Source organism: Malaclemys terrapin, chromosome 1 (assembly GCF_027887155.1).
Source record: "Malaclemys terrapin pileata isolate rMalTer1 chromosome 1, rMalTer1.hap1, whole genome shotgun sequence".
Taxonomy (NCBI): Eukaryota; Metazoa; Chordata; order Testudines; family Emydidae; genus Malaclemys; species Malaclemys terrapin.
In genome coordinates this window covers 106467908-106612086 of record NC_071505.1, presented here as the reverse complement: position 1 = coordinate 106612086, position 144179 = coordinate 106467908, and the positions used below count along the sequence as shown (strand labels likewise).

General features: G+C 44.5%; 1 protein-coding gene across 1 annotated transcript; it reads right to left on the bottom strand.

Annotated features, from left to right (window-relative positions):
* Positions 1-33368: 33368 nt before the first annotated feature.
* On the bottom strand, positions 33369-110058 carry PKP2 (plakophilin 2). Its single transcript, XM_054034281.1, has 13 exons — positions 109598-110058; positions 90208-90320; positions 86491-87203; positions 79559-79697; positions 70540-70747; positions 59492-59669; positions 45933-46050; positions 43319-43480; positions 42633-42806; positions 41859-42012; positions 40005-40194; positions 38150-38237; positions 33369-34677 (listed from the first exon to the last, which is right to left on the bottom strand). Exons 1-13 carry the CDS (start codon positions 109812-109814, stop codon positions 34609-34611), a joined length of 2523 nt encoding a protein of 840 aa, XP_053890256.1. The 5' UTR covers positions 109815-110058; the 3' UTR covers positions 33369-34608.
* Between the last annotated feature and the right edge of the window lie 34121 nt (positions 110059-144179).

The window sequence follows — 144179 nt, the reverse complement described above, 5'->3', positions numbered from 1 at the left end:
TGTAGTGAGCAATACATGATTCCTAACAGGCCCCCAAACTGCAGCACCAGGTGGAACACAGTACACCACAGCACATTGCTGTGGCTGGCTGTTAAAGTGCTCGTTCAAAGCCTCCCTAAGCCATATAGCTCCTTGCTGAGCTCATCTGATAGCCCATGTGTCTGGCTGTTCAAACTCAGCAGACAGCCACTTCACCTCTGCCCTCCATCCTGGGGCAAGTTCTCTCCCTTTGCTTCACAAGTATTATGCAGGACAGAACAGGTCCTATAACCTATAACCATGGGGATATTTTTTGCACTGATATCCAATCTGTTGAGTAATCAACACCAGCATCCTTTCAATGTACCAAAAGCACTTTCAACTGTCATTCTGCCCTTGCTGAGCTCGTAGTTGAATCTCTCCTGGGTGCTGTCACGGTGACCAGTGTATGGCTTCATGAGCCAGGTAGGCAGGATCACTACTGGCATTTCAACATCGCCAATGGGAATCTGTTGGTCAAGAAAGATAGTCCCTGCTTGTAGCTTTCTGAACAGTCCTGTGTTCTTAAAGATGCGCACATCATGCACCTTCCCTGACCAGCCAACTTTGATGTCAGTGAAGCATCCCTGGTGATCAACCAGTGCTCGCATAACAATGAAAAAGTAGCCCATTCTGTGGCAAGGTGCCCTGGGGCCAAAATAGCGATGTGCCTGCCATCTATTGCTCCATTACAGTTCGGAAACCCCATAGCTGCAAAACCATCCACTATGTGCTGCACATTGCAGAGAGTCACTGTTCTGTGGAGCAGGAGAATATTAGTGGCCCTGCACACTTGCATGACTACGGCCCCCACACTGGATTTTTCCAACTCCAAAATGATTTCCTGCCTTGAAGTGTAAACATGGCCTTCAGAGTGCTCCTAAGGCTCGCACGTCTTTAGTGCTGCTACAAAATAGCGGGACGCGGCTTCGGGATAAGGCATGCAAAGAAGCACATCAGGTATCCCCAGTTCATATCTGGAATGTCCATAATCTGCACAGCCAGAGCTTATTGCTTTTCAATGTAATTTCTATTTCATTGTTATGTACCATAAATCTTGTTCAGTAGAAAGAGAGCACAAAGAAATCCCATTGCATATGCATCATAGTACTAATACTTGGCACTTATACACAGTCTCTTTTATCCAAGTCCACAATTAATGATGATAAAGCCTCCCTTCACCTCTGTTATGCTTGATTATGTCCATTTTGTAGGTGAGTAAACTAAGGCCCAGAGAGTGTAGCCACTAAAAATACCCCCTCCAAAATGGAGGCAACCACATTAGACACCACTTTTGAAAATTTGCCCATAAATGTCTTGCCCAAGGTCACTGAAGCAGTCAGCTACAGAGACAGCAGGCTTGATTCACACAATATTATGCCAGCTTCACATTGGTGTAACTCCACAGAAGTCAATGGCATTACAGTGGAAGAAAGCTGAAACAATGCAGTAGTGAAACAGGCCTGGGAACAACAGGACCCAGAAGTGCTGACTAGAGCGGTTTTCTTTTCCCTGTGGAAATTTTTGACTTTTTGTCAAAAAACTGAATACCATCCCCCACTCCTCCCATTTTTCAGTGGCATAAAACAAACAAACAAAAAATAGTTTTTTGGCCAAAAATGTTTCAGTTTTCAGATTTTTGGTTTTCTGATGAACATTTTAGAAGAAAGCAGACACTTCCTGTGAACAAAATTCATTTAGTCAAAAATCCATTTTTTTGTAAAAAAAAAAGTTTTGACTGAAAACATTTGACCAACCCTAGTGCTGACTCCCAGTCCCCTGTTCCAAACAGTCACTTACAGCCCCTCCTTTATGTATCACTTTTTCTGTGTAACTCAAGGAGGACTTACTAGTGGCATATAGTTAGAAAGCACTAATAGCATGATTCAGCAGAAGGAGAAGAGCAAAATAATGTAGCTAGGATTGGAATAGTGTTTTCTTGCACTGAGTTCTAATTAGTGCCACTTTGTGAAACTCCTGATTGATTTATATCTCTGAAGCAAGCAAATAAACTGAATGCAGCCTTTTCTCCTAATAACCTTCAATAATGAGATTTTGCCATTACATCTTCTGCTAAGGAACAGAGACATTATTATATAGAATATAACTTAAACTGTAAAATAAGTGATATTTATCAGTCAAAAGGTGTTCAGGGGCCCTTTGGTACCTTGTATTTATATCTGTAGGATGTCTCAAAAGAGAGGCATTATTTGAGACCCATTCCCCCAAACCCTTTTGAATACTAAAGCTCGATTGGCTTCAGTGGCATGGCTAGTATGAATAAGGACTAGTACTGGTTAGTATGACTGGACCCTTGGTTTTCACTGAGATCCATCTTTAGGAACCATTCCTGCAGCCCGTACTCACGAGTCACTTGAGTGATCCCAGTGAACACGAGCAGGCTGCTTGTGTCAGCATTGCAGGACAAGGCCTTTAAGTTCTACATCAGTCTCCAATAATTTGTGTGTCTGGTGTGTCCTTCCCAAGAGCCTCAGGATGTCAAACTATTCAAAATATCAGGAAATTGGACCAATTAAGAGAAGCAGCAAATATATTTCCTTTGTCTTGTTTTAAATATTGGCGCAGATGAGAATCACAAGGAACTCATGAGAGCATTCCCAGTCTGGTGACTGAGGTGCAAGCTCGGATGGCTAGCCCTAAAATGACATAGAATTATAGAATCATAGAATATCAGGGTTGGAAGGGACCTCAGGAGGTCATCTAGTCCAACCCCCTGCTCAAAGCAGGACCAATTCCCAACTAAATCATCCCAGCCAGGGCTTTGCCAAGCCGGGCCTTAAAAACCTCTAAGGATGGAGATTCCACCACCTCCCTAGGTAACCCATTCCAGTGCTTCACCATCCTCCTAGTGAAATAGTGATTCCTAATATCCAACCTAGACCTCCCTCACTGAAACTTGAGACTATTGCTCCTTGTTCTGTCATCTGCCACCACTGAGAACAGCCGAGCGCCATCCTCCTTGGAACCCCTCTTCAGGGAGTTGAAAGCAGCTATCAAATCCCGCCTCATTCTTCTCTTCTGGAGACTAAACAATCCCAGTTCCCTCAGCCTCTCCTCATAAGTCATGTGCTTCAGACCCCTAATCATTTTTGTTGCCCTCCACTGGACTCTCTCCAATTTTTCCACATCCTTCTTGTAGTGTGGGGCCCATAACTGGACACAGTACTCCAGATGAGGCCTTACCAATGTTGAATAGAGTGGAATGATCATGTCCCTCAATCTGCTGGCAATGCCCCTACTTATACAGCCCAAAATGCTGTTAGCCTTCTTAGCAACAAGGGCACACTGTTGACTCTCATCCAGCTTCTCGTCCACTGTGACCCTTAGGTCCTTTTCTGCAGAACTGCTACCTAGCCATTCGGTCCCTAGTCTGTAGCAGTGCATAGGATTCTTCCATCCTAAGTGTAGGACTCTGCACTTGTCCTTGTTGAACCTCATCAGGTTTTTTTTGGCCCAATCCTCTAATTTGTCTAGGTCCCTCTGTATCCGATCCCTACCCTCCAGTGTATCTACCATGCCTCCCAGTTTAGTGTCATCTGCAAACTTGCTGAGAGTGCAGTCCACACCATCCTCCAGATCATTAATAAAGATATTAAACAAAACCAGCCCCAGGACCGACCCTTGGGGCACTCCGCTTGAAACCAGCTGCCAACTAGACATGGAGCCATTGACCACTACCCGTTGAGCCCGACGATCTAGCCAGCTTTCTATCTACCTTACAGTCCATTCATCCAGCCCATACTTCTTTAACTTGGCGGCAAGAATACTGTGGGAGACCATATCAAAAGCTTTGCTAAAGTCAAGGAATAACACATCCCCTGCTTTCCCCTCATCCACAGAGCCAGTTATCTCATCATAGAAGGCAATTAGGTTAGTCAGGCACGACTTCCCCTTGGTGAATCCATGCTGACTGTTCCTGATCACTTTCCTCTCCTCTAAGTGTTTCATAATTGATTCCTTGAGGACCTGCTCCATGAGGACTGAGGTGAGGCTGATTGGCCTGTAGTTCCCTGGATCCTCCTTCTTCCCTTTTTTAAAGATGGGCACTACATTAACCTTTTTCCAGTCATCCGGGACCACCCCCGATCGCCATGAGTTTTCAAAGATGACGGCCAATGGCTCCACAATCACATCCACCAACTCCTTTAGCACCCTCGGATGCAGCGCATCCGGCCCCATGGATTTGTGCTCATCCAGTTTTTCTAAATAGTCCCGAACCACTTCTTACTCCACGGAGGGCTGGTCACCTCCTCCCCATACTGTGCTGCCCAGTCCAGCAGTCTAGGAGCTGACCTTGTTTGTGAAGACAGAGGCAAAAAAAGCATTGAGTACATTAGCTTGGCAGCTAAATCCAAATTACCACACAGAATTCTCCTACTCCATATTGTTTTCTGCTTCTGGCCTCCCAACCTCATGATTATTTGTGGTCAATTATCTTCCAAACAAGAAGTTGAGATTTCTAAGTTCTCTGTTAAACTGCTGAATGCTCCTGCTGTTGATTAGTGCTCATTAAGTAAGTAAATATTGCAAACGTTTGAAAACTGGTCAGCAATACATTCAGATCGATAAGGCATCAAATGTAAAAGAGAGTCAAACAGCAGGTAAAAGATGGTCAGATAACTTGGTGACTGCAAATTCTTGGAACTAGCCTGAGGAAACCTAGGTGAGGTTGCACTCATTTTAAATGTATAACCAATACCCCTATATTGCACCTTAAACAATTAAACACCTTTTCTCTAGACTTGCTTCTGCTTTCTTTTTCTGTCCTGGAAACAAATTGGTGCCTTAAAATTAGGGAGTCTATGCCCCAATTCTGCTCCCATCAAGGTCTCCCATTAACTTCAACAAGGGCAGAATTAAGATCTTGATTTTCAGAGATTCCGATTTGGGGCATTTTAGCACCAGCCTGTGTGAGGATCAAAGACAAAACCAATTTTGCAGTGCACAACAAATGTTGCACAAATGTGTTGAAAATGTGTTTAGGCACCTGACTCAGCCAGTCTAAACTTTAATTACTGGCTACTGGCAATGCAGGGAGCCAGTTCAAGCTTAAACCAGAGTTCTTGCTATCCCATCAATTTTCTTCAGTAGCATTTTCTTCATTTTAGCCCTGAAAAGGGGGCTATACAAGCCAGGAAACACAAAGGTATACAGATAGTTCTTTGGAGCACAACTGCCTGAAATAAACTCTTAGGAAAAACAGTCCACGTGAAAGAAAACAATTAAAAAAAAAAAAAAAATATCAGTGAACAGAGCTAAGCTTCTGCAGGTTATTTCCTGTGGCATGGCAAAGTAAGGAGTTCAAATAGAAAATGGAGTTTCAACAGCAATCACAATAAGATCCACATGAACGTTCAGTCACCTTAACTCAGCTGTTCTCTTTGGTTTTGGGTATTGCAAATACAATTGCGTCAGAGTACCCAGTAACACTATAATTACGCTCCAACATGGTTAAAGTAGGGTTCCATTTTCTAATGTAGACAGGGCATAACTATGTTTACCAGATGGTAGATAATGTTTTCACCCCTCAGCCTTGATATGTGTTGGATATACGCTGGGGCCCTTCAGTCAATCTTCCAAGCTCTGGTGGCCATGTCATGGCTTCAGCACAACTATTTAAACACAGTTAATCCCTGTCTACACTGGAAAACAGAACCATGCTTTAACCATTCTCTTATGATTGAAGTGTAGATGGAGCTTTAGACAGGGAATCACCATTACAGGTAGTGAAATTGGACACAGAAGCTCTGGGGTCAAGACCACGACCCTGGCCTGCCTGAGTTTTGACTTTTGTATTAGGAAATCCTCAAAAAAAGCTCTCTCTTAGGGTATGTCTACACTACGAGAGTAGTTCGATTTTACTTAAAGCCAATTTACAAAGTCGAACGTGTGTATCCACACTAAAGACAGTAATTGGACTTTGTGAGTCCACGCTAACGGGGCAAGCGTCGACATTGGAAGTGGTGCACTGTGGGTAGCTATCCCACAGTTCCCGCAGTCCCCGCTGCCCACTGGAATTCTGGGTCGAGCCCCCAATGCCTGCTAAGGCAAAAAATGTGTCAAGGGTGGTTTTGGGTAACTGTCGTCATTCAACCCTCACTCCTGCCCTCCTTCCATGAAAGCGCCAGAGGGCAATCAGTTCACGCACTTTTCTGGTGATTGACAGTGCAGACGCCACAGCACCGCGAGCATGGAGCCCGCTGCAATCATCGCTGCAGTTATGGCCATTGTCAACACCTCGCGCCTTACCATCCACCTTTTTCAGAGGCAGATGCTGAGAAATCAGGCGAGGAGGCTACGGCAGCGCGGTGAGGACATTAAGTCTGAGAGGGGCACAGACCTCTCGCAAAGCATGGGACCCCGCGCCGTGGACATCATGGTGGCAATGAGTCATGTTGCTGCTGTGGAACGGCGATTCTGGGCCCGGGAAACAAGCACCGACTGGTGGGACCGCATAGTGCTGCAGGTCTGGGATGAAATACAGTGGCTGCGAAACTTTCGGATGCATAAGGGAACTTTCCTGGAACTTTGTGAGTTGCTGTCCCCTGCCCTGAAGTGCAAGGACACCCAGATGCGAGCAGCCCTGACTATCCAGAAGTGAGTGGCCATAGCCCTCTGGAAGCTTGCAACGCCAGACAGCTACTGGTCAGTAGCGAACCAATTTGGAGTGGGCAAATCTACTGTGGGGGTTGCTGTGATGCAAGTAGCCAACGCAATCGGTGAGCTACTGCTCTCAAAGGTAGTGACCCTGGGAAACATGCAGGTGATCATAGATAGCTTCGCTGCGATGGGATTCCCAAACTGCAGTGGGGCTATAGATGGAACTCACATCCCTATCCTGGGACTGGAACACCAGGCCAGCCAGTACATTAACAGAAAGGGCTACTTTTCAATGGTGCTGCAAGCACTGGTGGACCATAGGGGATGTTTTACCAACATCAACGTCGGATGGCCGGGCAAGGTTCATGACGCTCGCGTTTTCAGGAACTCTGGTCTGTTTAGATGGCTGCAGGAAGGTATTTACTTCCCGGACCACAAAATAACTGTTGGGGATGTGGAGATGCCTATAGTGATCCTCAGGGACCCAGCCTACCCACTAATGCCCTGGCTCATGAAGCCCTATACAGGTGCCCTGGACAGTGAAAAAGAACTCTTCAACTACCGACTGAGCAAGTGCAGAATGGTGGTGGAGTGTGCTTTTGGACGTCTCAAGGGGAGATGGAGAAGCTTACTGACTCACTCTGATCTCAGCGAAACCAATATCCCCATTGTTATTGCAGCGTGCTGTGTGCTCCACAATCTCTGTGAGAGCAAGGGGGAGACATTTATGGTGGGGTGGGAGGTTGAGGCAAATCGCCTGGCTGCTGATTATGCCCAACCAGACACCCGGGCAATTAGAAGAGCCCAGCGGGACGCGCTGTGCATCCGGGAAGCTTTGAAAGCTAGGTTCCAGGGTGACCAGGGTAACCTGTGACTATTACGTTTTTTTAAACAGAAGCTGAACCTGTCCCCGTTTCTTTACCCAGTTAATGTTGACTATCCTCTCCAGTTACCAACCCCCTTGCCCCCCCAACACACCTTTAAAAATAAAATAAATGAAACTTTGTTCATTAACACCGTTTTTTTTATTAAGGATTTTGTGGTAAAGGGTTGAAACTGGGATGCAGACTGTGGTGGGGAGCGGGTGTAGACTGTAGTGATGGAAAGGATGCTTCTAAACTCGAGGAATGACAGGCTCCTGCTCCTAGAGTGGTCCACAGTGGTGGACTGGTTTTTCAATGGAGCCTGCCACCCCTCCTTTTTGGGACTCTGTGTGTGGGGGCTATGTGACTTTGTGGCGGGGGAGGGCGGTACAGATCCCCTGCTGCGTGGCTCTGTCATCCAGGCTAAGGACCGCTACATAAGATCTGTAACCGCCCTCCCCCGCCACAAACTCACATAGCCCCCACACACAGAACATGAAAACCACCTCCCAGACTGACCAGTGTGCCTATTGACTGCAATGTGTGTGTGACCTTCTGCTGGACCTGCCCCCATGTCTGTACCCTGGTAAAGGTGACTGTCCTCTCCAACTACCAACCCCCTTCCCCCCCTTCAAACACATTGTCCTCTAAAAGAACATGACGGAAACAGTAATTAACAGAAACTTATTTTTTTATTAAGAACTACACAGTTAGGGGATGAAACTGGGATGGGGGCTTGGGTGAGGTGCATTTGGAGGGAAGGAAAGGACGTATCAAATCTTTGGGAATGAGAGCCTTCTGCTACTTGAGCAGTCTGCAGGGGTGGAGTGACTGTTTTCACGGCCCCTGCCGCCCTCCTTCTTGGGACTTTGGGTGAGGGGGGGATGGGACTTTGTGGTGGAGGAGGGCGGTTAGAGATAGAATGCAGTGGGGCTCTGTCCTCCTGCCTCCGGTCCTGCAGAACATCTACAAGGCACTGGAGCGTGTCCATTTGCTCCCTCATTAGTCCAAGCAGCGTTTGAGTCGCCTGCTGGTCTTCCTGCCGCCACCTGTCCTCCCGTTCACTGTGTGATCGCTGGTATTGCGATATGTTCTCCCTCCACTGGGTCTGCTGTGCCGCCTCAGCTCGGGAACAGACCATAAGTTCTCAGAACATCTCGTCCCGTGTCCTTTTCTTTCGCCGCCTGATCTGCCCAGCCTCTGGGAGGGGGATGCCGGGGTAGCTCAGGAGACACTCGCAGCTGTGGGATGGGAAAAAGGGAGTGAATTCCTCAAAAAGATACATTTTTGCAAACAATGAATATAGTCTTTCTCTGTGAACAAGACCATGCACAAGACCTATCACATGTGCACTCAGTACAAGGTCGAATTTTCTGTCTTCACATTGTGTGCCTGGGGTCTTGTTGTACAGATCACACAAGCGGGGCCGGACAACGGAATTTTGCTAGCAAGCGGCCATGGTAAGCCGTAGACTTTGGGCTGCTTAAAGCTTAATTTACAGCAGTGCCCTCCTTTCACGTTCCAAGCAATGCTCCTAGCGTTGGCCAGTTCCTGCTGCCGGCGATCCGACCAGCATGAACTCTGCCCCTGTCCCACCCCCGTCACGGCTGTCCCCGGGAAAGATCCCTGCATGCTGACGGCGAACCGCTCAGCAGGAACGGGTCGCCTCCCCGCCCCCACCGCGTGGCTGTAAACCGCTGGTTACAGTTATTTAAAGGAACAGGCAATCAGTCCCCATACTAAAATTCCCCTAATTCAAAGCAGGTCACCATGAGTGATATCACTCTGATGAGGATTACGGAGACAGAGAAAGACCGCATGCTGCGTGAATGCCAGCAAACACCAGGGCCGTATGCCGCCATGCTTTGCCAGGCAATGATACCGGAGTACCTGCTGCTAGCCTGGCACGGAAAAGTTTCCTACCATGGAGGAGGCAATAAGGCCGCTCTCCCCAGGAACCTAATGCAAAGGCTTTCACATTACCTCCAGGAGAGCTTCGTGGAGATGTCTCAGGAGGATTTCTACTCTATCCCCAGACATGTTAGCAGACTTTTCCAGTAGCTGCACTGGCAAGGACTAAAAAGTTAAGCGCCTAGGGCAAAGTAATCATTAAAAACCCATTGCTAACATACCATGCCTATTCTATTCAAAATAAATGTTTAAAACACTTACCTACTGATGTTTCCCCTGATTCACGGTCCAGGTTACTGCCTTGGGAGGGTTGGTAAGGGATCTCCATGAGGGTGATGAAGAGATCCTGGCTGTCGGGGAAATCAGCGTTGAAAGCGCTGTCGACTGCCTCGTCCTCCTCATCTCCTTCCTCATCTTCCCCATCCACGAACAGCTCCGAGGAAGCGGCCGTCGACAATACCCCATCATCAGAGTCCACGGACAGTGGTGGGGTAGTGGTGGTGCCCGCACCTAGAGTGGAATGCAGTGCCTCGTAGAAACGGCATGTCTGGGGCTGGGATCCAGAGCGTCCGTTTGACTCTTTGGTCTTCTGGTACGCTTGTCTCAGGTCCTTGATTTTCACGTGGCACTGCATTGCATCCCGGCTGTATCCTCTCCCCGTCATGGCTTTTGAGATCTTCTCGTAGATCTTCGCATTCCGTCTTTTTGATCGCAGCTCTGAAAGCACGGATTCATTGCCCCACACAGCGATCAGATCCAAGACTTCCCGATCAGTCCATGCTGGGGCCCTCTTTCTATTCTGCGATTGCATGGTCACCTCTGCTGGAGAGCTCTGCATCGTTGCCAGTGCTGCTGAGCTCGCCACGATGTCCAAACAGGAAATGAGATTCAAACTGGCCAGACAGGAAAAGGAATTCAAATTTTCCCGGGGCTTTTCCTGTGTGGCTGGTCAAAGCATCCGAGCTTGGACTGCTGTCCAGAGCGTCAACAGAGTGGTGCACTGTGGGATAGCTCCCAGAGCTATTAGCGTCGAAGTCCATCCACACCTACCCTAATTCGACGTGGCCATGTCGAATTTAGCGCTCCTCCCCTCGTCGGGGAGGAGTACAGAAATCGATTTAAAGAGACCTCTATGTCGAAATAAATAGCTTCGTTGTGTGGACGGGTGCAGGGTTAATTCGAATTAATGCTACTAAATTCGACATAATCTCCTAGTGTAGACCAGGCTTTAGGCACCCCCATTGAGAAATTGTTGTTAGATGGGCTGGAGGGATGTTTTTGACACATAAGTGATGTTTTCATACACCTCAGACAGACCCAAGTCTTTGAAAATTCTTCCCTCATAAGGAAGTCTCCCCATAGTGGAAATGTTAGAGAAAGTCATAACTTCCTAGGACTGTTTGAATGTTTAATATAAAGAACCAGTTTTCTTTTGTGATCAATTTTGTTCTAAATGGTCAGAGGAATACTGTAAAAAATCGTAATTTTGGATCTTCATGGCATATCTGCTTTCTTTATTAACAAGAAGAAGTTTGTACTGAGAAGCCCAAATCATTATGGCAGAACAAACAATTTTATTGGCCTCTGTCATTCACTGACACAATTTTCAACTAAATTCTCCCTGGAGAATTTTTATTGCTTGTGATAATTAGGGACCTATCAAATTCACAGTCCATTGTGGTCAATTTCATGGTCATAGGATTTTAAAGATTGTTAATTTCATGATTTCAGCTATTTAAATCTGAAATTTCATGGTGGTGTAATTTTAGAGGTCCTGACCCAAAAAGGAGTTGTGTGTGTGTGTGTGTGTGTGTGTGGGTCATAAGGTTATTGTAGGAGGGGTTGCAGTACTGCTACCCTGACTTCTGCACTGCTACTGGTGGCGACACTGCCTTCAGAACTGGGCAGCTGGAGAGTGGTGGATACTGGCTGGGATCCTGGCTCTGAAGGTAGAACCGCTGCCAGCAGCAGCACAGAAGTAAGGATGACATGGTATGGTATTGCCACCCTTACTTCTGCGCTGCTGCTGGCGGGGCTCTGCCAAGAGCCGCCGCTCTCCAGCTGCCCAACTCTGAAGTCAGTGCAGAAGTAAGGATGGTAATACTGCGACCCCACCTAAAATAACCTTGCGACCCCCCTGCAACTCCCTTCTGGGACAGGACCCCCAATTTGAGAAACACTGGTCTCCCCCCATGAAATCTGTATAGTATAGGGTAAAAGCACACAAAAGACTAGATTTCACGGAGGTGGGGAGACCAGATTTCACAGTCTGTGACGCATTTTTCATGGCTGTGAATTTGGTAGGGCCCTAGTGATAATGTGAGGGAAGAAGGAAAAGAGCTTGATTTTTCAGAGATCCCAGAGTAAATTTGCAGAGCTGGCAAACAGAAAAGTCACCTTTTCCTTTGTAATCCGAGCAAACTGGAATCTGAAAGTGACTGAGTGAATATATATGGATCCCCGTGCTGTCATTTCCCCCGAGTTGCTTTTCTGTATAGAACCTCACTCTAAGAAGATCGGATGTGCTCTTAATATTGGCATGATATGTTTGTGTTTGACAGTAAATTCAAACTGTATCAAGTGCTTATCCCTAAAAACATATTTGAAGTTTGGCAAGCTTGAACTCCTCCCTCCCGTGCTCTGGGGATGGTCTACCAGAATAGAGTTCACTTAGTCATTTTCAGGGCCGGCTCTAACTTTTTTGCTGCCCCAAGCAAAAAAGAAGAGCGCCGCCCCGCTGTACCCCCCCCCTGCGAGCGCCACGCCGCCGAACCCCCCCACCACCGCTGCGCCGCCGAAATCCCCGCCCCCCCCAGCACCACGCCGCCCGAAGCCCCCCCGAGTGCCGCGCAAGCCCCCGCTCCCCCCAGCGCCGCACCGCCCGAAGCCCCGCCCCCTCCGAGCGCCGCACCAAGCCCCTGCCCCCGAGCGCCGCGGCGCACCAGCCCCCGCCCCGCCTGAGCACCGTGCTGCGCCAGCCCCACCCCCCAGCGCCACGCCAAACCCACCGAGTGCCGCCCGAAGCCCGGCCCCCCGAGCGCCGCGGAACCAAAAAACTCCCCCTCCAGCGCTGCCCCGACGAACCAAATAAATAAATTAAAAACCCGAGCGCCGCCCCGCCCCAAGGTGCCGCTCCAAGCACGTGCTTGGTCCGCTGGTGCCTGGAGCCGGCCCTGGTCATGTTCCTATACACGCTATTGCCATGGGATAGGCCCAGAGAGCATAAGATGTTTGAGTCCTGACACAACATCAAAACACTGAAAATGCAGACATCTAATAGCTTTCTGCCAAACCAAATTTGGGATTCATGGGTCAGATGTAAATGTGGGTGGTTCAGGCAGGCTCAAATTTCTGCCTGAGCTGTTTACCCAGCCCTAATTGCCTTCTGCAGTTTTGTTAACCGTGAGAAAAAGGGTTGCTAAAGTCATACTAAGACTGCATGAATTTTCTGATACACACTACTATAGTAGCAGCAAGTTGTAATATCAGCATTTAGGCTACATGAAGTATCCACAGAGTACTGGGGAAGGGCGAAGATTCAATAATTATTACCACCACATTCAGAGTTTACTTCTAAGATGCTCATTGTCCCCTTGTGCATGTGCATTATGATACACTCTTTAATTGTGTGATCTTGTGCTATATTTCCCAGGGGACCCTGCCTCATTCAGTGCATAGGATGGATGCACAAGAGGGCAGAATTAAGGTTACATGGGCAACCGTCAATCTAGCTATGACGTTACACCCCATATTCTTTATGGAAATATGCTTATGATATGAATATGGTATAACTAAGATATACTTTATGCATGATGGGTCTTGTAAGATATCATTGGAAAGGTTATAATTTGCTGAATGTGTTTATCCAATTGGCATGCATGTATCATTTTTGTACCTGAATCTTGGCCTATTGACCATGTCTCTGTATTTCAAATGTGCTACGTTGGATGAGGCCAAACAATGTTAGTGGCTTATTGAGGAAATGCACACAAGCACAAGGATTACTCCAGGAACTGTGTGCAATTGAAACCTCTGTGTCTGTGTCTGCAGTGGGGTGTGGCCCTACCTCTGTGTGTGTGCTGCAAGAGGCTGGAAAGCCTAGTTCAGCAAAACAGGGAGAGGGAACCCAGGCTGGTGGAGCAAGAGAGGCTCAGTGAAATCCCAGTAAATCAGGTGGGAACCCAGAAGGGGGGTCCAACCGTCACACTAGCATTTCCTAACTTTTGAATGCTTGAGTTTGCAACCTAAATAACATTCTGTTAGGGTTTTATTTTGTATGTAACGAATAAGGGAGCAGGTGAGAGCTTAGGGCTCTATCTATCTTAATTCTAACCCTCTCTAATAACTGCCTTCGGATTGCGGGAACTCCCTTGGTAAAGAGTGCCCCTGGGCTAGCATGATGAATGAAGAAAATCTTACAGTCAAATGTGTGGGAGTGCCTAAATATATTTCATATGGCATTGTCTGTCAGAAGGGATAAATCTGAATGCAAAACACAGCAGGTAGTTATTTGACCTTGAGGGTGGAGTATTTTCCAAAAGAAAATACCAGCTATATTTACAAGCAGTCAGAATGCTCAGATTCTGCAATAATGCCATCTGGTCTTCTGTTGTTGTTTTTAGATATGGGTTTATTATAATAGTTCTGAAAATTAACACGTCAGGAAACATTTTACTTGGAGGGTTGTGTTTAGCACCTGTCTCCAGAAGATGAGCTGAAGAACTATATTGTGCAGTATAGTGTGTTGCAATCTGGTTCCCCCAAACAACTGCTGCCTCTTTTGAAAAAGTGTTCCTTTTAAATCCTGTCATAAATCTTTTGATCTGTGTTTAGGGGTCTTTTCCTGTCCTGGTCGAAACCAGTTTTGTAGGTTGGCTGGAGAAGGAGGCAAAAATCTTTAAAGCTAATAGTCCTGTCATTGTCACTTAACTGCTCTCAAGTGTTTGCTGAGAGGTGGCTATCTTGAGCTATTCTTGTCCTTCTTAACTATTTTTTGAGACAGTCCCTGTACTCTGTTGTGTTAAGCCAATATCTTCATACAGTGAACGTTCCACTATTCATAAATTATTGCAAAGCAGCTCCATCATGGTCCTTTCTCTCTTTTTCTCAGTCGTTTCCTTTACGCATTCAGCAGCGGTGAGACATGGATGTATGGTGTAATCACCTGTACCTGATCCCAATTCAAACACTGTTCTTCATAGACTGTTGCTGTTGCAGGACTGCCACATTCCAAAGTGATTTAGCTAATTAAACCCATGTTTTTAACATTTTTAAAAAGGACACTTCTGTAATAACATTTTGTAGCCTTGGGATATAGTCAGACAAAAGCACGCTTTAAAAAATGAATGATATTGTTACCGCTGGCTTCTAACTCAATAGTGATGTGACTATTTCTTGGAGTGGAGGATTTTGACTAGTAACATACTGCTCTGAATGAATTTAGATTTTATGAGTTTGTGTTAAGGAGTCAGCAGGGGTCCAAGGAGCTGCCCTCTCTCTCTGATGGTGGGGGTGCCTAGTGGCAAGAGTCCAAGGCTCGTCCCTCTCTCGGGGGCAGTTCCACACAATGGCGGAAGTCCCAATACCGCTGTAACTAGTGGCAGTATTGCCTAATGGCTAGAGTCCCAGTAGGCCACTTTCCCTAGAGGCAGTCGCATACAATGGCTCAAGTCCCAGAAGGCCACTGTAGCCAGTGGCAGTATTGCTCAATGCCTCAAGTCCCAGTAGGCTGCTATAGCTAGCAGCGGTATCGCCTAAGAACTAAAGAGTCTCAGTAGGCCGCTTTCCTAGTGGCAGTCCCACATGATGGCTAGAGTCCCAGTTGTCTCTGTGGCCAGCGGTAGTATCGCTCAATGGCTAGAGTCCCAGTAGGCCACTTTCCCTAGTGGCAAGATCACCAAGTGGTGAATGCGGGGGAGGGCGGAGGGGAAGCCAGGCCCACCCTACTCCACCGGATTTTGACCCACAGCCCTTCAAAACCAGTTACCTTGTTATGGGGCTCAGGTCTTCATATTCCCAAGCGCATTCCCTGGGTCGCTTCCTACCCTTTCCTCCTTACCCCTTACCTCTGGTATCTCCTCTGCTTGCTGTGGCTCATCGTCTCCTTGGGGGTCCCTAAGATCGGCTCGCTGCACTTGGCGCAGCTCAGATACCCGCCTCAGTGGTCTCTCAGCAGGATTCTGCAGCACATGTCCACACTCGTCCTCAGCCTGCCCGAACTGAGCTCATCTGCTTCCTTTTATATGTTCCCTCCACTGAGTGCATACCCAGCAAGGGTGAGGGGGGCATGGCCTCTTGAGCCCAAAGCAGTTTGTTAATCCCAGCACTGCCAGTGCGGGGTTGATACACCCCATCACAGTTTATTTATAAGTTTAGGGTGTCTGCTAGTGTGCAAAGACCACTGCCTAGCATGCAGATCAATACTGTCTCATTGTTTCCTTGTATTCCCCCTCTGGATGTATCCACTGCTGTCTCTGGTTTTATATTTAGATTCTAAGCCCACTGGGGCAAGGACCATCTTTTTGGTCCGTGTTTGTACAGCACCTAGCACAACTGGGTCCTGGTCCATGACTGGGTCTCCTTGGCGCTACAGTAGTACAAATAAATTATACTAATAACAGGTAGTTCTCTGTCCCAATGACATCTCTCTCACAAATTGAAGACGCCATCGTTTGGGATAACGGATCCATCATCGTACTAGCTGATACCAGTGAAAATTGGTTTGTGAGACTGTGCTAGACTTGGAGGGCATCAAGTCAACTATAGATTTTGCTGAAGCAAAGAACCTTTCACAAATTTGACAACAGAGCTTTTGTAAATAGATTAACTATGGGCGTGGGAAGATTAAGTACAACATGCAAAGACAGGTAAAACCAGTTGGTCTGTGTCTACAGTACATTCTGAACCATATCATTTCTCTGCAGAGTGAGAGATAGGCTCAAGATTCAATTTATTGCAGCAGCTATTTTCGGTGTGGCTCTGACATTCGGAAGCCTAACATTGGAGTGTAACCCTTGCCCCCAATGGCCCTAGCCTAAATTTTTCAAAATCGTAGAATGGTTGAGAAGCCAAGGGGCTTGTCCAAACTCACAGCGCTGCAGCAGGGCAGACAAGCCCCTCACGTCTTAAGTCTCTTATAAATCACCAAGCTACGACTTAGGGGTAACATTTTCTAGTGTGAGTTGGAATTAAATCCTTTGAAACTGCTCTGGAGCAATGTAAGATTGCATGGAATCCCATAACACCTCACATTTAGAAACACAAGGCTAATTATTCTATATATGTCTACGCCATCCATCATCATGGTGTCTGGGCACTCAGGATGCAAGGCAACGGTTCACTATCAGAATATTTCTCAGGCGGCATCAACAACTTGGGGACAGACTTTCTAGCACACCTTTTTCAGAAGCTACTTTCAATAGCAAAGGAACCCATGCATTATCTTGTGGCCAGTCCACCTTCATCATAGCGAGGGTAGCAGAGTGTTATGGTATTCTGGCCTGGAGGCATAACAAGTGAACTAGTTCTGTGTAAGGTTCTTTCACCTGATGTCCTTAAATATAGTTATTTCATTCCATACCACGGTACCTCTCTCCATTCCTTTTGCTCACGGCCCAGGATTTACCAAGTGCCAGATGCAACTTCAGCATCACTCTTTTATTGTCTGTGGTACCTAGTCACTGTGGTTGCTTCAAGCAAAGCTGGAGGTTGCCTTTAATCCTACAATCAACTATATTAAATTTCACAGGGTGGGGTTAATATCTCCCATTTGAAGCTAGAGAAAAAGGAGAGCAATGCCAATCTATCTTTCTGGTTTATGATATACTGTGTATTATCAAGGGAAGGTCTACAATTTCTAAACTGATTGATTTTCATAGTAAAATTTTGGAGAATTAAGGATTATAATGCCTTTTTCTCTAAGCAATATAAACCAGTGGGAGGAGCTGAGGGCCAGATCCTCAAAGATATTTAGGCACCTAACTCCTACTGAAATCAATAGGAGTTAGGCATCAAAGATATTTAGATGATCGTGGCCTAAAGCCTTTACTAATCCTGTAAGAATTTACATGACCACTCAGCACAACGGTTTGCATTTGCAGAAAAATAAGCGAGAAAGATGTGGACTCCACTGATTAATTTCCAGATGTTGGGACCTTTAATAGAAATATTAAAGTGGCTTTGGGGTTAGCTCTTGAAAGCAATCTGTTGATTAAAGCAGCCCCAAACGATTGCATAGACATGTTTAGCCTTCATCTTTATCTCAGTTGTCCTTGACATTTGGCTGATGCTGTTCATTCATCAGCTAAACGAGACTCTTAACAAGTTCTTTAAGAGATTTGGATTCTTCTTGAAGTGGGATTTATGTCTGATTCTCTGATTAATGAGATGGTTAAAAGAAGGGCGACAGCTGTTCCAGATCTGCTTCACTGTGGCTATTGGAGCTGTAATATGAGAATTATAATGATGGGGGTGGAGAAGGGAGGAATGAAAGGAAATACAGGCGGGTGATGGTGTTGGAGAAATCAAGAACTTGGCAAAATATAATAAATGAGATATGGCGAGCCTTTTGAAGCTAGTAATTTTAAGACTCCCTTGAAGGGACACTGACAAGTTGTTTTAGTCTCAACATTTTCATTCTTTAAAGAAAGGATTTTACAAAACCTCATAGCAACGGAAATGTTTTTGATTCAGTTAAAACAAAAGTCAGTGGAAACATTCAAAACTGTAAACATTAACCTGTGGTATTGTGAACCCAAACACAGCCGCTTTATTCCAGTGAATGAGAACCAGAAGGAGAAACTGATTGAAATCAAAGTGAAACTGAGCATTCTAGTTTCACTATCCAAGCTGAGTTACTGCTCCAGTTAGCTAGAACAAGTGCTTTTATGGTCTCCCTCATGTCTGTTGGACCATGATCAACCTGAAACCCCAACCACTGAGCTGGGCTATGTTCAGCTGAAAAATACCCCGCCACACCCAGGCCACAATTAACTCCTAGATTTTCTTTTTCTCATCCCCTCACACCTAAAATGGTCCATTACACCCTTTCAGTGACCTTCTTTATGCCAGGGAATTTTTAAAATAATGTAGAAATGATACACAACTATTTCATCTGGAGTACAATGGGTACCAGTTAAAAATTCAATTCAATGGCAAAAATCTACTTTAATGCAGAGTTACAGTTGCTTGGTTGTATGTCATCCTTTTGCAGGATGTTGAGTTGGGTGAGAGTGAATGGATTGTAAAAAGAGGTAAAGCACTCGTACATTTCAGCAATGATGAGGAACTGGACTAAAGGTATGTCTGTTGATGGGGGCATACTGAACAGTGCTGAAAGCGGGCAGAGTTAAGGTTGCATGGGCAACCTTAACTGTGCATTTCCTGGTTTTCAGAAGTTTGAGTCTTGGTCAACTCAGAATTCTGCAAGGGGACGACATCCCACCAAATAAGCTTAACTCTGCATTAACATAGTTTTTTTGTCACTGAATTTCCTGCTTTTTTTTAACAGAAAAACAGATATTGTTGGTAGGATTTAGTAATCATTCAGGCAGTTGTACATATGTCTTACTATTTGCATACCAAGCTAGTCAGCCTCTCCTCCGATGAGCTGGCTCCGCCATCCCTGCTACAGCACATTTCCCTTGCCATACCCCTGACCCATTCACTGCATTCCCCCTGCCTTTTCCCCATTACTGTGCCCTGGCACCACCCCCTACAAGCAGGGAACTCATCTCCCTGAAGTCCTTACTTCCTGGTATATAAATGTATCTATTACCACTTCTTTCTCCCTCCTGTAATTCAATTCACATGCAGTGCCTGGAGCGAAGGACAATTATGTTACAGTGGATTGGTGTTTCAGAATGGTGGGAGGGTGGAGTTTGTGGTAGGGCCAGTGAGAGAAATCACAGATAACTTTTCTGTTCCAAATGACTGACAGTTTTATGTTTGAGAGAAAGATCCTCTGACCCATGTCAAATGTACCCCATCTACAAGAAACAGGGGATGTCAGAGCTTGTAATGTTTCTATGGCATATGGTACACGTTTTCCAGTCAGCCATGAACCCTCCAATTTCCTGATTAATGTTTTTCCAACACTTATTAATAGCTTTCATACTGTCACTGTAGCAATTAGTCAGCTGCTCAGCCAAATCAGAGAAAACTATTGCAGCTCCCGGACACAAATCTCTGATGCCATCCAAATCTGCTCTCATACACTCCATGAGGTGCACAGCGGGAATAAGGCCCAGATTATTTCTGCCCGTGTGAATCACCACAATGTCCAGTAGATCACAAACTTTTAAATCACCAGTTAGACACTGTAGTGTGGGCAAAATGATGATCCCAACGGAGGCCATCTCTCTCCACCCAAATCAACCTGTTGTCAGCAATCCCCATGTCATGGTGTACTCCTTGCTCTCCCGCAAACTTCTGCAACTTTGTGATCCAGAAATCGCCCAGAACCGACACACTGGCAGTGCACACATTTCATTTTCCTGAATGGTCAAGGTACCTGCGCTGTCAGTTCCAACCCTCTGCATTATGTGTCTTTGGAAACATCACATTAATCTGCCCTATCAGGAAGCAGCCACTTGTCCCTTTCTCCCCATCCCCCCAGAGGCTAGTAAAATACAGATTTTTTTCAAACAACCAATCAAAGGCTTCTTTACTACCCATCCTCATTTCCCAACCCCCTCTATGGTTGCAACCCCTGTCCCTGCCTTTATCCCCCATCCCCACCTCTCCACACACACACACACACACACACACACACACACACACACACTCCTGTGTCTCCAACTCCCCCTCACCCAATAGGACAATAGTTTTGGTTAGACTGGCTGCTGACTATTCTGCTGTGATCACAGTAAGCCTCCCCCTAAAATAAAAACATGTTATATTATGACAGAGGCAATGTGTAGCAAGCAGAATGAGTTAGCAAATCTTTATTGCACAATGTACAAAGGTTCCGAATAGAGACATCAGCGGCAACAGTGTCAGCACATTCCCTGCTGGTACTACCCACTCCTCCCACTGATCCTCATTTATCCCCCTCCCCATAACCCCCCTCTCCTTGCTGCAGTCTCCGACCCATTTCTCCGCCACCTAATATCCCTCCCCTCCCAGGAAGCAGTCAGATGTCTGATTTGTTTTCCCCAAAGACTGGGATTACATTCCCCCAAAATAAAATGACCACCCATGACTCACAAATTGTAGCAACCTCCAGACTCCAGACACACACTCCCGAATTCCTTTTATTTTAAGTAGGGGCTTCTGATTAATTTATCCTTCGTTATGTTAATTGAAGGGTGAATTCAGAGCCAGTGAACTCACAGAGGTCTGTGATTCACTCAGTCATTATTTAGTACCTCTCAGTTTAATAGAACAAGGCAGCAGAAGGAAGCTGTTTTTTGGGGGGACCTGTAACTCGGGAACCCCTTGGTCAAATGACCCCAAATTTAGGTCTCTTCCAACCCTAATCTTCTATGATTCTATGATTCATTTTGACCCACATCACATGAATAGTTTGCTCTCTAGCTCTGTGCAAAAAAACAATCCCCACTGTCCCCAAACCCACCTAAAAACTTTTTGAAAAATGGCTATTTTTTCCAGGGCTTATATCTCTGGAACCCCTGCCTTAGATGATCCAAAATTTAATTAATTAACCCTAAACTTCACCCACCTGAGGCACACCAAATTTTAAAGGAAGGATGTCAATTTTAGATGACTGAGGGTACGTCTATACTTACCTCCGGGTCCGGCGGTAAGCAATCGATCTTCTGGGATCGATTTATCGCGTCTTGTCTAGATGCGATAAATCGATCCCGGAAGTGCTCGCCGTCGACGCCAGTACTCCTGCTCCGCGAGAGGAGTACGCGGAGTCGACGGGGGAGCCTGCCTGCCGCGTGTGGACCCGCGGTAAGTTTGAACTAAGATTATTCACGTAGCTGAAGTCGAACTATGTAGCTGAAGTTGCGTATCTTAGTTCGAAGTGGGGGGGTTAGTGTGGACCAGCCCTTAGAAAGATTGATTTTTAAACAGAAGTGATGCAGCCTGAACAACAGTGGTGCTACTGCTCACTGTAATGGTGTCAAAAGCTGCCATACAATGATATCTGAGATAGTACAATTTCCACCTTACATTCAGGAAAGGAAACAGCTGAGTATGATTTATATTACAATAGAGGCCAGAGGCTCCAACAGAGATTCGATCCTATTGTGCTGGGCATTATTTTTCCAACCTGGTTTGGTCATCCCTGACGTGTTGCTTTATTAGTGTGCTTACATTCAGCAAAATAATGTACAATTTTGCTTTCTGAATTTTGCTCACTCTAACAAAAGCTTTGGTGTGGAAGTCAGTTAAGTTACCGACTTTTTCCCCTGTGACGGGTTGGATCACAGAAACCCCCCTGGGAGCTGCCACCCAATGTGCAAAGACTACCCCTGCTTCTGTTTTCCCTGCCAGCTCAGGACTCCAGCACCCTGTCTTGCTGAGCCTGACACTCCCGTCTGTCTCCAGACATAGATCCAGGGTCCGAATCTCCTGTCCCAAAGCTGCAAGTTTACCTGAAAACAGCTCACAGTAGTGTGCTTGTCTTTAGCACTCAGATGCCCAACTCCCAATGGGGTCTAAACCCAGATAAATCCGTTTTACCCTGCATAAAGCTTATGCAGGGCAAACTCATAAATTGTTCGCCCTCTATAACACTGATAGAGAGATATGCACAGTTGTTTGCTCCCCCAGGTATTAATACATACTCTGAGTAAATTACTAAATAAAAAGTGATTTTATTAAATACAGACAGTAGGATTTAAGTGGTTCAAAGTAGTAACAGACAGAACAAAGTAAGTCACCAAGCAAAATAAAATAAAATGCGCAAATCTATGCCTAATCAAACTGAATACAGATAATCTCACCCTTAGAGATGCTTCAGTAAGTTTTTTCTCAGACTGGACACCTTCCAGGCCTGGGCACAATTCTTTCCCCTGGTACAGCTCTTGTTGCAGCTCAGGTGGTAGCTAGGGGATTCTTCATGATGGCTTCTCTCCACTCTCTGTTCTCTTCCCCCCTCTATATATCTTTTGCATAAGGCGGGAACTCTTTGTCTCTCTGGGTTTCCACCCCCCCTCACTGGAAAAGCACCAGGTTAAAGATGGATTCCAGTTCAGGTGACATGATCACATGTCACTGCAAGACTTCATTACTCACTTGTCAGCACACACATATACAGGAAGACTCACAGGTCAATACAGCCATCTGCAGACAATGGGAGTCATCAAGATTCCAAACCATCATTAATGGTCCACACTTTACACAATTACAATAGGCCCTCAGAGTTACATTTTATATTTCTAGTTTTAGATACAAGAGTGGTACATTTATACAAATCAGATGATCACACTCAGTAGATTATAAGCTTTGTAATGATACCTTACAAGAGACCTTTTGCATGAGGCATATCCCAGTTACTTACATTCACTTATTACCGTATTTTCTCTAAAACTATCTCAGTTACATTATATTGACTTATTATCAAGTTTTTTATAAAACCATATAGACTGCACAACGTCACATCCCCCACTTCCATTTCTGGCCATAAAGAAAGCAGAAGTGCTAGTAATATGACAAGAAAATCTGTTTTCATGAGATTTCCAGCTCATTTATTTCAGAATTAAAGACTTAATTTTCTTATCCAAGCCTGAACTACTATTTTTGGTTTCTCAACTGTAATAGAGATAGTTGCTTTTTGTATTACATAGCACCTGCATCCATCCACTAGTTTTCCCACTAAAGATCACAGACTCCATAGTGTCAGAAGCATGCTGAGATTCCCATTTATGGGACTGAACAAGATTTCCAAGTAGAATCACACCACCATGTTACATTTTATAACATCTTGCATTAGGGGACCTCAAAGCATTTTATAAGCATTAATTCATAAATCCTCACAAAAGCCCAGCAAGGCAGGTAAGTATTATCCCCGATTTACAGACTGGAACACCAAGGCACAGCTAAGTTGACTCACTCAAGTTCACGGGCAGTCCATAGCAGAGGCAGAACAGAACCTGATGATTAGTCCTGTGCTTTAACCATGAGATCCCAGTTCCTCTTTACTACCGCAATGCTTTTCCTCTCTTGGTTGGGAGGGTGCTCACATTCAGAAGTCTCTGTGTCTGGGGGGCGTTCCTGTGATTTCTCTAAATTATATTTAATATTGACATATCAAAGGATTAACCAATTCCTCTCCTTCCTTATATGCCTGACTATTTTAGGGCAGTCTTAGGGGTATATCGCTAGGAATAATGGGATAAAACTAAGGACATGAGAGCTTAGGATAACTAACAGGTTAATTTTGTAACCATGCTATTAAAGCCCTTTAACTTGAATCATTTAAAAGTAGATTGGGTAAAGCACTGGGAGACACATTAGAGGAAAGAATTCAAATTTATGATACTGAATTAGTAACTCTTCTGCTATCTGCATATGGAAAAAACTTTTGCTATCAGTGTGTGAAGGAAACGAACAGATTGTTTCCCCCCCCGGAATTATGATTCACCGAGAATAAACCTATAAAAGTGCAAAGTACACATAAAGGGGTATGGAAAACACCAGCTTAAATATATTGACTGCTATAAAAAGGCTGTTTGTTGTGTCACTGACTTGCCCACTTAGCAGAAAAGTGCTGTGCAATAGCACTGCACTATACCGGCTAACTCTCCACAGAAAGTCACCCCCTTGGGTTACCTTGTTTGCTTCTGTAAGTGAGCCTTGCTCAAGGAGCAAAAGATCCTTCCTTCTGCACGAGGTCAGAATGAATGGGTTTTATTGGTGGGATTTAAAAATGTGAGTGTGGTGGCGGGGGGAGAGGGTGGGGAGGCATCCCTCTCTGTAAACTGGTAGCTGAGTGAAGAGCAGCTTTGTCTCTGCCACTACTACAGCTATGCTAGTAGCTAGGCCCCTGGACACCCACCTGTGGAGAATTTAAGTCTATGAATTCATGTGGTACTAGATTCAATGGCCACTTTCTAAATTCTCTTCTACTCTATCACTGAGAGATGCTCAGCAAAGCAGAGCTCTGCAGCATATGGGGTGTGTGGAGTCACTTTGTTTTGTAAAGGGATGGCTCGGTGCAACAGAAATAAGTTTATTCTTAGGGCTGCAGGCTGGCAACTGGCTGCTTTATTTTACTGCACCACAGTAGAGTCAGGAGGAAAGCTCCCATTAACTAAACAGGAAGGGGGAGTTGGAACATAGCCCCAACCCATAATACTCTGAGAAACCCAGTTAAGCCACTTTACTACTTCCTTCCCCTTACTTTACAGCCCATACATAGTCTTTTAAATGGGGCTTTTCTCTCTTTAACAGAGTACAACTCTCCTCAACAGCCAGGGCTGCCTACAGGGGCTGAGACCCATTTCCCTCAGTCTACTGGTCCAGCATTTCTGTAGATACACCTGCCCCCAGCATTCCTGGCAAAACTGTGTCCTCTCCTGACCTTGGCTCTTTCAGATGGTCATTACCCAAGGACAAAGGCTGTGGTGCTGGCACGTTACTTTGCAAGCAGACATGATCTTGATGTCTTATTATTTGACCATTACTTAAACGGACTTTAAAAGACAAGGGTCCAGTTTGCTCTAGGATGGTACCCAGAATCCATGTTGGCAGGCAAGTATTGAAACTTTTGCTGTAGACCAGGTCCTTTGGGCTCAACTCTCTGGATTCAGCATGACAGCCATGGTTTTGTTTTTCAAAAGCTTGATTCCTTAACACTTCCCCCTCCAGGCTGGAATGGATTGAGGCCAAATGAGTTCTCTTCCTCACAGTTCTCTCTGCTAAGCCTTTGGGGGAAGTTTGTATATGTTTAAATCCATTTTTGCTCAGAAAGTCTTTAAACCCCATGGTCATAACATGTGGCCCATTGTCTGTGACAAGTACAACTCATAGTCCTTGTGGCAAAGGTCTGCCTGCACTTCCCACAGGTAGCAGTGGAGATCATCACATGAACATCCAACTATTTCAGATGTGCATCTGTCATGATCAGAATAGTGGTTCATCTAGTTCACTGTCCTGTCTTTGACAGTGGCCAAATTACGAGCTGCTTCAAAGAAAGGTGCAGAAAATTGTGTTGCAAACTCTGGTGTGATCAATTATGGATCCTCTGTGGGGAAGTTTCTTTGACCTCTGCTCCATTAGAGGTTGGTTTTGTCTTAACAAAAGGAAGGTTCATATTCCTTCCAACCATTTAAAAAAATTTTAAAACACGTATAATGTGACTTGGGATATTCCCATTAGCCATAGAAATGCTTGGTCCTTTTTTTGAATCCTGTTCATCTCTTGGGTTAGCTGTTATTTTCTGGCACTCAATTTCCCTGGCTAATTGTGTTGTATAAACATTTCCTTCTATCAGTTTTAAATGTGTGGCCTTTTAATTTTATTGAATGTCCCTGTCCTTTTGTTTTGAGGAGGGCTAAATAATGCATTAGAAGATAGAATGCAATTTAGTAGCTACTTTTAGCTTATTTTTTAAATAATTTTGCTCGAAGGAATACAATGTAGCAGTGATGCATGGAATTGTAAGTGAGTGGAATTGTTTCTTGAATCTTGCTAATGCAATGGGTGTTAATTCTCTACAATAATTTTGTGTTTTGTATGTCATTTAATTTAAATTGCTACCCCTTAAAACTAATCAGAGTTCTCGGTTCAGTTTCAGAGTTCTGGTTCCTCATTAAGATCCTTTTGTACCCAGGTTGTTACAGGTGGCATCCTCATGGGCCTATTCAGAAAACTGCACTGGTGAAATGGTACCCTCCTTTTCCAGCCTGTATAACTCAGTCCCAGTCTTTTTCTCTGAAGGCATAAGGAACTGGTCTTGCTTTGAGGTATTTTGGCTTGAGCCAATCCTAGATACCACCTGTTACATCCTTCCAGGGTCACTAACCCATCTTTAAACATGGCTGGTTGAGTGTCCAGGACTTCTGGAATGCTGCTGTTTTGCTAGGTTCTAATTTGAAAATTTCATCACAATTCAGTTTTCATGGTTGCAACCAATCACTGTCTAAGAGATTTTGCCTTTATCTCTGGATCACTAGGATTCGTAACTTTTTCTTCTGGTTTTTATATTTTACAGGAAAAAACACATAACCTACCTCCTATATGGATTCCCCGGTGTAGGTAGATGGGCTCCTGCATTCACTAGTGGACTCGGTCCTGCTTTGCACTGCTAATACATATGTTCATTGATCACAGGATCTGAAGCCCCTCTACCTACTTCCATTTGTATAGATTCATTGTTTAAACTTTTCCATTACTTCGTACAGGCCCACGTTCTTGCCTTTTAGATGGTACATATTGTGTACCTCCTTCTCTGTGTCTCCCATCCCCTCAAGGTAAAAAGCGCTCAGCTTTCTTCTTTTTGGCTGGCCTTTTCAAGTCTACCCTCCTGGTCATGACAGCTGTTTGAGAGTCACCTTTGCATTTTCTGGCCAAGTGTCCAATCTTGAGGCATATATGACACCAGGCTGTTTTAAGTTTACAAAGGGGTGCAAAATGAGCTTCTCCAGAATGAAAATACACCTCAGGACTCTGAATCCCTTGCAACTGGATTTGCATTTTGTTTATTGAGTCAGTTTGATTCTAAGTGCAAATCTTGTAAGTTTTCCACTGCTGCTTCCATTGCAATTGCTAAGTCTACTGCTTTGGGCCAGGTTAAGTTCCCTTGTGGCCAGTCACCGGGAGTCACCGGGCAATGCTCTGGAACTACTCCATATGAAGCCAGTCAGGTCTCTGGGGGAGCATGCCTCTTCTCTCTGAGCAAACTGTCATCAGGGCAAGAAGCTTACACAGCTTCGACCTTCTTGGGTCTGACCTCAGAGCATTCAGCATCCCCTTCCACACCATGCGCTTCCCGCAGCGAGTCCATCTTGGTGGGGCTCCTGGGGAAGCCAGAGGGCCTTGCACCCCAACTCCGCAATCAGATGCGACTCTCAGCCAGCCAGTAAAACAGAAGATTTATTAGTCGACAGGAACACAGCGTAGGACAGAACTTGTTAGCACAAAAATCAGTGACTTTCAGCCAAGTCCATCTTGGGGAGTCCTGGGTCAGAAGCCCTGGACTCCTCCTCTTCCATTTCCTCCAAGCAGACTGCCAGCTTCCAGCGACCTGACCTCAGACACCCCCGTTGCTCCTCCTCCTTGTCTTTGTCTTACTTCCAGGGCAAAGAGTCACCTGGTCATCACCTGGTTGCATCCCCCTCCTGGGTCTCAGGTTACGCAGGGCACCGGTCATAGCATATGTGCAGGCAGCTGGAGCAGCCTCACCTGCCCTAGAGGTCTCAGCCAATGTCACACACCCCTATTCCCACCACCAAGGTATTGGTGCAGCACACAGGGAAACTGAGGCACACAGTATTCATGCAAAACAGTAAAACTCACATAGGCTCAACAGTAAGACTCACATACAACATAACAAGGGAAAATCCCCACTCCGTCACAGCCAGCAATTGCCTTTGAATTCTCTCATTATTGATACCTCAAACCAATCTGTCCCACAACATATCTTCTAGGACGTTTCCAAAGGAGCAATATTCAGTTACTCTTTTTAGCTCTGTCACATACCCAGCTAGTTTCACCCTGCCTCCTCATTCTACTATGGAACTGGAAACATTCTACAATGATGCTTGGCTTTGATGGGTAATGCTCTGTTAGGATCATCTGCAGACCTTCCAAGTGTTTATCCCCTGGTTCCTGAGTTTGTAAGAAACGCTGTAAGAGGGAGTAGGTTTTACTGCCATGGGCACTGAGGAAAATAGCTTTCTGGCTGTCCTTATCTAGAATCTCATTTGCAAGAAAACAGTGGCCTGATTTTTCAATTTATTGCTGCCAATCCTCATTTTCTGTACTTATCTCCTCAATTTTCCCATTATACTCTGAGTAACGCAGTTAGCTCCTTGATGAGCACTTTACTACACCTGGCATGAGCTGCCATGACCTGTCCCCACTTGCAGCACAGTGGTAGCAGTTTCACTGTGTTTAGGAGGCAGAATGTGTCTCAATCTGGGCAATGGAGAGGTGTGTGAATTCAGGCTGTTGGTCTCTGTCCTACAACCCAAGGGACAGGGAAATCTGAGTTCTTTGGGCAAGCTGAGATAACCCCTGAGACACACTGACATCCAGACTAAGGGTGACTGAAGAAACAGAAGAAGCAATCCCTCAGCTTTCATAAGTTGCTTTCTAGGACACACTACCAGACTAAACACTTCTAAATGTTGCAAGGGCTGGAGATCTTGTAGTCTCAGGGCTCATTATGGTTCTAACTCTTCTCCCCCACTGAGCTTTGCAGTGGTTGGGTTTAACTTAATATATACCTTCTCATTTCTACCCCAAATTGGAAAAAAAATCATATACACATAGTCTAATTAAGCTATTTTGGCTACGATACATAATTGTGGATGGCTGCAACTGAACTCTGATTGGCAAGGGAGAGAGCGAGAACCCTGCCCCTTACTTACCAGCCATGACAGCAGAGAGACGAAGTTAGATGGGTGGAACAAGGAAAAGAACGAACCACTCTCTGGCAGTGAATCCATCTCAATATCCCATGGTCCTAGCACATCACTATTAACTACTAATTATTTCTGCTAAAGGAGAATGGAGGTTCTTCTGGTTAATGCACCAGCCCAAGATTTAGGAGATCTGGATTCAATTCCCAGCTCTGCCAGGATGACCTTGGGTAAAGCACTTAATCTCTCTGTGACTCAGTTACCCCTCTGTAAAATGTGGGGTAATAATGCTTCCCAGCTTCATAGGAACACAGTGAGGATAATTTTATTAATGTTTATGAGATGTTCAGATACTACCGGTGTGATCAGCCCAATAGAAAACACCTCTGCAAGGCTAGTGAGAACCTCAGGAATGCCAAGTGTTTGGGCAGATCATTACTGCATCTGCAAGGAATGCGTAACAGGCATTCTATTGTAAACAGATTAATACAGGAGTTCTTTGGTATAACCAGAAACAGCTAAACTGCATCACTGCATGATCCTTTTACAGCAATTCTGTTTCTCCATACCAAGATCTAATAACAAAAATGGACTTGCCCTCTTTAAGGTAGATAAGGCTTGAAAGCAGGACGTTTTCACTCAGAACCAATATTTCTATTAAAAGCAATACAATCCAAAGGAAAATTTTCCATTTGAGCAAGTGCTTTATTATTTCTCCAGTTAACAGTTTTTCCCCCTTGGAGTCCAGTTGAAATGTTTTTGATTTCATATAAACAAAGAAGCTCGGCTGTAATACACAGGCTTGGCAGAATTTGATTTTTATCAATTAAAATGTTCTGTTGCACAAAATTATGGGTTTTAAGCATTTTTTCACAGTTGCTGGACATTTGGGTGGGTCAGACAGCACTTACTTAATGACAGTAGATACTGAGATTCAAAAAGTTACAGCTACCTAAATGGAGCCCCAGCCCTGCTAATGCGGGCATTACAACACGTTTTGCACACATTAAGATGGGGCTCCTGTAAGTTCTCAAGCAGCATTTTTCTTACTTTGCCTCTCTGTACATTTGGATTATTATCAATGGAAATATTTTTTCATTGTTTTGTACGTGTGGAGCGGGGTAGCCACCCCGCTCCTGCCCTGGGGGGTTTAAAGCAGCCCTGCAGAGAGCTGCAGCTCTAAAAGCTGGGCGGATTGGGGAAGTAGCTGCAGCTGGGCCACACCCCAATTAGGCCTCAGCTGGCCCTATATGAGGCTGGGAGCCAGGAGCCCAGAGACAGTCTCTCTCTGTACTCAGAAAGAGAAGGGCCTGACTGCATGAGCTAGACACAGGGTACCTGAGTGGAGCAGGGCTGGGGAGCTCCAGCCTAGAAAGCCCCAGAGATCCACCTGTCCTCTCTACTTCTGGTCTAGCAGAAGGCAGCCCAGGGGTAGGCTAAGACAGCAGGTCCAAACCCACCCTTGCCTGTGATGAGTGGCCTATACTGCACTCTGCCCCAGAGAGCGGGGGCTAGTTGGTGACTGGCAGTGGCCTTACACTGAGGCCAGGTGGGGTTAGTGGGTGGGGGTTCCCCTGGGAGAGGAGACCCGGAGCCTGTGTGGGTACTGCCAGGGGGCAGCACCCAGAGCAAAGGGCACCGGGGTCCTAGGAGGGACACGGGGGCCAGAAGTAGAGAGGACAGGTGAATCACCGGCCTGCAGAGGGCGCTCCAAGGCTGAAATGAGCTGATTCCCCAGACGACCAGCAGGAGGCGCCGCAGGGGTGAGTCCGCTCCCCTACAACGTGTATGTTGGTAAATGTCGATTTCACCATTTACCGATTAAAAATCAAAACCTCCCAAGCCTAATAATAAGATGTGTCTCTAGATTTCTTCCCAAACATCCCCATTTATCACTGTCAAATGCTGGCAGATCTGACTTTTCTTGCTTACAAAGGCAAAATACATTTTGAACACTCATGATTTAAAGGGACACGGTCAACAACAAAAAAACAACAACATTCTGTACCTGCTATAATTAGCACCATAATTAATTAAATCAGACTTCAAGAGGAGCAGAGTTAGGCCAATCTTGAGCACTTTTGAAAGTCTCCCTCTCAATTCTTAGATCTTCTTCTCTGTTTCTGTGGTACTTGTGTTGGTTTTCATTCTTCACTTTCACCCTTTATGCTCTTTGTACACTTTTTTGCATTTCACTCATTTCAGGGCAGTGCAACACTGTTCAGTGCCACTTCCCAGTGTTCATTCATTAGTACAATGCAGCAGGGGTTGGTTTCACAACATCAGAGAGAAATATTTAGATGCCTGTTTTCAATCGCATTTAAAAAACAATGAAAACATTTTTACATACATGAGGGTGTATTCTTGTCTTCCCCTTGTAGTGTTTTTTTTTTTTAGCAATATCTATATTTGGGTATAGAATTTGTTGCAAATGTTCCTTGAGAATCAAACTATTTTAAGAACCTCCCACTTGATGGTTATTCAAAGCAAAGAAAAAGCCTCAACTAATATATGAAAATGATCTAGGGTAGGAAAATGTCTGTTAAACTTCCTGGGACACATTCTGCATTGGATGCACATATGTGGCTCCCACAGAAGTCAATGACAGCTATGTACATCTGAGAGCAGAATTTAGCTGCCTACTATCCAGAGATACATTTGCATATGCTGCGGTTCGTTTGGTTATAGCTTTAGGTAAGGTAAGATCTGAAACTTTGGTAAGGACTGTTAAAACGAATGGGTACAATTCTTGGCCCATTAAGTCTTTGCTCCCAGTCCCCCTGGCATAAAGCAGACTCTGCTGAGGATTTCCATAATATGGAGGAATCCTTTGGTGGATCAGGGCTATTATGATAATAGCTCCTGTGCCAGAGGCTGGTAGTGAAGGTGCTGTGAGGGTGATGGCTGGGCAAAGGAGGGTTATAAATAGGTGGGGCCAGATTCTCAGCTAGCATAAAATTAGCATTGCTCCAATGCCTTCAATGGAGTGCCATCGATTTATGCTAGTTGATAATCTGGCATATAGAGTTTTATACATTAAAGATCAGCTGCTGGCTCAAAGAAAGCCATGAAAAATGTATTAAGAGACCGTTCTTTTTTACTGAGGGGCATTGCATGTTTTCTGTATTTTAGCCTGCTTCCCCTCTTCCAGGTACAGGATCATGTCATAAACCCCAAGTCTTGTATTATTTAGAATTTTATCTCCTGCTGTTACCTATTCCCACAGCTGAAGTCATACTCCTCTGATTATCATATTGCTATTAACTGCTGTGGAAAGACTATGATTTTGCCGATGGATAATTTATGTCTGCAAGTGAAACCATATAAAGCAGGATTAGATGAACTCCTAAGCAACAATGTCCTAATCTCTCACTTATATCCTTAGTAATAAAGATAAGGGACCAATCTCCACGCTCATTACCATTTATAGCAGAGGGGGCAAACTATGGCCTGCGGGCCACATCCAGCCTGCAGGACCCTTCTCTTTGGTCCCCGAGCTCGTGCCAGGGAGCGGGATCAGGACAGGCTTGTGGAGGAGCCAGCCCAACTCCCTGGCAATGCAGTGAGCGGGTTGGAGGCTAGCTCCTCGCCCCTCCCCTTCTGCTCCCCGCCCTCCCTCTCAGTCACAGTTCCCCCAGTTCCTGGGCAGCGTGGCTGCAGCTCTGGCCAGCTGGGCGGCACAGCTATAGCACTGCCAGACCCGGTGCTCCAGGGCGGCACGGTCAGGGGGTGGGGAGCAGGGGGAGCGAAGAGCAGGGGAGGTTGCAGGGGGGCAGTCATGGGGCCAGGGCCCTGCTGCCGGCAACAGGGGCCGAGCAAGCCAGGGCCCGCCTCCAACCCCAGCATGTTCGGCCCCTGTCCCCAGCAGCCAAGCCAAGACAGGGAGCGAGCCCTGCCTGACTGCCAGGGAGAACAGCCAAACGAGCAGGGGAAACTCACAGGGAAAGGACTGAGCCCCCCTTTCCTCCCCACCCCACAGGTAACATGGGGTGGGGAGAGCAGGGAGGGTTGGATAGGGGGTGGGAGGTTCCAGGGGGGTGGTCAGGGGGCAGAGAGCAGGGGTGTTTGGATAGGATGCAGGAGTCCCGGGGGGCAGTCAGGGGTGGGGAGCGAGGGAGGGGGGGGGTTGGGGTTCTGGGGGGGATGGATAGGGGGCAGGGGCCAGGCCATGCCTCACTGTTTGGGGAGGCATAGCCTCCCCCAGCCTTCCCTACCCGGCCCTCCATACAATTTCTGTACCCAATGTAGCCTTAGGGCCAAAAAGTTTGCCCACCCCTGATTTATAGCTATCAACAGAATTGTTTTAAATTTAATGTTTCTCAAACTTGTCCATGAATCAACATCAGTTCCCTAACCCAATTAGCAATGAATGACACATTCTAGTTTAGCCCAAGGTACCTGACGCTGATTACACCTGGGGGAATTCTGCACCAAAAAATTAAAAATTTGGCACACAATATTTTAAAATTCAGCAAATTTTATTTCTCAAAATAACTCTATATAATCATGCCAGTTTCAATTATTTTTGGTAATTTATTTCAAAATACCTGTCAGCAAGTATGTCTGTAACAATACCCACACAAAATTCCCCCAAGAGTAGAGAAACCCCCACGACAACCCAGTTCCTGTTTCTCCCCTCCCAAAGCCCAGTCGGGGGGCCAGACATTCATGCCCCCTTCCCCCCAGAGACCAGCCATGGGGTCCTGGGAGGCCCAGACACTCACCCCCCTACCCTCCTAGAGCCCAGGGATCCAGAGGGAGAAACAGCCTGATGCTCGGTCCCGGGCTTGCACGGACTTTCCTGCACCCTGCCAGCTCCTTCCTTCAGGGCATGCTGGGAACTACAGCTGCTGGGAAACCTCTAGTTCCTTCCCCTCCCCCTGGCCTCATTTTCTATTTGTGAGCTGGGCTCTGATGGGTCCAGGGGCCCCTAGTGGCAGCCAACATCTTTGCGGCCCTTTTTTGTGGGGAAAAAAGGAAATTCTGCGCGCACAACATTAATTTCTGCAAAACTCTGCATTGCGCAGTGGCACAGAATTCTCCCAAGAGTAACTTGACGGCACTTTTAAAAACTCCTGAGACACAGCCAAATATTCTGGCAGCAGTGAAAGGGAGGTGGGGAGGAAAGTGGGCTGAAGCTGCATTACTGCTTGTCAATTTTGCTGTTGCTGTTGAGATCTCAAAGCAAAAGAGACTGGCGAGCCATTGAGCACATGAATACAAGTAATAGAAAAAACAAAAACAAAAACTAAAATAAAACAAAGACAAACACCCCCTTCTATAAAAAAAAAAACCCTCCTAACTTTCTGGGTGCTTTTAAAAATGCACATGATAAAACAACTTTTTGTATATTCTGTTCCATTTCACACAGTGTGGAGATAAATTCCAGGTTCAAAAAGTAGCCTATAAAGAATGTGTTGCAGGTCAGAGTTTCAAACCTCTCTGTATAAACACTGACTAGTATAGCAAGCTTAAAAAAAATTGGCACAGGAATCCTTAACAATACCATCTTTGGCGATTGATATTTTGAAGTACATTGAGAACAGTGTGATATGGGGTAAAGGCAGAAGACAGCATCAGCTATCATACAAAATCAGTCTCTGTTTTTTCAGATACTTGACAGTTCATGGTGGCCAGGCTGATATTGAGGAGATAATTATACAAATCCACACACAGTCTCTCTATATTTGTAGCCTGCCTTAGTCTTTGAGTGAGTTGTATGCTCTCGTTGTCCAGGCATTGACGAAAGCTGCCTTCTTAAATTGAGCCTTTGGAATGAAACAAAAAGATCTAATTATAGTTAATGACAGTTCTGAAAACAAAGGGAATGCATAGGGCAAAAGCCAACTGCCAGCCAGAGACAAAGTATATGAAATCTTGATCTAAGATTTTATTTGATCTTATTTGTTCAAGTAATTCCTCGTGCTGCTTTGTCAGCCTAATTTTTCAAAAGCGAGCAGTGATTTTTGGGTGCCTCAATTTTTCATTGCCCAATCTAAGACACCTTAAAAGGGTTTGATTTTCAAAAGGACAGTGCTCAACAGCTTCTGAAAACCAGGCTCCTTTAAAGGATCTCAATTTGGGCACAAAAAAGTGCCCCTCGTGACTTTTGAAAATTCAGGCCATCAGCTTTTATCTTAACTCTATGACACTAATGGATTTGTGGTTGTACACAATGGAGACTAATGCTAAAGGTGATTCAGTTACAGCATCTTACTTTACAACCTAGATTTCTGGTTTGCGTATATATAGCTGTGTATGCAGAACTGGTGAAAGAACATTCTGTATGCTGTGGTGTAATGCTATTTTTCTATTATGAAAACTTGAGCTCCAATTTTGCATTTGGTCTACTTTAGCTTTGCTTTTTTGCTACTGTGATGGGAGGCACAATGTGCAGTAGACAGATGAGATGCCATTACTTTTAAGTCTGCCTGGAGAGCTATGACAAATTAAACCAACTTATTATATCTATGGTTGACCGATGCTCTAATTTCAGACAGGTAACAACATGCAGCGCCAACTCAAAGATCTGCTCGCATCGGTGGAGGACAAACTCCTGTGGACTGCGTTGTGACATCACAGCTGATCTTTCAGCACCACTTTGCTACAGTAACTTATGAGAGTACTGGTCCTTTACACAAATGGATGATCAGCATTTCCAGGGAGCTGAAAGTTACAGTCTTATAGATTTTGGAAGCATCAGTGGGAAAGAAAGTCTAATATTCTAAGTATATTCAGGAGTCCTTTGCTGCATCTGCCTCCTTGTCCACTTGATCACAGACCCTGGACCAAGCTCAACAGACTATTCTCTAGCTCATCCAGAGTTTCCACAAGTACACATTGGCTTGACCTGGTTTCCTCTCTGCTCTGTGATTGTGGGGCAGCATTACAGACAATAACTCCTGTGGTGGAGGAGTGCCCAACTGAGCATCTGGAGGGTGGTTTACAATGCTTAGCCCTCCTTGATACAGAGGCTTTCCTTTGGTTACAGAACCTGGACACTGAACTCTGTATGCATACAAGAGAAGAAGGCTATTTTTGACCAGATTATTTGGACCAACTCCAGTGAACTACACTGTACTTCTGTCTAATTCATCAACCTATTTTATGAGTGATCTTACACAACATCTCTTTTTTCTCAAGAATGGAACTAGATAATAAAACAATAAAGCTTGGAAAGCTGGGCTCTTTTAATTTACCAAGAATTTTAGAAGGTGAAAGTTCTAAACAGCAGGAAAAAAAGAATGAGGCAAGTTTTAAGAAATTCAGGGAAGAGGCACCCAACTCATCAACCAGATTTAAGTGATCCCCCTTGTGGGCTGAAAAAAACAACTGCGTAGGCTCCAAGTGGAAAGATGAGAGCTGGTTTGCTGGCCAATTCTGTTTTGACCATTTTCTGTTTGTTTAATTTGGCCAACACTCCTTCCCCTGCCGTTCCCTTTTGTTTGAATAGGAGTAAGGCTGTGTCTACACTAGCACTTCTGTCGGTAAAACTTATGTCACTCAGGGGCATGAAAAAAACCACAGCCCTGACTGACATGAGTTACACCGACGGAAGCGCTGGTGAGGACAGCGCTATGTCAGCAGGAGACGCTCTCCCGCCAATATAGCTACCGCCCTCGTTGCAGGTGGTTTAATTATGCTGACAGGAAATCTTCCTTCAACACAGAGCGGCCATGTGGGTGACCTTAGAGCGTCGCAACTGCAGCGGTACAGCTGTGCTTCTGTAAGCTCTCAAGGTCTTGTCTACACTACATAGTTTTGTTGGCAAAAGGCAGCTTTTGGCGACAAAATAGTGGAGGTGTACACACTACAATGCTATTTTTGTTGGCAAAACTCTCCTGTTTTGCTGACAAAATAAAACCACCTCAACGAGAGGCATAGAGTTTTTTGCGGCAAAGTTAAAGCGACAACGCATCAGCATAGAGGCTGCCATTTATTATATCAACATAATTGGCCTCCTCCAGTATCCCACAATTCCCACCGTGACCGCTCTTGTTCATTGTTTTGAACTCAGCTGCCCTGCATTCCAGCTACACAGGCATACACCCCTCCCCTTTCGAAGTTCTGGGAAGTTCTGACAACTGAGCATGCTGCTCCACTCCAGCAGCAACCAGAAAATAATTAACGTGGAATCCTGCTCTCTCCTGCACCAGGGACACAGCGGCAAGCAGGCTGCTGCTGCAGAGGGAGCTGATGTGTGTGTGGGTGAAGCGGCTGGTAATCTAGTAGAATGCCCATGGAATGATAGGCTTGAGAAACCTGCATCATATGATGCTGTACCTGCCCCTTGAGACATTGCAAACTCTTCCCAAAGCACCCTGCGGCCAGCTGCATAGTGGGATAGCTACCCACAGTGCACTACTCTCTGTGTCGATGCAAGAGCTGCTAGTGTGGATGCACTCTGCTGACACAAGGAGTATAGTGTGGACATGCAACAGTGGTTTAATTAAAGTGGTGGTTGTATGTTGGCGTAACTTTTGTCGACAAGACTCTTTAGTGTAGACAAGGCCCTAGCATAGACATAGCCTAAGACCTGGGCTTTAAATAAACTAACAAAAAAGCCCAGAACAAAACTGCCTTGATGGCGGTGCCCTGCCCTGCCTTTGTTTTTGTTGATGTCTTATTCCCTCCCTATCAAATTAGTTCAGCTGGTGCTGGATTCACACCTGCTGATATATAGCCCACCATCAGTACTACTGCAACAACAAGCAACAGCAGCTACATCAACTCTAGCAGCACATAGGAAACCCAAAACAGAGACTATTTGAGTACCCAATGGGGGGTTGGGGCACTCGTTACTTAGCAGGATCCAGCATACAGACACCAAATTAAGAATACAATTCTCCCCAGTGTGATCCACAGCATGGATTTGTTACCACCAATGCAGAACTACCAGATGTTCTACACGTGTTCTGTACAGGGCCGGCTCCAGCTTTTTTGCCGTCCCAAGCGGCGAAGGGGAGGGGGGGGGAAAGCTGCTTCATTCTTCGGCAGCAATTCGGCGGCCAGTCCTTCCCTCCGAGAGGGACTGGGGGACCCGCCACTGAATTGCCGCCGAAGACCCGGACGTGCTGCCCCCTTCCATGGGCCGCCCCAAGCACTAGCTTGCTCCGCTGGTGCCTGGAGCCGGCTCTGGTTCTGTATTCAGGACGTTGCATTCCATGAATTGCACAAAGAAACCCCCAAAGCAGTTTAATCTGAAGGCAGATTCAATGTCTGCACTAACCCAGATCTTACCTTTTTGTAGGCACTGTGGAGATCAGTATGTGACCACAAGGAGTACAGGAGGATTGAGGCAGCTTTGCTAGCTTTGCTGAGCATATTACTGTAATTTGTAAAAAGAAATATAAAACATTTAAAATACCAATTTGTGAACACAATGTGTATTCAGACTTAAAAACGTGATTGTTTATGATCAGTTCCTCCTCCCTTTCCCTGACAAGAGTTGAGTTCATTCTCTCAGGTCCCCCAACACAGCTCATGACATCTCTACCACCTACAGTAGTATAGGGAACGCACTTCCTTGCTTTAGTTATTAGTGATGATATTCCCAGCAGAATAATCTGAACTCTCCACCTCTAAGGGCTATTCATTAAGGGTGAAAGACACTGCAGCACAGTGGCCCATCGAAGGCCCTCTGTCCTAGTTAAACCCAATATTGAGGATTAAAGTGGGGCTTTAGTTTATGGACGGTCCTATGTAGGCCTCCTACACTGAGGTGAATTTCACCTTATGAGAGAAGGGCTGGCACAAAGAGAATTATTTATATAAAAGACCTAATACTCCAACAGATGAATTTCCTATAATATAGGGTATGTCTACACTGCTCGCTCCTTACAGTGGCTGATAGAGACCATAAGTTGCACGCCCCCCTCGTACAGGTATAAAAAGCAGTGTAGATAGTAAGACACTGCTTAGGCAAGTAGAGTAAAGATACGCCTGAACCCTGTGGGTATGTACCTTACTTACATAGCTCTCTATATGCTCTAGCAGTGCCTCCCCTGTCTACACTACTATTTTTACCAGCATAGTGTCCCACTGCCTCCCTGCTGCCAGAGCCTTTCCCCACTGCATATCCCCTGCCAGAGCCTTTCACTGCCATATGTAGCCGTACACACTGCACATGTACACACTGCAGGTGGACACAGCCTGCTTTTCACTGCTGTGTGTATCTACACATGCCCTACATGACGCCACCAGTGGTGTGCAGTGTAGACATAGCCATAGCATATTACTAAGGCTATGATTTAGTCAAGAGTAATTTCAGTAAAAGTCATGGACTGGTCACGGGCAATAAACAAAAAGCCATGGCCCTTGACCTGTCCATGACTTGTATTATAAATACCCATGACTAAACCTTTGGTGCGCTAGGGGGCTCCAGGGTGCTGCAGGTGCTCGGAGGAGGGGGGGAGCGCTCCAGTGGACACTGCTGCTGTTCTGGTATACCACGGCTGTTGCTGGGGAGGTTGGCCCGGGGCCCTGTCACTGCCAGGCGGACAGCCTGGGACCCCGCAGCTGCTGCTGGGTGTGTGTGTGTGGGGGGGGGGGGGGGAGGGGGGCCTTGCTGCTCCTTCCTGGGGGGAGGGGGGTAGCCCAGGGCCTCACCAGTGCTGCTCTGGAATGGGGGTGGGGGGACGGCCTGGGGCACAACAACTGCTGCTGGTGGTGGGGCGGCCTGGGGTGCCAATGCTGGTCCCGGACCATTGCTCCTGGGCAGTGCCCGGGACCAGTTGCCTGGTGCAGCCGGAGCAGCGGCCGGTGTGGCTGGTCCCGGGGCCGCCTCAGCTGCTCAGGTAGCCCTGGGGTCAGCCCTACTGGCCGCTGCAGAAGTCACGGAGGTCCCAGAAAGTCACGGAATCAGTGACTTCTGTGACCTCCGTGAAAGACTCTCAGCCTTACCTATCACCTTTTGAGGAGCCATTTAAAAAGACAGGATAGAGCAGTTATTAAAAAGGGCTCCATTGTTTTACCCAGTATGTTTGATTTGAATCACACTATAATTATTATTTAGGCTGTCTATTCCTTTAAGTTATATTCTTTCCAATGGATGCTGCTGCTCTTTTATCTTGGGGGGAACTTTAAAATGGCTTACTTATCACTCCTGCTGATGTTCATTATCTTTGGCAGGCCACCTGTGTTTAGGAGAAGCCGGGCATTCTGGGAGCTGTTCTGGGTCAAGTTGTACAAGGTGTAGCAGATAGAAGCTGTGGTCTCATTGGTAACCTCTGACCCTTGGACAGAGTCAGGAAGTAGGGAGACCAAATCTGATAAGACGTTTCTGGCTAGAGGATGGAAGGGAAACAAAGAATTCAATTACAAATGTACCATATAGTCTGCTTTGTATATACAACACACTAATACCAGGTTTACTCCACCCATGTTATTGGGTGTCTGCTAACAGGGGGGCTGTCCCTTCATAAGAAAGTTCATGATTGTATTTTATAGCCAATTGTGGGTATAATGATGTCTAGCTATAAATATTGTTAGGCTGATATTTCCTCCCTACAGTAAATTTTGCAGCCCCCCAGTCTGAGGCAGATTAACATATATTATATTTTACTCCAACCCATCCAAGCTGGGGACACTTCACGAACTTTCAATTCATTCATGTACCTGTTATAAAATATTTTTGCACTAACTGTGCAAGGTGTGATGAATATAGCATAAATATTAGCGTAGGAATTCTGAACTGTGACGTATATACATTAGGGGCCTGATCACAGGAGCTACTGAGCTTTCTGAACTCCAGTTCAAGGCCCTGATTTAAGAAAGAATTTAAGATTGTGCATAAACCAATCTTCATTCAGGAAAGCACCTAAGCATGGGCTGAATATTAAATGTGCTTAAAGTTACCATGTGCTTAAGAACCCTTTCAGAAAAATGATGCTTGAGACTATATCAGTGAGAGTTCTGGATACTCAGCACTTCTCAAGATATGCCCAGAAATATGTAGCATGAATCCCTACAACAAAATATACTGCAGTTATTGGGTTAAATGCTGCACTGGGCTGCATTGGTAAAGTGGGTAAGGAGCCTCCTGTGTTCGTGTTTCTAATCATGTTTATGACGGTAGTGCCTCAGTTATTCTCAGTGACTGAGAATGGGGCCCCACTGTGCTAGGCACTGAGCAAACACAGAGTAGTAGATGGTCCCTGCCTGAAAAGCTTCCGATCTAAATAGACAAGAGACACAGGATGGGGGGGAAGGGGTAGAACACACAAGTAGCGTGAACAACGGCCTGATTCTACACACACTTGCATAGATTTTACACAGTGTAATTCTACGGTGTCGCTCGTATAACCGCGTTATGAGAGCTCTCCCATCGACATAATAAAACCAGCTCAACGAGCGGCTGTAGCTATGTCTCCCGCCGACATAGCGCTGTGCACACTACCACTTTTACTGGCAAATGTACGTCACTCAAGAGTGTGTTTTTTCACACTCCTGAGCGACAAAAGTGTTGCCAACGAAAGTGCTAGTGTAGACATGGCCTTACACTAGTGCCAGTGGGAAGAGGCCGCAATGAGAAGATCTGCCAGCATACAGTCACCTTGACAGCTAGTGGCTACGCTCAAAGGGCCAAATATAGGGATTAATTACGTCATGGTAAACTTGTGAGAGTGTGAATTACTTTAAATGCAAAACTATCTTCCCTCTCCAAAATTGGACTGATTTAAGTTCTTTCATTTAATCTTTTCTGAAAAGATATGATGAGAAATACATAATACTGTTAAACAGAGAGAATCTAAGCCTATGGTCCTCACTTGGGCAAAACCTATATTTTAGTCAATGGGACCTTTACCTGAAAAAAAGACTGCAAGCATTTTGCCCTAAATCTGTTAAATCCACTAATCCAATTTTTTTTTTAATTTTAAAAAGAAGTAAAACTGAAAATAGAGAAGAGACAGAGATAAAATCTGAAAGAAAACATTAGTCCTTTGCTCACCTATTTCATTCTGCAAAGAGGCATTACGAGATAAGTTCCTGACCAATGAGACGGCTGTCCTCCTTATACTTGGATCGCTTACATGCAGCATGAATCGAATACTCTGAAGGCCATTTGCCTTCTGGACAACAGTATGAGCTGCTGAAAATGGCATCTGTCATAAGGCACACAACTTTAATGAGCAATTGTTATGACTCTACTGCTATATAAACAACCATCACATTAAGTTATCTCATTTTTTGAAAAGCGCAGGCAATGCAGTTATGAGGTTCCCTATAGATCATTTTCAGGAACGTTTGAGATATTAGCCCAGATTCTGAACTATGTGGAAGCTTGGACAGAAGAGATGGGTGATGCAATAGCAGCTTTAAATCCCTTTTGTACCACCTGATTCTGGGATTGTTTGGCCAAAATACCTTGGCTGTGGGTGTGCCAGAGGGAGTTCTCTGCTCTTTGAGGAAATTCATAGAGAAATAATTATAATATTAGAAGAAAAAATGTTTTACATCATTATTATATACACCCATGCCTTCATCTCTGTCCCAATGAATTAGCTTGTTACATAGAAGGAAACACATACAGAGAAGGAATAGCCCCTTAATGTACCAAGCAGAAAGTATCCACAATTCTGAGCCTGCTCCCCCACGTCCATATTCTTTCTTACTGATCATTCTGTGAACTTGCAACTTCACAAGAGGGGTCTGAGCTCAAAGCTGTAAACATCTCCACATTTCTAAATGAAAGAAAAAAGAAACAAGAAACAGGATGACTTACTGGTCCACTTCCTGCTGTGAGATTCTGGAGAGCTCCCAAAGATGCTTCTTGAGTGTAGTTTCTTGTACTTTTTGCTATTAAGGAGAGATATATCCTAATAAGTGTGGAATGCCAGAGTGATTCTACACCTTTGGGACTGCTCTTTTCCTCGGGTAGCAGAGTATCTTGTTGCTTCTAAACATGTAAAGAGATCAAACCTTTAGAACTGGAGAACTTATATGACCCAGCGCATCACAATCTAAAGCAGGCATTCTGTAATTGTAACCTGATTTTGCTTTTATTTTTACTAATGTCAATCAAGAGTAACCCCACCAACTGAAGTCAACAGAATTAAATCAATGTAAAACTAGTATAAGATCAGAATCAAGTTCATTGGTTGGCTCTTCAGACCCCCAGACATAACAAACTACAGTATGTTGTGAACTCAAACAATGGTTTATAAAAGATAAATATTTAAAAATATTGTGACATCAGACATTGTAATACTAACAGCAGTGGGTCACAAACCTACAAGCTTCTAGTGAAGTGTCATTCATTTGAAATGAGTTTGGTTGGCTCCACCCTGCCAGACAAGTTATTAACCCTGAAGGACCCCAGGTCTACTGCAGCTGTTGTTAGATCACCATTCGCCACCAGCCACACTAGAACGGCCTAACAATTCAAAGTATAATAAATTCACACATTACCACTTTTGCTTTCCTGATGCGTGTTCCAAAGCATCCCAAGCTTTTATCATTGGTAGGAGTATTTTTTCTTTGTGTATAGATGTTCTGGGCATAACTGCTAGGCAGCTCTGACTCTAGCTGGTAGGAGAGGTTGTGAAGAATGCACACGCAGTTCTCTGTGGCCTAAAATAATGAAGAAGTAAATGTCATTATAGCTCTCTGCACGTGTCGAAGATACAATCAGACATGGGAGGAATGTTTGATTCAGGATCTTACATGGCCAACCTTTGGGTTTCTGGTCGCCTAAAGAAGAACTAGATAATAGTGATTAGGCCACCAGAAACCACAGGTGCTTTTGAAAACCCCACTAAGTACCCATCTACATATTTAGGCTTCTAAATACATTAACAAATCTAGCTCTAAACCACGTTTTAAAATATGGGGCATCTTATTATATTCACTTAGGCATCTTTGAAAATTTTACTCTCTGCCTATGTGTGTTATCCTCATAGGACACAATGATAAATCGCCCTATGAAAAGTGTCTTATCTGACATTTCATCTCTGCTAAGTGAAAATGTGATAGTTCCTTCATAATCATTTCTGCATACAGTAAGAACCTCAGAGTTATGGACACCTCGGGAATGGAGGCTGTCCGTAACTCTGAAATGTCCATAATTCTGAACAAGACGTTACGGACTTCAGCCACTGAGGTTGGGGGAGGTTGGGGCTCCAGGCAGGGTGAGGAGGGTCAGGGCTTCGGACCCGTGGGAGCACCAGGGCTCAGGGCTTTAGTTCTGGGGGGAATGCTGGGGCTAGGGGCGTTAGCCCGTGGCTCCATTCCCAGCTTCAGCCCCGGGGCGGCGGCGCTAGGGCTCGGGGCTCCCCATGGCTCCACTCCTGGTTTCAGTTACGGGGGGGCACCTCAAGCCCCAGCACCCCCTGCAGGGCTGAAGCCAGGAAAGAACCAGGGGGCTGAAGCTCCGAGCTCCAGCACTCCCCCAAGATCTAAAGCCCTGAGCTGTGACATTCTGTACCTTGGGGGAACACCCAGCACCCCCATGTTCATCCTTATAAAATGATTGTGTAGTTTCCAATGCAAAGTCTGTCATGTCGGGTGTCTTCGGAAAGCTCATGATGCACTGAGCATTGTTGTCATAGGCTATGTCTACACTACCGCGGTAAGTCAACGTACTTTAGGCCGAGTTACCGTGGGGTCTACACCAAGGGGTACTCTTCTCGTCAGGGGTAGAGTACAGGGGTTGACTAGAGAGCGATCTGCTGTCGATTTGGCAGGTCTTCACCAGACCCGCTAAATCGATCACTGGTGGATCGATCTCAGAGCATTGATCCTGGCTGTAGTATAGACCTGCCCATAGTGATGTTATAGTAATTGTTATTATAGGTTGTAATTTCATGTAAATAGTTATGAGGCTGAAAATGTGTCCTCGTGGCTTAAAACAAGCCCAAGAAAAAAAACTCTCCAAGAGCAGAGGGGCAATTCACACCTCATCAGGGCATGTATGGGACAAACCCAGCCCAGCCTCCCAGGAACAAAGGACACTAGCCTAGGCAGCAACAAAGGATCTGTTGGACTCTCGAGTGAGTCACCCCCCTTCCTTTGGTCAGTTTGGGACTACGATGAGGTAATGCTCACTAGACTCTGAAGAGGGGCGGGGGGGAACAAAGCCAAGGGGGAAGAAAGGACATGATAAAAGGGAGAGATGTTTGCCATGCTCTTCCTCTCTCTTCCACCTCCATCTACAGACACCACACCAAGCGACTGAAGCACTGATCAAAGGGGAGAGCCTGGCTGAAGAGCAACCAGCCCGTCTGTGGTGAGAAGCATCTAAGTTTGTAAGGGCACTGAAAGTGTTAAGAGCAGCTTAGAATGCATTTTGGTTTTATTTCATTTGACCAAATCTGACTTGTTATGCTTCGACTTATAATCACTTAAAATCTATCTTTATAGTTAATAAATATGTTTGTTCTACCTGAAGCAGTGTGTTTGGTTTCAAGCATATCTGAGACTCACCTTGCGATAACAAGCCTAATGCATATCAATTTCTTTGTTAAATTGACAAACTCATATAAAGCTTCCAGTGGGCATAACTGGACACTGCAAGACGGAGGTGCCTAGGGTCGTGTCTGGGACTGGAGATATTGGCTAGTGTCATTCAGTTGCACAATCCAAGGAGCAGCTTACATGCCAGAGGCCCAGGAGTGGGGGTTCTGACAGCAGAGCAGGGTAAGGCTGGTTCCCAGAGTTAAGGATTGGAGTGACCTAACAGCTCACCGGTCCAGAAAACGCCAGAGGGGAATGTCACATCGGCCCAGAACCCTGACCTCCTCACCACCCTGGAGCTGCAGCCCTAACCTCTCTCCCCCCAGCTGAATCCTTGAGCCCCTGGGCTAAAGCCCCGAGGCAGTAAAGTATTTGCTTTTTGTGTGTGTACGTGCTTCTCCGCTGCTGCCTGATTACTTCCGATTCCACAGAGTGTCCGGTTGACCAGTAAGTCCGGAACTCTGGTGTTCATATCTTTGAGGTTCTACCATATCTCTGTGAATTGAATGGTTTGGTTGTTTCCCCCTCTCAATTAGTCCTGGTGCAGAATCCTCTCATTTTGAAGAGGTACCTTGTCATCAGGCTGGTAGTCTGCAGTGGTTCCTTGGATGTAATACACAAGAGAATCAATCAATCCATCGCATTCTCTCATCTTTTTCCTTCCTTCTGGGCCAGCAGAACTCATATTTCTGTCCAGAAAGGAATACATTGGTAAGAAGAAATTTATATTGGTCACTTCCTTGTCTTCCTGCCACCCACTGGCTAAATAGTAGAAAAGATACTGAAGTTGTGGGGCCATGACTTGACTCTTCTGCTGGGTGTCACCAGATGTTGAGTAATCAAAAAGTCATCAAGTAACAAAAGACTCTGCTAATTAAGGTGGTCATCTTAAAACCCTGGAAGTATTCCCACACAATATAACATACTGTAGAAGGATAGGTGAATCTATTTGTATAGAATAAGACCGGTATTAAACCTTCACCCAGAAGCTGGACCAACACTTTTTAAAGTTCGAACAAGTTGGATAGACTTTTTCCATTATTTAATTTCCATGTGCCACTGAGATTTCTAGTTCGGCTCAGGACTGTAAATGGATGTGTCAAAATATCACTGGAAAGATTATTTTAAGATTCCTGCCACAGTATGGCAACCCCCCGGTCTGGATAAGCATCCATGTTTTGGGGCAGTAAACCAATTCAATCCTCCAAACCACAATCACTCTTCTATAGTTACACATGATAAGAAATTCTGCAACCTTTTACGTTAGTTATAAAACATAGGTGTTGTATAATGGAAGACGACTCCCTTCTCCATACTTTGCATTCTAAATACTTATTCCCCAATTCCACAAATTGCCATAAAACAAGTTCATACTTCTTCAGCTCACTGCAATTTAAAATCTTAGTTATGAGGCCAAATTCAAGTAACCTTTCTATAGATTTTTTTAAAATCCTACTATATAGCACTTAATAGAGAACTATATTCCAGCAACAGAATTTATTAGGCTGATTTAAAAAACCTAAAGAATTTAAGAGAGGATTCTATAGATTACTTGAACCCTATTGGCTTCACTCCTACTATATTCTCATTTCTATGTGTACAACACTAGTACAAAGGGGTACCAACTTAGTTGGTGTCTAGATGTAAATAATATTAGGACTTTTCCATAAGGGTTGCCAGGAATTAGTAGTTCCTTTGGAGCTGAATTCCAATTGGGAGTTTGTTCATCAAATTCACTTTTAGATTTAATTTTCATACTGTATTTCCTCTTTCCCCAGCCTCTATCTCTATTTCCTAAAGGCTGAAAGCAGAGACCACAGGCGGTGATGGAGTCATACTCTGTTCTTTTTTGGGTTTATTTTGGTGGCCTGCCCTAGACATTATCAGAGTCCGTGTCCCAGCTATTGTACTGGGACAGTGAACAAGTGTATATTTCGCTCCCTTTTTGCGACTGCCCTTCACCTCACTTGAATGTAAGGAGAACTCAGCCCAGGAGGGAAAAAGGCCCAGAGCTTCTTTACGGCAGCAGTGATAGGAATGTGGCATGAGGGAACAGGAAGTGGGCTTTTCCTGGAAGCGACAGCAGCAGTCTTGCCTCACCTCTTGGAGTGAGGAGATGAGCCACTTTTGCTGCTGCTGCTGCATGCAAAAGGTAAGCATGAGAGGAGACTTTTGCTAGATCCATTGGGAAAGGCTCCCTTCTCTCCCCTAGAGTCCCCACAGTGATGCTATGAAGAACTGATGGACTGGTCAGTGGCCAAGCACCTCTTCCTTGCTCACCTCATCTCCTCGACCGCCTCGTGAGTTTGTGGGTCTATCTCATCAGCTATAAATATTTAGTTCCCCTTTGCTTCCACAGGTGAAAGAGAGGTGGGGGAATATTTACACTCACCTGGTTTAGTGTCCCAATATAAGATCCTAGCCCTGATTCCCTGTTTGCTTCAAGGCCCCTTTATATAAAAGGGACTTAAAGGCAGCAAGTATGTGTCTCCACCCCAGGGAATGCCCTCTGTGTAAGGGGCTTTGCTCAGAGGTGTACAGCTGAGAGGGCAATTTTACACTGGCCTCCCTTGCTATCCCCAGACAAAGGTAATTTACCAAGGGAGTGGAGAGGTAGGGAACATGGCCAGAGCATACTACGCTCCGGCTATTCTCTCCTTTCCATGGCCCATAGAAGGCTACTGGCAGTTGGAGTCCAAGTTAGGCGAGCCCAGAGGGCTCCTGAAGAGTCCCAGAATATAGGAGGTGCAAAGGCAGCTTAAAGTCACCTTTCCCTCCCTCCCCCATTCCAGCGCAGAGTGCCACTGAATCTGTGCTGCATGATTTCTTTTGCCTCACAGATCAACAGGGAACAACTGTCTGCCCCGGCTTTCAGTCAGAAGATCTGCGGTTTGTGAGACATAATCTTAACATGAACTATAAAAGTGATTTAAAAACCAAAACCTCCCACGTGAAGCTGAGCCCCGCATGAACTACCAATTTATGGAGAGAGCAATGAGGCCAATAACTTTAAGATACATTTATTTCTATAACGGAATGTGATCTGAATTTCAGAACAATGGCATCATAAATCTAAGCCTCACTATTTAGACCTCAGGCAGTTCTGCTGGGAAGGGGCCTGCATACTGCACCACATTTCAGGTTCTTTGTTGGAAAAGAATATAAAATGCAGTCTGATATCACAGTTCATCACAAAGTAGCAAAATTTCCCTTTAAATGAGTCACTCACAATAAATTAATCAAAAAAGTTTTACACAACCAGGTGGCAAATTACAATGGTTTAAAATTTTATTAATTCCATAAAGCTGATGAGCTACCACTTTAAAAGTTCCCTATTGTTTATGCATTGTAAAACAGATGTGGTGTTTTATCTGCTGCCAATGCAATTCTCGTGCTTTTTTGCCTCTGGTGGTTTTCATACAGTTTAAACAAGGATACACTATAACTGCAGTTTTCTTTTGGGTCACGCTTTGTTGTTAGTATGCATAATTCTGAGTTCATTCGTTCCCTTGTGAAATGATACTGAGTAGAATTAATGCACTTGGAAATCAAGCTTATTCACATGGTGTCCATCAGTGTTGCTTTGCAATTTTAATTTTCCTCAGACACTACACACTTGAAATAAGTCATCCCTTTTGCCAGTTTATGGTTATACCTACAGAAGAGGGTGTGTGTGTGTGTGTGTGTGTAACAGCCTTGCTTGCGCATATCAAAAATAGTTTCACTAGCGTATAAGAGCTAAAAATATCATGAATGATAAGTACGGAATTTCCATTATTGGCAAAGACACTAGCTGATATGGAATTGCACTATGCCACAGCACACTAGTTTAAAATCACTGCACAAAAAGCATCCTCATGTATGAATTTTTGATGACAGCAGCAGCCATAGTGCTTGGATGCGTAATACTGTCAGATCTTACAAAGGGCTAGAGTGTAGCCTTCCAATTGTGATTGGCCAGGGCTGGCACATGGCTGCACTGCCTAAGGAGCAGAACCAAGAAGAAATTACGATTCAGAGGCATGACTTTGCTCTAGGGAGGAGTAAGTTATTTCATCCCTTCCTTTACTCTCCACTGTGTGCGCATGTATGGCCATATCTCCTCCCATTCCTTACCACAATTTGAGCAGGGGAGTAACAGGGTGGAGGGAAGACATACTCCCCTGTACATGACCAAATAAGGGCTGTGACCATTTGGCCCTAAGCAGGGTCAGGCCAGGTCAGAATGTGGATGAGAGTCCTTCAGGGAGCACCACGAGGACAGAGGATGTTGTGAATCAGTAGGTGGTGCTTTTCGTTCTGAGGCTGAACTGAATCAATGCTGCCGTATACTGTTAGGGAGCACACTGCTGCTGGCAGCGCTGTCTTTTGGATGAGGTTTTGACCACCTGTGGCCAGTAAAAATCACATGGCACTTGTTCACTTAGGGGTGCTAGTCCTGGTGACCTGACCAAACCTGAGTACACACTAGTCTCGGTAATTCTGCCCACCTAAATTCCTCATTTAATGTCTACACAATATGCTTATTCCCTTCATTCCATCTTAAACTCTTTCAGTGTTATGTCCTGTTGCTGAAGCAATCGTTTAGTTATCTCATAAGGGTGTTTCTAGAGACTCAACTAATTCTTCTTTGTAAAATATGTTTGGATCCTGAGATGAGAGGTGCATATTAGGGCAAAGGATTACTATAAAGTAAAACGAGAAAAGATTTTGAAAGAAAAGAATATTTTACAGAACTACTAATATTAAGGTTGAACTGAAGCGGAGAGGAGGCCCCTCCAGCACTGAGACACAGTGGTGGGGCATTGTGGGACTGCTTATACTGTACTTTGAGGGTCTGTGCATCAGCTGTTCTGCTGATAAATACAGGACTTTTGTACTCCTATCAAAATGAAAGTCACTGAAATTTTATTTAAAAAAGTGAATGGAAAAACTGTGTGTGAAGGCCAGAGATCAGTGCCTTGCCTTCCTGTGTCACTGAACAATGGCATTCCTAACATCTCAGGAAGTTCAAGGAGCAGCATTCCCTTCATGCCTTACACAGTTTTGAAGTGCGAAAGCAGCCAGGGCTACGAATTCAGGGACGTATTTAGTAACCGACTAAGGTGCTGGGTTGCAAGCTGCTGAGCTGGAAAGAACAGGGAGGAAATGAATGGATTGTGAAGCTGGGTGGGAGACCAGAAAAGATAGGGACAGATTCAGAGAATGGAGATAATGTAAAAAGGTCCTGCTGCAACAGGGGTCAAAGAGGTGTAATATCATTACTAATTTATATCACAGTAGCACCTACAGGCTCCAACTGAGATCAAGGCCCCAGTCTGCTGAGCACTGTACAACCACATTTTGAGAGACTAAGTAACTCTTCCAAGGTGTCACAGGAATTCTGAGTCACAACTGGGAACTAAAGCCAGATCTCCTAAGCCATAGGTCAATTCCTTAACCAAAAGACCATCCGTCCTTTCAAAGAATTGGGATGCATTTTTCTGTGGGACATTCCAGTTATAAAGCGACCCACAGGAATGATTTTAAAAAGCCAGGAATCCTCTGCTGAAATAAGAAAGATTGGCAGCTGTGGTACACTGAGCACTAGTTCCTACGCCCTAGGTCTGTGTTGTTTTAAATGAAGAATGAATTGGTATGGAGAAGAAGAGGACAGTGAAGGGGGAATGAACATTCCAGAGACTAGTAAGGGTAGGGTTACCATATTTCAGCAAGAAAAAAAGAGGACGGGAGGAGCCCCGCCCTAGCCCCGCCCCTGCCCCTCCCACTTCCCGCCCCCCCAGAACCCCCAACCCTCCCCCCGTTCCTTGTCCCCTGACTGCCCCCTCCTGGGACCCCTGCCCCTAACTGCCCCCCAGGACTCCACTCCCTATCTAAGCCTCCCTGCCTCTTGTCCCCTGACTGCCCCAACCCTTATCCACACCCCCACCCCCAGACAGACCCCTGGGACTCCCACGCCCCATCCAACCACTCCCCACCCCCTGACAGCCCCCCCCCAGAACTCCCGACCCATCTAAACGCCTCTGCTCCCTGTCCCCTGACTGCTCCGATCCATCTCCCCACCCCTGCCACCTGACAGCCCCCCCCAGAACTCCCAAACACTCCCCCCCTGCTCCTTGTCCCCTGACTGCCCCCTCCTGGGACCCCTGCTCCTAAGTGCCCTCCAGAACCCCACCCCCTACCTAAGACTCCCTGTTCCTTGTCCCCTAACTGCCCCCTCCTAAGACCCCCCCCAACTGCCCCCCAGGACCCTACCCCCTACCTGTACCCTGACTGCCCAAAACTTTCTCCACTCCCCCCAAAAAGCCCCCCCCCGTTTCTTGACTGCCACCTCCAGAACCTTCCTGCCCCCTGACCTCCTTACCCTGCTGCTCAGAACAGGGTGTTGGGCTCTGTGCAGCCGAGCCGGACACGTGGCTGAGCTCCCCAGCACAACAAAACCCGGTCTGGCCCTGCACAACAAAACCCGGTCCCTGGCCCTGCACAACAAAACCCGGTCCCTGGCCCTGCACAGTGCTGCCGGACTGGGCTGCAAGGGAGCTGCCGGCTCAGAATGCAGGGCGGATCCGGCTCCTCTACAGCTGCTCCTGAGTCCAGCCCGGGACTTCCCTGCAGCCCTCCCAGCCGCTCGCTCTGCTCTGCCGGGGGGAAATCCCGGACATTGTGAGTGCTTTACAAATTCCCCCCGGACGCTATTTTTAGCACAAAAAGGAGGACATGTCCGGGTAAATCCGGACGAATGGTAACCCTAAGTAAGGGCAGCACACAGCTCTGATAAGGAAGCAGCCTCCCCACTCTGCAGTTAAGGAGCTCTGCCTCTCGCCTGCTTTGTGTAAATCTGCTTCTGCAGCAGCTCGGGCAGAACAATCATCTTCTGTCCAGTGCAAGGCATTTATCTCCCGTTATTCATGAAGAACCCTTCTGAATAGGTAGTTCATGCCAAAAGGGAGATCACATTCTCATCAGTGTTCACAGGACAGCAAAGAAACACAGGAAATCTTGTGCTAAGAACAGGGGTTTGTTTTTTATTTTAAAGGCAGAGCCCTGCCAGCCGTGCACCGACATATCCAAGACCATATATTCAGCATGTAGTGGCTACCATAACAGTTCAGGCTGTGAGGCTACCCAACCCATCTAGTTCCACTTGAGGGAATGAATGAAGCCAAAGCAGAGCAGAGTGCAGTACTTTCAGATCAAGAGAAAGACATGCAACATTACCTTTAAAACCCACAACACTTTCCCTGGGTTCAGTTCCAGGTCTGCAGCATTCCTTTGACTAGCTCATTAAATAGTAAAGCCAATTTTATCTATTTGCCTGGTTGTTAGGCAACACACCCTTTCTTTTGATTTAACTAACTCTGGGTGTTCAGGAAACAATGCCAAAGTTTCTTTCAGATACAAACAATGCCATTGTGTCAGAAGCTCAGTGTCTGGCAGCCACTGAAACATGCCTGATTGCTTTCTAATATTTAGTTTTATGACCAGCAGAATTTGCAAGAGAGAGCGAACAATTGGAGGGGGAAATCACAAATATCAGAGTAGAAAGGGATTTTGAAATTCTTCTAAAAAATCACAGCCCACTATCACTTATATCACATGCACAGGGTAAATATTGCCAATATTTTAACACTCTAAAGCAAAATATATGAAAATCAGTTCAACCTTCATCCTCTTCCCACCCCAGCCCCCACTCATGGACCTGATCCTGGACTCAAGATTGGGCTTCTATGTTTCTCCTGAAATAATTGACCAAGATCATATACACACTGGACCAGAGGTGGTGAGCATTTTCCTGAGAGTTCTGTGGCATCTTTAAGACTAACAGATGTAAAGGTGCCACAGGACTCTCTGTTGCTTTTTACAGATCCAGACTACCACGGCTACCCCTCTGATACTTGAGCATTTTCCTGTGTTCATTGCAGCGTTTTAGCTATTTGCAATTTATCAGCTGTTGATGGTGAATCTTGAATTTAGGTCTTATCTTGTAAGTAAAGAAGGAATACATTTTTAAATATTTCAATGTAAATTTCTTAAAACATTTTTCTTACTTATTTTTTGGCCTGCATTTATCTTTGGCAGCTATTTGTTTGGTATCATGAAGAGCGTGTTAATTTTTTGAAAAGCAGCTTTGCAGTTCACCTTTAACACGAGACATATGCCACGTATAGTTTTTAAACTTCAAAGTACAGCTTTCATGCTGCCATACATGCTGCAGGCTACAGACTAACAACATGAGCAACAAACATGTCAGTTATTACAAAAGAAAGGACTAATTACAGATTTATATTCTGGCAATGTATATACATTAAAACAAATTATTTGCCAGCATAGCACCTTCTGTGCTCTGTTTTTCATTGTATGACTTTTCTGTAGCATTCCTTTGGATTTCGGTGAGCCAGATTTTCCCATATTTAATACAGACACACAGCAGGGGTAATTCCACTGTAATCTATGGGACAACAACAATGTTGAAGTGTGAGAGAAAAAAATCAAGACCATTTCTCTTTATCCTTTATTGAAAATGGACAATTTTATAAGGCTTGGCAAGGATCCTAAATCTTATCAGAATCTCCCCCCCCCCCCCCCCCCAAGAACTGAGTTATACAACCTGAGAGGTCAGCCTTATTTGTGAGGTGCCCAGTACTTCTTGATCTCATTTTGGTCAGAAATACATCTTCTCATGGTATTTCATTACACAAAAGTGGGAAGGGCAGAAGAGTGCAAACAAAAATAATTTTTAAAAAAATTTAATCAAAATTCTTCTGGATTCTCTGAACAGGTTTTGTAATTCCTCTGAACTCCGTAGAGCTACCCCAATGACGAGTTTGGCTCAATGTCCATTTTTAATTGATCCCAAACAGTTCACATTGGAATTCTTTATCCTTTAGTAAGCAAATAGCATGGTTTGTAAAGTTGCTACAATAATCTTTGTAAGACTAGTTCCTGGCCAGCACTGGGAATAATTCTGTGCCTCTGCATCCTGGCTGACTTTGAAGAGGCTGTTCTGGGCTATATACGTAAGCAAATAACTAATCAAGCCTAAGATGACAGATGCCCGTTGTAAAGGGGCACAATTAACAGGCATATCTCTTTGTATACACAAAGTTTTGGCACGTTTATAGATGCCAGGATTATCTTTTTAGTTCCATGTATGCTACCCCATAGTAGACATTAACTAGGACACAAAAGTTTATACCAAGTAGTTAATGTTTGTCTTGGTTTGGTTTTATAATCCCTCAAATAAAATGTCTTGCCTTTTACATTGGTTTATTATCCGTTATAACTGAAGTTAATTAGTAGTTAGGATATCTGTGGCCTTGCAGTGCTCCTACAGGAACAGAATCTTCATTGTTGAACATGTGTCTGGTATAACCAACACTGCATGTGTGCTGTAAAATCATGATGTTTGACAAGGGAGAATACACAACTACTCCACTAAAGGAGATCTGTATGCCAAAACCAAAGAGAATTTGTTAACAAAACACACATCTGCAAGCTGAAACAGAACAGCTTCTCAGGCTAGAAGTTTCACATTCAGCTCTACGTACTTCACTGAGGCATGTCCAAAACTACAGCCAGGTTACTTTGCTCATATAATTGACTTATTAATTGCAATAGTTGATCTACTATACATCTTCTTGGACTTGTTAGCAAAAACAAAAATCTCCTGTGCTCACACTTGTGTTTAGCTCTTGCAAGTGTAGTGCACCTGTCTGAAGTCCAGGACCGGTTCCAGGCACCAGCAAAGGAAGCAGGTGCTTGGGGTGGCCAATGGGAAGTGGCGGCACGTCCAGGTCCTCGGCGGCAATTCGGCAGCGGGTCCCTCAGTCCCCTCAGAGTGAAGGACCCGCCGCCGAATTATGAAGCGGCGCGGTAGAGCTGCCACTGAAGTGCCGCCGATTGCAGCTTTATCTTTTTTTGTTCCCCCCCGCTTCGCCGCTTGGGGCAGCAAAAAGGCTGGAGCTGGTCCTGCTGAAGTCATAATGTGGTGCAGAGCCCAGTGGCTTCTCACCATAAGAAAGTTGCACTGCTTTAACTAAAGGTTTGATTTTATAACCAATTCATTTAAACTGGTGCAAAAAGCTGTGTGGACACTTGTACTTTGGTTTAAGAGTGGCTTTTGCCAGCAGGGGCGGCTCTAGGCACCAGCAAAGCAAGCACATGCTTGGGGCAGCCCATTTGCAGGGGCAGCAGGGATCCAGCATGGGAGCTGAGACCCAACAGGGGGCCCTGGGAGCTGTAGTTCCTTGGTTAGCTCCCTGCCTATAGAGCCAGCCCTCGAGCAGGGAAAGAACTACATTTCCCAGCATTCCCTTGGCCACTACCAACAGGAAAGAGGGGGAGGTAGGGAGGTAGCTGAGACCTCATACTGCAGTGAATGGAGAGCTGCACTGTGGAGGTAGGGATACCATATTTTAACATTAAAAAAAAATAGGACACTCCACGGGGAGGGAGGGAGGGTAGCCCCACCTTGCTCCTATCCACTCCCTCTGACTGCCCCCCACAGAAACCCCAACCCATCCAACCCCCCTGCTCCCTGTCCCCTGATCACCCCCTCCCGGGACCCCTGCCACTAACTGCCCCCCAGGATCCCACCCCCTATCTAAGCCTCCCTTCTCCTTGTCCCCAACTGCCCCCTCCTGAGACTTCCCCCCCCCCCCCCTAAGACCCCAACCCCTACCTGTCCCCTGACAACCCCCCGGGACTCCCATGCCTATCCAACCGCTGCCTGTCCCCTGACTGCCCCCCCAACCCCTGACCCATCTAACCCTCCCTTCTCCCTGCCCCGACTGCCCCCCCCCCGAACCTCCGCCCCATCCAACTCCCCAGCCCCCTTACCGTGCCACTCAGACCAGCGTGTCTGGCTCCACGCAGTGCCAGACACACTGCTGCATACATGCTGCCGTGCTCCCCCGCAGAGCCACAGCCCCCCCTCCGTGCACCTGCCTTCCAGATTTGAACACCTCAAAATTCAGGAGTGCTCAAGCTCAGTTTGGGCAGCTGTTACTTCATTTCTCCCAAATCAAATATACTGATCCACTGTAACTTGCTCTAGAAAAAGTAGGATAAAATTGAGCAAAAAATGCTTCCCAGTGGTTATTAGGACTGGAATTGCTATTTTCAACAGCCATTGCCTTTTTTGTTTGTTTAAAAGGAAGACAGTGATATTGCATTGGCAAATTCCCCATAGCAAGAAAGAGCGGAACAAAAGAATAATAAAGGCACCTCAACTTTTCCTCATTTATGTAGGACAGTCTTATAATATGCATCCAGATATCCTCCAGTCACACAAGCTGAAAATTGTTCCACGTTACTGCAGTTCTGTAACCATATGGGAACCAATCCTGTCTGTGTTCTGTGCACATCTAAAATTCCTGCTGAATGACCTGCTGTGGGAGCGAGTTACCAGTGACCCAGGGCTGCGGCGGCAGGAGGGTGCAGGTGAGGGGGAAGAGAGCCCAGGGCTGGGGCAGCAGGGGGGTCCAGTGAGGAGCCCAGGGGGCAGCCAAAATTTTTTTTGCTTGGGGCGGCAAAAAACCTAGAGCCGGCCCTGTTTGCCAGTCACTGTCATGCTGCTGCAAAATCAAAACTAACTTGAGGAGATAAATAATTAAAGTGGATTTTGCAAGTAAAATGTAGAGACTTCCTTTCACTGCTGATAGAAATGAGTCTTGTGATTAAGATACTGGCCTTGGAATCAGGAAGTCTAGGGGCAACTCCTGGCTCTTCTGTTGTCTTCCTGTGTGACCACAGGCATGTCACATTACCTAATCTCTGTGCCTCAGACTCCTCTTTTGTAAAGTGGAGATAGTATTTCCCTACCTCATGGGCTGCTGTGAAGATATATTCAGTAATGTTTGTGCAGTCCTGGGATAACATGGGAGGGGCTCCAAAGAAGAGCTTACAAATTAAATATATTCTCTAATGACCACCTCTTAGTATCCCAAGGGAAATCTACGAAGCAGCAATCTGATTATTTCCAATTAAAGACAAAGGAACATTTCTTTAAAGTCTCTACCACTAAGATGTGTCTCAGTGTATCACCTTTAAAGAAAAACACCCTGCAGACAGAAAGGACAGAGTGGAATACAACTGTGTTCACTGACTGTCCAGTTTTAATCTCCAGTTCTGACACACCTTAGGCTTTCCATGGATTAATTTTGCATCTCATCCATGCTCTCAATAACAAGTAAAAAGCCAGTGGCACAACACTTATCAGTGAATAAGAAAGTAAATACATGTTTGGTATAAAATTACTATAACTGAATAGTGTCTGTTTTACAATTCCAGGGTGAATAGTTTGTAAATTACTCATCTGGTTATTCAATGATCCAGACTCCTTAAAGTCCATGGAAAGACCCTTTTTATTTAGTGCTGGATCAGAACCTAAATGCCTTATTGCTGGAGTTCACAAATTAAATGGTTACCGATGGTGATTCTTTTCAGTGGGCTAGGTGTGTGGGGACCTCTGGAATCCAGTCTCACTCAAGCAGATGCAGTACAGCAGCATGGGATAGAAATATTTTGGTCAGCTCGAGGACCATAAATAATGCAGCTGTGTATCTGATGTCCTTCCCCTTGCTACATCACAGCTTCACAGCACTATTACAACAGCTGGGAAGGCAGAGGAGCAAATTCTGCATGGGATTGATCCCAGTGTCACAGATTCACCACAGAAGCACTTGAATTGTTCATGTACCTGGAACCTCCTCTCCAGAGGCTGCACAAGCCATTGTTTTACAATATGCTCAGCTTCATTAATTATAAATGTGACCACATTGCTGAAGTCTTGCCTGTGAGTGGTCAGTGAACCCAGAATTTCAGAAAATATCCCCACTATAGTAAATCAATATACCAGGCAGCCTTCTGCCTCGTTTGATAATATCTTAAGAAACCACCCCAAAGTAGCTATACATGTACACAATACAGCTCTGCTTCATCTTTATTAGAAGGCCACATTCTAATCAAGGAATTGATACATCAGTCACATGAATGCTTAAGACAGGTTTCTTTGTATGTACGTACTGAGGATACTTACTATAATTTGTAAGTACTTTCCATAACAATGTTTCATTCTAGCACAATAAAAAATAACTAAACAAACTTATTGGTCTAACTATTATTCTCCACATGCATCACTGAGCATTTCAATATTACTTTTTAAATAATAATGCTTCATTTATTGCAATCCTAAACCCACCCAGCTGTCCAGAGGTACTGACAAATACTCACACTCCGCTTTGGGTATGTTAAGTATTTTGGTGTGTGTATGGGAGGGAGGGAGCAAAAGGGCAGACATGTTTTTGTGAGACTGCCAAAGGGCCAGCTACTAGGTATTTGAATGAGAACTTCACTGTTCCTATCAATTGTACGGAACAAAATTAAACAGGCATTGATTCTGCAAGTGATGCGACAGCTGGGTCAGAGGCAGTACTTTTGTGGATGAGGTACATGTGCTCTGACATCTCTTCCCTGTGGAGACAACCACTACCTTTCATCAGCCACAGTTTAGATCAGTAGGTGAGAGAACTTTGCTGCAACGGCCCCTCGGTTTGGAAAGCTGGATACTCAGCTCCACCCATCCCTCTACACTTTAGAAAACTGACCGGAAAAGTATTCCCCGCCCCCCCCCCCTTTTTTTTTTTTTTAAATGACTGTCTTCCCTTGTATTGGACTAAATGACTCTCCCGTCCCCTGCACAGACTTTATAAAGGTGCAATTTTTTAAAAGACCATTAATATTATAATATACATTTAGGGCCCAATCCTGCAAGCCACAGCCACAGTTCCTGCTTACATGAGCCTTCCCCTTGATTTCAATGCGACTATTTGCAGGAATAAGGCTTGCATAACTGGGCCCTTGATTACTGGTTATTTTTCCTGGAATGTTTTAGCTGCACTCCTTGGAGAGGGTTGTAGGAACTTTATAAATAAAGTTGTTTTTAGGATACTGAACAGCAGCTGTTCAGTTCAGATATGTACTAGGTTGGCATTTCAAAATCCGACCTACACGTCAGCCTGAAAACAAGACATTCCCCTCTGTGCTTGGAAGCATGTAAAGTTCAAAAAGAGTGTTCAACCCAGCTTTATCATCAGTGGCATTTAGGGTATTTGTAGATGGAGAACTCACCTCAGGCATCCTGTGGCATTGTAGAAGATATCAGGGTCAGATACAATAGTTGATTTTGGGTAATCTCTATCTGGCCAACCAGAGTAGGGGATAAGAATGGTCTCTGTCAGTGGCTCCAGGGTGTCTCTGATCAGCAGGGTCTTCAGCTGGTCATTGGAGGACAAGTTCCACAGCAAACCTACAATAGCCAAAATAAATTAGAATGGCAACAAGAACTCAATTTACAAGGTCTAATCCAAAACCCACTGTAATTAATGATGCACATTGACTTCAGTGGGCTTTGGATCAGAGGTGAAAATTTGATAACTTTTAAAAGAAGACTCAATCCCTGCTATCCTCAGTTATATTAGACCTAAAGCATCAATGTGATGGAACCGATATCACGAATTCCCAGTGTTGGCAGGCTGAGAAGCATGGCAGTGTATCATGCACAGAAGGAAAGGCACAGTGATTTATGGCAGAGGTTCTCAAACTGTGGTCCGCAGACCACCCGTGGTCTGCGAGCTCCATTCAGGTGGTCCGCGGATAGTTCCCTCTAAGGTGCACACCTGGGCGGCTGCACACGAGAGAATGAAGGGCCACCCACCTAATTAGTGGAGTTATGCAGGTGTGGCTCCACTAATTAGGTGCCTGGACCCTGGAGAAGACTCACATGTAAGGTGAGGTGGTGGCCTAGGGGGAAATAGGGGGTGGGTGTGAGGGGGCAGTGGGGTGAGAAGAGGGAGTGGGGGGAATTTGGGATGTGCAGGGCAGCGGCTGCCAGAGAAAGAGGTGACTTTTCCTAGCTCTAGGGCTGCGGCTGCTGGGGAGAAACATCCCTCCTTCCCAGCCCCAGCTCGGGGGCTGCTGCAGTGGGGGAGAGAGGGAGAGATCCGCCTCCTTCCCAGCCCCAGCTCGGGGGCTGCTGCAGTGGGGGAGAGAGGGAGAGATCCGCCTCCTTCCCAGCCCCAGCTCGGGGGCTGCTGCAGTGGGGCAGAGAGGGCACATCATCGCATTAGAAAGATAAGACTACTGATATTAAAATATGAGTTGCGTGCTTTTATTTGTAGAACAAAAAAACGTTAATTATTATTACGTTTTTTTTAATATAGTGCTTTTCTCCAAAGTGCTTTACAATAGTTCGCTCACGGTACAAACAACATTTGGAAAGATCATTAAGTGGTCCGCCGAGACCCTCAGCAATTTTCAAGTGGTCAGCGAAAAAAAAGTTTGAGAACCACTGATATATGGTATTTTACTGCATATGTTTAAATTTAAACAGGAATTTTAAGTGAGCAAGTCAGATGTTTAATAGTTCATGTAATACTGGTTTACTGGACAAGTACTGCACTGTTGATCTTACTATGCTTACAGGCCATAGCCTTTAATACTGAAAGCACTCACAAAGGACTTCAAACCATTTTAATTGAAGTCCGCAGGCTAAGGTTTTGTCCTTAAATACAACACAGTCTTTTTCCTTTAAAAGGACAACTCTATAGCATCAACCAAGTATAGAAGAACTTCTCGCCTATGCAGCAGTGACCAATTAATGAAAAGCAATGCCAAAAATCAGGAGACAGGCAGCTAGTGAGGAACAATGATCAAAGAACTCCATTTGGCATTTACTGTACCTGCACAAGCAGGTAAGAAGTGCCCAGGGGCCTACAATGGTAACAGAAGTGACTGCATGTGTCTGAGTTTCCGCTCAGAGTTGATGAGTTTTTTTATTCACTTTCCTTGCTCTCTCTCTCTCTCTCTCTCGATATACATTTTAGCTACCATAAAAAGGTGGTTCTTAAAAAAAAAAAAAAAAAATGTTCCATAATGTAACTAAACACACAGATCAAATGAGTGAGAGCTCCCTTCCCCCACGATGGAGCTATTGTAACATAGTATACGCACAATGTCAAAGGATAAAGACAGAAGGATCTGAACCACATGGTGGGGTTTCAAAGCCCAGAAGGGAACAATGAGTAGGTGTTCTAGGTAACTACTCATTCACTTATCTACTCTCGAGGGAAATGAAGAAAAGGGAGCGAAGGTACTGAGAATGTGATTAGTTCTGTTTTCTGTATATAGATAAAAGGAACTGCCGGTGTAAATTGGCATAGCTCCAATGATATCAACAGAGCTATGAAGTACTAGGTCCATTCATGTCACCTGAGAAACTTATCCTAAGTCTCCTAACATCTGCACTCACAACTCCCATTGACTTCAAAGGGTGGATGATAGTGAGTATATGGCCCTTTGAATGTATTGCCTTTCATTTTCTAGGAGCAGCAGTGGAAGCAGTAGCCTGAAATGCAAAGAGAACTACCTGTCTGGAACACGTGGGTCTGTGAATAGGTACCACTGTATAATTATGACTGTCATTGCATTTTCTTTACCATTGGGAGGTACTCAAAGAAAGCTTGATGTAGGCGGTTTGACAAAAAAATCCCAAACTGAAGATGGAGTTGGATGTGACACAGGAGATGGTATAAGACAGTAAATTCTTTCTTTTTGGAGGGTGGGGCCATTAAGGCTGCCCTCCAAAAATCTCACCTTTTCTTACTTTTATTTTCTTTCTAGAGGCAGGGAGGCAGTATACCTTTGAGGTCATGCAGGTCTGGGCATTTTGAAGTTCCGCTTGGTACCCCTTGGTGGAGGTCACAATGGGATGCTCTGAATCAGCAAATCCCCTGACCACCTTTGTCATACCCACTCCCCTCCCTCCTTCCTGGTCAGCGGGTGGAATTTTAGCTCACCAACAATACTTCACTACAGAATATTTTGCACATCACCATCATACATTGCAGATACCAAGATGAGTGATTCCTGTTACCAAATTTCTTCCACATTTAACAGCAGACTTCCTCACAGGAGTGAAAAATAGTAATGTCTGGAATTCTGTTATCTTCCAGCCAGCCAGCCAAAGGAACACTTAGGAAGAGGTGCTGTATAGTGTGTATGTTCACAGTCTACATAGCTAGTTTTAACTAGTTAGAATAGTGTAGGGGAAAAACTAACAGACTAAGCCAAGGATTTTAAAGGTACTTTTCGGAGTGAAATATGTAAACTGCTGCTCTGAACTACCAAGAGAACGATTGTTTTTCCAGCTTGCTGCTCTTTCATAAACCTCATCCTTTAAAAAAGCAGCACAGTGCAGGGCTGATGTTCCTCTCAGCAGCTCATGGATAATGTTTCCTTTATAATACCTAGATACAACATATGTTTTAATTACAATAATTGCCAACAGTGGGAAAAAAACCCACTCAAATGTTGGGAATGCTGCCACACCTGTGTATTTCAAGAACTTTCTTCTCGGAAAAATGAACAAACAAACAAACAAACAAACAAACAAACAAACATCAGTGCAGTAAATAGGAAGTAAAATGGGAGTGTCCAAGTAGAATATGCTGTGAACTGGCTTATGTAAAACAAAATTCATGTAACAAAACAACATATATCGATTTGTCACAGGAACACAGGTGTTATAGAAAAATGAGAAAAAAAATAGATGCACCTCGAACAGAAGACTCACAGCTGCCAAAATATTATTTAAAATGTTGCTGATACTGCAAATACTCCTACACATACTTAATTTTACCCATGTGAGCAATCCCACTGAGACTATAGGCATGAATCAAGTTACTCACATGCAGAAATGTTTGCAGGATAAGGGCCTTTACCTTCAGATATGCTACACAGTATGCTAGTAAAAACATTGAGTCCTTGTGGCACCTTAGAGACTAACACATTTATTTGGGCATAAGCTTTCGTGGGCTAAAACCCACTTCATCAGATGAGGGTTTTAGCCCACAAAAGCTTATGCCCAAATAAATGTGTTAGTCTCGAAGGTGCCACAAGGACTCCTCGTTGTTTTTGCTGATACAGACTAACACGGATACCACTCTGAAACCTGTCAGTATGCTAGCAGTGGCATATGTTTCTTCCCTTAAAGAGCTGATTCGTGCAAGATGGGAGGGTTTTCCTTTTAAATTATTATTTCTTTCTATGACAGCTCGGCCTGTCTGTGCTGTAATCCTGCCTGCAGGAGAAATTTTCTTTCATTTCTTAGATGAATGTTGCACAATAACAAGATCAAGAGGTTAGACACTCCCCTGCAGGCTTACCTGGCTCACCTTCAAAAGCTGATTTTTCTTGTTCTGGGTGTTCTACTTTCTGTTCCCCACTGAACTCTCTACATAATCAACAAATATGCTGTTTCATGCAGACACGGCGGTGAAATGAGGAGAGTCCCATGCATGGAATTAAGCAGTAGGCCGCAACTTTTATTTAACTTTTGCACACAGGAGAGTTGCTACCCGCCCATCACCCAGACTCTCCACTAGCAGGCATTTAATTGGCTCCAGTGCAGGGGTTACAGGGCTCCTTACCGTATAACCCATAATGTGGGGTAGGCTCTCCTCAGCCTACCCGCCCCCCTGCCATCCCCTCAGGACTCAGCTCTCTCGGAGTCCTAGCATCCTCCCAACTGCGAGAGGCATAGGCGCCTACTCCGTGGGTGTTCCAGGGCTGGAGCACTCACAGGAAATAAATGGTGGGTGCAGAGCACCCACCAGCAGCCCCCCTACCAGAACCTCCCTCTCCCCCCCAGCAGCTCCTGCACGCCGGCAGGCCCCAGTGATCAGCACCTCCCCCTCCCTCCCAGCACCTACTGCCTGCCGCAGATCAGCTTCTTTGAGGCATCAGGAGGCGCTGGGAGGGAGGAGGGAGGGCGCAGCATACTTGGGGGAAGAACTGGGTGGGGAGGGAAGAGGTGGGGTGGGGGTGGGAAGAAGCAGGGCAGGAATGGGGGTCTTGGGGGAAGGGGTGGAGTGGGGGTAGGGCCTGGGCGGGGAGTCCCTCCCTCCCTCCCCCCAGCAGATTAGAAACTCGGCACCTATGGAGAGGGGGACAGAGGATGCCAGGGTCGGGTTTTTTGCCGCCCCAAGCAAAAAAAAAACAAAAACAAAAACACCTCCGAAAGCGCAACTGCCGAAGCAAAAAAAAAACCAAAAAACCCCCCCACAAAAACCCCACCTCTGAGAGCACCCGGAATACTGCCCCTGAAATTTTGCTGCTCAAAGCTTGGTTTGCTGGTGCTTAGAACCGGTCCTGGAAGGTGCAGTGCAGCAGGGTGGGGACCGCGATGGCCACAAAATCTGACCCTAGCCCACAAACGCCACAAGGTCTCACCCTATCACATGAGCCCACGGCCCATCACCAAAATCCCAGGTCTTTCACCTCTGGGAACCGTTCATTTATCCTTTTAACTGCACTGGAACCTGACCGCAAGCTGCGACGAATTAACAACTCAACCCAAGTACCTGAGTTAGGTACTAAGTGCATTCCTACTTAACCCACTGTGGCTTGAAGATGCCGAGAGGAAGGCAAATAACTCTCTGATCCATGGCCAATTGGCCCATGAGAGGAAAAAATTCCTTCCTGGCCCCCAAATGGGCAATTGGCTAGGCCAGCAGCAGCGGTCATGCCGGGTTCCCATTCCTAGTTCAGGGTGGGTACGCTGGGGCTGCTGGAATGGAGCCAAAAGAGGCTCCACATAGCCCCTGCACCAGGTTAAATCTTGGGAGCTGGTGAATGCTTCCCGCCACTGGCCAATGGGTGGCAGAGGCTCCCAGGAAGGGAAGGGCTACCTAGCGTCCCTCAGCGAGTGTCTCCTCCTTTGCTGCTGAGTCTGGGTCCCCTCGCCACTGGTCCCATCAAGTTCCCCCACCCATTGAGGCAGGTGGGTGGCATTTCTCTCAGCTCCTCCCACTCTCCCAACCAGACATACTCTTCTACAAGTAATTTGCAACTTCCTTCCCTGCCTAAAAAGAATCTAATTCAAATATCTTAATTGGTTTGCATGTTAAACTGGGGGCAAAATCTAAGTTTTTCCTTTCTTTAATAGTTACAATGCAGTTATGAAGCTAACAACTCCATGACTTCCAGTGTGACTCTGAGGAAGTCACTTCACCTTTCTGTGACTAGGCCGGAGATCCACAGAAAATGCCACAGGGAACCCTGCAGTTGTTTGCCACATCTGGATAAAACGCACTGGTTCAATGGGGGGGAGGGATAACTCAGTGGTTTGAGCATTGGTCTGCTAAACCCAGGGTTGTGAGTTCAGTCCTTGAGGGGGCCACTTAGGGATCTGGGGCTGACATGGCTTCCTCCTCTCACCCTCTGCTAGGATTCACAGAGTACGTGGCAGAAGGTAGCGCTTGCTGTAAGCAGCATACATCACCACAGTGTTTCACAGCATAATTTACATCACACATAGTATGATATTTCCCTACCTTATGTGTCAGTCCATGCCACCCATTTGCAGTTTGCTACTTGTTACCTGGTCTAGTATTATATGGATTAATTAGAGAAGCCTATTAGCACTCTGTAGTTCAGGAGTTATTACAAGAGCCCCACTGTGCACAAGGGAGATAATTACCCTTAGGAAAGGTGTTCTGTCTCAGACTTTAAAGCCAGAAGAGACCATCACAATCATCTAGTCTGACCTCCTGCACATTACAAGCCACAGAACCACACCCACTCACTCCTGTAATAGACCCATAACCTCTGGCTGAGGTCATTGGAGTCCTCAAATCATGGTTTAAAGACTTCAAAATTACAGAGAATCCCCCATTTACTCTAGTTTAAACCTGCAAGCAACCCATGCCCCATGCTGCAGAGGCAGACGAACTCCCCCCCCGCCCCCCCCCCCCGGGTCTTGCTAATCTGACCTGGGGAAAAATTCCTTCCCAGCCCCAAATATGGTGATCAGTTAAACCCTGAGCATGTTGGCAAGACTCATCAGCCAGACACCTGGAGAAGAATTCTCTGTAGTAACTCAGAGCCCTCCCCATCTAGTGCTCCATCTCTTGTCATTGGGGTATTTGCTAATAGCAGGCACAGATCTGCCACATGCCATTGCAGGCAGTCTCATCATAACATCCCCTCCATAAACTTATCAAGCTCAGTCTTGAAGCCAGTTAGGTTTTTTGCCTCGACTGCTTCCTTTGGAAGGTTGTTCCAGAACTTCACTCCTCTGATGGTTAGAGACCTTCATCTAATTTCAACCCTAAACTTGTTGATGGCCAGTTTAGATCCATTTGTTCTTGTATCAACATTGGTGCTTAGCTTAAATAACTCCCTTCTCTTCCTGGTGTTTATCCCTCTAATGTATTTATAGAGAGCAATCATATCTCCCCCCAGCCTTCCTTTGGTTAGGCTAAACAAGCCAAGCTCCTGGAGTCTCCTCTCATAACGTAGGTTTTCTATTCCTCGGATCATCCTAGTAGCCCTTCTCTGCAGCTGCTCCAGTATGAATTCATCTTTCTTAAACATGGGAGACCAGAACTCATACAGTATTCCAGATGAGGTCTCACCACTGCCTTGTATAATGGTACTAACACTTCTCTGTCTCTACTGGAAATACTTTGCCTGATGCATCCTAGGACCGCATTAGCCTTTTTCATAGCCGCATCACATTGGTGGCTTATAGTCATCCTGTGATCAACCAATACACCCAATCTTTCTTCTCCTCTGTCACTTTCAACTGATATGTTCCCAGGTTATAGAAAAAAATCTTGTGGTTGGTCCCTAAATTCATGACCTTACACTTTGCAGTATTAAATTTCATCTCATTTCTATTTCTCCAGTTTTCAAAATCCTCCGGATCTTCTTGTATGATAGTCGAGGGAAGGGCAGGCATTAACAGGACCGAAGACCCTGGTGAGGGCAGACCTCTTTGCTACCCCCGAAGGGGAGCTTTCATTTTAGACTCTGTGACTTGGCTGGAGGGCTGTGCCACTGAAAACCCACCTAGTAAGGTCAACAACAAACAGGGTACACCTGGGGAAGGAGAGCTTGCAGCATCACACCCAGCTGACAGGAGGCACTCACGAGAGGTGAGTGTCCCCGTCACACCTTGCTATCCTTGTAATATTTTTATTAGTACCGTTAGCAAAAGTACAAACACTCCAACCCAGCAAAGTAGATAGAGATAATACAAGACAATCACTATGTCTAGCATCTGATACTCCATACATTCACACCATCCTTAGCAGAGACCCTAAAACTGGTGAGACAGGCAGTCTAAAATAGTGGTTATCCTATCCCTGGCATTCTAAGATCCCAATGGCGTAGGCCGTAGTCAGCCCTGATATACAGTTCTGTGGCCACCATGAATATTCATAAGGATGCCTGGCCTCCTCTGTGCATATCTAAACTTCCTACCGTGATAACGTTGGGGTCCTGTCTTCTGATAAGATTAAAGTAATTAATGTACTAACCTATTAGCATATATGTCAATTGGTTGCCATGGCACTTTTCATGCTGAACATCTACTGATGTTCTTATCTTAAAATATCTAAACTAGCATCAACTGATATTTTGCGGTTACCTTTTAGCCAACTAGTCATAGTTGTTTATCTTATGATACCTTGTGACTTAGGGTCACTTCTGCTAAGGCTTTATAGGCCTTATGCTAAGCTATTGTCTTACAGACTTAGGGGCCTGTACAGTCTTAATTTATACCTATATTTTACCTTGTATCTATGCCTTACCTAGCCAATACCTATAGGCTACATACTCCAGAGGCATATAGTTGGAGTCACTCTTCTTTAGGAGAACTCCATTGCCCTGTTGTGGCACTACACACTACACACACTGGAGGTAGTCTCCCAGCATATTAGGAACGGAGAGATAAATTTTAGTCTTGTCAGAACTGGCTTAGTTTTAGCCAATTAAATCTACATTAACAGTCCTGCCACTAACTAATCAGTGACCTTGAAGTTGACCTTCTAAGGTCAGGATACACTGCTCATGTATATGAAAATTAGATAATCTTTCTGTCATTTGGTGGAGAATAAATATCACACAAAGAATTTTTGACCAAAGACTTCTTGACCCTCTTCACAGAGGGAATAGCTAACTAACACTCTTTAAAGGCTAGCAGTTTCCTCAAGTTTACATTCTTTCCCTCAGATACAGAATTCTGGTGCTGTGCTTCCTATGTGCTTCTTTCCTGCCCTGGTCTTATACAGAGATTACAACATCATTAAGGAAAATCATAGGCTCTAGGCTACGAGAGATTCTAGGATGTAAGTCTCTCACTTTTACAGGAGTTAAGTCTGGCACTGCCAAGCTCCAAAACTTTCCTGAACTATGACAAGTTAACAAGAGATTCACATAGGTCTGACGGCAGGATAATTATAGGAATAACTCTGGGTTTTTTTCCCATTGACTAATTTGCAGTCATAAATTAACAAGTAATTAATATAAGATATGGTGTGAAAAAACAGACTGGGGTGTCATGTTAAAAGGTGGGAACCTCTGGCATGGGATTCTACACTAAGACCTCCCCCTTAAAGTATATTGCCACTGTGATTACGTTACACAGTCATGATGATATTCCATTAGCCCTCAGAGGAGGCCAATGGCATTCACAGTTGAAGTCACAAAACTAGTGGGTGAACCTCAAACTGGAAGCATCACCCACTCAATGAAATTGATGTGAGAGGGCTGCCCCATCTGCAGGAGCACCGCCAGCTTTTCTGCCGCCCTAGGTGGCGGAAGATCCCGCCCCGAAATGCCGCCCCCCACAGAGGCGGCGGAAGGTCCCGCCACCAAAATACCGCCACGGTTGCCGCCCCCCAAATTGTAGCGCTGGCGACCGCCTAGGTCGCCTAATGGGTTGCGCCGGCCCTGCCCATCTGGGTTCAGAATAAAGCAGTCTATGGGAGTTGAGAACATCCTGCTTTATGCAAACTGCCACACACTGTGTATTAGTACTTAAACATTTTCCAGACAGATATTCTCCAACTCATTAATATCAACACTCATGTTCAGTGGTAGCTGTAACTGCAGAATTGATGAATCTGAATTTTATATTGAGAAGTTAAAACAGAGTAATAGTCACAAATATCTTGGCCTACACTACCACTTCTCTTGCCTTTGCCCAAGCACTAGTGCAGCTCCTTTGATGACAGGAATGATGGAACTACCAGTATCCACATGGCACAGGCATTTTTACCACCAGGTCTTCTCACGCTGGGATTGGACCAATGGTGATGGAAGGAGTGAACATTCCCAGTGTAAATGCACCACTATACACAGAGAGAACATGCTGCATATGAAAAGACCTGAGGGACCTGATTTGGCAGTTGCTGCATGTAAGGAACTCTCATGCATTTTAATGGTGCCGTAGCTGCACTTCGGGGCCAAGACAGGTGATAACACGAGGATTCATTTCCAGTCCTTAGGAAGCACAATATTTCAAACACTTAAAAAGACATCTTCAAGTGCTATTAATTTAATAGCTTTTCAATTCAATTCAATATTTTTACTTTCCTCTTGTTTGAGAGTAAAAATATCTTAACATAAAATCCCTTCCGTCTCCCCATTTTGTCTTTCTCCATTTGTGAAAGAACACAGACAAGTTTTTCCTTTGTGCATTAAAGAACATTAACATGGCTCCCTGATTGCTTATTTTCTAGTTTGTACACAACTGCCATAGAGAAGTATTGGGGAGAGCATTTGTCCACTGACTGGGTGCTGCAGAGCCAACAGGCAACGCTCACAGAGTGATCTATTTCTCTGTGTGAAATGACGACTTACATTTTCCTCACAAACTGGAGTCAAGCTGTCAGGAGGTCAGGGCAGAGGTGCAGGGGGCCAGAGCTGCTGCAGAGATACATGGCATCAGTACCAGCGGCCCTCTGACCCTAGTGGATTTCTCAGAGCAGCATGCATCTGAAAGGGCCCCCGACTTTCTTCTCCGGAGTTGTAAGCCATTGTGCCCCTCCAATGTAAGGAGTCAGAAGATTAGAGAAGGGAAATTGCAGTTTCCTGGCTCCTATGTGGCTATTACTCCCTAGGAGAACAAACTGGCCTTGAATCAAGACTTTAGGGTTTGGCTGAGGACAGGAGCCCTAACTAGCTGACAATGTCCCTTTAAATCCTTGTTCCTCTCCCGGTTACGTTTGACCCATTGATCATCCAGCTAAATAAACAAACACATATTACAGCAAGCCTGTGCACTATGTAGAGCACTGCAAACGTGCATGCAAATACTCTGCAAGTATTACCTGTTATCTGCTTTTTAGTTTCCACATCCTTGGTTTGTCTGAGTACACGGAGCAGGACTGGGATCCCGTTCCGCTCACACACTTCTAGTTTGTTGTCATTGTCCTCATACACCAAGTTCCTCAAAGCTCCACATGCCACCTGCAGAACGTCCTCATTCTGCGTTTTCAGAAGCTGTAGAAGCTTGGGAATGCCACCAAGTAAATAAACCTGGGAAAGGAAACCAAAGAGATGTGTTTTCATTGTTTAGCTACAGGGGAAAAAAATGCCTTCTCAAATATAGCTTCTGTGAGCTTTTTCATTTGCTTAGGTCTAACAGTAGGCTGAATGATATGAAGCTCCGATTGTTAGAAGTTAGGGCAGTGAACCGGCCAGGACTGTAACTAGAGCTGAGTGAATAACTGAGTTTTTGGTTCAGTGGCGGAACTGAAAAGCTGGAAAAAAATTGGTTAGTTTTTAACGGAAAGTAATTTTTTTTCAGGTTTTCCTATTGAAATGAAAAACCAAATTTTTTTTTGTTTGGATCTAATGAAATGACATTTCAAAACCAAATAGGTCGTTTAGAAAAGAAATGTCAAAACACTTTGTTTTGAAAATGTTTTTGGCTTTTTAAAATTTCCCTCCCCCTCATTTTGTATCTAGCCTAAATTATTCATTAAAGGTGAATGGTTTCAGTTACCCCAAAATTGCATTTTTCAAATGTGCTATTCCCCTGAGTTTGCTCAGCTCTAATTATAAATTTTGGTATGGAACCCATTATCTTAGGGCTTCTGTATAAGTCACAGTCAAAATCCACAGCTACGGCAGGTAGCATAGTTTGAAGCGTGGGGCTGGAATTAAAGAGAGCAGGGTTCCGTTCCCAAATACGCTACAGTCTTGTGCAACCTCATGTAAGTCATTTAACCTCTTTGTGCCTTAGCTTCCACATCTATAAAATGGGGATGATGATAATTCTGCACCTCACAAGGTTGTCCTTAGATTTAATGCAATAATATTTGTAAAGTGCTTTGAGCGTCGTGGATGGAAGGTGCTACAGAAGTTCAAAATTATTATTTCCCCATGCTAGCCAGCCTGCAGCTTTCCTTGTTGTCCCCTGCCTGCTGCATGGGCTGAAGGCATAATAAATAACCTATTTTACTTACTGGGCGCTTCTTAGCAGTAGCACACTATACAAAAATTTAATAAAAACATAAATCAAAGCCTCAGAGCACACACAATTATAAAATCAATCAATCAATCTAGACAATGCTTAAGTCACTGCAGTACCTATAGAAGAGATATCTCTTCAAATCACTTTTTAGAAGACCAGAGAGTGAGGATCTGATCCAAGAAGAATGCAAAATAAAAAGAGCATTTTATATCACAGCAGTAGTAGGGAAATAAATTATTTTTCAGGGATTATGTGCTGTGGCAACTCTCAGTATCTCAGTTATCCCAAGATGTGGTGAAAATGAATTTTGGCTTCTTTAGGAACAAGTTTCTTATGCAGTATGTCTTGCATTCAAGCAGTTAGGAATGGTTTAATCCAATATCCCATAATGCAATAGGGTCTTCTGGACAAACTCATCCTTGTGTAGCCAGGATTGTACATACAAGACTTAGAAACATGATATAACCATGATGGGTAGCATGGAGCCGTATGATCAAAAGAATTTAATCTAACTGGCAGCTGCTGAGATCAGGAAGAAATGAAATGCAACAAAGCCTCCTGTTATCTTCATGCCCTGGTAAAGTACTCTGCAGGCCTGCCTTTGCTTTGACTCAGCTGCATAAAAGGTAAAATTTCCTGCTAATACACTACTGACTTGGTTCCCTATGCTTTCAGCTCTCTGATTCTCAGAGAAATAGCCATCTGTCAAGATAAGTAGAGCACAAACACTGAAGGACTATTTGCTTACCGCTACAAAACTGACATGTCCTTTTGACATTGCTTTTTTAGTTTTGTTGTTTTTCTTTAAACATTTTTACTGGCTTTCTTTTTGTAATTGTCAGTGACTCTAGAGCTCATGAAAGCTACTGGCCTATTTATATCCACCAAACAACAGATGGCCATGCTCTCAGATGAAGAAGGGGCCACAGGACCTAACAGATTATAGGGGACAAAGAATAAAAATAGGGGACAGGTGCAGGTGGAAGGGTTAAAACAAGGGAACTTGAAAGGGCCACCAAGTAGAGAACCCCAGACTACATCCACTGCTTTGAGAAGGAATCAGTGGACACCATCCAGAGGAACTCTACCTGGATGCATGAATGGACCAGGGAAAGGTAAAAGGCCCCACAGTCAAGCTTCCAGACCTGGAGGCTGAACTCTTTTGTTAACCCACACAAGTACAACACAAGAAGCAGCAATATAAGCTTCCTTCATGATGCCACACAAATGCTCCTCAAGTTCTGGTCTGCTGAAACTTCTGGTCTGCTGGGTCCTTCACAACCCATTTTGAGACTCTGCTAAGACTGAAAATAAGGGTGCTAGTTATGATGATAGTTTTTAAAATGCAGATATTGGTTCAGCCGAAAGTAGATTAAGAACACCAAAGAAGTGAACAAGGTTTGGTCTCTGCTAACCTAGATTTTATTTAGAGATTCTGATTTTTGTTTTTAACTGATAAACTACCAAAACAAAAAAACAAAAAAACAAATCAGTGTTTGTCTAATAAACACTGGAAATGGTAGCTTGCAGCTAAGGCTCATCTACACAGAGCAGTAATGCAGACAATAGAGGGCGTGATTTCTAAAGCTCACTAGCGTGTGCTGGTGTACACTAGGGTTCCTGGGTGCGCTTTGATATAGTGCTGTTTGAAACAGAACTACATTAAAAGCATAATCAGCACATTACAAAGATTATTCTCCACAGTATATACAGGGTTCTGTTTTGGGGGGGGGTTTATTAATTTCATTTTTTGATTTATTTTTTAGCAATTTGTGAGTTGTATGTAGGTGTCCAAACACTGGGGGTTTTGAGGCTCTCTGGATATAAACTGTAAAGAGTAATGTATACTTAATATTATATATATATATATATATATATATATACACACACACACACACACACACACACACACACACACAGAGTAGTATATATTGTAATGACTAATCTCTCTGTAATGTTCCTTAGTGCGCTTTAACATTGTTCTGCTTCAAACAGTACTACATTAAAGCACAGCAAGGAATGTTTAGTGCACACCAGCAGGGTCTATACAAGCCAATTAATGCGCAACATGTTAGTGTGCTTGAGAAATCACACCCCTGTAGTCTGTATTACTGCTCTGTGTAGACAAGCCCTTCGATCCAAGTAACTATTTCTCGTGTTTTTTCTGGTGTTCATTGGATAAATACAGATTTTTAAAAAAAAAATCAGGGGCATTTTATCAGTGTTTATCAGTTAAAATCTAAAATCCAAAGCCCTAAGTATATACTACCATAATGTAATATGCATTATTTATTACAATATACACAAGGAGAAAACCCAGAAATGTGCTGATTTTTTCACATCTACATAAAACTCTAACTACTAAAAATAAACCCAGAAAATTGAATGAATAAACTCAGAAAAACAGAAGCCTAAGTGTATTTGAGCTGGGACCTAAGTAGGAAAATGCTCTGTAGCATGTACCCAACACACTAAGCCATATAATCCCTTCAACATCTGGCATTTAATTAAACAAACAAGTAGTAATCAATACATACATAAGATTAGTATACATAGCAACATAACATGTTCCCAGAAAAAGACTACATTAAAATGGAGTTAAGGTTGAGAGTACAGATCAGTAACTTAGGGTAGACTACATTACAAGGTTGCTGTAATTATCTCAAAACCAAGGAAATCCAGGAAATTCACACTTAGAGATTAAATTTAAAGGAAATCCAAACACGTTACGGTTTGGTAATGCACAGTTTAGGGCACCCAATCAACCTTAACTCTGCCCTGTACTGACACTATAAAATGGGGTGGAGGAAGTCAAATGAGTCTTTGAAACTCATTTAATCTAAGCAGGATCCACAAACACTAACAAGCTTTAAACATTATTGTATTGCTCTTGCATTGTTGTCATTTCAGAACAGAATTAAGATTTCTGCAGAAGGAGAAACTTTCAGTTATGAAGCATAATGGGGGGAAATAATAAGTATTAATCTGGAAAAAATGCAACGTACCTTATGAGTTTTAACTATATGAGAAGATTGCTGGGTCTGCAACAGGGCAGAATTAAGTTGGTTCAGGAATTTCCTTGTTTATTTTTCAATTTAAAAAATTCACACATGAACCCTAAACCAGAAACTCAAAGGGAATGTTGCCCTGCAATATTTCTAGTGATTTGAAGATATAAAAAAGGTTGATATTTTATATGAAGATAATAATTTTAACTTTTATGACCAGATTCTTTGACACACTCTTGACTGCTTTGCCCCAATCTGGAGCAGCAAATAGCAGCCAAAGCATATGGGGCTAGTTAAAATAGGTTTACAGCTGCTTTATTTAGCTAGAGCAATGCAAACCAGCCAGAGTGTACATCCTGTTTCCCCCTCCCTCTGATCCTCCAAATTCCCCCTGCCTCTTCCACCCCCCAGCACCACAAACCTCCACCCGTCCAATTTCTCTCTCCCTCCTGCACCTTTGTGTATTATCCTCCATGTACATATCTGCTTACTTCTGCCTCCTGCACCCCCCTTCATTTCTCTGTGCATGCAATATGCTTATCTATGCATGCACACGCATTACTTTCCCCCCTCCTCCCAGCCTACCAGTTTAGTACATTTGCTGCAAAGGGCAGCTTTTGAAAAGATGGTTAGGATTAATGGCAATTTTTTGCCATTATTTTCTATAACTGAAAGTTTGTCACAAATAACTGCCCCTTTCAAAATGGTTACCTCCTCCCCTTGTTCTCAATGGGACTGAGGACACAGCTGTCTTCAGGGAAAATTCCCACGGTGGCCCCCTATGCTGTGCGGAGGTAGAGACACTCAGAACCACTGAGAACAATGAAAGAGAGAGAGAGAGAGAGAGAAGATACCTTTCTTAAAATGGCCACCAGCTGAAGTCAGCTGTAATGTGAGTCCCACTGAGACCAACTGGATAAAGCAGCCATTTTGAAAGAGGGAGGTTCTTCGTGGTATTCTCTGTAGGCCATTTTAACCTTTCAGTCTCTGCTGAAGGAGAAACTTTCAGTTATAAAGAATAATGGGGGGAAATGACCATTGATCCTTATCATCCATCCATCTATTCAAAATATCCCAATATTTCAGTGAGTTTTAACTTAATGGGACACTTGAAGAGTCTGTGTTGTTGTGTTACTGAGTATTTTTGGGGAAATGAAAAAACAAGTTTGATACTAGATACTCACTTTCTTTAAAGGACCCATTTTTAATTCATTTTAATTCCTAAACAAATTAACAGATTTACTTGTAAATTCTCAGAAAATTCATTCTGTATTAAAAAAAAAAAAGTAATTGCAGTAATTTTGGGGCGGATACACTGTATTTCTCTTATATAATAAAGAGATTGATTCTCTGCTTTAAGTGCAAAACTCAACTCAGCCTTACCTACGGAGTTACTACAGACACCTCCACAGTTACACAAGATCATAGTAATAAATAAAGCACTCCATAGCATCCAATATACCATGAAAACTGATCACACAAAATACTCAGTATCTGGGTTCCAAATGTCATAAAAGATGGACTAGAAGGAATGGTGTGCATACAGTCTACACCTCCTCCCCCCAAAACGGTGGGACACTATATTCCTGATAAAGCTGCTGATTCAAGGATAGAAGAATTTGTTAGGTGAACATTCAGCAGTCCACCATGATCAGCATTTTTACTGTATGACACAAGTGGTTTCACAATCAACAGAGATAAAAATGCTTATAATGTAAGTAAATGTTTCTATTTAACATAGTTTTCTATTTAATTCAGCCTTTATGTAAAATAACCTAATAGGACTCTTTAAAATAAAGAAATCTGTGTCACTTATCTATTTGCTATTCTAATGATTAAAAAAGTCTAGTAAGAGTGATTAAACATTACTATACAAAGCAGACAAACCCAGCACGTGTAATAGTCTACACAATGACTTCACAAGACAGCATGCTGAGCAGTAACAAGAACTACGTAATAACTACTGTTTTTACTTTGTATGTCTTGGGAGGGTGTACAAACACTTGGGTTATTTAGGAGGAAGGTGAGCTATACTACATTTTGTATTTTTTTCAGGCTTTCGTTCCATTAAAAACAGCAAGACCACCTTCCTAAATTTAGGCTTTCCTATGCTATCAAGATTTGAGATCACCCAGTATAATTTTTACTACAATCCCTTGCTGAGGGTTTTGCCTTAATAAAGATTTGTTAGACCCATTTGCTGAGCCAGTGAATCTCAATCCAATACAAACACTACTCCTAAACCCTGAAAAAGTACTGTACAAATCTAGGTCTTAACTTTGCAGCTCAGGTCCATATCACCTCAATTATAAAAAGGATACAGTCATAAAAAGCTTAGTTTTCAAACTTGGGTGATCAAACTTAGATGCCCAAATTTGTATTTAGGCACACAAATACCTGTTTTAGTCATCCAAGTCCTGGTTTAGGAATCTAAAATGGACATTTAGTTGCTAAATGTAGATTTTGACCAAGATCTTTTTTAAAAATCATGTCTAAAGTGAGGCTTTTAAGTTCATATTTAGGCGCTCCTGGGTGCTCAATAGTTTTGAAAATGAAGCCACTATTTAGATGCCTTAATATGAATTTAGGAGCCTAACTCTGGGCACATATCTTTTAAAAAATATTGGAATTAGTGGTCCATAACTGATCATTTTCTTCTCAAATGAGGAATCACACTAGTCACTTTACTATATTTACATGCAATTTGCTGAGCTAGGTTCAGCAGGTTATGTGGGGTTTTATTTCTTTATTTATATGCCCAACTCTTAGATATTGTAGTGCTAAATAACCGGGTAACTCATTTCTCAACTTAAATGAGAAAGACCCTTAGATAATTTTGTTCTTTCACATTATCCCACAGCATATATTCCTGTCCAAACACCACAGCACATTTTAATTTCCACTGACACAATGAAAGTACCTTATTTTCTTTCTACCCTAGGTATTTATCAGGCTGTCATCTCCACTGTAACTGAACATCTATTTTAATGAAATTGTCCCTAATTTTTAAAAAATGGAGAAGGGAGAAGAGAAACAGAAAATACATATTAATTGTATGGTAAGCCCAACTGCTTGTAATACTAGGGTTACCATACGTCCTCTTTTTCCCGGACATGTCCGGCTTTTCGGCAGTCAAACCCCCGTCCGGGGGGAATTGCCAAAAAGCGGAACATGTCCGGGAAAATGGCGGCTCTGTTTAAGAGCCGGGCTGCCTGAACGCTCCCGGCTTCGGGCAGCCCCGTGCCTGGAGACCCTGCGCCGCCGGAGCCCGGGAGGGGAAGTGCCCGGCTGGGGGCGCAGGGTCTGGAGGCACGGGGCTGCCCGAAGCCAGTAGCTCTCGGGCAGCCCGGCTCTTAAATAGAGCCGCGGGGACTGGAGCCTCCAGCCGCCGGGGCTGTGTGTAACTGACACAGTGTCAGTTACACAGAGCCCCAGCCGCTGGAGGCTCTGTTTAAGAACCGGGCTGCCCCAGAGCTACCGGCTTCGGGCAGCCCCCTTGCCTCCGGACCCTGCGCCCCCAGCCGGGCACTTCCCCTCCCGGGCTCCGGCGGCGCAGGGTCTCCAGGCACGGGGCTGCCCGAAGCAGGTAGCTCTCGGGCAGCCCGGCTCTGTGTAACTGACACAGTGTCAGTTACACACAGCCCCGGCGGCTGTAGGCTCCAGCCCCCGCGGCTCTATTTAAGAGCCGGGCTGCCCGAGCGCTACCGGCTTCGGGCAGCCCCATGCCTCCAGACCCTGCGCCGCCGGAGCCCGGGAGGGGAAGTGCCCGGCTGGGGGCGCAGGGTCTGGAGGCACGGGGCTGCCCGAAGCCGGTAGCGCTTGGGCAGCCCGGCTCTTAAACAGAGCGGGGGCGGCTGGAGCCTCCAGCCCCCGGGGCTCTGTGTAACTGACCCAGTGTCAGTTACACAGCGCCAAAGAGGAGAAAAGCCTCCAGCCCCCGGGGCTCTGTGTAACTGACACAGTGTCAGTTACACAGAGCCCCAGCCGCTGGAGGCTCTGTTTAAGAACCGGGCTGCCCGAGAGCTACCGGCTTCGGGCAGTCCCCTTGCCTCCGGACCCTGCGCCCCCAGCTGGGCACTTCCCCTCCCGGGCTCCGGCGGCGTAGGGTCCGGAGGCACGGGGGCTGCCCAAAGCCGGTAGCGCTGGGGCAGCCCGGCTCTTAAACAGAGCCTAAGAGGAGCAGAGCCTCCAGCTGCGGAGGCTCTGCTCCTCTTCGGCTCTGTGTAACTTATACAGTGTAAGTTACGCAGAGCCGCCGGAGCCCCGGAGGGGAAGTGCCCGGCTGGGGGCGCAGGGTCCGGAGGCATGGGGGCTGCCCAAAGCCCGAGCGCTACCGGCTTCACGGTTTGCTGGGCAGCCTCCAGACCCTGCGCCCCCGGCTGGGCGCTTCCCCTCCCGGGCACCAGCTGCGCTGGGGAAGCGCCGGCTGGGGGCGCAGGGTCTGGGGGCTGCCCGGGAAACCGTGATGCTGGTAGCATTGGGGCAGCCCTTTCCCCCTGGCTGGGAGTGGAAGGGAGGAGGGGGCGGAGTTAGGGTGGGGGAAGGGGCGGAGTTGGGGTGGAGCTAGGGGTGGGGAAATGGGCGGGGCCATGGCCCGTGGAGGGTCCTCTTTTTTTATTTATGAGATATGGTAACCCTATGTAATACTAAATAGAGGGCCAGATTTTTTCCTAGTGTAAATTGAGCTACTCAATTGACTTCAATGGTGCTGGAGTAAATTGCAGCAGCAGAGAGTCTGGCTTAGAATGTTATTTATTGTTTCCCATGATGCTTCTTAAACTGTCCTTTTCTCTTTCAATGGCAGACAACACAGTACAGTAAATGCAGAACATTCCTTACATGAAGTTGAAAACAATTACTCACTTTTCTTCTGGCTTCTGCTTTCTGGAAGCACTCATGCTGTATAAAGTTAACTGCAGCAAGGATCCTGGGTAACGAAGATGTCTTTTCAGTGTCCAGAGTGTTCACTGCGAGTTCCAGAGTCATCCCCCCTTCTGGACTCCTAAATATATAGCCATGGAAGTTATGGTGAATCAAGATGGCAGAATACCAGCATTCAGACAGTATTTTTTTTTAACCAGGCAATTCATAACACTCTTTAGTTATACTTAGACTACGATGCTCCTCCCAGTAACAGGAGAGTTGAGAAAGGTCATGGTATCCGTAACAGCCTAACACATGCTTTGGAAAAAAATTCTGACAAGTGGAGTTGTTATAACATGAAGTGGGTCAGCACCCGACAAATCCTGCCGGAATTACACAACCACACCAGAAGTTCAAGTGCCTCTCCTTGTGAGGTGCAGAGCAACCTCCGCTCCCACTGACCTTAGGAGGTGCATAGCACCATGAAGGATTGGGCCCCATGGGAGGCCAAATTAGCAAGTGTGTTTGTTTGTAACTGTCAGGGTTCTCTGATGTTTATTTTTCTCTGCTATGCATTTATGATGGCATATACACACCATGTCCTATCCTTCTCAGCTGCTCTATGCATGGAACATCTGCTGCATTGGCCTTTGTGAGGTTTTTTTTGGGGGGGTGGGGTGGGGGAGGGCGCCAGCTTGAAAATTGCTTTGGTTTCAGACAGACAGTACCAGAATTTCAGTTCAATGAAAATTTGAGTTTTCAGAAAAGAAATTCATTTTGAATTTGGGCAAAAAAAAAAAAAAAAAAAAAAATTTTCACGGAACTGAAATCCCGCAATAATTTATTTTGGCAACACCAAAGCATGGTGTTTCCAAAACAAAATATCCCTGGAATCCGTGGTTGCTCACCTGGTGGTTTGCAGCTGAATCCAGGACTCAGGAAGCCCTGGTTGCTTCTGACTGAAATTAACATGAATCTTGCCAGATTTGCTTGTGCCCACCACTGAACAGCACTGTGAAACTGACCAGACTCTTGTTGTCAAGGTAACAGTAGAGAGCCAGTTGCCACAGGAGTCTGGAAGCCTAGAGGTCACCGACTCCAAAGCAGTCCAAACAGTGAGCTATCCCGGAGCTGCAGATCCTGGAAGCTCTGGTGTTCCCCGCAGCCTATGAGGTGAGTGATGTGGCAGGAAACCAGGCAGGTTTCCAATGGAAAAATGTTTTATCAGAGTTTTTCTGACCAACTCTAATTGTAAATTATAATCTATCGCTGCTGGAGGTTCATTGGAAGGCATAAGAAGTGATTAATATGACTGCAAGAACAGCAAAGAGAAGGAAAACAACTGTGACGTCCATATCACAAATGAAATTACACTCTTATGTCCTGAGGTCTCCACTATGTTGTCATTTATTATGAATCATGCAACCTCCTGTCTTCTCTTCTTCTCTGAATTAGTGTTTTGAACTGATCTATTTAACAGAGAGGTGCCAAGGAGTGTGCTCTGGTAGGACATAGACATCTGCTAGGCATATCAATAACACCTTTGAAAAGGATAGGACAAAAATGAAAGCTGAAGTGAAGGAGAAACTGGATGAGGGTGTCAAGTGGAAGGGAGAAATAGAAACAAGCTTATGAGCAAAAAACAACAACGTGGACTAGCTTCTCTTGTGCACCAAACTGCTTGGCGCCAGTTACAGCACCTTGATTCTCATGACTGGCCCTGACGCCGATGCAATTTAGTGCAGTTGCTGAGGTACTCTAAATTGCAACATTGGTGTAAGGATCTTACAATTGATCAAAATCACACATAATGAACCTGAACAGCACTGAACTGGTCAAACTGAATCACATTCCTTCCTTACTCCCCTTAATGTGAGCCAGAAAAGTACATACTTTCCTACCCTTTTTGCTATAAAAGTAGGCCCGATAGCAGGACATGTACATCAGGAACAGCTAATCCATGGCACTGAGATCAGTCAAGAAAGACAAGGTCATGTACTACCCAAAATGAATACACACAACTCCCATTGAAGCCAGTGTAATTCTGCAAGGCGATCTAGAGCAATATATGGTTCACTGAAAGTCTTTCTTCGTGGCGGATATCTGCATTCACATGTCATACCCCAAAGTCTCCATCCTGTTGTTGTGTACTGCAGTCTTTTCACTAGTCATCATTCATGTTCACATTGTTATGAGGCTAATTATAACAGGCTTAGTCTAATTTTTACTTCACTGAAGTTTATCTGGCAGGACAGTAGAATACATTATTTGTGACCCATTGTGCAGCATATTCAAAAGTTCAAACACCCCAAAATTTTGTCAACGTTTTAAAAATCAGAATTTGAAGCTCTGATCTTGTCCTAACCCCAAAACCTTCACAGATGTACAACTACCATATTACAAATGAGCAAGCAGAGTGTAAATAAGCAAATGAACTTCCAAGATACCTGTATCTCTTCCAGACTACTCCATGAGGGCTTGCCGCTTTATCTTGATTACCAGAATATAGAGTAGCCGCGATACACCATTTTGTCTGCGAATTTTACAGTGGCACTCAGCACAATTAGAATGACGACTCCAGAAGGAACTGCTCTCTGAACAGCTGTGTAACATCAAAGGGCAGCAGCATGCCAGAAACTCTCTAAGCCTTTGATATGAGAGTCTTTCTGGTGCATCATCCTATCGGCATGTCCAAAAGATAGGGACAAGTGTCTCTATGCCTTGTGCTCTTTATTCACAGACTAAATAGTCTGTAAATGTTTTTAAATGCTTTTATTTTATATATAAAAAGTTTAATGATTCTACATCCTCTTGGTTAATCTTTAAAGAGACCGGAGTAGGACTGAATTCTTAAGTTTTAAATAACTTCCTGCACACAGCTGTAAAATACACAGTGTGTGCTTTATTATAAGGCTAAATGCTGAAATTTGCTAAGGCTTACTGCTCAAGTTTTTACTCATGTCTTAGATTAAGAGATATTTGGGGAAGGGGAGTGATTACTCTGCGTGAAATCCTGCCTCCACTGAAGTCAATAACAAAACGCCAATAAACTTCCACGGAGGCAGGATTTCATTCTCTTTGCTTTACATGAGTAATGCCCTGACCCTACTCTCATTTATTTAATTAGTGCACAATCAGACCCCAAAGAGTCAATAAAGGACTACAGAATTGGACTCATAACATTTAATTATCCAGCATTTACTGGAAAAGAAAGACCTGTCTGATTCTTCTTCCTCTATGGTAATTACTATTACAGAATGACATTTGCAGGGCCAAATTTTGTTTTTGGTATCATTGATGTAAACCCAGAATAAATCAGTTTATGCTCACAGTTTATTGCCTTGACTTCAGTGTAGTTACACTACTCAATTTACAATGGAGTACATGAGAGCACAATGTGTCTGGTATCTCTTCTACTTAATTCTACATTATGCTGTGCAGTCTGTAAAAGTAGATGGACCATGTTCATATGGAATAGAATGAACTGCAAAAAATACTCTACTTCGGGGATCGGCAACCTTTGGCACGCAACCTGCCAGGGTAAGTACCGTGGCGGGCTGGGCCGGTTTGTTTACCTGCCGTGTTTGCAGGTTCGGCCAATCGCGACTCCCACTGGCCGCAGTTCGCCGCTCCAGGCCAATGGGGGCTGAGGGATGTGCTGGCTGCCGCTTCCCGCGTGCCAAAGGTTGCCGATCTCTGCTCTACTTAAATGTTAATCAGATCTAGAGATTTTTTTTTAATAAGGGGGAATTTGTAGAGTTTGTAATTACAGTTTTTGTAGGTGCCTGAACATAAGATACCTGTGTTCTGCAGGTGTGTTGTTATACACCAGCACCTGTAATGAATCTATTCTTAATTCATTATTTAAAAGACAGTTTACATGATTATAATTTATTCTTTACTTTTTGTCTAAAATCAAGTGTACTATCAAGTGATGCATCTCTTTTCAGGGACTATATCTTGACTATTTGTCTTTTCCAATCTCTAACTAATATGACCCATCATACAGGTTCTTATACTTTGAGTAAATGCCAAGTCCTTATGGAAATTTAAGGCTAGATTTTCATAATATGGCTGTAATTCAAAAATGCAATTTAGGCCACCTGAACATCTGAACTTGGAGCATATAGGTATTTAGATACTCAGGTGGCCTATAGGCTTCCCACAATTATTTGTGCCCATAATTTGCCAGTGGCAAAAATATAGAGTACCCGCAAAAGCTGGGCTGAAAAAAATTGGCTGTTAATGGCTACACTTTCAAAGAGGGCCTCAATCTGGCCACTAATTTTGCCTCTGTACTTGAACATGGTCACAATCAGTTATAGGCACAACAACAGAATACAGACTCACACTGGCAGGTGTGAACAGCAAGTCTGCCAACAAGTCTTATAGTCTGACATCTAAATTCTAGTATTTGTGCCCACAGTTAATTACAAACATAAAAGTTATTCCAGCACAAAGCTAAAGGATTTTGTTTTGTTTTTAAATTGTGGCCCTTGAAGTGTTGTTACCTTGGGAGATACAAGCCAAGTTGTTTGCTAACTGGATTTTGGCATTTACTTTTGGGTGCTGCCTTGAAAACTCACCTGCATGTTGTCTAATTGTGAATCATTTCTGTATTTTGTTCTATGCTGCTCCTCTAATTTTATAAAAAAAACCCTTCTCTATAAAAATATACTGGTGTCTGGGTAAAGCACTCCTCTTTTCCCCTGAATGAGTTTAGTTTGAATCAAGTCCAGAGTTAGGTCATGATTCTGGAAAGCACTTAAGTTTGTATTTAAAGTTAAACACGTGCTTAAGTCAATGGGACTTAGGCATGTAAGTGCTTTCATGAATCAGGGCCTTAGTGGAGAAACAAAGCCACTTAAATTACCATTCAACAGTTAATAGTAGCTTATACAGGAAAATATAATATGAGGGCCTGATTCATTCTGCCTGTAGAATCCAAGATGTGGGCTTATGCAGTAGAAATTTCCTCTGGTGTTGGGAGCAAATGATATAAACATGTCCCCAGTCTGTGCACTGCTGGGGAACCTGGAGCCAACTGACACTGCTCACATAGTGAATACAGTCAGACAGAGAGTATGGGACCAGGGTACCCAGGAGATGCACTGATTTACCATGTCTTCTGGGAAGTCTCAGAGAATGGCTGCTTCCCCCTAGCAGGACCTTTGAGGGAGGCTAGCAATCGGACTTGTGTCTACCTTATCTCCGGTATAAATGTATCTGCTGAAGCAACCTGACGAAGGGTGAATCAAATCCATCATTTGACAACTGACAGTCATACAATGGAGAAATAAACTGGCCTGGATAAAGGAAGAACTGGCCTAAATCTTGAGCTAAAACTTGAACCAACTCCACCCCTCTCCCCCCCGCCCCTGCAAAAAAACCTCCCCACCTGTTCTGAGTTTTTTGTTTTTTTAAAAAGCATGGCTAATTTTTATTCTGATTGTTTCATTTTCCTGTGCTTCTGTACTTCCTGGTTCTGACTAGGACCAGAAGTGCCATAACACCTCAAGGCAGATCATTCTCAGAACTGGCCAACTGGACACAGGAAGTAAGGAATGCCCATGAGAGAGGCTCTTCCTGAGAGTTTTTTTTAGGACAATTTCACTAAGCAACTAAGGTTCAGATATTTCTTTTCAGGTACAAATAAAATCTGAACTTTTGCATGCATATCCCAACTGAAATGAACAGCCAAACCTTTTAAGATTCACCCAGTCAGTTCCTCATACCTAGTCAGAGGAGAGATATAGAAATTCAGTTGTCAGCACTGCCTGCCCCATAGCCTCAGTCAGCTTAATCCCTTAACCTTGCCTGCTTTAAAAGAGCATCAGAATCACATCAGGAATTCAGTATTTTTGTTTAAACAGGCTGTATTTTGACTGGAATCATTTTACTGTATGATAACTTGTCCTGACCTGAAAACACACAGAACAAAGCTCTACTCTGATACTGCAACCTTAATAGTCTGTACACTTAATTTCTTGTAAACAAATGATGCTGTAGCTATCTGATCAGAAATGTTCAAGCCTCATAGCAAAACTCCATCAAATAGAGCAGCAAACAAACAACAACAACAAAATACGAAAGCAAATAAAGCTTTGGAAAAAGGAATTTGAAGGCTACACGCTTGTGGAAAAAAAGGAAATTCTCTAATTGTACTGTTGGTGCTAGCAGAACAATTAAATTACATGTACAATAAACATGAAATAGGAATGTGAAATATAGTAAACTGTGTAATATCCTTCTGGTTATCAAGCAGTTCAATCTATAGAAGAACAGCCAAATGAACCAGAGCTGAAATCATCTAATCTACCCAACAGCACAAGGCTTGTCAATATATTATTGCAAGTTAGACTGTAAATTATTCAAGGCAAATATGTTTGACTAGTGCCTAATACAATGGGACCCCAGTCATGAGGCTTTTTGGCACTATAGTATATATAAGTTTCAGAGTAACAGCCGTGTTAGTCTGTATCCGCAAAAAGAAGAACAGGAGTACTTGTGGCACCTTAGAGACTAACAAATTTATTAGAGCATAAGCTTTCGTGGACTACAGCCCACTTCTTCGGATGCATATAACTATATGCATCCGAAGAAGTGGGCTGTAGTCCACGAAAGCTTATGCTCTAATAAATTTGATAGTATATATAGTTAACAATAATAGTAATAATAATAATAATAATTTTTCCTTCTTCCTTCCATTCATCCAAAATAAGAGTCCAAAAAGAAATCATAAATTGACTCTTCCACACTGAAATATTTTAGATTGAGTCGGCTGTTGGGCAACTGGCCAGAAATGCATTTATTCTTTGTGAACTGATGGACTGGGATCATTTCTTTTTTTACTGGGAAACACGTGGGGTACAAAATTCATATGAAAACTTCCAGGTATTTGTGAACTGGAGGAGATTTAGAGTCAGACTTACCCTAGCTGAGATACACTGGAGCCTGCTTTTCCAATGTGTAAGGGAACATTTTCTGCTGCTGCTGCTGCCACAGCAGCAGTCATTGCCATCCTTTTCCCACCTGTTTCAGCCGTAGCACTGGTCACTGCAGCTGTCTGGGAAGTTTCCCTCATGGGTTGTGAGCTTCTGAAGTTACTTTGTTGCCAGCTGGACTTCAGAAACTCCCTGCTCTGCAATCCAATTTGGGAAGCAATGGGTGATCTGACTTGTCCCACACCACTACCTGTAGTCGGGTAGTTCTCTTTCTCTACTAAGAGGTTGGTCATACTGCGACTGAATCCAGCTTGTGGGTACATAGATACAGTTGGGCTGGTGGCAGCACTGTCAAAGACTGTGTCATTAAAAGGTCCTCTATGGAACTGGGTTTGATAAGTTTGCTCTCTGATTGAAGAATCGTGATTACCATGACCAACAATCTCAGAGCGAGCATATCTTGTTGGAACAATAACATTGGATCTCATCCTATCACTATGCCTTGGAATGAATCCAACTTGGTTTCCCCTGTTGTAGCGGAAATCACTGTATACATATGCCAGCTTCTCAGGATCTTTCTGGGGAGAAACTTCTAATCTCTTCAGAGGCTGCCTTTGATTCCTCTCTTCCATTGTCTTGTATGAATTATATTGTGTGGTTGTATTCCCCCAGCCATTTCTGTAAGTGATTGGTGAGTTCACCTGTACAAAAGAAGCAAAGAGGGACAAAAGTCACCAGAAGAACAGAGCTTTTTTGTTTTCTTAAGTATCAGAGGGGTAGCCATGTTAGTCTGAATCTGCAGAAAGCAACAGAAGGTCCTGTGGCACCTTTAAGACTAACAGACGTATTGGAGCATAAGCTTTCGTGGGTGAATGCCCACTTCATCCTCCCCCCCTTCCCCCTGCGTCTGATGAAGTGGGCATTCACCCATAAAAGCTTATGCTCCAATACTTCTGTTAGTCTTAAAGGTGCCACAGGACCGTCTTTTGTTTTCTTAATTATTCTTTTATAATTTGGGTGGATAAAATTTTTTGCCAGTTGCTAGTAGAATAGTACAGTAACTCCTCACTTAAAGTCATTCCGGTTAACGTTGTTTCATTGTTAACGTTGCTGATCAATTACAGAACATGCTCGTTTAAAGTTGCGCAATGCTCCCTTATAACGTTGTTTGGCAGCCGCCTGCTTTGTCCACTGCTTGCAGAAAGAGCAGCCCGTTGGACCTAGTTGGTGGGGACTTGGAACCAGGGTGGACGGGCAGCCCCCTATCAGCTCCCTACCCCCCCTAAGTTCCCTGTGCGGCAGCCACACAGCTGGCTATCAATTGCCGGCAGTTCAGCTGTCCCTCCTCCCACGGCCATGTGCTGCTCCTGCCCTCTGCCTTGGAGCTGCTCCCAGAGACTCCTGCTTGCTGTGTGCGCGCGCATGGGGGGAGATGAGGACAACGAGGGGGATTAATGTCAGGGTGTCTGCCATGCCGTCTCCCCTCCCTCCATTTGTGCTGCCTTGGAGAATGTGAGGCTACATTAATAACAATGTGTTAACCCTTGAGGTCTCAGCTGAGTGCAAGTTTATCATTTAGCAGTAAGACAGTCCCTGGAAAATATCCCACCCTCTGACTCCACCACCTCAACCAAGCTTCACAATCATCATTGTGGTGTATGGTATTATAAGTTTTAAACAAACAATTTACTGTGTATACATATATAGTCTTGTCTGGTGAAAAAAATTTCCCTGGAACCTAACCCCCACATTTACATTAATTCTTATGAGGAAATTGGATTTGTTTAAAATTGCATTTTTCAGGAACAACTACAATGTTAAGCGAGGAGTTACAGTATAATAAAATGAGAACTTCAATCAAAGATGCAGATGACAATGGGTTTTTTTTTTTTGCACTTCTTCATTAACCTCCCAGTGAAACGAGGAGGGAGTGCATTCTAGTGTTTAGGAGCCCAGGACTAGGAGTCAAGACTTCAAGATAGTGGCAGAGCAGGGACTAGAACCCAGAGTGTTATCCTGAGCAAGTCACTAAATTGCTAGATATTCAAAAAGACCTCTACATGCTGGGTTCATCTCCGTTTTTAGGTATTCAGATTGACACACTCAGGGCTTGATTTTCAAAAGATACTGAACACCAACATCTCCAGCTGAAGTTAAACGTCTGCAAAGGATCGGAGACCCTCAGACAGATGAAAGAGGCTATGTCAGCAAAGAACATTAACAATGATATTCTAGTCAGGTTTGTACATGCCGTCAGCTTATCTGACCTTGCATTGGAGCAGTGATGAACAGCTTTTCTGGTACCAATGGGCATATTGGCAACTTGTCATAATCCCTAAACCGCACCTTATTTACATGCACGTGCATTAAAAAGTTAAGGTGAATTATAAATTTAGGGTGGAGGCCATAGCATCTAGGGGCCAGACTGCAAACTTCTTACTCTCACTGGTGAGGAGCTCCTCACAGGGATAGTCTCAATAATGGGAATGCTCACCAGTGGAAGGAAGGGGTGCACAATCTAGCCGTCGGATTGGGTCAGGCTCATAGGGTTGGTTGCATTTGTTATTGAAGAGAGGTACATATTTAGAGGCACTGGAGGGAACTGCAAGGGGGAAAAGGATGCTTCATTTCAGGAGTCACAGTCCCACACTGTGGTACAGGGAGGCTGCAAGGCATTCTCCCATACCATCCACTCTCCCGGGTTCTTCCATTTCTACCATCAAAATGACGACATTTTGCTGAGGTTCCTGTGTTACCTCTAGTTCTTGCTTTCAGTGCTCCCTCCTTTCTAGAGATGACACTATTCATTCTGTAATGTGAAGTAAAACCCATTTCAAATATTTTCTAATTGGGTGGTGTGAGAGCATAAGGGTGGCAGTGAGGCAAGTGCAGTTATGTAATTGGTTGTGAGGGTGTCTGAAAAGGGTAAATAGATACATTCAGAAAACAGAGATTGTAATTAAAACTGGGTCCTACTTAATTAACCAGGAAGCACAGGTTCAGCCTAAGTGGTCTACTTCCTTTGTTGAGGGCGATGTTAGTCCTCTGGGACACAAAAACAAGAATAGTACTCACATTGACTTATACAAGACCAAAAGATCTAGCATTTGAAATAGGGATTAGGCTCCTCACAGGTGGAGATGTTATACATGTGCCTTTACACATTTCTGTCTCAGATCTGAATTGCTTCATACAGTAAATAATAATTATTACTCTTCATGGGTATGTGGTGCTTTTAAAGCCCCAGGTTTCCACTAACCCTATATGACAAGGACACCCCAGCAGAAATTCTTGCATTTTGCAAGGTTTAAAGCAGTAGTGGGCAACCTGCCGCCCATGGTGAGCCAACAGACAGTTTGTTTACATTTCCACGGTCGCCTGCAGCTCCCAGTGGCCACGGTTCGCCGGCCAATGGGAGCTGCGAGAAGCGGTGTGGGCTGGCCACTGCTTCCCACAGCTCCCATTGGCTGGGAACAGCGAACCGCGGCCACAAGGAGCTGCGCAAAAGTAAACAAACTGTCTGGTGGCCAGTGAGTGGATTACCCTGATGGGCCACAGATTGTAATCTCTTTAAACCAGTGATTGGCAATGCGAACATTTAACATGATAGGAAAAAAAAAAAATCTAGCCACTGTTTGTGGCAGCAAACAAAGTCATGAATTTGCATTTCTACGTATTTTCAGTTATTGCCTACATTTTCCTCACCTGGAAAGATGCAGAATATGTGACTCCATGTGGAGGTCTTGAAACAAAATAATTATCGACTGTGTCCAGGTTATAAACATGTTCTGGAACACTGAGAGCCCGATGGAGACTGCCTGTAATTGAAACAAAACTACCATAAGTCCAGTCTTAAGGAAACACTATTTTATAACAAAAGGACAATATATGCTCAGCCTATGATGCTAATAACATGAATATTACTTGGAGACTGAACAAGGAGAAATGGAAAAGGTGTTAGGTATTCACTGTATTATATTCAGGTAATGGATAAGCAATGTTCTCGGATAGCAATAGGTCATTTTTTCAGTCTCTCATATTATAGATATTTAAATATTAGATAATTTTTACCTCTTAGCTTTCTTATGGGGCCAGAGGCCAAAACAACTACTTCATAAAAATATTTGAATAATAGCAAGTGAGAATTTTTAGAAACATCCTATGTTCTGATGGATGATTGACTAAAGTAACAAAGGGATTACACTAATATAGCTTCTAGCAATGAATGGATACTCTAAGGCACATTTTCCAACTACAGAACAATTGTTTTCCATGATAACCCAAAATATGCATACAGAGTTACAATTTTAAAATCAGGGTCTGAAGCACACACAAAATATGCTAGCAGCAGGGCTGGCCTTACCATGAGGTGAACTGAGGCGGCCGCCTCAGGTGCCAGACTGTGGAGGTGCACCACTAGGACCCAGAGTGTAGAAAATTGTGTCTGCTGCTGGTGCATATGTATTATCTCTGCTCTAGATGCACAGAGATGGTGGAGTGCTGTGCTGGAGGAAGGAGGGCACAAGAGACATAACAGGCAGGCAGAAGAAAAGGTGAGAGGGAATAACAGAAAGCAGCAGGAGCTGCAGGGAGAGAGAGGAGGAGGAGCCTCTTATGTACCTCTCTAGCACCCCCAGGAGCCTGGACTGATTAACACCAGCTTCTCAGGGAGCTTCCTGTTTCCTGCTGCTTCCCTGGACCCACTTGAGGAGAACAGGTTTCAGAGTAGCCGCCGTGTTAGTCTGTATCCGCAAAAAGAAGAACAGGAGTACTTGTGGCACTTTAACCTGTCTGGTCATTCAGTGACAGACCTGCAGGTGGCTATATTACAACAGAAAAACTTCAAAAAACAGACTCCAACGAGAGACTGCTGAGCTAGAATTGATATGCAAACTAGACACAATCAACTCCGGTTTGAATAAGGACTGGGAATGGCTGAGCCATTACAAACATTGAATCTATCTCCCCTTGTAAGTATTCTCACACTTCTTATCAAACTGTCTGTACTGGGCTAGCTTGATTATCACTTCAAAAGTTTTTTTTCTCTTAATTAATTGGCCTCTCAGAGTTGGTAAGACAACTCCCACCTGTTTATGCTCTCTGTATGTGTGTATATATATCTCCTCAATATATGTTCCATTCTATAGGCATCTGAAGAAGTGGGCTGTAGTCCACGAAAGCTTATGCTCTAATAAATTTGTTAGTCTCTAAGGTGCCACAAGTACTCCTGTTCTTCTTTTTGAGGAAAACAGGCAGTTAACTGAAATACTAAGAGCCAGTTAGACCCTGAAGACACTGATATCTTGCCTCACTCAGGCCCTGCTACCAGCCTGCTTATTTGTCACCTTCAATTGAGTGTTGAGAGCCACTATAGCTAGCACAGAACAGCAGTCATGAGTGAAAGAAGAAAACGCCCCTCTGGAGCAGCATAATAAAGAAAGAAAGAAAAAGAAAGAAAGCTTTTCTAAGCAGGGAGGAGCTCTCCTGAGATACATAGACACAAATGTTCATGGTGAGCCTTCCAGGCCCAGTGAGGATGTGAGTGGTGAGGAGATGCCTGCTCTTCCAGTTAGTCAGAGTGCAAGTGACCTGGCAGCTACTGCAGCATCCATAGCTCCATCTAAAACGGATGTAACCATGCACATTCCTGAAGAAAAGTGTATATCAAAGAAGAGTGTGGTGGAGGCGGAAGAAACAGCTGCTGCTGAGTTTAGTTATTTAAGTCTAGATGATCCAGGACTGTGAACCCACTTGAGCAATAGCCTGAGGGACTTCCTTGTACTGCATGGGCCACAGCAAGTGAAAAACTGCATGTTCCCCAAAGACAATGAAAATAGAAGTTTTCATCCAACACATTACTGGCATGAAATCCCCAATGGTGACAAAGTGGAGAGGCCATGGTTTATGTACTCAAAAACCCAGAATGCTGCATACTGTTTTCATTGCAAATTCTTCCAGTCTAATGTTCCAGCCAGATTGGGTTCTACAGGAACAAAGGACTGGAAAAAGCTGGCTAGAAATCTGACATGCCATGAGAAGGCAGCAAATCACCGGAGAGCATTCCATAGGTGGAAAGAGCTTGAGATGAGACTAAGGTTAAAGGGCACCATAGATGATCAGCATCAAGAGAAGATTGCTTCAGAGTCTCTTTACCGGCAAAACGTTCTGAAAAGGCTCATTGCCATTGTGATAATGCTTGCTACCCAAAACCTAGCACTGCGTGGCACTTCAGATCAGCTGCATGTGCCAAACAATGGAAACTTCCTTAAAACTGTGGAGCTGATGGCTGGGTTTGATGCAGTACTCCAGGATCATTTAAGAAGAGTCACCACCCAAGAAATGTACACACACCACTACCTTGGAAAAACAATTCAAAATGAGATCATACAGTTACTGGCAACAAAAGTCAAACAGAAGATTGTGGCAGATCTGAAGTCAGCAAGATATTACTCTATTATTCTGGACTGCACACCTGACATCAGCCATACGGAACAAATGACTTTAATGGTGTGTTTTGTAACAACAGAACCTAGTGAAAATCTCCCTGCAATAGTGACTGTCAGAGAGCATTTTCTAGAATTTATTGACATTGATGATACTACAGGAGCTGGTGTGACAAATGTGCTTCTTAAAAAGCTGGAAGGTACAGGAATTGCAATAGCGGACATGAGAGGTCAGGGCTACAATAATGGTGCCAACATGAGAGGAAAGAACAGAGGAGTGCAGACATGGACCCGAGAGTTAAACCCTCGAGCTTTTTTTGTCCCATGCAGTTCTCATTCATTGAGCTTGGTGGTCAGTGATGCAGCATCAGCTTCTAGTGAGGCTGCTGAATTTTTTAATGTAATTCAAAGCATCTATGTATTTTTCTCTGCATCAACTCACTGATGGCAAATTTTGAAGCAACATCTGGGAACATCCTCTCTGACACTGAAACCACCAAGTGCCACATGATGGGAAAGTCAAGTGGAGGCGATAAAGCCTATCAAACACCAAATTGGGAAGATCGATGATGCCATAGTTGCCATTATGGAGGATAATGCTATGACAGGAACTGTTCGTGGGAGAACAGTGGCAGAGGGAAATGGAATCACCAGAAACATACATAACTTCAAATTTCTGTGTGGCTTAGTGTTGTGGCATGACATACTATTTGAAATAAATGTTGTAAGCCAGAGACTCCAAGGTGTTGATCTTGATATATCTGGAGAAATGGAACAACTGGACAAAGCAAAGTCATACCTACAGTCTTACCGGTCAGTTGAGGGATTTCAAAATGTCTGAAGAGTGCACAGAAATTGGCAGAGGAACTTCACACTGAAGCTATTTTCCCACCCATTCAAGAATACAAAGGTCACCGAAGAAGACGACATTTTGATTACGAGGCACAGATAATCCCATAAGAGACCCCAAACAACAATTCAAAGTTGAATTCTTTAACCAGGTGCTAGATTGTGCAATACAGTCAGTTGAAGAACCTTTCATGCAGCACAAGGAACACAGCAGTATATTTGAGATGTTGTATGATATTCCAAAACTCCTCACTATACCTGAAGAAGACCTACACCAGCCATGCAGGCCACTAGAGACACATGATGACATGCGTGATATTGATGCAAGTGATTCAGGTGATGAACTGAAAGCCCTTTCAAGATACATTTCAGCAGGATCAACTCCAAAGGCTGTTCTGGAATATAGGTGCACTAATAAGATGACCAACCTCTTTCCAAATGCTTTTGTTGCTCTGCGCATACTTCTAACACTTCCTGTAACAGTTGCCAGTGGAGAACGCAGCTTCTCCAAGCTGAAGTTAATAAAAACACATCTACGCTCCACAATGACACAGGAGAGGCTGGTCGGCCTTGCAACCATCTCAATAAAGCATGAGCTGGCCCAGACTGTGGACCTTCAGGAAACAGTTCAAATCTTTGCAACCAAGAAGGCACTAAAAGCATTACTTTGATTATTCAAGCAGATAAAAATGCCAGTGTTTACTATGCAGACAAGAAAAGTTACATAACTTTCAAATGCCTGAACAGCAAAGTGTTACTTAAAATTTTTGAATAAGGCATTTTAAGTTAGTTCTCCTATATTGGAGTAGGTAGCAGAGCAGTACCATGAGAGGAGAAGAACAGGAAGAAGACAGAATTGAGATCTTCGGCCGCCCCGGTTGTCGGCGTATTTCGGGGGCGAGACCTTCTGCCACCTAGGGTCACAAAAAAGCTGGCAGTGCTCCTGCTAGCAGGGCTGAAAACAGAAAATTGCAGATGGAAATTCTTGCGAAAATGCATGCTCATGTGTCAATGCTATTCCTTGTACATATATTGCAGGGGCAATTTTGACAGAGCTTTGAAAAATGCAGCACACATGGTATATATAATCTGCACTGCCTACTTGCCTAGCTCAACGGTTGAGGTTTCTTTTTCCTTAGGCTCTAATCTAGTGGTAACATACATATTGGAGCAGGCAGTGCTTCATTAATCACTTGAGTTCTGCACGCAGAGTGCAGGAAGAGGCCATGAGCAAATTCTATTTATTATGGAGACATATGGCATAAGACCCTCAGAGAGGAAAGGGGGTTAATAACGGTCCCAATCCATGCCTGAAAGGTTAAGTAATCCTACAGGAAGTGTGGGAGGTATGCTGTACTGTTTCTCTCAGGTTTTATCCAAAGTCTAGCACTGAAGGTGAAACTGTGACTCACTGTTTGTTATTGCCTTGGTTACAATCGGATTCTTTGTTTTAATTTAACGTTTTTTCAGGTTGTGAGTCTATAATTAATATAATGCTTCCTAAAGGTAAAGTCCCTTGCTTAAAAAACAAACAAACAAAAAACACACAACAGAATACTTTTTGACTATGTAACAGGTGTTGTTATTATTAAATTATTGTTCCCAAGAATCCACTGGCTATGACTAACTGAAAATACGGTTATACACATAAAATATAGAGGTGTTTCAAGGGGTAAAGTAAAAGTCAAAATCTCATAAAGGATATGACTGAAGCATAATTGCAGTAGTTTATATGGATAGAAAACTAGTCTTCAACAATGGAGAACCCAGAGCAGGGGTCGGCAACCTTTCAAAGAAGAAGAGACTTTTTTTTGTTTTTGTCTTTGACCAAAATATTTTGAGAGCCACATCACACGCAAAGCTACTCGTAGAGTTACAATTTATCAACTAATAATAATTGAACATATTAAAGTTATTACTGTTGGGGTTACTAGGCCTGCCTAAGTCAGAGTTCTTCCATGTTTAAACTCTGTTCTTCCATGTTTAACTCTGATCGACCTTAACAGCCAAGGACAGGTATTGGAATGTGTAAATAGCTAGTTAGCAATTACGACCTTGCTCATTTCAGGTACCAAACAATAATGATGAGGTTTGCATGTTTCTAGCTGAGGAAGGGGTAATAAACTAAGGGTAAACAGGACCAAATAACTGTTTAGAGAGAAGTTACTAACAAGCTAGATTTATAGCCCTAGAATGATTTAGTTGCTTAAATGTATAAACATGTCTTTGGTAGAAAGGGGAGGGGGAGTGGGGGCGGTGGTAGAGAGGGGGAGAGAGGAGGGGGCTTAGTTGTAAAATGTATAAAGAAGAGAAACTGTTTTTGCTGGTGTGCTCGATTTGAGACTTGCCTGTCTCCTTGCACCACTTTGAGATCTCAAATAAACTTTGATTGTTTCTCCACCCCGGTATGTTTATTGGCGTGAAGCACTCCGGGCACCGAACCTCACTGTTGCTATCCTCGGGCCCCTGTGCCGGCAACATTACTACTCACCAATACTTTTAATGTGACTTCTGCCATTTGAATTTGAAAATAAACAAGAGGGGGCTCCGGGCTGGAGCAGGGGATTGGGGTGCGGGAGGTGGTGTGGGGTCTGGGAGGGAGTTTGGGTGCAGGAGGAGGTTCTGACCTGGGCAGGGGGTTGGGGTGCAGGAGGGGGTGCGAGGTGTAGACTCTGGCCGGTAGGTGCTTACCACAGATGGCTCCTGGCCAGCGGCGCAGCAGGGCTCTGGCCCCATGCTGCTCCCGGAAGCAGCTGGCTGCTGGCATGTCTCTGCGTGCTCCCGGTGGGGGGGAGTGGGGAGGCAGCTCCGCGTGCTGCTCCTGCCCCCAGTACTGTTCTCACAGCTCCCATTGGCCGGGAATCGGCCAATGGGAACTGCAGGGGTGTGCTTGCGGGCGCAGGCAGCGCACGGAGACCTGCTGCTTCCCTCCCCCCAACGGTGTGCAGAAATGTGCCAGCAGCTTTTGGGAGCAGTGTGGAGCCAGAGCCCTGCTGCGCTGCTGGCCGGGAGCCACCTGTGGTAAGCACCTCCCAGCCAGAGCCTGCACCCTCTCAAAAAATGGCTGCCTGCAAAGGGGCAGCCAAAGAGTCGTATGTGGCTCCAGAGCTGCAGCTTGCCGACCCCTGACCTAGAGCAACTGACTGGTCACATCACTTTGATCCAAAAGGCAGTTTGACCTCGAATACCAGAAGGAACACAACTAAAGAACTACATGGTTAACTGAGCCAAAACTGGATGAAATTTCCATCTTTAAAACTCTAGGGGACGGATTTACAAAGATACTTGGGTGCCTAAAGTTACAAACCTAGTGGGATTGGCAAAAACAAACACCCATTGACTTTCAATGGGAGTTAAGCATCTAACTTGCTTAGGTGCTTTTAGGCTCTAAATACCTTTGTGAATCTGGACCTGGGTAACTATTTTGAGGCGGTCAAAGGATGTGGCAAAAATGAAACAGACCAAGAGGCTGAAAAAGGATTATGTCATGGAGCGGTTATGGATTTTCATTGGAATGTAACAGTGTAAGGATAAATCAGAACCTATGTATACTACTGAAAAGCATTTAAAGATGCTGGGCCAAATTCAGTCATATGTGCCAGCTGCATTGCTCTGTCACTTTAAGTCTGTGTGTGTCTTTTATATCAGGCAAGGGATACCTAAGTATTTGACCAAGTGGTTTGCTCTACAAACACATGCACTCTGGTTATTCTGCCTACCACTGTGCGATACCATCTGAGACCCCCACCTGTTCATATAGTTTGTTTAATTTATAGACTTTTTATATCACACATCGTTGTCCTGTCCCAAGGCCCCAGTAGTACTAAGATGTAATTTACTGGTGTAACTCCTTCAGCAATTATAAATGTTTTTGAAGCCGAGCAGTATTACTTCTCCACTCAAAGATCTGCTATTTATTTATTCCTTAAAAATACATATATTTGCAATCATGCTGTGTCATTAGTCCACTTTCTGTTTGCCCAGTGCTTTATGGTTGGGGTATTTATAAGGAGATCTAGACTGGAGACCCAATTCAGCTTGACATTCAATAGGACTTGGGGACTTACCTTCCTTAGATTCCTTTGAAAATCCCAGGCTATGGGTCTATATTAGGGTTACCATATGTCCGTTTTTTCCCCGGACATGTCCGGCTTTTTGGTAATCAAATCCCCGTCCGGGGGGAATTGCCAAAAAGCGGAACATGTCCAGGAAAAATACCGGCCGGGCATTTCCCCTCCTGCGGCTGCTCTGCTCTGCTCCTCCCCTGACTCTTTGGCTCTGTTTAAGAGCCAATCTGCCCGAGTGCTCCGGCTTCAGGCAGCCCCCGTGCCTCCGGACCCCAGCCGCTGGCTGGGCACTTCCCCTCCTGGGCTCCAGCTGCTCTGCTCCGGCGGCGCAGGGTCCGGAGGCAAGGGGGCTGCCCAAAGCCAGAGCGCTCGGGTAACTCAGCTCTTAAACAGAGCCGAAGAGTCAGGGGAGGAGCAGAGCAGCCGGAGGCCGGGAGGGGAAGTGCCCGGCCGGGGGTGCAGGGTCCGGAGGCATGGGGGCTGCCTGAAGCCCGAGCATGGTTGGCTGGGCAGCCTCCAGACCTTGCACCCCCGGCTGGACGCTTCCCCTCCCGGACTCCAGCTGCACTGGGGAAGCACCGGCCAGTGGCGCAAGGTCTGGGGGCTGCCAGGCAAACCGTGAAGCCGGTAGCGCTTGGGCAGCCCTTTTCGCGTGGCTGGGAAGGAGGCAGGAGAGTTAGGGTGGGGACTTTGGGGAAGGGGCGGGGAAGGGGTGGAGCTGGGGGTGGGAAAGGGGCGGGGCCAGGGCTCCATGGAGTGTCCTCTTTTTTTATTTTTTAAATATGGTAACCCTAGTCTATATTGTCTATTATTTATTTAGTTAAGACATAAAGCTCCTGTGATCAAGGCCCCTATCTCCTGCATATTTTGTGCAGCTCTGAACTCGCTGTCTGCACTCAACCAATAATACGATGACTACATTGCTCTCCATTAACTAAATTAGCCTAAGCTTCATACCAAGCATAGCTGTTCTCTTTGCAAAGCCAAAATATTGTTGATCAGAAGTTGCAGCATTCAGAGATCTTTTACTAAGCAAAGGATTTTAGATTTTTAACTGGCCAACTGGTTTGACCTTCAATGCTCTTGTGAAATTCTGCTTCTAAAGGAAGTGTTGCTACTTAATGCTGGATTTCTCCATTAGCTATTAGACCCAGCGAAGGAGCTCTAAGTCAGATTTGCCTTTGCATTCCCTGGAGTAAGGAGACTGACTCCTTTCTCTAGGTTCTGTGCTGGACATATATATGTTTTTTGTCTCCAACTCTTAGCCCTGGTCTATAGCACTGTAAGTGTAGACAAGCCCTTAGACTTGCAGTTTTGCCAACTCTAAATATTCAAAAAACACAAGTTAGGCCCCCAAAATCGGAAGATTGGCTTAAAAAACCATGAGATTTAACAAAAAACGTAAATGAAGTCCGGGTGTTCCATATTTGCCTTCTGGTTTTTGAGCCTTTAGGCCAGGGGGGTCTCAGGGCGGACAAGCAGGGCACACTCCTGACTTTAGGGATCAGATTTTAAGGCTTTTTTCTGCAACTAGGGTGCCAGAAGCTTAATCTCAGCTTTCATTTTAACAAAAAGGCTTACATAATCACAGGACTCCAGAAGCTGGTGCTTTAAAAAAAGCCACCAATCACCACTAGACTTGTGATAAAATCACGAGAATTAGCAACACATCTTCTGTAATGAAAAGGGAGTCTTGAAGAGTCTGAGTGGACTCTGGGAAAAGTTCCCACCCATCTTGTAAGTGTTTCTCCTCCAGCCTTTGTTGATCCCTTGGACGTTGTACCAGAGTTTTTCCTGTGTCCAGAAAGGCTTCAAGTGCTTTGAATTCCTCCCAATAATCCTGGGTCATGGATGGTAGCCTGTCTGCAGCTTGCAGCCAAAGTCCACCTATCTACTACCCAACCTCTAAGTCACAGTGACAATAGGACAAATCTGGGTGTAACTGAGACAGCACAAAACACGAATGGGACAGTCAGTCTGTAAAGACCCAGTGAGCACCAAATGCCTCAAACGCTGTGTGTGCTCACATCTCAATTATGAGGTTCTTTACCATCTGTACCTGTATTTGGATAGCTACCACAAAAACCTCGTGGAGCCAAGAAACCCAGCAGGTCTCAATATAATCACACCCCAGGTAGTCAGAGTCCATTAGTGGTCATGATCTTCTCATATTGATATGGTTTCCTCACCTCATGAAGCTCTGTTTGCACCCCCTCCGCCCCGAGTGGGCGAAAGTGTCCCCTACAGGTACCCTTCAGAGTTCTGGGTTCCTGCTTTCTTCCTTCTCTTATCTAATTTAATATTCAAACATTCATGAAATGCGGAAGCACTTACATTTGTACCATATTGTATCAGCCCCTCTCAGAATCACAGATGCTTGAGATAAAGAGTCATCCAGATCATTCAGTCCATCTCCCTGCCAATGGAGGAGTGATCCCTACAGTATATTTCCTAATGTTTTATACTTTACATTTGTCCAGGCTGGAACAGTTGCACAATTTCTCATAGTTTAAGAAAAACAAAAAGCCTTTATTGTTTAGGAAGAAGTAGCAAGGAATGTAACAGGAAAAAATATGAATGGAAGTCTTCAGCAAATATTCCTTCTACCCAACGCCTCTCTCTATAATGATTTTAAAAGGGAATGATTTTCTTTGATTTTAAAATGTGAGATTGAGGTATGATCCAACTTCTACTGAAACATCTACTCAACCTTGAATAGAGAAAATCAGCTAAAAGCAAGGGAGAAAAATCCCATTAAGACCTATACAAATGAAGAAACGTAAGGGAGACATAAAAGGGAACCTAATCCATAACTGGCCTACACCCAAAACTGTCCTCCAAAATCTCAGAAGCTTTATAGGTCTATTCCTCATAAAACTGAATGCGACTCCTTCAGTCGAATTAATTATATAGTCAGGCCCTTTTTGATAAGCTATGGTGCCAGATTCTGCTTTTCTACCCATCAATAAAATAGTTAAGGATGTAAAAGGGTGTGGACTTTGGTCAATTCTAGAGGAATGGAATTGCCAGAAACAGAATTAAGTAGCCAGTAAAGACATCAATGAGATCCAGATTGGTGAAAAGGAGAAATAGAAATATTATGGGTTCTAATCTTGTGAAGAGCACATGAAATCGCCACTACTGTTAAATTACACATGTGAACTGAAGGGAGGAATTCCAGACCCATTATTGCATAACATTTTGATACTGCTATCTCTCTTTGTGATGATAACAGATTCTGTTTTGCAGTGAGACCAAGTGGCAGAGAATTTATTGATGTAGACAATCAATTTTCATTTGACTGCTTTAGGGCTCAATTTTATTTCTTTCTGACCAAACTTTTAAAGCTACAGCAACTGGTTCAACAGTAGCTGGAACTAATGCCACTTACTATATTTAATAATAATATAATAATTTGACAACGGAGATTGTTTATTGGTATTGATCACTGACCAGGTGTTTTTCTTTTAAAATAGAACTGAAACAGCACTTAATTTTAATCGTATAGCAACTGGAGTAATTCTCATTTCAAGACTATCATTTTTTTCAATAAATAAAAAGGCACATATTTCAAGATGGATCTGAACTTCTAACAAGAAAAAAGAAGCAGAAAAACTAAATTAAAACCCACAACAACAAAATACTTTCAGACTTCTTTATGCATTATGAAACAGCAAAAAAGGGCACAAACCCAATCTGTTTCTCTTTGTTAAGGCTGAGCTGGAACCATTAGTCTGGTGCCTTTTATAGAAAATATACTGTTTGATGCTATACTCCTTGCACACCCAAAACTTCCAGTTCAGTCAATGGAAATCATTAGGGCACAGGGACTATAGGATCAGGCCCTTTGCAGTACCTATAACAATTTTTGAGAAGTCGTCTGCTTCAGAGATAAAATGTGCTATTTATTATGTATTTTGATGTGCTGAATTCAAATATGACAATTAAAACTGATTGGCTACTGTTTCTAAGATATTTACGTTTTTACATTTTATGTCAATGTATATTGTGTAGATAGTAGAGTTTTAATCATAAATTGTAAACCTAGGTCTTTTCATGTGTTTATGGTTGCTTTACATGATATTTCACCTGTCCTGTTTATGTAACACTTTAAAAATCAGCAAAAGGGTTATATAAATAAAATTTATGATGAAACAAAAGGCAAAAAACTATTATGTACACCTGGACTTCAACAATTTCCACCCCACCATCAACCTCAGCCTGGACCAGTCCACACAAGAGATCCACTTCCTGGACACTACAGTACAAATAAGTGATGGTCACATAAACACCACCCTATACCGGAAACCTACTGACCGCTCTACGTACCTACATGCCTCCAGCTTCCATCCAAGACACATCACATGATCCATTGTCTACAGCCAAGCCCTAAGATACAACCGAATTTGCTCCAACCCCTCAGACAGAGACAAACACCTACAAGATCTTTATCAAGCATTCGTAAAACTACAATACCCACCTGGGGAAGTGAGGAAACAGATTGACAGAGCAAGACAGGTACCCAGAAATCACCTACTACAGGACAGGCCCAACAAGGACAATAACAGAACACCACTGGCCATCACATACAGCCCCCAGCTAAAACCTCTCCAGCGCATTATCCACGATCTACAACCTATCCTGGAAAATGATCACTCACTCTCACAGACCTTGGGAGGCAGGCCAGTCCTCGCTTACAGACAACCCCCCCAACCTGAAGCAAATACTCACCAGCAACTACACACCACACCACAGAAACACCAACCCAGGAACCTATCCCTATAGCAAACCTCGTTGCCTACTCTGTCCCCATATCTACTCTGGCGACAGCATCAGAGGACCCAACCACATCAGCCACACCATCAAGGGCTCATTCACCTGCACATCCACTAATGTCATATATGCCATCATGTGCCAGCAATGCCCCTCTGCCATGTACATTGGCCAACCCGGACAGTCCCTCCGCAAAGGAATAAATGGACACAAATCGGACATCAGGAATGGTAACATACATAAGCCAGTAAGTGAACACTTCAATCTCCCTGGTCATTCTATTATAGATTTAAAAGTCACTATCATTGAACAAAAAAACTTCAGAAACAGACTTCAAAGAGAAACAGCAGAACTAAAATTCATTTGCAAATTCAACACCATTAATCTGGGCTTGAATAGGGACTGGGAGTGGCTGGCTCATTACAGAAGCAGCTTTTCCTCTCCTGGAATTGACACCTCCTCATCTATTATTGGGAGTGGATGACATCCACCCTGATTGAATTGGCCCTGTCAACACTGGTTCTCCACTTGCGAAGTAACTCCCTGCTCTCCATGTGTCAGTATATAATGCCTGCATCTGTAACTTTCACTCTATGCATCCGAAGAAGTGAGGTTTTTACTCACGAAAGCTTATGCCCAAATAAATCTGTTAGTCTTTAAGGTGCCACCAGACTCCTTGTTGTTTTTATTATGTACATAGTTTAGTCCTATTCAGTGTCTACTCAGCGCTTCTTGGCTTGTCTCTTGTATTCATTAAATGGAGCATCTCTTGTCACTGTCCAGCAATAGTCTGCAAGCATTGATGGGCTCCATTTGCCCTGATAGCATTTCTCCATTGTTGCAATGTCCTGGTGAAATCGCTCGCCGTGCTCGTCCCTCACTGCTCCGCAGTTCGGTGGAAAAAAATCTAGATGAGAGTGCAAAAAATGTATCTTCAGTGACATGGTGCAACCAAGGCTTTTGTATGCCTTGAGGAGGTTTTCCACCAACAACCTGTAGTTGTCTGCCTTGTTGTTTCCGAGAAAATTTATTGCCAATAACTGGAAGGCTTTCCATGCCGTCTTTTCCTTACCACGCAGTGCATGGTCAAATGCATCATCTCGAAGAAGTTCACGAATCTGAGGACCAACAGAGACACCTTCCTTTATCTTAGCTTCACTTAAACTTGGAAATTTTCCACAGAGGTACTTGAAAGCTGCTTGTGTTTTGTCAATGGCCTTGACAAAGTTCTTCATCAGACCCAGCTTGATGTGTAATGGTGGTAACAAAATCTTCCTTGATTCAACAAGTGGTGGATGCTGAACACTTTTCCTCCCAGGCTCCAATGATTGTCGAAGTGGCCAATCTTTCTTGATGTAGTGGGAATCTCTTGCACGACTATTCCATTCGTAGAGAAAACAGCAGTACTTTGTGTATCCAGTCTGCAGACCAAGCAAGAGAGCAACAACCTTCAAATCGCCACAAAGCTGCCACTGATGTTGGTCATAGTTTATGCACCTCAAAAGTTGTTTCATGTTGTCAAAGGTTTCCTTCATATGGACTGCATGACCAACTGGAATTGATGGCAAAACATTGCCATTATGCAGTAAAACAGCTTTAAGACTCATCTTCGATGAATCAATGAACAGTCTCCACTCATCTGGATCGTGAACGATGTTGAGGGCTGCCATCACACCATCGATGTTGTTGCAGGCTACAAGATCACCTTCCACGAAGAAGAATGGGACAAGATCCTTTTGATGGTCACGGAACATGGAAACCCTAACATCACCTGCCAGGAGATTCCACTGCTGTAGTCTGGAGCCCAATAGCTCTGCCTTACTCTTGGGTAGTTCCAAATCCCTGACAAGGTCATTCAGTTCACCTTGTGTTATGAGGTGTGGTTCAGAGGAGGAGGATGGGAGAAAATGTGGGTCCTGTGACATTGATGGTTCAGGACCAGAAGTTTCATCCTCTTCCTCATCTGACTCAAGTGAGAATGATTCTGGTGCATCAGGAACCGGCAGTCCTTCTCCGTGGGGTACTGGGCGTATAGCTGATGGAATGTTTGGATAATGCACAGTCCACTTTTTCTTCTTTGACACACCTTTCCCAACTGGAGACACCATGCAGAAGTAACAATTGCTGGTATGATCTGTTGGCTCTCTCCAAATCATTGGCACTGCAAAAGGCAGAGATTTCCTTTTCCTGTTCAACCACTGGTGAAGATTTGTTGCATAACTGTTGCAGCATATGTGTGGGGCCCACCTCTTGTCCTGATCTCCAGTTTTGCAGCCAAAATAAAGGTGATAGGCTTTCTTAACCATAGTGGTTATACTGCGCTTTTGTGATGCAAAAGTCACTTCACCACAAACATAGCAGAAGTTATCTGCACTGTTCACACAAGTATGAGGCATCTCTGCTCATTTTGGCTAAACAGAAATGTGTCCCTTTGCAAAATCAAACACTGACAAATAAGAGAGCACGACACTGTATGATTTCTAGAGCTGATATAGGGCAATTTGTTCAGCAGAGTGATGTAAGCTTTGTTATGATTGCATCATCCATGACTTCTAGGAATAACATGATGCAATTCATATCATGTATGATGCAATACCAGCTTCAGATTGCATCATTCATTGTTTTGCCTAAAAAGCAAGTTCTGTCCAAACCCAGTCATAGATTTATTCATAGATCCAGTCAAAGATGTATTTTAGTCATTTCTGTTTTAAATTGAGATCCCTTCCCTTTATAACTCACTTATCCTCCGCCATTCTCAAGTCACGGGTCGTATATACTGACCCAATAGCATACCTTGAAAACTAGAGCCAATCAACAATTTTAAGCATCATTTTCGTTCCCAGTGATCCAGAATTAGTAAAGTTTGACTACATTTATTTCAGAAGCATTTTGGCTGTAGAGCATTGATTCCTCTTTATACATGCAGAAAGAAGTGCTTATGTGCTTGCCTAACTTTAAGTGTGTGAATAATCCAGTTATGCGTATGCTTAAATGGCTTGCTAAACTGGGTCTGAAATGCTTACTAATGGTGCATTTATAGCAGAGGGGATTGAGCATTCTCCTTTTGAAGTGCATGAGAGTTTTCCCATTGACTTTAAGGGGTGCAGGATTAGGCACTTGGTGTATATTTAGCCAGTGGTGTCAAAGCAAAGTTTGAAAGGCTTTATAATTCAGGATGATGGACATTTTTTTCATCTAAAATAGTAGCAAATCTCTGTGGAGGGGGCTTACCTAAGTATAAACATTAATATGAAGCAAATCCAGTTTTCTTGGGTCTTTCTGTGTTTTGAGTTGGAAATAACCCAAAGAAGTGTGATAAATTGAGCACAGGTACATATTAGGAAAAAGAACTGTTGTTAAAGTCCTTAGTGCCATAACTAGTGCACATATCACAGGCATTTTATATATAGGCTTCTTGTTTCTGAAGCCTATTTAAAAAAAAAATATTGGCATTTCAAAAATACAAAATGTCTGCAATGCTTGAATTTCAAATAAACAAAGTAAATAAATAAATAAAAAAACCCAAATATCCCAAATCCATCAGAATTGCAAACACCCTGCAGAGGAATTAGAGAAAGTAGTAGGTCTGGAGCTCTCTTTCAGAGTTTTTTGGGTGTGTTGACATTGTCCTAACCCATCCAAATTGGGTATTTGCATTGTCCTAACCCATCCTCATTTGTCAGCTTCTGTTTAAAGAAGCATTTTTCAAAGTCTCAACTCTACTGTTAGCCATAAAATAAAGTAAAATAAAAATGCATTTCAACAGAACAAATGGCAATTGTTAAAATCTTTGGAAGCTTCTTTTATATTCAAGCTCACAAGCTGAGAATTTACATATAAACTGTATTCTGTCTAGAGCTACTGAGCACTTGATTGTGAAACCAAGGGTACGTAATTTTGATGGATGTCTTGCAAACTTTTTTAACAAAGGTACAGTTGTGACTGCATCCCATTCATTTTTAGTGAATTTTTTTAAGCTGGAAGCCACCAATCGCACTAGATCAGAATTATTATTATTATTTTTTTGCTGGGGACAAGACAGCTAGATGAATTATATTTATCCATAAGAGGTACTTTATCTCATATTTTTATGAGAACAAAAAGATGATAGCTTCCATACTTAAAAATCAGCTTAAGACTCTTCACATAAATGGAGCAGACTATAATAAAGAGTGAGTCAATATTTCTCATCTTTTTACTTAAAAAAAAACAGGATTAAAGCTTTCATGATTGATCCTTATATCCTCAGCTTTTTGGATGCCTCTGTTTTAAAATAAAAACATATTTCCAACACCAATTAATACTAATATAGAGGCATATTATAAGAAGAGCTGAAGGCACCCATCTCTCAGTGCTTTAGGCCATGTGGTGTGCAAAGAGTGTGGCTGCATGAATCCAACCCACAGGTCAGAGACTCCTAAAGGCAGGGATTGATACCCTTTTATTTAATTATAAAGCACTATGCACAACAATGCCTATATCAGGGATCAGCGACCTTTGGCACGCGGTCCATCAGGGAAATCCACTGGCAGGCTGGGGTTGTTTACCTGCAGTGTCCGCAGGTTTGGCCGATTGCAGCTCCCACTGGCCATGGTTCGCCATTTCAGGCCAATGGGGGCTGCAGGAAGCCGCGTGGGCCGAGGGATGTGCTGGCCACCACTTCCCGCAGCCCCCATTGGCCTGGGAATGGCAAACCGCGGCCCGTGGGAGCTCCGATTGGTCAAACCTGGGGACGCTGCAGGTAACAAACCATCCCAGCCCACCAGTGGATTTCCCTCGGGCTGCGTGCCAAAGGTTGCTGATCCCTGTTCTATGGTATTATTGTTTCCATGTCTCCTAATAACTCCTTTCCCATGAATATTTTATTATGCCTCTCCTTTGTTTATTTTATGTTTGTAGCCTGAAGGCAGGCAAGACATTATTTTCTTTATTTCTTTCCATTTTCTTTAACAAATAGGGACAGTTAGAAAAAATAATTAAAAGAGGATTAACATACACACACTGAAATGGTTACAGGGTGGAGGAGGAAGAGACATGATTCTTCTTCCACCCTGTGGTAAGCCAGGAGTAACTCAGCTGAAGTCAATGGAGGTATACTACTGTGAAAATACTGTAGCAAGAGAGGAAAATCAGGGCTAATTTATTTAATCAGAAAGGAAAGAGAGAGAGCATTAAAGAAAAAAGAAGAGACACAGTGACAGCTATGATCTTATGGTAAATACTGTAGGAGGCAGGAAAGTCCCATTAGATCATCTCAAGGCCATTTCCCTGAGGAAGACAACAAGGAGTCCGGTGGCACCTTAAAGACTAACAGATTTATTTTGGCATAAGCTTTCATGGGTAAAAACCTCACTTCTTCAGATGCACAGAGTGAAAGTTACAGATGCAGGCATTATGTACTGACACATGGAGAGCAGGGAGTTACTTTGCAAGTGGAGAACCAGTGTTGACAGGGCCAATTCAATCAGGGTGGATGTCGTCCACTCCCAATAATAGATGAGGAGGTGTCAATTCCAGGAGAGGAAAAGCTGCTTCTGTAATGAGCCAGCCACTCCCAGTCCCTATTCAAGCGCAGATTAATGGTGTTAAATTTGCAAATGAATTTTAGTTCTGCTGCTTCTCTTTGAAGTCTGTTTCTGAAGTTTTTTTGTTCAATGGTAGTGACTTTTAAATCTGTAATAGAATGACCAGGGAGATTGAAGTGTTCACTTACTGGCTTTTGTATGTTACCATTCCTGATGTCCGATTTGTGTCCATTTATTCTTTTGCGGAGGGACTGTCCGGTTTGGCCAATGTACATGGCAGAGGGGCATTGCTGGCACATAATGGCATATATAACATTAGTAGATGTGCAGGTGAATGAGCACTTGATGGTGTGGCTGATGTGGTTGGGTCCTCTGATGGTGTCGCCAGAGTAGATATGGGGACAGAGTAGGCAACTAGGTTTGCTACAGGGTTTGGTTCCTAGGTTGGTGTTTCTGTGGTGTGGTGTGCAGGCCAGTCCTCGCTTACAGACAACCCCCCAATCTGAAGCAAATACTCACCAGCAACTACACACCACACCACAGAAACACGACTACCCCCTGATACTTGATTTCCCGGAGGGCCACTGCAGTTTACAAACACTAAGATAAAGAACATAACCGATACTGAGCTTAATCAAAATGCCCACAATCTTCAAAAGCACTGATAGAGCATAAATCCCCCTGACTTTCAAATCAAGATTGTCAAGTATCAGAGGGGTAGCCGTGTTAGTCTGAATCTGTAAAAAGCAACAGAGGGTCCTGTGGCACCTTTAAGACTAACAGAAGTATTGGGAGCATAAGCTTTCGTGGGTAAGAACCTCACTTCTTTAGATGCAAGATTCTTCTTCTTACCCACGAAAGCTTATGCTCCCAATACTTCTGTTAGTCTTAAAGGTGCCACAGGACCCTCTGTTGCTTAAATCAAGATTGCACTCCTAAATTGTTTAGGCACTCCTGGTTACATTTGTATAGCAACAATTTCAACTGGAGACCTGACACACAATTGAAAGAAGCCAGAAAAATGGAGAACCTCACAGCTGGTCTTAGCATAACAGTCCATAAGGGGGAAGACAGGCAGAATGGTTTGAAGGGGGGCGGGGGGGGGGGTGGGAAGAGGTTGTAAGGGAAACATTTGACTCTTGGAGGCGAGTGATTGAAACTTTTATGTGGGCAAGATGGAAATACAGAGAGTCATGGAATATCAGAGTCACCTTCGGCAGGAGCCTTCCTACAGGATAAGGCTGCCTTGTGAGAGAACTGCAAAGAAGAAAGCAAAATGTACCAGAGACTATTGGTATTAATCTTGGTAAGGGGGAGGGAGGAAGAATCAAAAGAACAAGGAGAATGAGGAAGAAAAGAAGGGAGGGGGGTGAGGAAAGCAAAAGGGGGAGTCACGGGGGGGGACGGGACGTGATCGGGCCCTGCTTGGGGCACTCACCATTTGACAAGGAGCCTTTACTTTTCCTGGACAGCGTTTGCTTGACCTGCTGCTGGATGCGGAGACTTTTCTCCGTCCCATTGCGGTTGCCCAAGAGCTTCAGCCTGGCCTCGGAGGGCAAAGCCAGGGTGGAACTGTCCAGCTCCTGCAGGGTCTGGTGGCTCAGGACGGTACGGATGTAGCTGCGGTCGGCGGCAGAGGAGTCCGGGGTGCCCATGGTCCAGCTGGGGGAAGAAGCTCCAGCGGAGGCTGCGGTGGAGTCTGCTCCCTACGGTCCCTGGCTGAGCAGCCGCCGCCGCCCAGCTCCAGCGCCCAGTGCAGGAGGGACGGGGCTGGGCAGCCCGTGGCTCTGCCACGCCCTCCCCGCAGCGCAGGTAGCAGCTGGCTGCCAGGATCCTGCCGCCCCAGGGGCAGGAGGGAGCCGCGCCCCCTGCCCCGCCCCCAGCCTGGCGATGGGAGCAGGGAGGCGCGCACCTTCCCTCCCCCCCGCTCCGGGGGCAGGGCTCCTGGACTTCCGCGGCGTGGGCGCGGCCCCCTCCGAGCCCACACGCCCAGCCGGCCTCGCCCTGCGTTGGCTCACTGGCAACTCGGCGTGGCAAGAAGGGGGCGGGGCGGATCAGTTACCCTTTTGCTGCAGCACCCGCGGGGAAAGGGCGCCAGGCGGGGCGGGCTGTGCCTCTGGCGAAGGAGGGAGTCCGTGGGCACAAGGATCCGGCTGGGCAGGGCTCAGGCAGCGCTTTATAGCAGGGGTGGGGACAGAGCAACTTTGCCATGAGCTTTGGTCAGGGCCGAAAGGAGACTCCCCCAAACAAAGCGTGTAGGTAAACTAGGGTGATCAACTTTCCTACTGCGGAAAAAACACCCAACACCCCTGCCCCGCCCCGCTCCATCGCTCTCCTCCACCCTCGCTCATTTGTCCTGGCTGGGCAGGGGGTTGGGGTTGGGGAGGGGGTGAGGCCAGAAATGAGGGGTTCAGGGTGGGGCTCTGGGCTGGGGCAGGAAGTTGGGTGCAGGGGTGAGTGAGGGCTCCAGCTGGCGGTGTGGGCTAGGGGGCATGGAGTGTGGGAGGGGGCTCGGGTCTGATACAGGGGTTTGGGAGAGGGTACAGGCTCTGAGGTGGGGCCAGAAATGAGGGGTTCAGGGGGTCTTTGGGCAGGGCTGGCTTTAGGAAGTGCGGGGCCCAATTCGAACGTTTTTGGCAGGGCCCGGGCAGGGATGACTAACAAAAAAAAAAAAAAAAAAGCCCTGTGAAAAAAGCCCTTTCATTTCTTCCATGTATTATTTACTTTCCATAACTATATAAATAATACAATTATATATTATGTACATTGTGTCATATATGCTGTTGATTGGTTATTAATGAGCTCTGTTTCACATGTGCTGATCCCCGCCACTCCCTGGGGGTGTGTGTGCACATGTGTGGGTCCCAGCTGCTCCCTGCCCCCCTCATTGAAGCAGGTGTGCAGGGTTACTGCCCTGGGAACTGCAGGGCACCAGTGGACATGGGGCTGGCAGGAGGCAGGGCAGGGGCTGGCTGAAGGTAGGGTCTGGCTGCAGGGAGGGCAAGGGGTGCGGGGCTGGCTGGAGATGGGGTGTGTGGGGTGGGCTGGCTGGCTTCAGGCAGGGCTGCAGGGGGGTGCGGCAGGGGTTGGCAGGGCTGGAGACAGAAGAGTGCAGGACTGGCTAGCTTCAGGCAGGGGTTGGCTGGAGACAGGGCAGGGGTGCGGGGTTGGCTGCAGGCAGGGCGGGGGTGGTGCGGGCAGGACAGAGGGTACAGGGCTGGTGCGGGCAGGACAGGGGGTGCAGGGCTAGTGCGGGCAGGGGGTGCAGGGCTGGAGATAGAGAGGGGGTGCAGCAGGGGCTGGCTGCGGGCAGGGCAGGGAGTGCAGCAGAGGCAGCTGGAACCCCAGCCCTTTAAATAGCCCCCGAACCTCCTGCTATCCCAGGGCTCTGGGGGCTATTTAAAGGACCCGGGGCTCCCCTGCTTCTACCGCCCCAGCCCTTTAAATAGCCACAGGAGCCCTGGGGAAGCTATTTTTAAATAGCCCCCAGAGCTCCACAGCCCTACCCCGGGCTCCAGCAGTGGGGCGCTGGTGGCAATTTAAAGGGCCTGGGCCCTTTAAATTGCCCCCTGGGGAAGCCGGGCCACCCGGAATGGCACACCGGTGGTTGCTGGTACGCCATACTGGGGCTTGGGTGCGGGGCCCGATTCAAGGGAATTGGTTGAATTGATCTAAAGCCGGCCCTGTCTCTGGGCTGGGGCAGGGGGTTGGGCTGCAGGGCAGGCGAGGGCTCCAACTGTGGGTGCAGGTTCTGGTGCAGGGCTGGGAAAGGGGGTTGATGTGCAGGAAGGGGTTCAGAGTCTGGGGTGGAGGTGCAGGCTCTGGGCTGGGGCCAGAAATGAGGGGTTCAGGGTATGAGTGGGGGGTTGTGGGGGTTGGGATGCAGGAGGGGGTTCAGGCTCTAGGAGGTAGTTTCTGTGTAGGAGGGGGCTCAGGGCTGGGGCAGGAGGTTGAGTTGCGGGAGGTCGTTTGGGGTGCAGGCTCTGGGTGGCACTCAGGCGACTCCTGGAAGCGGACGGCATTTCCCTTTGACTGCTAGGCAGAGGCAGGGCCAAATGGCTCTGTGCACTGCCTCTGTCCGCAGGCGCTGCCCCTGCAGCTCCAGTTGGCCACAGTTCCTGGCCCCTGAAAGCTGTGAAACCAGCACTCGGGGCAGGGGAGCACGTGGCGCTCCAGTGGCTGCTCCTACGCCTAGGGGACACAGACATGCCGGCCACTTCTGGGACCCGCGTGGAGCCCATTTCGACCAGGTGTTCCAGTCAAAAACCAGATGCCTGGCAACCCTATAGGCAACAGGCTAGCTCTTCTGGCACCATAGCACCAAGTGTGCCCCTGCATGAGCAGTACACTAATTATACCCAATAACGGGCTTCCATCAAAGTTTGTAGTGTAGACAGGGCCTAGAACAAGGCCTATTGAATAACAGATGTAGAAGTTTTGTCATACACAGCCACCCATGGGGCTGGGCTGCAGCAATTTAACTAATCTAGTTTTAACCCGTACCTGTTGTTACTTTGGTAAAAGTCTGGGGCCTAATCTCCATTTTAAAAAGCTATGCCAGCATAGTTGTGTCTGTTAGAAATGTGGTGGGGGGAAACCCATACTCCCACTCGACATAGCTATGCTAGCAAAAGGTCCGGTGTAGACACACCTTGTACCAGCAAAAAAGTCCTTGTGCCAGTATAGCGCATGGGCACATATTTTAGAATAAAAGTGTTAGTTTGATTTCAACAAAACCACATCTAGTAATACACACCTACACCGTCAGATGCCTTAGTGCAGAGGGCTGGACTTGATGACCTCTGGAGATCCCTTCTAGCCCTACATTTCTATGCTCGCTCACACATTCAAACCACCAGCCATAAAGGCGTGCACACACATACAAATGCAGACACTTCTAGGCGCACCCATGCCCACTCAAATACACCCAAGCAACCAGCCATAAAGGGACATAAAAGATAGGTACACAATCACACATTTACATAGACAGCCCCTATCCCAACCACACACGCACACAAATTATTACTTATGATCAGCAGCTGGGACAATGTGCTGGGCACTTTCCAAACAGGAAAGAATGTATAATCCAAAGGGATAAGGGGCACAGTCCAAAGCACATCTAGATATGTCCACACATACATACAGGACTTGTACATCTTTTCTCCCTTGTTAACTGTGGCCCTGAGCCTGCCAACTCTTAGGCATACAGGGTAGTAAAGTTCAGCACTAGCCTAAGTGCTGGCAGCATCATGGCCCTGTGTGCCGGTGGTGGTTTTCCTACTATGTTAGGAGGTATTTATTGTTTTTAGTTCTCTCATTAGGGTCTGGGTACTTAAAATGATAAATTATAAATATTAACAATATGTACTACACTAAAAGTAGTGTTAAAGCTATAACTAGGGTGACTATATTTCTTTATGGTGAATACAGGACACCTGGTAAAATTACTTGTATTTGAGTTCAATGGCAATCAGAACTATGCAGTACATTCAAATTAACACGTTGACTGAGCCCCTGTTAAAAAGAAATTGTGTAGTTGGATTCTTTTTATTTACCTTATCTTTATGGCTGTAGGGTTCACACAGGGAGGGGTGACACATGTACCCTTACCCCACCCACCCACAGGGAGAGGTGACATGCACCCTATACACTTCTCTCACACAGGGAGAGTGGCTGACCAACCCGACCCTCCCTGCCCAGTACTCTCTACCCTCCATGCCTGGCTGGGCCCCCAGGATGGACCCAGCTCTCCTGGTACTGTGTCTTCCAATACACTGGGGGCAGGCACAGAGGGTCACATGCCCCCCCTCCCCAGATTTCTGCCAGGGTTCACACAAGAACGTTGCCAGCAGCCTTTCAGCACTGTGTGGGAGGTAAGGGACAGGAACTGCTTTGGGGGGGAGGGAGAGAAGGGATGGCCTGGCCCCTGTCTTTGCAGAGCTCATCTCTTCTCTCCCACCACCACCACTCGCTGCCCTGTGGCTGGAAGCAGCTTGTTCCTTCCTGCCTGCATAGTGTGGAAATGCAGCTAAGACCTCCAGGAGCAGCAGCTGCTGGCCACTGACATAACCCAACCCATGGGCGCCAGGTGAACCTCCACTTTGGGGAGGCTAGCCTGCTAGCCCCACCCCCCTGTGCACCGGAGGCCCAAATCCCCCCTAAAAGGAAAAGCCCTGAGGGGGCACCCTCCCCCCCAGACCAGTGGAGCCCTGGACTACCCGCCCCAGCCAGATCCCCAACCCACCCCGGGCTGAGCTGCCGGCCCCCTGAGCGCCAGGCTGAGCTACCAGCTCTTCCCTCGCTAGAGTTGAGCCTCCCCAACCGCCATGGGCAGCCTCCCACTCCTGAAGGCCCTCTCCACCTGCTGAGCTGCCAGCCCGAGCAGCGTGGCAAGCAGTGGGGCCCTCCAGGGGAGGAGGGTGGAATAGGAGGCGGTGGGGGTCTTAGGGAAGAGGGGAGCCACCGCAGCCCAGTTGTCTGGCTGTGGCTCAGTGGTAGTGCCAGGGAGGGCAAAGCCTATTATGACCCAGCCATCTCTGGCTACAGCACGGGCAGGAAGGGCTTAAGCCTTAAGGATGCATTGTGCACCACGGCCCAGGGAACCTGAGTGCAGGGGCTTCAGCAAATCGGGCCAGAGAGGTGGCAGAGGGTGCTTAGGGGACAGAGCAGCCCCACGCTCCCTGGGGACAGGGTCCAGGGGTGGGTGTGGGTGTGAGAGAGAGAAGAGGGTATTAAACCCCTGCCCTGGAGGCTGCAGGTTTGGGGCATGAACAGGCTGGAAATTGCTTCCTCCTCCTCTCCACAGCTTAGCTGAGGGACAGATGCTTTGCTATGCCAGTGCTGTGCAGGGCTTTTGCACATACAGGAAGTGTTTTCCCCAGAAATTTAAATGGGGGGGGGAGAGGGAGATTGAATTTGCAGGGGGGGAAGAGGGGAGTCAGGGCTGATGAGGTGTGAGACTGTGAGGGTGTAGGTGGGCTGTATGGTATAGTAAAAACTGAAAAATGTTTCATGACCATTTTATTAGATTTAACTCATGTTTAAAAAAAAAAAAAGTCACACAAATTAAAGTTGGCTACTCAAGCCTTCTCTGAAGCACTACATCTACATTCTTCTTGCTTTCTTATTATAATTTTGCACAACTCTCTTAATGAACTTCTTGAATGCAGTGCGTTCATCTTTGGTGGCTTCTTGTGTGTCCGGTACTTCCATTCCTTCAGTTTATATGCTCATTAGTTCATTCACATGATCAGGCAGAAGGCGACTTCTTTCAGAAGACAAAATTCTATTCAATGATGAAAAAGAACACTCAACTGTAGCTGTTGTGATTGGGAGTAGCAAGAGATGAATTCCTACTTCTTTCGTCCCGGGAAAGAGCATAAAGATCAGGTCAAGCCACTCGTGATAAAAAAAAAAAAAAAAGAATTTGAAGTCACATCTTCATTCATTTGTTGTATGATATTCCACTCTGTGTTCAAATTCTGTCCTGAGCACATGGCAGCTCCCTTGCTGGTAGTGCCTCACTCCACTCAACTGTCGGTATTTTATAGGAGCTATGTAGAGGTTGAGTAGAATCTAGAAGTGGCTGTTGTAGATTAAGAATCAAGTCTGTACTTTTTCAGTTGTCTTAAACACTTCTTGACCTCTTCACTTAAGGATTCAATATAAATGCCTTCATTAGTCAACTTCTGGACTGAAGTCTTTGCTTCTTCCAGTACTTTTTCAATGGATAGCTCTCTGATCCAAATGTAGCTTCTACTGCTGGACAAATATCTACTACTGTTGTAGCAGATGCCTGGATGGTATTATTTAATGACCCAAGTGGTTTCAACGTAGAGTTACAAGAAAGAATGGCAATAGTTCTTTGAACGTAGTAGCAATAAGTAATCCACCGGCCTCACTATTTAGATCCATCTCATCTTGGTAGATACTTTCCAAAGCCAGTAATAACAGCTGCAGTAATTTTAAGACAGCCAAGAATCGCTCGTGAGACAGTCAGAGGGTTTTCCCAGGCTTGACTAATTTGAACTTCAGTCCAAGTGTATCTTCTCTATTTTCCAAGATATTCAGTCTTTTAATATCTTATTCTTTTTTCAGGAAGAGTCCAATTTAATAAGCTTTTAAAATATCTTTTGAAGAGTCTGCAGCTCATACTAGCGCTAGTTGGAGCAGATGCCTCTGCAGTGTGTACCGGAGAGATTAGGGTTACAGTTTTCTCTGAGCAAAGCTTGTACTCCACCATGTCTTCCAGAGAAGTTTGCAGCTCCATCAAATGCACAAGCAGCCATCTGCTTGGGGTCCAATTGATAAGCATTTAACTCTAAGATGTGGGTTGTCACAGATGCAGCCCATGTGTCTTCTATAACTCGAACATCTAGAAATGCATCTACTGGCCTACCACTGACATCAAGATAACATACACTGACTTAATACTTGATGCCCATTTGCATTGGTGCATTCATCAGCAATGTATGCAATTTTTTTGAATGTGGTGAGAATTCTTCACTTTTTCAACTGTTGAGTCTTTCACTGTTGCACCACATCCTTCTAGCCAGTCAGTTGGTCCTGAAGCCTTTTTCTTCAGCTCCTAGCTCATCACTAGCTGTCAGGGAGAGCTCATTTAGATTTTGCTTACAAATCATAATTTGAGATTAGGTTGGCCAACATCACTGAAATGAATGCACTGACATTGTCATAAAAAACAGCTGTATAAGGAAGCTAGTCTATGTTCACACTTTTCAAATCCATTATACTTTTTCAGATGCATGTATCTTATCATACACTTTATATGCTTTTAAAGTGTGTATTAATGTTTCAATTTCCATTCAAATTTCTAAACAATCACTAAATTGGCAACACTACATGTAACTAGTTCACAAAACTGGGGAAGCGGTGTGTGTGTGTGTGTGTGTGTGTGTGTGTGTGTGTGTGTGTGTGTGTAAATCCCTGCACACAGGGCTCGGCTCCTCCTGGCCAGTGCCCCAGGAGGAAGGGTCTTGGGCTTTCCTGGGATGCCAGCCCAGCCACAGGCAGGGGGAGAAGGAAGGAGCCTGCTGGCCAGGCTGTTAGTGAGCTGAGCGCTCCGACCAGGGGTAGCTTCTCCCTACAGTGCTGGGAGTGGAGTGTGCCCCGCTGTGGGGGATATGGAGGAGCAGTTGGGCTGGGCGGGTGGTGAAGTGGCAAAGCAGGGAGAAGACAATAAGAGGGGGAGCATGTAAAGGGCTGATGGATATGCAGCAGAGGTGACACATAACTGGCTGCCACCTAGTGCCTACCTGCATGCACCAGCCACCGCAGCTCACAGCACGCACTTAGTGCTGGCAGGAAACGGGACAAGGGTTGGGGCCCTGCTGGCCAAGAGCCAGCACGCAGTGGGGGCTTCACTGATAGGGCCGGCCGCTCCCCTGGCTGGCCTATGCACTGCATCTTAGCCCTGCCACACACTCACCTCCATCGTTGGCACCCCTCCCGCTCACTGCTGGTGGCCGCTGAGCAGGGGTCTGGCCACCAGCAGGACCCACCAGTACTGCTGCGGGGTGGGGAGGGGGGGGAAGAAAGGAGAGAAGAGGGGAGGAAGAGAGAATATGAGACAATTTGCCCCTTTTTAAGAAAGGGTCAGGATACCTGCAGGAGGGCTTAAATATGGGACTATCCCTTTAAAAACAGGACATCTGGTCACCCTAGCTATAACAGTGCTTTAATGGCTTCAAATGTAAGTATGAATCCAAGTTAGTAGATTTACTGGAGCAACTAGACAATTAAACAAAACAAAAAACCCACATACACCACTTTTTTTTTTTCAAAACTAGACGCAATGACATATTCCAAGACATGTGATACTGTAACAGGAATGATCAGAGCTTCATGCACTCAGACCTCAAAACACAGCTAAAATATGTTCTTACCCTATAATGCGAGTTTTGACATGTGTAATAGCATACATATATCATAACCATGAAGTATTGTGAAGGCTATACTTCGCAGCTATGACTTCACAGAAGCAATACTTTTTCAGAATGTGAAAAGAAAGCCCAAAGGAAATTACAGGCACCATTTTAACTGACTGAACTATATGCAAATAAATAAATCAGCATCATAATTTTCTTTATCATCACTGATATAATGATGATGCTGTTTTTTTTTTTTTTTTTTTAAAGAAACAAATATGGTTTTTTTTTTTTTTTTTTTTTTTTACAGCTCCCAAAAAGCTTCATACCTTCCTTCCCATGTTTCTAAGAAACTGAATCTTAAAAATAGTAAACATGCAGACAGGATATACGGTATATGATTTTAATCAACACATTTTAAAATACAAAATGTTGAACAGTTCTTTAACTATGACACTACTAATCTGTGGATAACTTTGTTTATGCAGGATTCTGACAACTATGAAAATGAAGTCCTACTGATTTGGATGTTTTCACTGAGTGACAGATATGGCAATCACTTGGGAAGACCTTATTGTATTAAATTTATTAACGCAGGCCGTGATTGTATGCAACTTCCCTGAGGGGAGAGGTGTGACAGATGTGAGACCTGGGAAGCAAAAAGGAGTTCAAAAGACTGTATTGAAAATGTGCCAGACAAGTATGAGAGAGACAAAGTGGATGAGGGAATACTTTGTTGGACCAACCTCCGTTAGGGAGAGAGACAAGCTTTTGAGCCACAGGAGACAAATATGGATTTTTGGGACAATAAGCGTTAAGTGGATTCCTAGTAAATCCCTAGGGAGAGGTTTCCCCAGCTCCAGTTATGCAAAAAACCCAGCCTTTTGAACCTATGCCCTGAGGAGACAGTCATTGTCTGCTGATTACCTGATACATAAGGCCAAGATCAAAAGATAGAACTGTATAAAGAAATGGCTGCTCTGCCCAGCCTTTGTTCTGGTTCTAGATCAAAGACAGATATGAACTTGTAACCATGGGGGAAACTGCCATTGTGGGTTTTGAGGGACTAAAACAATGGTTCTCAAACTTTTGTACTAGTGACCCCTTTCACATAGCAAGCCTCTGAGTGCGACCCCCCTATAAATTAAAAGCATTTTTTAAATATATTTAACACCATTATAAATGCTGGAGGCAAAGGGAGCTTTGGGGTGGAGGTTGACAGCTCACAACCCCCTCCATGTAATAACCTCATGACCCGCTCAGGGGTCCCAACCCCCAGTTTGAGAACCCCTGGACTAAAATCTCCTAGAACCCTATGTTGAAGTTGAACTCTGATAGGCTTTCTAACATTTGTCTAGCTTCTTTTATGGTTGTAATATTTTGTCTGTAGTGCTTTTACATGTGCTGGCTTAGAAGGCGCTTTGTGGTAACTTATTAACTAGGGGCAATACACTAGTCATGGCCCTCAGAGAGAGAGAGAGCAAAAAATACCTTTTTAGGCAGTTTTGTCTTGGTGGGGATATCACAGTTCAAGGCAGGGAGCTATACAGCCTTAAAATCCCCAGTCAAGAGGGAATGAGATGCTGGTCTTTATCCAAGAGAGGTGACCTCTGGGAACCACAAGCAAGGAGTGGGTGCCCTTGGTGAACCATGCAGGGGAAAGGCAGGTGCAGTTGCCCTGAAACTGAGACAGTGACATCATCATTAGAACTTCCTGAGATGTGTAATAAATAAATACAATAAAAATAATTAAAAAAGTCAAGGTTGAATGATTTACTTAAAAAAAATAAACCAATCAAAAATACCAAAGTTAAGGCTCAAACACTTATGCATATGTGTAGCAAGGCAATGACTCACCAGCACAGCACCTCCTGCTGGTTGTCCTGGGAATTAGCTCTCCAGCTCCAGAGCACCATCTGCAGGTGCTCTGCAGGCCACTGTCTCACCTTGCCGCTGGCCCCATGTCCCTCCCAGACCCCAGTGCCCCTTTATCTTGGGGTGCTGCCCCCTGGCAATGCTCCCACACTTGGGGTCTCCCCTCCTAGGGGAACCACCAACTCCCTATCCCCACCTTACCTCAGTGGCTACTGCTAGTCACCATCTAGCCCCCGCTCACTGCAGTCTGTAAACCACTCATCACTAGCAAGAGGGGTTTGGACCTGCTGCCTTTGCCTGCCCTGGGTTGCACCTCTGCAGCCCCAGTACCCTTCCCAGCCTTTACCAAGGCCTGCAACCTGGGGGTTTTCCAAGCTGGACCTCCCCAGCTTCTCCAGCCTTCCCCCAGCCCTGCTCCACTCTAGGGACCCGGGGGGGGGGGGGGGGAGGGGGTGTGGCTGCCTTCCGAATCCGCCTAGCCTTTTGGCAGCTCTTTCCCAGGGCTGTTTTAACCCCTTCAGGGCTGGAGCAGGGTGACTGCCCTCCTACAATGTGCTTAACTATACTGCTGAGGGTGAAGGAATACCTGTGCACAAGAGTTTGCTGGATCAAGGCTTAATGTTGTGCACACAATCTCAAAACCAAGCGTTGAATTTCTGTTTCCAGCCATTTTGGCAATTAAGTGGTTAAAAACCCACAGGAATTTATTTAGAATGGGAAAGTGTGTACTTTCACTTTTCCTGAAAAAGACACAGAGGAACCAGTGTTGTTCAATTTAAAAACGAAGCAAACAAAACCTTTGGACCAACTTTGGAGATTTTTAGTTAAAAGAGTGAATTTTTTCAAAATTAGGAGCAAATGAAAAAAGGGTATTATCCCAACAACAGGTAACTGTGAATTATGGAGCAATCAGGACACAAACAGAGCCGGTATAGCCAGTATTTCCTACTAGTGTTTTTTTTCCATATTGACATACCTGCTACACCAGCAGTATAGGTCGCCTCGTCTGGGCTGATTCAGTCTGTCTGTCTCCCATTTTTCTTCACTGCAACTCCCTGCCTGTACCTAATAGCTTCCCTTTCCCTCCCCTGGTGTTGGCCCTATACTTTTTCAGCTGCCATTTCTTGTTCTTTGAGGTAAAGTATGTACTACTAGGGAGGATCAGACATGATCTGGGAAGTTCCTGGAGGTAATGTGACTCATCAAAGAATCAGTGATATATCAGTGAGGATAGTTTTGATGTAAGATAAGAAGAAGGGAGGCCTACACTCAAAGTAAGTGACCTTTCTGCTCAGGGAGGAAAAGGAAGAAGAAATCTGGGGGCGAGTAAGTGTGGAACCTTATGGGAACAGGAGATATGGAGATAACTTCCAGGGCAGTGGTTCTCAAACTTACTTGATTGGACCCCCTTCTCTGTGTCTGTAATCGTTTACACCTCCCCCCCCCCAAGGGCATATACCACTATCCAGCTCTGGAGGCAGAGTGGAGAGCAGTGGCTTCTGGCCAGGTGCCCAGCTCTGAAGGCAGCGCTGTGCCAGCAGCAGCACAGAAATAAGGGTGGCAGTGTGAAGAGTGATATTTGTCAATATCGCTTCTCACAGCAGACTTAGCGCACCATTGCCACCCTTACTTCTGTGCTGCTGCTGCCACCCTGAGGCTGACAGCTGGAGTCCTGCCATCTTCTGGTGATGGACTGCGGGGAGGAGCAAAGGAGAGCCTGAGCCCAGACTGCCTCCCAGTGAGGGATTGAGGAGGGGGGAAGGGAAGGAGAGCCAAGCCCAGGGTGGGACACTGTCTGTCAGTCTCGGGGCAGTGGGGCTCCCTCTGTCCCCTTTATCCCCGCCTCCTGGGTGTACACAGCCCTTCTGCACAAGTCCCAGCCACCCAGGGCTGATAGCCCGAGCTCTTAAAAAAAAAAGCACACAGCTTGTGTCTCTCTTGACACATTCCTGAGCCTCCCTTGGGAGGCACGCTCTATAGTTTGAGAACCACCGCTGCAGGGGTACCTAGAGAGAAAGAAGGACCAAGAATTTGAGGAGAGGATGGAACCAGAGATATGGGGCAGTCGTGAGGTAAGGGAGGACTTGTAGGTAGAGAAGGGTGGATGGCCAGAAAACATCTCAGGAAAATGGAGAAAAAGAAAATGTAAAATGTGGGGAAGGAAGGGAAGGGACAAACAGTAAGCAAGACACCCCAGAACTAGAAATGATTTTAAAATATTTTAGGACTATTTACTGATTTACAAAGGTTTCCAGCAAAGAACAGATTACACTTTCTTTCCAGACAGTAAGAAAGAATGAGATTTGCACACATGATCAATGATTACAGATTAATCACCTCCCTTAGCCATCAGTTTAAGACTTGGAATTAAAGCACAATCACAAAACATGGATAGTTTTTAAAATATAAACCAAGTCAGTTTCACGTATACAATAATTGTGCAGCAGATTTGTTTAAGATTTTGAAAACAGTGTTATGGCAGGAGTCACCAGATGGCACTGTTACACATAATTCTGAAGAACTGCTGGATTGTTTTCCTTTAGATGCAGGGTCTTTTGGGCAAGCTGTATGCAAAAGGCCAGGCAGTTTGTTCTCTGCCTTAATCTCTGCAACAAAAGTCAATTGTTGGGGCAGAGTTGCTTTCTGGGACCTAGACACTGGTGTTGGGGCTGAGAGTTCTGAAAAAGGAGTTTGCTTCATGCCATCTGTGACCACCTCTGTTCAAGGTCTGGGGTATAAAGTGCCAATAAAATTAATTACACTAAGAAAACACCCAGACTTTGTGTCGCTGCTTTCTCCTCCAGTGGGAAACTTCCCAAAATCTGCTAATGGTTGGTGGAGGGGTTGACTGAAATACAAAATGTGAGAGTTGCTCTTGAACCAAGCAGTTCATTGGGGCCATCTGCTTGAATTATTCCCAGAGTGCCAGCAGCAGCTAGTGAGAGAAGAGTTCTCCCAAAGGGCTCAGTGGGACAGGACATTTAGATTTGAACACATATGGTAAATCATTCAGAAGTCCCATACTAAGAAATAATTTATTTTCTGACTTGCTAGGTCATTTAACCAAAAACATTTCAAGTTAAAACTTACTTATTTTGTTGTAAAGTTTTTGGCCCCAAACCTGCAAACCTTAGCAGGAGTTTTGACTGGGTAAAATAAATGGGAGCTTTTCCCTGAGTGAAGACTACAGGAGTTTTGACCAGGTCACTCCTTTCTTTGAATCCCACCACTGGCTCCCCCTTTGTATAACATCACATAAAAGCAGCTTGTATTCATTTTCAAGGCCGGTCATGGTAAATCCCCGCCCTATCTATTCTCTCTCATTTGCTACCGGGCTGCTGATGCTCATCTCCAATCAGCCCAGGATACAGCCCCTCCATTGCCCACTTGTTAAATTTTCAGCAACCACTTTTGTGCTTTCTTCCATGCTGCCCCTCATGCCTGGGAGGTGCTCTTCATAAACAGCTGCAAAGCTACTTCGGTATCGCCCTTCAAAACCCCTCCCCAAAACTCTCATTTGCCAAGATGCCTACAAAAAACAAGGCAAATAGGCTGCTGGTGTGCAGAGAACAATGCCTACCATGCTGACAATACTGTCTCATTGTTTCCTTGTACTCCCTTGTCTGGTTTTGTCCATCACTCGTCTCTTGTCTTATACTTAGATTGTAAGCTCTTTGGGGGCAGTGACCATCGTTTTGTACTGTGTTTGCGCAGCGCCTAGCAGAATAGGGTCCTGCTCCGTGACTGGGGCTCATAGGTGTTATGGTAATACAAATAAAGAAAGACTTGGCTCTTTCAGCACAACTCCCCATTGCATGTGTCTGGGTAGACCCAGGTTCTGACCATGAGGCATTGAGAACAAAATAGTGTCAGTAATAGGGCCTTGGTAGTGGAACTCCTTGTCAGAAGAGATCAGAGTAAGTTTAAGCCCCATGGAATTCAGATCAATGAGCAATTTGATTCTGTGCTGCGGATTTGTATAACCTCAGGGAGAGCAGAAGCTACACTGCCATCATGTGGAAACCACATTTATCTCACAATAATCCTCACAAGCAATCTGTTTTCCTTTCATTAGATTATTATGGCATATCTTGCAAGCCCTGGACATCTCAGGATTTTTAGAACACCATGAAATTCACTGTTTGCACTAAACATATAGGCGATCAGCATTTCATCTCAGTTCATGACCTGTAGTAGCATTTTTAGGCCTTTTCTGCATGTGCAAGAGCACTAGGCAGATCTCCTCAGTTTGTCTTTTAAGGCCATCTAAATTCACATTTTCAAAGCCACCTAGAGGCAGGGCTGGCCCTAGGGGTGGGCCACCCAGACAGCTGCCCAGAGCACCTGGTGGTCAAGGGGGTACCCTGTGGTAGTACAAAGATGTGCGCTGCTGGTGTAGTGTCAGAAACTGCTTTCTGGGGGGCTCCCAGATTTCTCCCTGCTTCCTCCCAGTGGAGGAACATTGGGGAGGTGTGGGAAGCGGTGACACACAGATACAGCTCACCCCCCACCCCCCAACGTTCCTCTGTGGGCTGTGCTGTGAGGCGAGCATCAGAAGCTGCTGCTCTCTGCCCATCACTTATGCAGCCTGGGTGGGGAAAGTCATCTGGATGCAGGGAGCCCTGACATGGCTCCTCACTCCCCCCCGCCAGCCCCCTACGGGTGCACAGAGGAGCAGCGTTCCAGGGGGGACCAGCCGCTCCATGCATCCAGATCAGTTTCACTACATGGGCTCAGGAGGGGGATGCAGGGGTTGGGGTGAAGAGGGAGCAGGAGAGGGGCAGTGGCTGGGGGCGCAGGAGGGGAATGCAGGAGTTAGGGGCAAAGGGACACAGTGTAGAGGTTAGGGCACAGAAAGGGGCAGGGGTTGGGGTGAAGGGGGTGCAAGGGCTGGGAATGCAGGAGCTAGGGGCAAAGGGAACTGGGGAGCCCACGGAGACCAGGGGGAAATGCGGGAAAGGGACCTGAGCTGGTTGAGGTAGCGCAGACTTCCTGCAAAGTTTATGGGTCCTGGACTTAGACCTGTAGCTCATTCTGGAGTGGAGAGCGGGGGTGGGACCAAACTTGCAGCTCATTCTGTGCGGGCAACAATCCTGGCCCACTCAATGGAACGGTAGTAGAGGAGTTCCTTGTGGAGTACTCTACCCTTAACCCCCTTCCTGCATGTTTTACCATTAGCCGCCTATGTATGCCCTCCGTTCCTTCTTTCCTCTTTCATGCCTTCTGTCCTCGTCTCTCTTCTTTAATATTCCAGTGAAACAATTAGAAGCTGTTTATATTTTAGATTCAGATGTGTAGGTAGTTGGTCCAGTTGTGGAGGGAGCTCAGCTCCTGTCACTTTTTGCTCGCTCTGGGCACAAGCGAGACAGCCAGGAAAGTGGCAGGAAGAAAATTCAAATCATCTCACCAGCTGGCGGTGCTGAAAAGAGCCGCCGATGTGAGTAGAATGTCACTTTCTTTGTACAGTCAGCTCAGTGCTGGAAAGCAATGAAGGAGGTTTAATCCCTGCTACAATCATTGCCTTAAATGACAAGTGTGATTAAACTTCTTGAACAGCTGTTGTTTCTCAATGCTTTGACAACCTGGCCACAGTAAAATAAATAAATAAATAAATAAATATGGTGCTGTCTACCTCTGTGAAGGCATGACTAGTTAGACTACAGGACTCATTGAAAGAGGGGGCACAGTAGAAGAGTTCATTAGAGTAATGATTCCAGTAGCGCATTTTTCATCAGCGGCCCATTGTGCTGTACTTACATAGAGTAAGAGAGTCTGTGTGCCCTGACGAGCTTACAGTATAAATAAACAAGACAGACAACTAGTAGGTGAAAGGAAGTCTTATTATCTCCATTTACAAGTGAGGCACAGATAGATTAAGTGATATACCCTGGGGCATATAGAAAGCTGGTAGCAGAATTGGGAATTGAACCCAAACCGTCTGAATCTTAATCCAGTGCTTTAACCATTCCCTCCCACCCTTTCGGTATTGTTTATAGTTTACACCCTAGACTAGAGAGTGGTGCAGAATCGTTCAGTTTAAATCAAAATGCAGTCACACCTTAAAATCTATTTTGAAGATCTTATGGGAAAGCTTTTTCAATGAAAATGGCTTTTCAGCCAAAAGAAAAATTTTCGTGGAATAAAATGCAGGAACCAAGAGGAAGGCAGCTGTTATCATGAGAGACAGTGAACTTCGAACAAAAGTCTCACTGACCTCTCTCAATGTTTCCAAACTTCCAACAGGCTATACCCTAGTTACATAAAAACTAAATTGTGCACTCTCTCTTCCCTCCCTGCCCGCCCACATAAAGATATACAAGACTCATTTTTTCTGGGCTGGAAATGTATTGATTAGAGAACACCTTGTGCAGTGACGATCTCTCCTTTGATTGCATTCTAATTATATTAGTTTGCATAGTTACAGGGTCTTCAATCCAAGGATCTCAAGGTGTTTTGCATAGAATAATGAATTAAACATGACAACGGCACTAGGAACAAAACGATTGGAATCCAGTTCCCTTACTCCAGGCAATCTGCAAACTGAAGTGAAACTTTGGGGATTTTTCTACAAATACGCTGCTTGATCAATATGCTCAAGCTCTTCCCTGTTCTCCCCCTCCTTGGATTGATTCATTTATATTTATCAGTTTTGTGCCACTTGCCATCTGTTAGCCCAGGTGTTAGACCTAAATGGTAGAAGTTCTCTGTGCCAATACATTGTTTCTCATGATTTGCTGTGGCTCCCAAATAATATCATTAAAATATCTGATGCAAATCTGGATGTGTTGCTTCTATTGCCAACTCTTGGAATTATTTAAATAAATAATAAAAAAAGGCTAGCGCTCCAATTTCTGTCACTGGCGTATCCTGCTTCTTTTTAGCTTGGTGAAGTCGAGTACAAGCATTTTCCTCTTTCAGAGCATTTCCAATCCACAGTATTCCTCCCCTTTCCATTCCATGACTCTTTATCAACTTTAGACAATAAGTCCAGATGGGAATAGAGAGCTCTGTAAAGCACCTCCTGGAAATCTGAACATATCTGGGCAAACTTATTCCTCATGTGGTGCCGTTGGGGATAACAGAGAGAAATCAGGAATGAATGTGTCCATGGTGCCCAATGAATCCTTCTAATTTGTTTTAGTAGAACATCCTTGGAGAATTTATTTAATGTATTAGCAAGGTCTGCCATAGTGCTAGACCAGCTTTGGTATTCTTATTCAAGCTGTGCTGTCCCTGCCAGTGGCCAAATTGATCCCTCAGAATACCATTCTTGATAATTGCTTTGCTGCTACTGGACTTTGCTTATTACCCAGGGAGCAGTTTAAAATAGAATATTCATGCCAATGAACAGAATGGAAGGCAGCTATGTACATTTCTTGCCCGTACCCTACCTGTCACGATAAACTGCACAAAAGGATTCTAGCTCAGCAGTGTTTGCTATTTACTGGGATTCCAGTGGCCAAGTGTTTAACTGAGAGTTTCATGTTGTGTACCCTCTATTCCTGGTAGGTCCAACTCTGTTGTAAAAACTCTGCTACAGGCAGGGTCGGCTCTGGCTTTTTTGCCGCCCAAGGCAAAAAAGCCTCCCGCCGTCCCCCCTCCCCCAGTGTGGCAGGGGAGGGCGGCGAGCCCGGCCAGGGCTCTGCTCTCCCAGGCGGCCAGAGCTGGAGCCCCGCGCCGCCCCCCTCCAGGTGCAACCCCAAGTACAAGCTTGGTGGTCTGGTGCCTGGAGCCGGCCCTGGCTACAGGTTTTCCCTCAGTCAACAATACTTCTGTACAATAATTATGAAAATGAGTGTGGCTGTGGAATATGCAGAAAATTACCTTTACTTAACTTGTTTTACCATGGTGGGTCCTCTGCACTTGCTTTAGAGTGCCAAAGATCTTCCCCAATATGTCCCCTCTACCCTTTTTGATCCAGTGTCATAGTCGTCATCTTCTCACTCAAAGAGAACTACTAGGAACTCCTTTTGGAGCCCCAGTCAGACATACTATGGTACCTACATGCAAATAGATTTTGCACAGGCAAAAAGATACTTGCATGTACAAGTGCTGAATGTATATGTAAATTCTTTCATTTACAGCAGTCTTGCGCACGCAAAAATGTTTTGAAAATCTGACTGCAGATTTCTGTATTACTTTCCATAAAAATAGCAGTGTTGGTGGATGATTCATGGCCACAGTCCCATTCAAGTAATTTATGTTCTGCTTATCTAAATTTCTGGTACCATTTCAATTTTCTGGGGTGATTTTTCTTCATTTTCTGTCCTAGCTGCTGTGAAGTGCTACTGTAGCCTTTGTAAGCTGCTGCTGTGCTCTGCTTTCACAGATTGGTGGATTTTAGCAGTGGGCGAAGTGACACCTTTCCTCATATATGAGCACATGTATGTATTCATATGTAAACATACACATGCTGAAAATCTTGTATTCTTATGTGGGAATGTTAACTGGGATGTGGAGTCATGCACAGCTGTGTTGAAAAACTACAATTTAGTTCTCAAGAAAGCACTGAATTGGTCACATGGTTATCGTAGCTCGAAGCAAACCACAGCCCTAAGGAGAAGAAACCTGCTAGGTTGGGGGCATGGACATGAATCAAACAGACGTCGATTTGATGACTGTGCTCTCTAAAGCTGGTGTTGTTTATGATTGCTACCATTATTACTTGGCAATTCCTGTAAAGTGAAAACAAATGGGACTGTGTTTGTCAGTCATTTCCCCTGCTTAGGGACATTATGCAGCAGTGATATATCTGGCGGATCTTACTGAGAAGCAAAATTAAAATACATCAAGATTTACTTCCTGAATTAAATCTCTGATTGCAGTCAAAGTTGCCTAAAATGTTGCCTAGTCCCATTTCTGCGGTTGGGTCTCTTACTTAGGATATGGACAATGAAATTTTGATAGTGAGGATAATCATGCTTTTACATATGTACTTGTATGATATTAATTTTGAAACCAAATGGCAAACCCTGAGACAGAGAGATCAGTGAGTCTGAACATGCCCTTTGCTGAGGCTTGGTTCCTTATTTGCAGACGAGAGGCCTGAGTCTCCTCGCACACTGATGTAAGCAGAAGCAACTCCACTGAAACCAATAGAATTGCACTCGTGTAAAACTGTTGTGAGAAGAAAAAAAATCAGCAAAACAGTTGTAGGAGCCTGAACACAAGCTGGAGTCCCTGCTAAAAACAAAACAGGTTTTAATGGACAGACACCAATGGGAACAATCAGGAGAGACATGGCAGGTTGATACATTAGATGGGGGAGAGTAGGAAAATGAAGAAAGATGAAGATGTCGAGGAGATTAGAAGCTGTAGGAGGAGAAGAAGGGAAACATGGATGGCACCATTTAATTTGATATCAACAATAGCTATCATGCCCTTGATGTGACAGGAGGAGGATCAAACTAAGAATAGCTCAGCTGAAGAACACATGGCAAGCACTGGCAGACAGTATTCACAAAGAAGTCTGTCCATAATAAGGAATATAGTCCATGACACCTGCAGTTCAGATAAGGTAAACAAAGGAAGGTAGGCTGCTGGGAGGGTGCTAGACTGAAGTATGTCACAATAAGAGTAAGAGCAATCCTTAAAAATGCTGGTACATACCACTGAATGGAATTAATATGGGAACAACTGACATTGGTGAGAAAGGTTTGATGGAACCAAAAATGTCTAAAGGGCCTTGGAGGAGCATAGCATGTAATCTTCTCAAAGATCCTACCATTGGCAAGCATGAAGAAAGAAAGGATAAGGATGATACCAGTGAAGGCATCAACTGTGATCTGAATTCAAGGAGCACTGGAATTCCATATGTTATGAGAGAGGACTATTTGGATTTGATAGTCTGCATTTAGGTAAAGGGTGTATCAACGGCAGGGTTTTAAACAGATGAAGTTTGTTAAGTGGGACTTAAAGTAGTTATGCAGGAGAGTAGGGGAGCTTATGCTTATGACCTGTTGAAGAGTAAAAATACTATGTAGGAGAGACAGAATGGGAAGAGGTGGAGGGCTGGTGCTTTTCTACATTTACATACTAGATAAAAATGCTACTATGAAACCGCTATGTCTGAGCATATATATCTGAACATGGAGATGGAGACAATCCACTTTAAGTTTAGGGATATTTGGATCTGGGTTTTGCATTATGAGTCTCTCTAACTGAAAGTAAACTTCAGGATTTTTTTAAATGCAGTGCAGTTACCTGTACATACTAAACTGTTATAATTAAAAAAAATGTAAAAAAATATATATATAAACTCAGCTTCTGGAACTAGAAAATAAATGAGGAGAGTGTATATTAAATGCCATAAAATCTGGGACAAACATTAAAAGAAAACTCCAAGTTCTACTTGTATCAGTTTGTAGAGAATTTTTTAAAAAAGTCATTGCATGTAATCATTGTTTTTTTCCCTCAATTCAGAGGTCTTTGGGGTGCTGGATCAGCATGGTTGTGGATCCTGAGGCCTCACATTTCTACAAGCTGGCTCCAAGTCTCTTGGCCACATACAGGGGTGTGGAAATCCGGCTGTATGACTGCTTTTGCTCACAGCTTCTCCCCCTTTCTTAAGATTTGTCTACACTAGAGCTGGAAGGAGTAAATAGAAGTGTAACCGCAGCAGCGTGAGTGGTGGGCCAGGCTAGTTGTCCCAAGTATGAGCCCATCTGAGACCATAAGTATGTACTTTGGGTGGGTAGCACCTCCAACCACTAGTGTCGCTATGGCTACACTTCTATTTTTAGCAGGCTGTGTCTCTTCAAGTTGGAAATTACACCTTCCAGCACCATTGTAGACATCTCCTTAGGTTTCATTGAAACAGAAGTCCTGGATGTAAGGGAGAGGAAAGAGTCAAAGTTACCATCCCCCTTGTCACTCAGGACTGGGGGTTGATACTTTCAGCACTGACTGAAAATGGGAGAATGAGGAAAGTTGGAGAGGGAAGAGGAGGAGTTCGGTTAGTAACTGGGAATTCTTTTCTCTATTCCCCTGTGAGAAATGCTGGTATTGACATTGCAGTATCTCCTGACTGGACAATGAGGGGACCAGGAATGAAACTAATCTATTGCATACAGTAATGTTACAAGCAATCCAGGGGCTCCCAGCACAAGAAAGGGAATGTTAACATAAGCAGCATACTATAGGAGAAATAAGGATAAAATATGTTTTGTATTAAGAGATGACTGAACTGTCTGGGGCCAGTGAAGACAGGAATTTCAGTCTCTTTTGGCTGATTTATTTTGAGCAGAAATGTCATAATTTCCTACATAAAAAAAACAGTGATAAATTATGGATTAAATAAGAAATCTCAACATTTCTTGCAGGTCATCACAGAGTGATGGATTGAAAGACCTGAGCTAAAATGATAATCATCAGGAGGGTGCTTAGATTTAAATTTAGCCTGAATGAGAGACAGTGGAAATGAGGTCATGAATGGTCTAAATTCCTCTCAAAGCTAGAAGGCTTCTAAAAGGAAAATTGAAGAGATCACATTGGCTATTCAGCATCCATTAGAAATTTAACAGTTTGTAGAAAGAACCAGCTAAATGGAGCCAAGTCAAGCTACAAACTTCAAGACTACATCACGCTGCTTGAAATTGTGATTTGAAAATGTGGTTAACTGCAATTTAAGTACCGGTAGTCATTTAAATCCACATAAATTAACCTCTAGAATGACCTTTATTGGATCCAAACACCAGAGAAGAGAGAGAATATGAGGAAGCACAGGAATTATCAGTATTACACTCCCTAGAAAATCTCTCTGGTTATTAGGGTGTTTCTGCCTAAGCAGTTGGAACCAGGCCAAAAGGATGACAAAGTGGTGGACAACAGGCCTTATTCTGCCCTGCCTTATGCCAGTGTCCCTCAGGAGTCATTGAAGTTAAAGGAGCTACTCCAGTGGCAGGTTGACTGAAGTGAGAGGATAATCAGGCCAAGCAGTGGAAGGATAAGACAGCAATTTCAAATCTGTGTTAATGTTGTTCACCTACTACTATCCGCCCACATCCTTCCTCCAGTCACCCTTTCCAACTACCATCCTCCCCTACCTTCTGCCAGGGTGTTTGGGTGGCCTGTCCATCTCTGTGGGATCTTCAGGAAGTGCAGTCACTGATACCTCTAAAAGGGTCTTTGTGCAGGTGTGTGTCCTGTATGGGCCTATGCACCTCTCCAACCTGTATATTGTTTACAAAGAAGCAGGATTCACTTGTCCTTCCCAGGAAGACAATGAATGGCACAAATGTCTCCCATTCCTTCTGATGCTGACTCAGAGCTGTCAGGCACAGATGCCCCCAGTGTTCCTATCACTACTCTCTCCTAGAGCACAATTGCTATGGAACTCATATCATCAAGTGACACATTGTCAACACGTGAATTTACCCTGTGTGATATGGTTTGCATGAACTTGCATGGCTTGCAAGTGACTACTGCAGAATTTGCACAGCACTATAGGCAGGTGTGTATTAAACCACAGGTTCATGAGATCCAGGACTAGGCTGCGGCAATTTTGGAGAAGGTTGTGGGCAGGTAGCTGGCTTAGATCAGAAGTTGTGCAGGGAGATGCACAGACAGAAAAACCGTGAAGAGAGGCTGGCCGGGCATATGTTTAATAGCTGGGCATTGCAGCAACAGCATGTCAGTCACGAACAGTGGAGGAACAATATGCTGACTGGAGAAGGTTGGGAGAAGTGATGTAGATGTCTTGGCTGGAGGAATTGAGTTGGAATGAGAGATGGAGGATGAGAACGACCATGGAAAAAAAGGGTATAGTTGGGGCTTCTTTACGTTCTGGTGATCACCCACTGAAGGAGAGAAAGGAGAGAAAAAGTGGCTTAAAGCCATCTTTGAACACACGGTCGGCCTCCAAATTGCATTGTGTACTCTCCTTGCCTGTAGCCAATGACTGGGGCAATTGTGCTGATCTGACCCTGTCTACAAGCAGTACAAGGGGTCCAAGCATCCATCAACTATGATGATGATTTCTTATTACAATACTGCCTAGTGGTGGCAGCCACAACTGGAGTTTCATCATATTAGGCACTGTACATACACATACTGAAAACATAATGAGCTTGCAGCCTAAATTATTCTCTCTTTCCCCTCGCCCGACACTCCAATTAAAAGAACATTAAGGTTGCAACGTCAAGTACTCAAAAGTTAGGAAATGCCCAAATTAAGGCATACACCTGGAATGTAAAATTTCAGTCTGACTGGCAAAAGTTTGGCAACATTATAACTGAAAACAGGGTCTCATAATGGGAAATGTCAGGGCACCCTTAATAATGGGCATTGCTTCCAGCCCAGCCCTGTATAGACACTACATAGAATGGGGAAACAGAGGCACAGAAAGGCAAAGTGACTTGTCCAAGGTCACCTAGCAGATCAGTGACACAGCCCAAGTCTGAGTCCCAGTCAAGTGCCCTTTTCATTGGACCATGCAGCCTTTCAATGATTCTTTCTTTCTAGAGAGGATTGTTAATTCTTTTTACTTCCTATGTAAACACAGTCAACATTTAAACCAATTTTTTTTAAAAAAGGCTCAAGACTGATTATATTGTTATTTTCGATATGTTTTGACGCATGAAATTTTAGCTTCTACATTAGCTCACTTGAACATTGTATGCATTATATATAACCCAGGTATTAATATGCTTTCTAATCCAATTGCAAGCCATAATTGAAATAAAATTAACTAATGACTAATCTCCATATCCAATTTGATTTTAATTAAATTACTGACCCACCTGTTCAAGCCTGTGACAAATACATGATATTGACTAGAATTTAATAAAATTGGTGTGGCAGAATTCATTTACCAGGAAAACTGTTACATCTTGCAGGTTATCAATTAAGTATTCTTACCTAGCAGGCTAAACTTAATCTACCAAATAGCAGCAAAAAAAAAAAAAAAAAAAAAAAGTAGCTAGTAATTTTGAAGTAATGTCTTTCTTGATTACATTTATCAAGGTTTGTTTACTAAACTGGCCTACCTATTTTTTGCTCACCTAATTAAAATGGATTAAGACAGGAGTAATTATATTTGCAGTGAGAGCTGTTACTCTGAGCAGATTATCTACTTGAAATCTAATTCTACAGATGCATCTGACTTCACAGAACTGAATGTTTGATAAGCTGACACTAATCTTTCAGTTTGTACAGTATATAAAGGGAAATTACTTGCATTAAGTATAAATACTGAGATTTAATTTTCTACTGTTATTTTGATCAAGAATTGGACAGGCTGCAACTTTGCCACAGACAGATGGAACTTACATTATGGAGCTACTGAAAGTTGTATATTTTAAAATATACATTTAGCTAAGTTACTGCCTTTTCTTTGTATATTAGAAGAATTATTTTATACATGCACACATACCCACCAACATACAGAGAACTTAAAAATTTCTCATTTGAGAGTTATTACCGGTTCTATCAGCATTCCCCACTTTGAGCCTGATACAACACCCAATGAAGTCCAAGGAGAGACTCATTGACTTCAACGCGTATTGGATCACAACTTTTAAGAATAAGGAATTTCTCTCAAGCCAGTAGAAGCTTTTCAAATGGAAGAAACTTTCCATGTGCAAACACTCTGTGTCTGATGCATAAAAAATGACCACGGCTTTAAAAATTATTGCTTGATTTAACTAAATTAAATGCCTCCAGTCTTCTCTGGAAAATAATGTTAACAGTTTCCATCCATATCAGTTAAGTGTAAATTCTAATTTATACATTTTGACATAGAAATGAAAAGCATCTAAACAACTCAGAGATATAAAAAATATACATAATTTCCAAGCTGCAAGAAATGAAGACAGACACAAATTATACTGGTGTAAAAGTTGACTTATGTCTGACAGGAAAGGGTTACATTTTTAAGAGGAACTTTCAAATGAAAGGTCTAAGGAAGGGAAAAGTGATTGATTGACTAAATATTTCTATATACTGCAGAGTAGATATCTACTGCGGTACTAAGGGTGCTGCATAAGAACAAAACTGGATTAAATTACAACAGTTGAGCTTTTCAAAACAGCGTAGGGGATTTAGACACTGCTAATGGGGTACTGTGGTCTCAAGGCATGCACGGCTGTTCAGAGGTTATCATGGGTTTAATTAAAGCATCGCTTACATAAATTCAATGCCTGGAAAAAACACTTCTATCATGGCTGATAAATGGCTTTCCATGGTCTTAGTGTGGTTGACAGTGATGCCAAGATTCTCAGCTTGAGGACAAATCACTCCTCCCGCCTCCTTGGGAGAAAGCCACCAGCTGGGGGTGCCATAAGATTCCCTTGGCAGAACTGTAGAACCCAGTGTCACAATCCAATGGCCTCCCTCCCCTTAGGGAGTCCCCTGGGAAGGCAGATCAGCACTGTATATTGCTAATGCTCTTGCAAGCATCACAAAGCATTTGGGGAGGGTCAAAGATATGTGAGTGGAGAGTGGAAGTTTCCTTACAGAGTCTGAGGGGGGAAGAGGGAGGGAAGAAGAATGGGTTAACTCAACAGTGTAGCTAGCAAGCTCTGTCTGAAGATAAGAAGTTGACTCCCACCCAAGGCCAGTTGCTACCTGTCAAGACAGAAGGGGGGAAGTCCACCCCCCCCCCGACCAGCTGTGAGAAGAGAATGAAATGCAGAGTTGCAGAGATAACGAGAACAGTGAGAGCAACAGCAGAGGCCAACAGAAGGGAAAACAATCTCCGGAGCGGGGATGTTTTGGGAAACAGGGAAGGCCACAGCAGGCCTGTTTGGACTGGTACAAAGAGAGCACCAGGCACAGAGGGCCTTGGATGACGACACCCCCAAAGGAACCCAGGACTTAAAACCCTCCCAAGAGCCGGAGCAATTCGGAGATTACAGTGGATTCCCTGGACGACCTGGGTCCAGGGCAAGAACTCCTGTCCACCCCTCCCCCTCTTCTTTTTACGTTACCCCCAGGCCTGGCCAGTTTTGGGTAGTGTGTGACTGAGTATGAAAGTGGGTTAGGGCTTGGGGCTCTAATGCTTTCTTTCTTCCCCTGAGTGATGGGGGAGTGTTCCCAGCACTCACTGCTGTATTTTATTATTTTATTAATAATGCTTTAAAACTTAGACCCTTGTTGTGCTTCATCATCTTCTCCCTGAAAAGATCCTGTGGCCCAGGCAGATTGGCAACCAAAATCTGTCACACCAGGCTGTTAGACAATCCATTGGAAACCAGGGGCTTCTGCATTGCCTTCGCACCCTCCTCCCTCTATTAGCTTCCCCCACTGTCCGCTGCCTCCAGAACTCCCCCAGTGTGGGTTTTCTGGCATGGAACACAACCACTCAGCCTACGGTCTCTTTTGAGCAGATTCCTTTGTGGTTAGGGGGAAATGAATGTATTTAATTTATTAAAGAACAATATTACACCCTAAAGGACAACTGGGCCCGTCTATACAGTCTGTCACCCTGGTGTAAATGTAGAGTAAGTCCGCTGAAATCAATAGCTTTTCAAAATGTATTTCTTGAGGAAGCTTGTAATGTCTCTATTGTTTCTATGACTCAGTAGTCTGACTTGTTCCTCTGCAGTAAGATTGTGATATATAATTCTGCCATGCCAGCAAAGGAAAGTAAATAATCACCTTCCAGGAGGGAGATACAGTACATTATATTTAAATGGAATGATTAACCTAATCCTTGCTTAGAGTTCTATAATGCCAATACCCATTTTCTATCATTATCTGTTAGCTACATTCCTGCAAGTCTAACAGATGTGCAGAATAAATTTAGTTACTAGAGTGGTTTGTCTGTTCTCCTAGTGATGGGTCATATGCACCTAGAATATATTACACGGGGGAGCTGCTATTCCTGTAGGTAGAAAAAGGTCAGTAACGTCTTGTGGATATGCCGTGTTGCTTTGCTAAGAGAAGCAAGGTGGATGAGGGTACCTTTTATTGAACCAACTTCTGTTGGAGAAAGAGAAGCTTCCGAGCTACAGAGAACTCTTTTTCAGCTGTCTCTCACCAACAGAAGCTGGGGCGATAAAAGATATTACCTCACCCACCTTGTCTCTTTCTAATTGCACGGGACTAAGACAGCTACACCACCACTTCAAATTGCTAAGAGAAAGTCATTTATTACTATAAACTCTGGGTTTGGATAGGTTAGTATCCTTGCAGTGTTGTAATGCAGGTAAAACACTAACAGCATACTGCTTCAGAGTGACTCTGTTTTGTCTGAGATTTCTGATCATCACACAACCATCAGAGCAGACTGGGACCTTGGAATGTGTGAAGCACAGCACCAAATGGATTATCTGAAATCAAAGAAATGATCTTGCAAATGAAGTAATCATTAAAAAAAGACAAATGCAAAAATGTATTTAAAAACACCCTGAACAGTCTTTGAAAGTCTTACATAAAATGGTAACATTTATCAATGAACACATTTACTTATAGTTTACTTCTTTTCTCCCCACCCCCCCAAAATTTGTCAATGAACACCCTAGTCTAGTGGATGGATAACACTCCATGAGTTTAGAAAAAACCCACATTTTTGTGGGTGTACAGTTGGAATATCCTCCGAATATGCTGATTTATATTTTGGACAGTAACGAGGAAGAGAGGGTGTATAGATATTTTTAGATATCTATCAAAGAATTGCTGATATAGGAATGAAAGATGATTTTGTACTTGAAGTGGGTGGCCTGCGTTATCTTCCTGTGAGAAGGATTGGTAAAGGTCAACTTAATTCAATGTCTGTTACTGTATAGTTCTGTAATAAGATGCAATTTCCCCATATCTTTAGATACATAGGGTATTTCTGTTTGTTTATGCCTTCTGAATGCTGCTTTCCTTAAGTAAAAGGTCCCAAACCCAGCTTCCTTAAACCAAATGTTCTCAACGGACACCTTCTAAACAAGCTTGCCTTTCATGAAAGCCTCTCAGACATGGCTGAGCTTAACTCAGGATCTCTGAACATAGTCATCCCTAGACAAGGCCTCCTAAAGCCACCTTGCCAAAGCCAAGGGTGAAATCAACAGTGATTAGGGTGATCAGACAGCAAATGTGAAAAATCAGGACAGGGGGTGGGGAGTAACAGGAGCCTATATAAGAAAAAGACCGAAAAATCCAGACTGTCCCTATAAAATAGGGACATCTGGTCATCCTAACGGTGATTGACTTCAGTGAGGCCAAGATTTCATCCTAAGGTTTCAAGATCAATGGCTGTTTGATTATGGCGTCTTGAATCCACCTATCCTGAACTCTGGGCTGTCTCAAAAATTTTGCCAACTTTAAAATAAAGAAAGGAAAATAAAATAAAGGAAATAAAATCTTATGTGCTTTGCAGGAGAAAAGCTGCAGAGATCATAAGCTCCACAGGAGGGAGCCTTTCTCCCACTGAGCTTGCCAATACTGAGTTGGAAGCATAAAAAATTCAATACAGAATCTATTTCTGCATTGAAATCTGCTTGTGAAGGAAGTTTCTAAACTGAAAAGTGGAGATGACGGAAAATTTCTTGAACAACTTTTTAAAATAGAAAAGTGGCCCTTTTATCAAAAAATCTTTGAGGAAAAAATATCCATTGTTAAACTTTTCCCAAGATACCTACAGAAAGTTTTCAAAGTTGTGATCACAAAATTCAGTTTGCTAAAAAACTTAGTCTTGTAAAGAAAACTGGGTTTTAGTAAACAAAAATTTTCAAAAAACAATTTCAGTTAAAAAAATTCAGGAAATGGTCCATTTGGAATCCTGCAAAATGGGAAGAACTTTGAAATTTAATTTTCACATAATGATTTTCCTGTTTATCATCCAGCTCTCCTGAAAACACTCCGTACAGATATCCACTACAAAAGTGAATTGGTGGCAAATGCTGAGCAGGCTGTCAGACCCATTGCACTCTCTGAAGCACAAGTCAGGACTGGGCTACATGTGCCACTGAATGTTCCAGAATGGCGTAGCAGGGCTGCCCAGAGGAGTGGGGGCAAGTGGGACAATTTGCCCCGGGCCCCACAGGGGCCCCCACGACAATATAGTATTCTATAGTATTGCAACTTTTTTTTAATAGAAGGGGCCCCTGAAATTGCTTTCCCCCGGGCCCCCTGAATCCTCTGGGCGGCCCTGTGGTGTAGTGACCAAGCAAGGCCTTGGCCCTGCTTTAGCAGCTATGAAACAGCTCAGGTGCCACTCTGCTGTCTGGAAGAGGATTCCTTCTCCACTCCTTTGCCCTTCCTTCTCTCAGTGAACAGTCCATTAATACTGGCTCTGTGTTGGAGACAGGCTTTAGTTCTGCAGTTAGTATTGGTGTTCCCAATATTAGCATAAAATTACTCCTATGCGTGAACGAAGACTAAGTATATATATGCTTCCAACTCAGTCATTTTGTGTAAAGAAAGAAAGAACTTGATCTGGGATTTTCAAAGGAGTCTGAGGGCAGACTCTGACAGAAATCTCATTTAAAACACTGAACTGGCAGAGCTGTATCGCTGTAGTATTTAAGCGAAGATGCTCCAACACTACTGACATAGCATTGTCTACAAGGGGGGTTAGGTCGGTATAACTACATTGCTCAGGAGTGTGAACTTTTCATACTCCTAAGCAATGTGGTTATACCAATACAGGTCTGTAGTGTAGACCTGGCCTAAGGGTGTGGTAACTGGTTCCTACTGATATGAGAATTAGCTGTTTAACTCCCTTAGGATTCTTTGATAATTCCAGCCTTGCTCTTCAGAGGTGGGCCTACAACATTTCAAACTGTAAAATTCAGCTGTTTTAAAGATTACATATAATCTATGTAATCCACTATAATGGGATTTTTTTTTCACTCTCATAACTCAAAGACAGAATGAGAAAATTTTGCTTCAGCTTTCCAGAAATAGTCCCCCGTGGGTGGAGGCCAACCACAGAAAATCTGAGCCCCAAAAGAGAATCTTTTAGAACTCAACAAACATGTTGAAAGAAGGAATTTATAATGAAAGCCTCAACATAGCCTTAACTACAGCTGGCATAAAACATCTGCATGCATGCGTATGTGTGCCCCAGGTCTGATGAAGAACTGTGTAGCTTGAAAGCTTGTCTCTTTCACCAACAGAAGCCGGTCCAATAGAAGATATTACCTCACCCACCTTGTCTCCCTATGGATGTATACACATGCTGTATGTATAAGATCAGATGTCTGCAAGTGTGGAAATGTTCTCAACATATCTATAATGTTTTATAAGGTCATACCTTCATCTCCAATTGAATATCCTAATCCTAAATAATCATTAAAGGGAATATTTAAACTGTCTCACTGAAGCAGAAAGCCATAAAGGTGAAAATCTGAGTGCAGATTATTGAAATGTCATGTCATTTATGCGGGCATTTTTCATTAGTTTCTTTAAATTCCAGTAACCTTTGGGATACATCATAAACCCTTTAAAAGAAGCTAAGTAGGACAGGTAAACAACCATCAGATCGAATATAATCTAACTCCTTTGAAATGTTCCATTAGGATGGACTAGTTGATATGTTACAGCCATTAGCACACTGGTACAAGGAATCCCAGAAGAGAAGCTAAAATGCTCCTTCCAGCCATAGCAGACAAAAATGGGGCTATCACTCTGCTGGAAATGGAGATTATGAAGGGCTGTATAGGGTATGTTTAAACCTGTTAGGGTCCAATTTAGTAAAGCACTTAAATACTTGCTTAGGTCCAGTTAAGCAAGGGATGGACTGAAGCATATGTTAAACGCTTTGCCGTATTAGGGTCTGCATGTGGGTAATATTAACTGCTCGTTCAGCCTGATGATTACTTTCTTCTGATAAAAGGCAAAATTGGAGTTAATTCTGTTATAATTGTAACTGGGTGAAATATTTCACCCATTCTCCCCCCGGCTTTTCTGACATAAAGGTTACCTGTCACATTTCCCAGAGGCAGACCTTTCTGTGTGGAACAAGAATCTGCCCTTTTGGCTGAAGAGTCCTCTGCTGCGCCAGGCATACAGGGGAGTGGGAGACCAAGGGAATGAGTGTGCTGACCACACAGCCCCATGGTGAATACGCTATCAAGGCAGTACAACCCCAGCCATAGAGGTGGTTGGAAATGGATTTTTTCTCCGGCAGAAAATTGATGAAAACAAAATTTAATTTTCATCCAAAAAATAAAATAAAAATAAAACTTTGCTTTTTGGCTGCATTTTTATTGTTTCAGCAAAAACTTGAAGTTTTCTGCATTTCATTTAGTCAAAAACACCGTTGCAGGCAAAAAACAGTTCTGATGGCAAATTTTTAACTAGCCCTACTCAGTCACCTTCTCTGTGGAGCTCCCCTGTAGGGGTTCTGGGGCAATGAAGCTAGAGACCCAGAGGACAGAGGTCCTGGAGCCAGGCTGGAGACAGAGACTTAGATTTTCAGAAAGCTTTTGGCAAGGTTCCTCACCAAAGGTTTTTAAGCAAAGTAAGCTGTCATGGGATAAAAGGGAAGGTCCTCTCATGGATCAGTAACTGGTTAAAAGATAGGAAACAAAATTTAGGAATAAATGGTCAGTTTTCAGAATGGAGAGAGGTAAATAGTGATGTCCCCAGGGGGTCTGTACTGGGACCAGTCCTATTCAACATATTCATAAATGATCTGGAAAAAGGGGTAAACAGTGAGGTGGCAAAATTTGCAGATAATACAAAACTACTCAAGATCGTTAAGTCCAAAGCAGACTGTGAAGAATTACAAAAGGATCTCACAAAACTGGGTGATTGGGTAACAAAATGGCAGATGAAATTCAATGTTGATAAATGCAAAGTAATGCATATTGGAAAACATAATCCCAACTATACATATAAAATGATGGTGTCTAACTTAGCTGTTACCACTCAAAAAAGAGATCTTGGAGTCACTGTGGATAGTGCTCTGAAAACATCCACTCAATGTGCAGCGGCAGTCAAAAAAGTGAACAGAATGTTGGGAATCACTAGGAAAGGGATAGATAATAAGATAGAAAATATCATATTGCCTCTATATAAATCCCTGGTATGCCCACATCTTGAATACTGTGTCCAGATCTGGTCATCCCATCTCTAAAAAGATATATTGGAAATAAAAAAGGTACAGAAAAGGGAAACAAAAATTATTAGGGGTATGGAACAGCTTCCATATGAGGAGAGATTAATAAGACTGGGACTTTTCAGCTTGGAAGAGACAACTAAGGGGGATATGATAGAGGTCTATAAAATCATGACGGGTGTGGAGAAAGTAAATAAGAAAGTGTTATTTACTCCTTCTCATAGCACAAGAACTAGGGACACCAAATGACATTAATAGGCAGCAGATTTAAAACAAAGAAAAGGAAGTATTTTTTCACACAAGAGAATGTTGTGAAGACTAACACTATAAAAGGGTTCAAAAAAGAACTCACAGAGGATAGGTCCATCAATGGCTATTAGCCAGGTTGGGCAGGGATGGTGTCCCTAGCCTCTGTTTGCCAGAAGCTGGGAATGGGCAACAGGGGATGGATTACTTAATGATTACACTGGTCTACAATTTTTGAGAAGTCGTCTGCTTCAGAGATAAAAGGTGCTATTTATTATGTATTTTGATGTGCTGAATTCAAATATGACAATTAAAACAACTGATCGGCTACTGTTTCTAAGATATTTACGTTTTTACATTTTATGTCGATGTATATTGTGTAGATAGTAGAGTTTTAATCATAAATTGTAAACCTAGGTCTTTTCATGTGTTTATGGTTGCTTTACATGATAACATTTCACCTGTCCTGTTTATGTAACACTTTAAAAATCAGCAAAAGGGTTATATAAATAAAATTTATGATGAAACAAAAGGCAAAAAACTATTATGTACATAGTTTAGTCCTATTCAGTGTCTACTCGGCGCTTCTTGGCTTGTCTCTTGTATTTGTTAAATGAAGCATCTCTTGTCACTGTCCAGCAATAGTCTGCAAGCATTGATGGGCTCCATTTGCCCTAATAGCGTTTCTCCATTGTTGCAATGTCCTGGTGAAATCGCTCGCCGTGCTCGTCACTCACTGCTCCACAGTTCGGTGGAAAAAAGTCTAGATGAGAGTGCAAAAAATGTATCTTTAGTGACATGTTGCAACCAAGGCTTTTGTATACCTTGAGGAGGTTTTCCACCAACAACCTGTAGTTGTCTGCCTTGTTGTTTCCGAGAAAATTTATTGCCAATAACTGGAAGGCTTTCCATGCCGTCTTTTCCTTACCACGCAGTGCATGGTCAAATGCATCATCTCGAAGAAGTTCACGAATCTGAGGACCAAGAAAGACACCTTCCTTTATCTTAGCTTCACTTAACCTTGGAAATTTTCCACTTGAAAGCTGCTTGTGTTTTGTCAATGGCCTTGACAAAGTTCTTCATTAGACCCAGCTTGATGTGTAAGGGTGGTAACAAAATCTTCCTTGATTCAACAAGTGGTGGATGCTGAACACTTTTCCTCCCAGGCTCCAATGACTGTCAGAGTTGCCAATCTTTCTTGGTGTAGTGGGAATCTCTTGCATGACTATCCCATTCGCAGAGAAAACAGCAGTACTTTGTGTATCCAGTCTGCAGACCAAGCAAGAGAGCAACAACCTTCAAATTGCCACAAAGCTGCCACTGATGTTGGTCATAGTTTATGCACCTCAAAAGTTGTTTCATGTTGTCATAGGTTTCCTTCATATGGACTGCATGACCAACTGGAATTGATGTCAAAACATTGCCATTATGCAGTAAAACAGCTTTAAGACTCATCTTCGATGAATCAATGAACAGTCTCCACTCATCGGGATCGTGAACGATGTTGAGGGCTGCCATCACACCATCGATGTTGTTGCAGGCTACAAGATCACCTTCCATGAAGAAGAATGGGACAAGATCCTTTTGATGGTCATGGAACATGGAAACCCAAACATCACCTGCCAGGAGATTCCACTGCTGTAGTCTGGAGCCCAACAGTTCTGCCTTACTCTTGGGTAGTTCCAAATCCCTGACAAGGTCATTCAGTTCACCTTATGTTATGAGGTGTGGTTCAGAGGAGGAGGATGGGAGAAAATGTGGGTCCTGTGACATTGATGGTTCAGGACCAGAAGTTTCATCCTCTTCCTCGTCTGACTCAAGTGAGAATGATTCTGGTGCATCAGGAACCGGCAGTCCTTCTCCGTGGGGTACTGGGCGTATAGCTGATGGAATGTTTGGATAATGCACAGTCCACTTTTTCTTCTTTGACACACCTTTCCCAACTGGAGGCACCATGCAGAAGTAACAATTGCTAGTATGATCTGTTGGCTCTCTCCAAATCATTGGCACTGCAAAAGGCA

Excerpts from the sequence above, each read along its gene's own strand:
- PKP2 (XM_054034281.1), bottom strand. The coding sequence starts at position 109,814 with ATGGGCACCCCGGACTCCTCTGCCGCCGACCGCAGCTACATCCGTACC. Across the intron at positions 79,698-86,490 it reads TCCAGTGTATCTCAGCTAGG|GAGTCCAGAAGGGGGGATGA; the intron begins GTAAGTCTGACT and ends CTATATATTTAG. Across the intron at positions 46,051-59,491 it reads AATGCCACAGGATGCCTGAG|AAATATGAGTTCTGCTGGCC; the intron begins GTGAGTTCTCCA and ends CTTTCTGGACAG.